This window comes from Crotalus tigris, unplaced genomic scaffold, assembly GCF_016545835.1.
Source record: "Crotalus tigris isolate CLP2741 ecotype Arizona unplaced genomic scaffold, ASM1654583v1 scf7180000017549.6302385, whole genome shotgun sequence".
NCBI classification, from domain to species: Eukaryota; Metazoa; Chordata; class Lepidosauria; order Squamata; family Viperidae; genus Crotalus; species Crotalus tigris.
The window spans coordinates 2,929,049-3,043,316 of NW_024096467.1; the positions used below are offsets into that span (position 1 = coordinate 2,929,049).

General features: G+C 38.5%; 3 protein-coding genes across 8 annotated transcripts; all 3 read left to right on the forward strand.

Annotated features, from left to right (window-relative positions):
• The first annotated feature begins 4,037 nt into the window (after positions 1–4,037).
• On the forward strand, positions 4,038–44,628 carry PRKCI (protein kinase C iota). 2 transcript variants are annotated; one of them, XM_039337881.1, is made up of 18 exons: positions 4,038–4,219; positions 15,811–15,932; positions 19,385–19,474; positions 21,086–21,136; positions 23,560–23,645; positions 26,997–27,137; positions 27,539–27,584; positions 29,838–29,896; positions 30,079–30,252; positions 31,097–31,194; positions 32,193–32,279; positions 33,226–33,361; positions 35,042–35,129; positions 36,884–37,009; positions 37,671–37,750; positions 39,086–39,175; positions 40,388–40,503; positions 43,627–44,628. In XM_039337881.1, the coding sequence occupies exons 1-18, from the start codon at positions 4,080–4,082 to the stop codon at positions 43,712–43,714; spliced, it is 1,818 nt and encodes a 605-aa protein (XP_039193815.1). In that variant the 5' UTR covers positions 4,038–4,079; the 3' UTR covers positions 43,715–44,628. The 2 variants fall into 2 exon arrangements, with proteins under 2 accessions (XP_039193815.1, XP_039193825.1); XM_039337891.1 differs by lacking the exon at positions 4,038–4,219 and adding an exon at positions 12,166–12,184.
• A 9,328-nt stretch (positions 44,629–53,956) lies between these two features.
• Positions 53,957–73,120, forward strand: SKIL (SKI like proto-oncogene). 5 transcript variants are annotated; one of them, XM_039337921.1, is made up of 8 exons: positions 53,966–54,087; positions 57,272–57,314; positions 58,301–59,403; positions 66,071–66,168; positions 67,856–68,103; positions 68,206–68,444; positions 70,308–70,532; positions 71,601–73,120. In XM_039337921.1, exons 3-8 carry the CDS (start codon positions 58,303–58,305, stop codon positions 71,760–71,762), a joined length of 2,073 nt encoding a protein of 690 aa, XP_039193855.1. In that variant the 5' UTR covers positions 53,966–54,087; positions 57,272–57,314; positions 58,301–58,302; the 3' UTR covers positions 71,763–73,120. The 5 variants fall into 5 exon arrangements, with proteins under 5 accessions (XP_039193838.1, XP_039193855.1, XP_039193873.1 ...); XM_039337913.1 differs by lacking the exon at positions 53,966–54,087 and adding an exon at positions 56,357–56,407; XM_039337904.1 differs by lacking the exon at positions 57,272–57,314 and having other exon boundaries at positions 53,957–54,087.
• Positions 73,121–84,635: 11,515 nt separating this feature from the next.
• CLDN11 (claudin 11) lies at positions 84,636–102,382 on the forward strand. The gene is made up of 3 exons (XM_039337951.1): positions 84,636–84,955; positions 90,854–91,018; positions 101,237–102,382. Exons 1-3 carry the CDS (start codon positions 84,730–84,732, stop codon positions 101,467–101,469), a joined length of 624 nt encoding a protein of 207 aa, XP_039193885.1. The 5' UTR covers positions 84,636–84,729; the 3' UTR covers positions 101,470–102,382.
• The last annotated feature ends 11,886 nt before the right edge of the window (positions 102,383–114,268 follow it).

Sequence of the window (114,268 nt, forward strand, 5' to 3'; positions counted from 1 at the left end):
AAAGCGTTTGCAAGAGACAAGGAACCGCAGACCTGCTTTTGGGTATTATACAATCGGTGATCCCTTTGTGTGAATAGAGACAGTGGGGTTAATTCAATAAAAAAATCCTGGTGACCTTAACAAGGGATATAAAAATATCTTGCATATAGGGCTTTTCTTGTAGCCAGAGAACAAGATGTATAAAAAGTGGACAACTGGGTTTTTGTTTTCTGTTCGGATGCCTGGACAAGTCCCTGCAGTTTTTTTGGCAACATTTTTCAGAAGTAATCTGCCATTTCTTTCTTTACGGGACTAAGAAAGTGACTGGCCCAAGGTCATCCAGTGGCTTTGTGCCTAAGACAGGACTAGACCTCAGGATTTCCTGATTTCTAGCCGAATGACTTAAGCACTATACCAAACTGGCTCTTAAATGCTCTTTAAAGTACTACAATTTTTGTTGAGATTTACATTGTAGCTGAGGATTTAGTTCTATTTAGATTAATTGAGTCCACACATCTTAAAGTTGTTAAGATTGGGAAACACTGGATTTGAGGGAGTGTTCCTGCTCCTAGTCCAACTGTTATGTAGAATTTTGGGGTTTAAGTTTAGGAAAGCATGTTTTGCTTGGAGTAAAAGCAATTTCCTTTGATGTGCAAAACTTTATCAACAATAAACAATAGGACAGTAATAGAAAGTCCTGGCTGGGAAAGAAGGAAGTGCTACATATTTTACAAAAGATAAAAGAGATTCCTACAACCCACAGCTATCTCTAGACATATACATTTGTCACTTGAGGAATTTTATCTAAAGATGTCTTTTCTCACTTTTAATAAAAACAAAGCTTTTATTGCCCATCAATGATTTGTTGCTTTTTTAATATACACTAAATGTATATAATCATTTGTTTCTGTACTTTATAATAAGCCTTGACTTTCCTTAATATTGTAAACACTTTTTTGTTTTACCTGAAGTTCTTGTAGTTTGTATTACCAGAGAGCTAAAGTTACTTTGCAAAGATATTGTGTTTCTTTCAAATTCGGAGGGCGGGGGATATGTTCTTTTCAGCTCCACACCAATTTGTATGCCTGAGTTTTTATCTTAATCTTCACACTGGCTTTCATGAGCAGAATCTGATGCGATGCCTGGAACAGCCTCTTCTAATGTTATCTGCAACTTTTGGGGGCCTGCAGGGAGGAAGCTCTCCAGTGTGCCCTCTACCATTTATAGGCTCAAATGATGCTTTTCTTGATTCCTTTAGGATAGTAGGGAGACTAACAGGATCCATTCAAAAGGTGGCGATGCTTCTTTGAGGGGTGTTACCACCCGCTGTGAAGGAGATACCTACAGTTGCTTAGTCTCTCACCCTATTTAGGGAAGGTTGTCAAGAATGTGGTGTGGAGTCAGCCACAGAGTGCTCTGGAAGAAACATTGTCTGGGTTCTTTTTAAGACTTGGGCATGGGACAGCCAGGAATGGGTCACCCTTGTGGATAATCTTTGTTGGGATCTCATTGGAAGAGTGCACCCCTCCAGTTATCCTCTGACTACTTAGGCCAGTGGTTCTCAACCTTTCTAATGCCGCGACCCCATAATACAGTTCCCCATGTTGTGGTGACCCCCAACCACTTATACATCACCAGGTGCCAGGGGTGTGGCCAAAGAAAAGGGGAAAAAAATGGCGGACAGCCTTGTTTGGCGACCCCCGTGAAATGGTCGTTCGACCCCAAATGGGGTCCCGACCCACAGGTTGAGAACCACTGACTTAGGCAGACATGTCAAATTCGTGACATCACATGACGTCGCACAATGTATCGGGATGGTTTTGCCATTGCCAGCAATGGGGTGGGCGCAGCTTCTGGATGACGCATCCAGCCTGCGGGCCGGTAGTTTTGACACCCCTGATTTAGAGGCATGTGAATACTACAGTATCAACTATGGTATCCTCTGACCAATTTTTAAGACTTGTTAAGAGCAATGTGTTTCAGCTGCGCACTGTTTCTTAAGTGGGTTGTTTTAGTATCAGTGGGGAAAAAGCGGGCAGCCTAATGGGTGATCATGTACTTGATCCTCTCTCCAGTATTAACATCTGTAAGAAATCAATGAGAAAGGTAATCTATCAGTGCAGGTCATGATACCACAAATACACAGATGATAATACACAGGTTGGTATTTGCCCTCTAATCTGAACCATGAAAATTTATTTATTTAAAGCAAATTATGCGCTGCCAAGTCAATGTCAAGTCTCAGTGACCATACAGATATGACTTTCCTCTAGAATTATTTATCCTCAAGCTGGCTTTTTATGTCTTCTAATGTGTGCATCCATTTCTGTTATAATGCAGTACATTCATCTTACTGCTGATCATCCTCTTTTTTCTTTTTTCTCATCATTGTGGATTTCTGAAGAGATCTGTATCTTCCCAAAATATGATTGAGCCTGATCAATTGTTCCTCAACTAATAAGTCTGTATTCATTTATTTTAGAAACTATTTGTTTCCCTGGCAATCAATGGTATTCTCATGAATCTTCTCCAACATCAAACTTCTAAAGCATCAATATTTTTTGTCTGGCTCTTCAAAATCCATTTTTTGCATTCACAGAGTGCTACAAGGAATACTACTGTCTGCATATTCGAATAATTTTAGACACAGATAAATCACAGTATTTAAAGATTTTGTTCAGAACTTTCATTGCTGGGCTCAAACAACTAGTAAAACAAATAGGTTTACCAAATATACTACTCTGCTTCAATATATATAATAATTTATTCAAACCAGGTTGTGGTTTAAAGCTCATAGACAGGTGTTTACAATATGCTGAGATAATGGCTGAGTTTCCACAGTACATGGAACTAAACAATCTAATCCCATTTTGGTTTAGTAGTCTAGCATGTTCAGTAACCTTATTACAGGATGCTGCCAGAAGGATGTCTCCCCATGATGCTAAAAGTCAATGTGCTAACATTCTTTCCTTTTTTTCTCCCAATGAAAAACAAAACACGGACCAATAGGAAAAATAAGGTGAATTTCAACATCTGGAACTCTAAATAGGTCTAAATTCCATTAATTTCATGACTAAATGGACAATGAAAAATTCCACGACTAAAATCTATATTCTCATGCAGAAGCAACCTTGTTTTTCAGTAAATCACGCTCCCATGTTTTAAAGATCATGCTCCTTCTACAGCTCACATATCACAGCTTTATTTCTCTACAAAAATATTACAGTTTTCGAATTGTGGAAGTACAGAAATGTGAGAAGTACTGTTAACTACAAGACAGAAATCGATGCCCGTTTGCACAATCTCTGCAGTGCACTGATCCATACTTTGAAGACTTCTATGCATTCTGCGATTTGTAGTATTCCCACTTTAGAAATGCCCAGTTTGTACCAATAACATACATCACAGCTTTACATCACGCTTTAGTTTCGCAAGCTCTGACGAACGAAAGCCGCAGGTTCTACTGTCTTTTGCTTTCAGCAATGCTAGGTTTGAGTACGGTATGCCAAAGTCTCCTCTCTATGATCTATTCGTCAGGTGCGCAGACAGAAAAAGGGGGAACTGCAAAAATGCCGACAAGCCATTCAGCCTATTTCCCCGAAGGAAAGAATTTGGCGTCCTTCGGGCTTATGAAAACAACGCATCTGAGAATTCATCCGTGCGGCCTCTTGGGTCCAAACGATCTGAAGCCCCCCCACCTCTCCGCCTGGTTCTTTGCGCCCTTCGCTCCCCTCTACGCTCCGCGAAGTGGTTCGCTCCACAGCCCGCACGAGCGCCCCTCCTCTGCTTCTTCTCCCTTCCGCTCCACGACTTTGGCGCGTTCGCCGAAGGGACGTACCTGCCCGCGCAGGCTCGCCTCCAGCGCGCAACCTCGGAGCGGGTGGGAGAGGAGGGGAAGGCGGAGCGGTCGGATCTGGGCCTCCGTTACAGCGGCGGGTGCCGCTTTGGCGAGGGGGAGAAAGCATAAGAGGGGACGCACGCACGTACAGTCCTCCCTCCTTCCTTCATTCCCCCCCCCCCTCTGCAGGTCCGGGGTGGGGCCGCCAGGGAGGCGGGCGGGCGGGGCCGGGCGAAGCGCGGCGAGGCACGGCGGAGGGGCGATGCCGACTCAGCGCGAGAGCGGCAGCAACAGCGGCGGCACTAGCATGTCGCACCCGGGCCCGGGAGGCAGCGGCGGCGGGATCGGTGGCCCTGGAGGGGACAGCGCCCATCAGGTCCGCGTCAAGGCTTACTACAAAGGGTGAGTCGGAGAAGTGAGCTGGGGAGCCTTCCTTCGGGGTTGGGCGAGAGCAACGGATGGACGGCATGCAGCGCACCGCAGCAGCAGTTCCAGCCGAGACAAAAGGAAGATCAGGTTCCTGGTGGGATCCTCTACCCTGAACGGCCCGGGGCTCGCAGGGCTTCCAAGGAAAGGGGAGAATTGCTCTTTCAAGCCCGGCTTCCCCTCGACAGCGGCGGGCTCGGACCGACTAGCTGCCTTCCTCGGCTAACTCGGGGCGAGCTCGCTTTGCATGCTGTGCTGAGCCATCCACGGCGATTTCCCGACCGTAATGGCTGGATTGCCCCAACGCAGTTGCCGACACCATGTATTTATTTATATATATAGACAGAGAGAGCAATTTGTGCACCCAGTCATTACAGGAGGCTGGTTCTTGAGGAGAGATTGGGTTAAGGGTCAAATTGCTGGGCAGCCTGCTATTCCTGGGGAGGGCCTTAAAAGCTGGCTATAGTTGGATCCAGGTTAATATGCTAGCTTGAACTCTTATTTTGCTTCAAAGGAAGAACCCTGATATAATTGCATAAGAAGAAAGGGGAATGGCATGGGCGGATAGCATACAGGGGATACTCTGCTGGTAGTAGCCCTCCACACAATGGTTGGGGAATGGTTGATTACTTTCAGCCATTGAGCTCATGCTGATTCGGAATGACTTCACTAACTCACCTAGGACAGCCAGTTTGGTACAGTACCAGGCTAGAAACTGGGAGACATGAGTTCTAGTCTTGCTGAAGGCACAAAGGCTGATGGGTAGCCTTGGGCCAGTCTGTAAGTAGCTCAAGGAAGAAGAATGCAGTGGCAAACCATTTCTGAAAATACCTTGTCAGGGACTCAGTCTAGCAGTTGCCAGGAGTTAAGGTGGATTTGAAGGCACAAAAACAAAACCACTCACCTACAGATCCCAAATAGAAACAGGCTTTTTCAATGGATGGAGAACAAGGGTTAGTACTGATAAGGGATGTTTATGAGATTGATAGGGAGTTGCAGGCTTAGATGGTTGCATTTTCATACATTCCTTAGCAGCAGTAAGAGGATGGCATCCTCACTGGGACTTGTGGTTGCAGATGAGATGGGTACTCCGGATTTAATTTTCAAGGGAAGAAGGCTGTGTGGACCTTTGGGAATGAGTGGGGATGAGAAATTTTAATATGCTGCACACAGAAGCAAGTAATCATGTTATGGAACGGCAACTTTAATAAAGAAAATGAGTGTTCATGGTGTAAAGCAGGAGGGAGAAAAATGTGTGTGGGATGCAAATTGTCCCAGGAATGCTTGTGTTACTAGGGAAGGGGGCAGGGAGGGAATTCAGGAAGAGAAAGCATGTCAAGGTCAGAATCTCAGGAATGAAGCATAGTGAAAGTTAAGGAATACATAGGCAGTGAGACTTCATGAATGATTGGTAAAGCTGAGATTTGAGCTCACTCTTGAAATAAAGCAACAAGCATAGCAATATGGTCTAAAGTACGTAAAGCCTGAATTGCCACTTTATGCATTTTGTGGCTTTTTGTTTATGTTTCCTGCCAGTTGCAGATAACTATTTAGATTCATGGGGTGTGATATAGCATTTATTGCATGGAATTAAAACTTGTGTAATGTGTGACACACACACACAGGGTGGGTGAGAGAGGGAGAGAGCAAATAAGAGAGCTTTGGATTTAGACAACCATCAGAATTAAGTAAAATGACTAGAAGAAGAAACACTGGCTGATTCTTCAAATATGTATTTTATATATAAAGAGGAATTCTCAGCTTAGTGTTCTTCAGACAACTTGGACTACAATTACCATCATAGTCAAGTAGATTTGGTAATTGAAAGGTGATAAGAATTCATTGGCTAGCACATGAAGCAGGATCAAGTTGGGGAAACTACAGTAGAGCAGTGCTAATAATAGTCCACTGAAAATGAGTTGTGAGAAGTTAGTTGTTAGGCAAGGATGTAGTTCTGTGAGTATAGTGTGGGTCCCAGATTAATTGAAGAATGTCTTTTGGGGGGGGGGCTGGTTTTACACCTGAAGATGTGAAAGAAAGTACTTGGACCTGCCAATGATACTTGTTCAACATGTTGGACAGAAAGAACTCTTATGTTTTGTTTTATTTTCACCTTTGAGTCATAACATTTTTTTAACCAAATGTTGGGCAACTTAGTTGGGGAATTAAGAATTCCTCACAGATTCTTGGTTTGGGGAACTGACGATATTTAAAGAAATATTTATTTGCAATTTGAAATGACTCTTAAATTATTAATCCAACTTTGTGAAGTATTAGCAACTAGGGACAGATTAGAGTTAAATATAGTATTACCTCTTCTTTTAGATCCTGTTTAAATAGCATCTTGCAAAGTCAATGGGGAAGCCAGATTCATTTAACAGCCTTGTTATTAACTTAACAGCTGCAGTGATTCATTTAAGAGCGATGGCAAAAAAGGTCGTACAATAGGGCAAAATTCACTTAGCAACTGTCTCGCCTAGCAACAGAAATTTTGGGCTCAATTGTGGTCGTTAAGTCGAGGACTACCTGTATAAGTTCATGCAACTTCATGTGTATTTGTATTCCACTTTTATTACTTTTATGAATAACTCAAGGTAGCCAGTCTATCCAACATCCCTTTCTCTTCTTGTTTTCCCCGCATCAATAACCCTGTGAGGTGAGTTGGGCTGAGAGTGAATGATTTGGCCCAAGGTCATAACTTACAGATCTTGTTGAAGGAATTCCATGCTGTTTTGTCTGAACTCTAGATGTAAACATTTCTGCTTGCAAATAATTTGTATGGGAAATTCCCAAAGGGAAACCAGGGCTACAACTCGACCAGAAAGTTGAAAAACATGTTGAAAATAACAGACCATTCCATGTTCTTGCTAGGGAAAATTGCATGGATATGTCCATAAAATCACCAGGAGTTTAACTTATTTGAAGTGTGATTTTTACCTAGTAATTTTGAGGGATTTATTTTAAGGCTGTGTTTTATGTTTGCCAGTTTCAAATTAAACGTACTGTTTATCATTAATTAAACAAGTCAAGCAGCATTTTTAAAAAGCGTTCTTTGTTTTCATCATAGTGCTTTATGAATTGTACCAGATGTATTTCTTTTTGGAAAAGGAACATCTCTTTTTATTAAGTATAATATTTTAAATAATTCCCATTTTCTCATTGGGATGCTTTAGATTTAGTAATCTATAAAGGTAAGTCCTCAACTTATGATCGGAATTGAATCTAGAACAGTGTTTCTCAACCTTGACAATTTTAAGGCATGTGGACTTCAACTGCCAGAATTCCACAGCCAGCTGTGGAATTCTGGGAGTTGAAGTCCACATGCCTTAAAATTGTCAAGGTTGAGAAACACTGATGTAGAATGTCTGTTGCTAAAAAGGTGGTGGTTAAATGAGCCACACCTGATTTTACAATCTTTTTGCCATGGTTGTTGAGCGAATCACTCTAGTTGTTAATGAATCATAAAGTCACTAAGTGAATCCAGATTCCCTTAGTGACTTTGTTCGTTGGAATCTAGTCGGGAAGGTCACAAATGGCATTCACAGAACCCAGGGACATTGCAACCATGCTAGTTGCCAAGCACTTGAATTTTGGTCACAGGACTCTGGGATGCTGCAACAGCGTAAATGCAAGGACCAGTTGTAAGTTTTCAGTGGTGTAACTACAAATGGCGACTAAATGAATGATTGTAAGTTGAGGATATCCTTTATATGTTAAACACCCTAATGTTGGACACTTAGAAATGTTTTCAATATGGAATTGGGGGAGGCAGGTACGTGTCTGATAGCATATTTGAAGCTTGAAGAAGAATGTGTGTTGGGGAGGGGGGAGACAGCACTCAAAATCAGCTTTCATGGTCTTTTTTTGAAAAAAACAGAAAGAGTGGTTTTCTTCTGAACAGTTAATGACATTTGGTTAGATTGTATTCAGTGATTCTCTCCTCCCAGTGTCAGGTTTTATCATACTGCTGGTAGAATTACAGGGTAAGAGAGAAATACCTATGTAAATCTTACATTTCTGGTCTTACTAAATAGGTATTTTTCCAAGAGTTTTCTATTTTTAATATTTATATTTCCCTTTTCCCAATGTACTCCAGTGCAGTATCTGTTCTGTCAATCCAAACTAAAATAATAGTGTATGTCTCATTCACTAAGGTATATTGCAAAATACAGAACTTGATACTGTAGAACAAAGTGTTACACCAAATTGAGAAAACAAGAGAACAGCTAAATATTCTGTTAGTATCTAGTATTTTTGTAGAAAAAAGGATGCATTTATTGTTCATCTTTTCTATTTTGTTTTAATATTTAAACGTCATTTGGAAGCATAAACATTTTTAATAATGCATCTCAAGAAGAACAGAAGCATAGGATTGTAAGGGACCTTGGAGGTCTTCTAGTCCAACTCCCTGCCCAGGGCAGAAATCGTCAGGAAAAATGGTTTATTTATTTATTTATTTATGAGACTTATATACCGCTTTAAGTGCAAGCACTCTCTAAGCGGTGTACACCAGTAAGCAATGTATATATATATTTACATTGCCCCCAACACTCTGGGTCCTCATTTTACCTACCCCAGAAGGATGGAAGGCTGAGTCAACTTTGAGCCGGTGAGATTTGAACCGCTGACCTGCTGAACACAGGTTGGCTCTCTTTATTTGAAAATTTCTGGTAAAGGACCATCTACTGTTCGTAATCATTCTCAAAGTCAGGAGATTCCTCCTTACTTCAAGGTTTTCTTTGTACAAAGGCTATTGGTTCTTGTTCTGTCCTTGGACACCACAGAGAATAAATCCAGAGCCTCTGTGACAGCCCTTCAAGTATCAGAAGACTGTTGCATGTTTTCCCTCAGCCTTCTCTTTCACAGGCTAAGCATGCCCAGTTCTTTTAACTTTTCATAGAACTTCTCCTTAAAGCCCCTCAATGTCTTTATTGCTTTTCTCTATACGCCATCCAGGCCTTCGGTTTCCTTCTTGTATTGTGCTGACCAAAACTGGACACTGTATTCCAGATGCAATCTGACCAGCACAATCTAAAGTAGAACTATCACATCCTGCGATCTTGACGTTATATGGCTGTTGAGACATTATATGTCTGTTGATTCAGTCCAAGATTGCATTGGTTCTTTTGGCAGCTGATGGTTTATGCTTAATTTGTGGTCTGCTAGGAAACCGAGAGCTTTTTCAGTAGTAATGTGCCAAACCTCCCATATTATGCCTGTACATCTGATTTTTCCTGCATAAGTGCAGAATCATTTTTTTCCTTACTGTTGAATAGCATTTTGATGGATAGGGCCAAATGTTTAAGTCTTACCAAGATCCTTTTGAACCTTAAGCGAGTCTTCTGAGGTCTTAGCAGTCTACCCCAATTTTGTATCGTATGCAAATTTGATGAACATCTCTTCTATTTCTTTGTTTAAGTTATTTATAAAAGTATGCAAAAGAATATTATAGCCAGTCTTCACATAACAACTTTACCTGGGGCTGGCAACTCTTGTTGCTAAGCTACAAGGTTGTTAAGTGAAACATCACATGACCACACCTAACTTATGAAGTCAGTTCTGCAGTGGTTATCAGGTGATTCACTGGCAGATATTAAGTCTGAAATGCGAACCAACTTGCAATTGCCTGTTGGCTTCCCCATTGACTTTGCGTTGGGAACCAGTGTGAAGATCACAAATGGTGATCACATGACTGCAGTTGCAAAATGCTTGAATTGTGGTCATATGATAGGGTGGTATGGGGGGGGTAGATGCTGTAATAGCCGTATATTCAAGCTCTGGTCATAAATGTGCTTTTCCAACCTTGTTGTAACTTTGAGTAGTAACTGAATAAATTGTTGTATAGCAGGGGTGTCAAACTGCCGGCCCATGGGCCGGACGCATCATCAGGAAACCGTGCCCACCCCATTGCCGGCAATGGAGAAAAAGCGTTGCAAGACATGTGACGTTGCGAGTTTGACATCTCGTGCTGTATAGCATGAGCTCTTATAATCAGTGAGTCATATAATCAGATTTGATTATATCAGAAAGAGGGTATATAGATGAGCAGTCTTGCAATTGAAGGATAGAAACTGTTAGTTTCAAAATTTAAAGCTCCTTCCTTTGACATTGCCTTGTTCAGTTTGGCTATAGATTCTCAGATGTGGTCTCCATACCACTAGGTCTTTAAAAAAAACTTTATTTTTGCTATCCTGCTCAGCCTTCCCACTTGTTTACTGTATATTATTCTTTTGAGTTGACAACAATTATGGTTCTGCTTCATCTTAGAGATAAATAAAATGTTGTCTGAAACAATCATAAATAAATGTTCTTTTAGCCATTTGCTACAGAAGTCTAAAAACCAAAACTTTAGGTACAAACTAAATAATTAGAATTTGCTATCATAAATGATATTTCTCTGGTACAGAAAACATCCTGTTTGTACATATTCAGGCATCCATTGCTATATTTGTGTAAAGTAAAATCTGACATGTTGAAGAATCTGCAATATTTATTCTGTTCTCTTGATTGACTAAATGAGAAAGTAACTGCCAGTAGAATATGAAAGGAAAAAATCTAAATCTATTTGGTTATTAAAAATCTCTTGTGTCCTATAGATGTTTTCAAAGAAATAACTTCCATTAAATATATCAGGATGTTCAGGTAAAGCTGGAATATATTTTGAAAATACATATTAATCTCACAGAGTTCTTGTACATTCTTGTTTCTGAACATAATTCCAGTTTGGTGATAACCAAAGTAAATATAGAATGTCCTATTATTTAATGTTCTTTAAGAACTAAGGTTCAAGATAAAAAATATTGTGTGTAAGAAATCTCAGTCAATGAATTCCTTTTATTGATAGCTAGATTCTAGTGCTCATAAAAAGATGGTCTTCTAACTTCATTGAAGTAAGTGACATAGGTACAAAACTATTATTTCCTACGCTTTTGGACTGTCTTTCCCAGGTATGGATACTTGCCTACTTGCCTTCTCTTACCTGATAAAAAGAGAAAAGCAAGTTGTCTCCTGTTTTTAGCTATTGACACTGAACATAGTTCAGATCAGGTGTGTCCAACTCGTGGCCTGCAGGCCGTGTCTGGTCCTGGATAGCTAGTAATGCAGCTCCAGAAGAGCATAAAAAATATTTAAAAAATAAAGGATATTTTTAATTTATCTACATTAACTATGTTGATATACTGTATGTGCAACCAAAGACGAAGAAGGTTGGATATCCATGGTTTTACTATCTAAACTACCCCCCCTTTCTAATTAAAACTTAGTATAATTTGCATTTTGACATAGATCTAACATTTCATATGTATGAAGATCTGTCTAAACCAGTGGTTCTCAACCTGTGGGTCAGGACCCCATTTGGGGTCGAACGACCATTTCACGGGGGGCGCCAAACAAGGCTGTCCGCCATTTTTTTTCCTCTTTTCTTTGGCCATGCCCCTGGCACCTGGTGATGTATAAGTGGTTGGGGGTCACCACAACATGGGGAACTGTATTATGGGGTCATGGCATTAGAAAGGTTGAGAACCACTGGTCTAAACCACTGGTCGGCAACCTGCAGCTCTGGAGCTGCATGTAGCTCTTTGAGCCTTCCCCTGTGGCTCCCAGCCTCCTCTGCCATTTGCAGAGAGAGAGAGAGAGGGGCACCTGCGCATCCCTGCTTCTCTCTCTCTCTCTCTCTTTCTCTCTCTCTCTCTCTCTCTCTCTCTCTCTCTCTCTGTAAAAAAGAGAGTAGACTCACGCTGTTCTCCGACAAGCTGAAAAGCTTACTAAGCGAGGCTCCTTCCTTTGCTGCGTCTCTGCAGGAAGCAAGAAGGGCTGGAGAGAGCTAGCTAGCCCAGCTATGCTGACTCAGGAGTTCTGGGAGTTGAAATCCATGAGTCATAAAAGAGCCGAGGTTGCCTACCCCTGAGCTTGTTGGAGAACAGCTTGAAGCCAGCTTGCCAGGTGAGCAGAATATTGCAGAGAGGGAGAGGGGGGGAGAGAAAGAGAGAGAGGGAGAGAAAGAGAGAGAGGGACAGAGAGAGACCCTTTTGATATCTAAAATGAAGATAATACTGCATATATCCTTTTTTACCTTTATTATATACGTATATGTATATATGTGTATGTGTATATGTATATAGGTATATATACATGTGTGTGTAAATATATATGCGTATATATATATGCATGTGTGTATGTGTGTATATATATATGTATATATATGTTTGTGTATATATAATATATTATATATATGTATATGTGTGTGTGTGTGTGTGTGTGTGTATATATATATATATATATATATATATATATATAGACACAAACATATCATAAAGGTAAAAAAGGATATATGCAGTGTTATCTTCATTTTAGTTATCATAAGAATTTTGAGGCTCCCAGTGTTTTGTTTTCAGTGGGAAACGGGTCCAAGTGGCTCTTTGAGTGTTTTGGGTTGCCTACCCCTGGTCTAAACTCTAAGCCATGCCAGCTATTGTGTGTGTTTCATTTAAGAGCAGTGGTGGTGCAGTGGTTAGAATGCAATATTGCAGGCTGACTCTGCTCACATTGCCAGGAGTTTGATTCCTTCGATCCTGACAGGGCTCAAGAGTGACTCAACCTTCCATCCTTCTGAAGTCGGTAAAATGAGGATCCAGATTATTGGGGACAATATGCTGAAATTGTAAACCGCTTAGAGCAGGAATGTCAAACTGCCGGCCCATGGGTTGGATGCTATAGATCACATGACACATGACGTCGCAAGTTTGACATGCCTGGCTTAGAGAGTGCCATAAAGCATTGTGAAGCAGTATATAAGTCTAAATGCTATTGCTATTTAAATGTGTGGTGAACTTTATACATTTTATGATTCTTACATGTTTTATTAAAAACTGATTGAACAAATGATATCATTTGTTCAATAATGTAGAAAGGTGGTCTTGTTCTCTGGTACTCTGTTAACATTTATGTTAATGTTGAAAGTTAATGTGTCTGCAGCTGATTATTACATCTGGAGTTTAATGAGTCAGAGGGAGTTGTTTCATGATCTGGCATAAACAGGTTAGCTAACTGGAATTACTTAGTCACAATTAAGGTGTCATGACTGTAAAGGTTGAAGAATACCTTTTTCTTTACTCTCTGTCCTATTTATTGTTTAGAGAAAAAAACACTGTTAAAGTAGACAAACTTTCAATTGCAGAAGAGTATTTGTGGAATACTTGGGCAGTGGTTGATTAAGAAAAAGAACATTAAAGTTGATTAAGATAAATGACATTTGAAAACATTTTTTTTTCTATCTAGAAAACGTTATTGAATGTTGTGCTTCCAAAAAATCCTTTGGGGCATCAGTTTTCTTATTTGTAATAGGTTATTCTCCTTAATTTGAACAGTGAAACAAACATTGGCAGTTTGAAATTTCTTTCATGAAGGAAATATCTTTTGCATGTTCAGATTTGAGTGTAGGCCTATAAGTTGTTTGTATAATCATGAACATCATTTCTTCTCCTGACTCCTTTTTCCTTGCTTGTTTTTGTTGGCTAGAATAAGCTTTTCTATGTTTAGTTGCTAAATTCTGATATATGGCTACAAAAGTGCAGAAACAATGGGTTAGTTTGGGAGGGATGTTGAGCTGTTTTTTTTTAAATTAGAAATTGATTGAAGATTCACTGAGATACTGCTGAGGGAAAGAAGGAATTTAATTCACCATATGTCTGTACAGCTAGTGGAAAGAGATTTCCATATGCAACTAAATGTATTGCTATTGAAAAGACAAAGTAATGTGATGCAACCCCCCTCCCAGCATTCCTATTGCATTATTTGTTGACTAGGAATCATGAAGAATGTGATAGCTATGTCATAAATAGGATGACGCTTGGTTTTAACAACTTTTATTGTGATGATTCCATCAACAATAAAGCTCCAGGAAACTTCACCATAAATGCTGTAGAACTATATTTATCTTCTCTTAAGCATGAGTCTTTTATTACACATGGCTTTTAAGTAATGGTGGTGATTCAGGTTTAAAAGACTCCTAACCAGAAGAATTCATTCCCGAGTGGTATATTTCAGAAATATTTCTGAACTCTTTATTATGTCTTCATTTAATTTTCTTTAAAAAAAAATTATAACAACACAATCTCGATGTGACTCATGCTCTTGTCATTTTTTTTATTAGATTACTGCAGTGTATGGGGTTGCCTTGGTAACCCCCCTGGAGGCAATGGTTAGTGCAGAAGGCAACAGTGGCCTTGTTAGTGACAGATGTTAACCAACCAAGAGCATGTAATTTTCACCTCAGTCTCTATTCTGGTTATTCATAGGGTTCCCGAGGCAAATCAGAGTACTATTTTGGTCATAATCCCTTACGACAGGGGTCCCCAACCCCCAGTCCGTGGACCGGCAGTGGTCCGTGGCATGCCAGAAACCGGTACGTGCAAACAAGCGAAGCCCCATCCGTAGGATGCAGGCATTATGCAAAACTATGCCCCCTCCGGTCCGTGAAAAAAACTCTCCATGGAACCAGTCTCTGCCTTATGGCCTGGCACCTAGGTACTTGCAGAATCTGCCTTTTACATCAATCAGCCTGTCCAATAAGTTCTTCGTAGAAGGAGCTTTTGATCATGCCCACTGTCACGAAGGGAGAGGAATGAAGACCAGAAATTGTTTCCTGGTTGGTTTTCTCTCATTGTGGGTGCCTGGCCTATAGAATTAAGGCTGGCTCCATTTCTTTTAACAATCCAAAAATTACTGAAGACATTACTTCTGCAAAAAATAACAACATATACTTGGCTGAACGGTTTGTTATCATTATATTTGAATTATAATATTTAATTCCTGCTATTTTTCATTCAAAATTCTTTTATTTGTTTTTCATTTTCAGCTGTACTGTAATTTATTCTTGTACGGGCTGTCTTCGACTTACAATCACAATTGAGCCGAAAATTTCTGTTGCTAAGTACGACAGTTATTAAGTGAATGTTGCCACAGTTGTTAAGTGAATCACTGTAGTTAATAGCATGATTGTTAAATGAATCTGGTTTCCCCATTGACTTTGTCAGAAGGTTGCAACAGTGACTCTGGGACACTGCAACCATCATATATGAACCAGTTGCCAAGCATCTGAATTTTGATTATTTGACCATGAGGATGCTGCAGTGGTCAGAAGCATAAAAAATGGTCATAAGCCACTTTTTCAGGGCTGTTATAACTTTGATCGGTCACTAAATGAATGGCTGTAAGTTGAGGGCTACCTATATTGTTGAGGCTTTGGTTAGTCATTAGTTGTTTTGATATATTCGTATTTACCATGGAATATTTAACAGTTATGCATGTTTTTGATGATTGTTTTCTAAACTACCACAAGTCTGCTTTGATTTGGAGATACATAAAAGGAATAAATAAATAAATCTTGTATACATTTTGTTTCTGGAGAAAATAGGGGCTCATGCACATTTAAATTAGCATGAAGTTGTTTTTAAGACTTGAACATACAGGCAGTTTCATGTTAACTGATTGATTAGAAGCAAATAAAATAGATACAATTACAAATGGATTTTCAATACTGAATTAATAGTCTATTGTATTCTTTTCAGGGACATTATGATAACTTATTTTGAGCCTTCTATCTCCTTTGAGGGACTATGTAATGAAGTTCGAGATATGTGCGCCTTTGATAATGAACAGTTATTCACTATGAAATGGATTGATGAAGAAGGTAAGTTAGCACAAAGTAAAACTATTTCATAAATTACTAGCATATTCCATCAAGTGCCTCTGTGTGACCTTTTGCAGTGCTGTAAAAAGTCACAGAGGCACTTTGTGGTTTTGTGGTTTTGGTCTTACTCTAGATTCAATTTTATAATAGTATAGGGATTATCAAATGATATTTGCATTGCTTTAGGTTTCATGACGATTGTATGGAAAACTTTTTTATATTTGAATCTTGAAATGAAAAATGAAGAAAGAATATTAGAATTTAGGCTTCTCTGTCTCATAGATTGTTAATGTGCTTATTCTGCTTCAGCTTACTTTCAAATTATGTGGGAAATAGATTGAAAAAGAAAACAGGAATTGTTTTAGGACATGTGGAAATTTATATTTTTCTTGTTCCTCTCAAACGCTTTTGACTGTGTCTTACTGCATTTCCAGTGGATTCATAGAGAAAAGATAGTTCAACAAGTTTACCAAGCTCACGCAGCTGGTACAGTTAAGTTGAAAATATAAGAAATTAACTGTGGAAATAGATGCAAATAAAAGTATTGAACTGGAAAGTGGCAAGACAAGTTCTTCATTGTATTTCATTCCACGTGACCTGCAGTGTAAACTTCCTCATATTTAATCTTAATTCAGAAAACTGGATAGGGAATTTTAAAAGTTATTAATATACAGATAGTCCTTGACTTACAACCATTTGTTTAGTGACCATTTGAAGTTACAATGGCATTGAAAAAAGTGACATGACCATTTTTCACACTTATGACTGTTGCAGCATCCCCATGGTCATGTGATCAAAATTCAGATGTTTGGCAACTGGCTCATATTTACGATTGTTAACAGTGTCCCGGGTTCATGTGATCCACTTTTGCGACCTTCTGACAAGCAAAGTCAATGGGGAAGCCAGATTCTTTTAACAATCATGTTACTAACGTAACAAAAACAGCGATTCACTTAACAATTGTGCCAAGAAAGGTCGTAAAATGGGGCAACATTCACTTAACAACTATCTTGCTTAGCAGTGGAAATTTTGGGCCCAGTTGTGGTTGTAAGTCGAGGACTGCCTGTACTACATTTAATTGTTAAAAAGTTACATGGAGATATAGATAGGAATCAGTAGCCTGCTGGCCACTTCCAGCAATCTAATTCTAGATCCACATTTTTTTTGTTTTGTATATTGATCATGATTCCTTATATTCACACTAGAACTAGAAATCCAGTTTTAGCTATTTCAGTATTCCAATCTTTTTCCAGCTATTTACATGATGATAGCAGGAAGGACTTTGTAGCAAGGTTAGATAGAACAGGAAAGTTTAAAACTTTGACATGCATAGAAATATTGTTAAAGAAAATAAACATTAATTCCAGGAGGATTATAGGCATTAAATTCCCTCAGGCATATTTGAGAACATGCCTCTTGGATTAGCACTGTGTTTTTTTAAAATTGCTCTGCAGTTCTGTTTGAAGAAGAACAGGTTTGTTCTCCAAACAAGTCCTAATAAAAGTTCTTTTTTAAAAAATATCTGCAATTAATTACATTATGTGCTTCAGTGCATTAGCTGGCCTTGTTTAATTCTTTTTTAAGAGCTGCAAAGAAGGAAATGTTATCCTTGAATTTTGAATGGTAAATATCTTTCAAATGAATATCCAAATGATTGTTTAAAAGCAGGAGCCATTTGGATATGTTGGAAGGAAGGAACTCAAGGTATAGGCCTACCCTCTTCAAACAAAAAAATACCCACTAACACCCAAAGAAAACAAAATGTTTAACATCCACAAAATATTTCATTTGTTTACGTTATGCCCATGAAATCTGACAGAGTGGACATGCTTTAGATCCGTGGCATTTTAATCACTAAGCCTAACCTTTTTTTCACTAATGACCTCTTTTAAATACTTTTTGTGGCCACAGACCATGATCACTGACCCCCAAGACTTAACTCAAAATTTAAATCATAGCATTTCTTCATGCCTTCATGGACCCCCTGTGATGACATCGCGGTCCTCAGGTGTCCGCGGACCACAGGTTGAGAACCACTGTATTAAGCAATGGTTGCAAACCATAACATTGTGTAATTGCACTGCTTAGCGATGGCATTCCTGGTGCTTTTGGTTGCTGTTGTTTAGTGAGTCCTGTAGAGTTAAGTGCAATAGCCAGGGTTGCCATTAAGGGCCTCCTGCTGGCTAGCGAAGGTTGCCAATGGCAATAATGTGCATTCTGGAATGTCGTAACTGATCTGGGTGCCTGGATCATATCATGTGACTGCTGAAATGCTGAGATAGGCAGAACTTTGAGGACCCTAAGTTCTACTTGTTCACCGCTGCTGTAACTTCAATCAGTCACTGAATGAGCGATTGTTAAAAGAAGACAACAGCTGGTAGCACCAACACTCCAGAGAACAAGATGTAAGACATCATTGTTACAAAATGGAGAGGAGAAAAGGAGCAAGAAAGTAATTATTATGAAGAAGAAATAGGTGATTCAAATACTGTTTCACAGAAATATGACAAACAATTCTTAAAAATTAAGGAATAAGGACTGTAAAAAATACTGAAAATTCAAAAAGTCAGTTTAATTTGCAAAGTTAAAATGATACATTAATAAAAAACATTTCTAAATGTTCTGAAAATGTTATGTTTTATGATTTCTTCCCAAGCCAGGAACGAATTAGGGGAGGAGACTTAGGATTATGTCCATATTTTGGAAGGCTAACTTTCTAAAGTCCAAACAGGTCCGAATGAGGCATAAAAGGGAAAGCTGCCAGAGAAAGATTAAGTTCAAAAATGGACAGGGACTGTGGAGAAAAACAATTAAAAGTTTACCACCAGTATTTATCATGTGGTAAATATTCCTGAGAAGAAGGCTTGCTGGCAAGAGAGATCGCTGATTGTTGAAGAATGAATCTTGTGATCTTTTTGATGGATTTTTCATTCATAATTTCATAATTTGTGAAATTGATAAAACAGAAACACTAGTGTAGCTCTGAGAATTCCTAAAAACTTCCTAAATAAAAAAAAGTGCTGTCATGAGAAGCTCATAGAAAATATCCAGTGTGACACATTAATCAATTTATAAAACAAATATAATTGGAGCAACAGGTTGGTGCACATTTATTTTATTCAGAAATAAGGGTGTGTATTGCAATAACAGATTTACCATTGAAGGACAATATTTCTAAAATAAATACTTCATAAATTTCCTTGTTTAAGTTGTGCAATTACCCTATGAAATTGCAAGACTGAGAACTTTAAAGAAAGTATATAGATGGAAATTATACTTGTCTGTGACTATAATAAAGATTGATTTGATTGCTTCTGGAAAAAAAGATAATTTAAAAACACCTTGATTTAAATTTAGTTGTATCACGAAAGCTTCTCAGAGTCGAGATTGCAGCAGGGTATACATGTGGTTAAATAAAAATAACTAAACATGAATTAACTTTTTTTTTTTAGGGGATCCATGTACTGTTTCTTCCCAGCTGGAACTGGAAGAGGCTTTTCGTCTATATGAATTAAATAAGGATTCAGAACTTCTAATACATGGTAACATGGTGTAATCCAAAGATTAGAAAGGTGGTGTTGAATATTGTAGAAATGATAGATAATTCTTTCCAGAATAGAAAGTGGTTCAAAATGTAGAGATGCTTGAAACCCTTTTCTCTTTAGCAGTAATTCTAGATTTTATTTATCTTTTTAATAGGGTGGTAGTAGACAGAATATGTACAATTTCTTAATGCTACTATAATTATTGATTTTATTGGATTAACTATGACCCATATAATGACTCAAATATATTATTAAAAAAAGAATACTGGAGATTGCTACTTGACATGCAGTGTATATATTATGGTCTAGAGCAAATCTAGGCATTTTACGCCCCCCCCCCCAGGCCACATCTGGCCCTTTGGTTGTCCCTGTCCAGCCACATAGATTGCTTTTATTTTGAAAGCAAATTTTTATGTGAATGTGTATTAATATGTATTATGTGCGTGAATGCCTACGCATTTTCATAGCCTTATTAGTTCAGCCCTTCACAACCATCCCAATTTCTCATGCGACTCCTTGGGAAAATTAATTGTCCACTCCTGGTCTAGAGCAGGGGTTCTCAACCTTGGCAACTTTAAGACTTGTGGACTTCAACTCCCAGAATTCCTCAGCCAGCAAAGCTGGCTGAGGAATTCTGGGAATTGAAATCCATAAGTCTTAAAGTTGCCAAGGTTGAGAACCCCTGCTCTAGAGCAATGGTCTTCAAACTTGAGATACCTGAGGAACTCTTTTCAATGTGAAAAATCAGTGTACAATCCACTGATAAATCATTTCATATAATACATTTTATTAAGCAAAATTTTACAATTAGCATGGCGATAATACATTTCACACAGTGTGAACAGCAGTGTTGAACCCTTGGATGATTCTCACAAAATCTTGGGGTTCCAGTAAACACAGTTTGATACTATCTAGTCTAGAAGGATGTAATTCTAGATACTGTAAAGTTTTAAATTAGTTTTTCAGATGATTTTTTTTTTCAGTTTCCTGTAGGGGAAAAACTGATTTAGAGTAAAACACAGTTAACATAAATTATCTCAAAAATCATGCAAGTTTGATTCTCTTTAATGATGCATCAAACCCTGAGCTGTGGTGGTGTAGTGATTATTTATTTATTTATTTATGAGACTTATATACCGCTTTAAGTGCAAGCACTCTCTAAGCGGTGTACACCAGTAAGCAATGTATATATATATTTACATTGCCCCCAACAATCTGGGTCCTCATTTTACCTACCCCGGAAGGATGGAAGGCTGAGTCAACCTTGAGCCGGTGAGATTTGAACCGCTGACCTGCTGAACACAGTCAGCTAAAGTGGCCTGCAGTACTGCACTCTAACTGCTGCGCCACCTCGGCTCTTTTAGAATGCAGTATTGCAGGCTGAGTTTTATTTTGACAGGCTGAAGGTTGACTTAGCCTTCCATCCTTCCGAGGTCGATAAAATGAGGACTCAGATTGTTGGAGGCAATATGCTGACTCTATTAACTGCTTAGAGAAGGCTGTAAAACACTATGAAGCGGTATATAAGTCTAAGTGCTATTGCTATTATTGTTGCTTCTCACATCTTTAAATTAATCACTAATCTAATATTACTACTTTCTTCTCTAGTGTTTCCTTGTGTACCGGAAAGGCCGGGAATGCCCTGTCCAGGGGAAGATAGTAAGTATATTAAAGTTAATAAGTAACACAACTATACAATTTAAATTGATGCTATGATGTAACCTTTGTAAATGGGTTCATGGCAGCATTATTCTTATAAATTGAAACTACTTATTTTAAATGGAAATAAAAGGTTCCTAAAAGTATATCAAACAAAAAATAGGTAATCCTCGACTTATGACCGGTTGTTTTAATGATTGTTTGAATTTACAGTGGCCATTGTAAAACGTCACGCCATGCACAAATCTGTGGTCATATGACTGCATTTTGGTGCTTGGCAACCAGCTTGCATTTATATGATTTGCTATACGTTTTGTAGGTTTCTGGCAGAAAAAATGCCCATTTGTGAGGATGGATTTGCTTAACGAACGAGTCATTTGCTTAACAGATATGGGATTCGGACTTAAAACTGCATGATTTGGATTTAATGGCTGTCTGATTCACTTAATTAGCATTGTAAAAACAGTCAGACACATGGGTGTTTTAATTTATAATCACAATAATTTACGACCGAAATTCCAGTCTGAATTATGGTCATATGTTAAGAATACCAGGTTTGCCATAGAAAACCTAAAATATAAATAATATTTTCCTCCAACCCAACAGAAACATTGGATTTTTTAATGGCATCTGTTTTCAGGCTTTAGTACAATTCTGAGTGATAAATTGAGAGAGAAAAGAGTTGTTTTTCCTATAAAAAGCAACAGCTGTATTTATAAAATAGCTCTGGCCTATTTACAATTGAGAAATTTCAGGGCTTTTAAATGCACTTATTTCAGAAAGAGCAGGGTTGTTGTTTTTTTGCAGAGATGGTTTTTCTGAATCTACCTTTAAAAATTCCTAATGGTCAAACGTTTAATGTAGTAGGCCCATATGTTGTTAGATACATAGCTGGTTCAAAAACATCTTTCTGGCTTTCCAATTGATACCATGTGAAACTTCTATTTACTTGAGAATTCTAGAGCTTGTGGAAGGTATTTATTTCTGTTGACTAGAAAGAAGATGGGAATAGCCATTTTTCGGCATCCAAACATCCTTCGGACATTTATTGAAGCACAAGTAGAAATGGGCATTTCACTTTCCCATAAATTGGAATATGAAACCTGAATACATGTAGTCCTTGACTTATAACCAGTTGCTTACTGACTGTTCAAGATTACGATGTCACCTCTCCAGAACACCTTCCCCCATTGGCCACATGATCACATCTTGGGTGCTTGGCAACAGCTCACCTTTATGACCATTTGCAATGCCCTTTGGCTTTGTAATCACAATTGGTGGTGTTTTTGCCAGTTTCCAGCAAAAACCTCCCACTAGGCCAGGGGTAGGCAACCTTGGCTCTTTTATGACTCGTGGACTTCAACTCCCAGAATTCCTGAGCCAGCATGGCTGTCTGGGGAAGTCTAGGAGTTGAAATCCATATGTTTTAAAGTTGACAAGGTTGGTGACTCTTCTTTTAGACTTGCTGAGGTCTGTCGTGCAACTACTGCATCTTCTTTATATGCCAGTGTTGTTATGGGGTTTGGAGATTAGCTAATTTGGGGAGATGTTTCTCTTTGGGTAAACACCCCACTCTTAGTGTAAAATACAATAATAATGGGGCAAGGATTTATCCTTATTTAACTTAGTTTCCAGTTGAAATGTTTCTGAAAGATACCATATTAAGTTACACTTTCCCATGAGATTGGTATTGTGACTTTGGGTTTCTGCAGTAAAGATTTTTCTAGACATTAGGTGGAAATCCTGCTTAAAATTACAGAAGATAGTGTTCAAACCTGTTTTAGGGTATTGTTTTTGAATCAGATGATTAAAGTATTAACTGATGTATAGAGTGGGTGGACCTGATCCAAAGCCTACCTGTTTTTCTATCAAGATAATCTCCTAAAATATTATCTCAGGGGTGGCTTAGAGGTGAAAACTCTCGTCTCCCACTTGGAAGGTTGAGAATTCAATCTTAGGCAGCGACAGAAGTTTATAACAGGGTTCAAAGAGAAAGAATCTGCTGCAAACTCCATGTAGGCGTCAGGAAGGGTATCCAGCCAGGAAAAGCTCAGCTTCATTCAGTTGTCCTAACTTCAGCCCGAATTATGAGATTATGGGGTTGTAAAAAGAGAAAAAAAATCTCCTAATATATTATATGAGCCATTTAAGCTAGTTTTATTTATTTTTAAATATGAAAAACATGAAAAGCCCACATTAATGAAGACACTGTTTTCAGTATATCTATTCTCTTGTTTCTTAGTATATGTAAATTGTTCTTATTTACCTGACTTGTTCAGTCTTTGGGAAATCTATATATCAAAGCTTGATTTGTGCAGTTCTTGAACAAGGGCTCAGCTTAATTACAAGATGGTGATGAAATGTACAGCTTTGTCTGTTGGTTATAATTACTAGTTTAATTTAATTGATTTATTTTTCTTTAGAATCTATTTATCGTAGGGGTGCACGAAGATGGAGAAAGCTCTATTGTGCAAATGGTCATACGTTTCAAGCCAAGCGTTTTAACAGAGTGAGTGTTAATAAATTATTGCTGCTTTCACTTTTCACAATTGGACTTTGATCTTTTGTGGTGTCAAATAACTATTTCTTTTTATTTACGTACTGATGCTAAGAAAATAGGCTTTAAAAAGCTTTTAACCCAGAATTTATTTACATTCACTATAGTATAACTTTATCAATGACTTTATTTTTGATAACCTTTTGATTTTCAACCAACGGCATTACTTCCAAATTACCCTATGTCCTTAAAAGAGAAGAAATACCTTGCAAGTATTTCTGCAGAATTAAACTATCTAATCTTCTACTGGCCTGTACACATACACTGGTAATTATTGTGTAGCCTATAGTTGTCCTTAGCAGCTATAAACCACAAAAGGGGTGGGAAATTAATTTTCTCAAGAGACCACATGAGAAACTGGAACTGGAGGACCGAATCAACAGACTGAGCTTAATTCTGCTCCATATTATCACTTAATAAAAGGCAGAAAATTATGTGGCTTTGATTAGCTGCTACTGGTAAGAATACATGCCATATCTTACTTGCATTTGATTTCTAATTTCTGGTTGATTTCAAGCAGGCTGGATATGGACAACCAGAGGGCCAGATGTGGCCCAGGGGCGTAAAATGCCCAGGTCTGTCATGAAGGATTGTGGCAACTAAAAACATACAATGCTTTGGAAGCATCAAACTGCTTCATGTAGTGTGATTATATGTGGATTGCTTCATTGTTCATGCTGTTTGCTCCTGCCTTTGCTGCATGAGCAATCAAATCAGGAAGCTTTTAATAGTATTTTTTGCCAAATTTTTCCATGGCATGGTTATCAATTGAATAAAAAAACATAATAGTCAATTGAACATCATAAGCTGAGAACCACAACTTCCTGCTTTGGAACATTATGGCAAACTTTGGTTACTAGGAGATGTATTTATTTATTTAAAATATTTATCTAGCTGCCCATCTTTTAACCAGTTCTGGGTGGCTCCCACTCAAAACTTAAACCAACATATAAAAGCATATTAAAACTATAACACTAAACAGATTTAAACATTAAAAACAAAAATACCTGGGCCAAGTCAAACTTCTAATGTGCAATTATCCAATTCTATCCTTATTGGGGAAAAAGCCAGGTCTAGCTCCAGCAGAACCTCCCAGCCAGCGCCAATCCCAGCCAGCGCCGATCCCCCCCAACTCCCCTCTCAGCTATGCTATCCCCCTCCCACCAGCCCCTCCAATCTTGCAGCCAGGAGGCATCCCTTTCAATGGGACCGTTCCCACCCGCCCACATGGTATAGGAATGGCCGGCAGCAGCATGTTAGTGCTGGCAATCTCTCCCCCTCCCATCACCTCTTCCTGAGCGTGGGGGAAGGAAAGAGATGAAAAGGCAAAGGAAGGAACAGAGGTAGGAAGGAAGGAATGAAGGATGGGAGGAAGGGAGGAACGGAGGAAGGAAGAAAGGGAGGGAGAAAGGGAGGGTGGGAGGAAGGATGGGAGGGAGGGAGGAAAGAACAGGGAGGAAGGAATGGAGGTTGAGAGGAAGGAAGGAAGGAACCGAAGGTGGGAGGGAGGAAGGAAGGAACAGGGAGGGTGGGAGGGACCATGTCCGGGTGTTCGCCCCAGTCCCACCCTCCTCCACCGGAGACCTTAGATCTGCCCCAGTCCTGCCCAGGCACCACCGATGCAAGTGATGTAGAGCTGGCCACGCCTACCCAGTAGGTCATACCCACCCAGCAGGTCACGCCCATCCTGGCCATACCTACCCAGTCCCCCCGCCCAAGGGCAACCACAATGCTGATGTGGCCCTCAATGAAATTGAGTTTGACATCCCTGCCTTAGAGAAAGACGGTCTGGCCGATAGCCTGGCTGTGTACCTTCTAGGGCTTAAAGGTGATGACCAGAATCTTGAATTGTACCAGGAAAGAAACTGGAAGCCAGTGCATTTTGCACAACAGAGGTAGCATATGGGCAAACCTAAGATCCCCATTACTGTATGCCCTGCTGCATTTTGGATCAGTTGAAGTTCTAGGCAGGCTTATATAGAGAGCATTGCAGTAATCCAAAACTTTATCTTAAGAAGAAGCATTTTGGTTCAAACAAAAGAATTTTTCTAGCCTATCATCCTATTCTGAGAATATTCCATCCTCTAGTTCAGAGGTTCCCAACCTTTGTGGCTCAGTCAACAAACTGTCCTTTCTCATATTGTTAAAATAATTTAATATACTTTTTTATGACTAATTTTTCACCAACAATATACTGAGCATCCCAAAGGTAATTTTCAAAAGGCAACTGAACTGAACTGAAGAAGGTTCTTGGATGAGAAGTGAAACATTTTCAAGGAAAAAACAAGATCCAGTTGCCTTTGGGAGAACTATGACCTGGATGATTGAGAATCTCCACAGACAATATACTGAGCACTAAATAGTCTCTTGCTAATTTTTTTTTGTCCACTTAGGGATGCTAGATTTACGCATTGGCTATTTGTTTTTTCTTTTTTTCTATTTGCTCGTTCATTCACTTTATCTCCCTTTATTCTTTTTGAAGTGATTAATATTTTAAAACCCTACTGTTAACCCCAACTATACGTTAGAATGCTGTATGAATATATGGTACTAAATGGTGGGCCTTACACTATAGTCAAACTTACATATAATGGGGGAACCTATTGCTATTTTGACAAATGTTCAAAAATAAGAGAAAATAAGCACTTGTAGAATGTAGGATGCTTAGCATAGCTACAGAATAAAGGGGGTGCTATAATCTGGGGAAAAAAAGTAGAAAATTAAGTAGAAGAAAACAATACTTAGTGAAGAACAGATATCAGGAGTTATATGGTAGACCAGTGGTGGCGAACCTATGGCACAGGTGCCAGAGGCAGCACTTGGAGCCCTCTCTGTGGGCACATGTGCCGTTGCCTCAGCCTCGCCTCCTCCCACAACTCCCTCCTCTCCAGCAGCCCCCCTGAAGGAGAGTCGCCCTGAGCGTGGCCCATATGGAGCAGCGCAGCCAAAGACATGGCAGCCAGGCAGCGTAGACAAGACTCTGCCCTCACACCCCATTGTGCACAGCTAGTGCTGCAGGGTGTGGGCAGAGGGCGTGACTGCCATAGCACTGCTGGGCTGCCTGGGTGATCTGTGGCGGGCCCTGGAGACGGTGAGTGGCCCTGCGGGCAGGCATGGGGGGACAGAGCGGGGGCAGGGCCAGTTTTTGGGCACTTGGTCTCTAAAAGGTTCGCCATCAATGCAGTAGACTATCGTCATGCTTCCTATGTAATATTTTACAAGTAAAGCAGAGAATAGGAGTTAAATGCAATTCAAGATTGAGAGCTGATATCCAGATGCCATTTATGTACTTTTTTTCCCTAGAGAGCTCATTGTGCCATCTGTACTGACCGAATATGGGGACTAGGACGCCAGGGATATAAATGCATCAACTGTAAACTTTTAGTTCATAAAAAATGTCATAAACTTGTCAGCATAGAATGTGGCCGTCATGCTTTACCACCGGTGAGTAAAATTGATAGTTGTACTTTTCTCAAATGTATGTGTGTTTTCATGTACAATATAATTACAAATAATAGTACACTTCAGTAAGAATCAAGGCTGGAAACCTGATTTTTTTTTGCCTGCCTACAAAAACCCCATTTGCTGATTTCTCCGACTCTATTAAAACATTTTTATGCACATTGAAATATTTGAATGAAGTCAGTATAGGGTTATTTTATTTTAACTAAACCATTTCTAATGAAAGCACCATGCACCAGCTTAATTTCCTGTATGATTTCAAGTTTGCTTGGAAAATAAGTGAAATTTATCCCAAAATAAACATAGAACCTCTTTCCAGAAATGGTAAGTGATTCAAAAATTATGATTTTACACTTTTCCTTTTATTTATATATATTTTGTAGGAGCCTATGGATCATTCTTCAGTGCATTCTGATAACATTGAACCAGGTAAGAACGTTGCTCACTCTTCTCATAAAAAAATGAAGTCAAAAATCTGCACAAGTATTTCTATATTTACTAACATTTAATTATTTTATCTGAGAAGCTATTTTTTTTGCTTTATTGCTGATATTTGTGTATGTTTATATACAGGTACCTGAAAGGGAGTTTAAAATATAATTTGGAATATAAATCTAATAAAATAATAACTTTAGAAAAAATAGCAAGAGGTTCTTGCCAGCCATTCTTCTATTTTCTGATTTGGTTCAACATGCTTTACAGCAGCGGTTCTCAACCTTTTTATACGGCGACCCCCGGTCACATGGACGTGCTGCGCATGCGCGGCGCCGCCCCCTGAGGGGGAAAAATGGCGGATCGCATTGTTTGGCGGCCCCCGTAAAATGGTTGTTTGACCCCAAATGGGGTCGCGACCCATAGGTTGAGAACCGCTGCTTTACAGCTCTCTTTTAATTGTAAAAGGTGTCCTCACAGTCACAGAAAACCAAATAAAATTATTGATTTATTTATATAATACACTTATAAGGCTGCCCACTCGATATACATGATTCTGGGGGGGCTAACAATTAAAACAAAATAAAAACAGAATAAAAACATAAATATCATAGCACAGTATAAAATAACAGCCAAGATCTGTCATAATGTTTCTCCATCAATATAACCAAAAAGCATGTTCACCCACACTTTCTGGTCTCTAGGCTTGAGAGCAAAGCCAACCTTTTAATGTTTTGCAAAAGGCTAGCAGGTTGGGGTAAGGCTGATCTCAGAGGAGAGGGATGTTGCAAAGGGCAGGCACCACAACTCTTCCTCTTCGTGAGATGACAGGATCCCGAACATGCCTCTCCTCCTGAATCTAAAAGATTGGGTAGTATTGGAGAAAGATGATCTGATAAATAACCCAACTCCAAGCTATTAAGGAATTAAAGATAACCACCAATATCTTTAATTGGAACCAGAAACATACAGGTAGTCTTCAACTTCATACAAGAATTGTCCAAAATGATGATGCAACGGTTAGATTGCAGTATTGCAGACTAACTCTGCCCAAAGCCAGGAGTTTGATCGTGACTGGTCAAGGTAAACTCAGCCTTCCAGCCTTCTGAGGTTGGTAAAATGAGGATCCAGATTGCTGGGGGCCAATATGCTGACATTAGTAAACTGGTCAGAGAGCGTTGTAAAGTACTATGGAGAATATGTCTAACTGCTATTGCTATTCTTATGGAAGTCTTGGGAAAGTTGCACCCATAAAACACTTCCAGCCATTGCAAAAAATTGTACCATCACTCCTGCAGTCACATGATTGTGGTCTCAGTGCTTGGCAACCTGTTTGCTCTTATGACCAGTTGGCAAATGCCTCGTGATCATTTGATCTCCATTTGCCGGCTTCTCTGCTGGACTACCCAGAAAGTAATGAGAAAATTGATATGGAAAGTTGCAAGCTGTTGCCAATTGCCAAGAGGACTCCCTCTTATCTCTGCGAGCTGGCTGAAAGAGCTGCCTCCTGAGGGGAACTGAACTCCCTTGGTGGAGTGCAGAAATAGAGCCAAAGTACTGAAGATTTTGGCAATGTTCCTGCACCCAGCCGAAGGAGCTGAACTCCTTCAACAAGCAGCTCTTGCAGTCAGCCCCTAGCAATAAAAATGAGCAATGAATCCAAGCAGAAAGCGGATAGTCAGCGTGGCAAGGAAACAATTGTGGAATACCTCAAGTTGGTGGGGAGAGGCCTAGTATAGGCCTATATGAGTATCTCTTCACTCAGGAGGCTGAAAATCCTTTCTGGATGTCTCCTCTTGCCTCTATAGCACTTTGTGCTTTTACTTACAACTCCTCTTAATGACCTGTGTGATTGTTTAACAACCACAGTGGATAGTGCCAGAATTGTAGTCTTAGAATAAAGCAATTGTGGTCAGTCATATGACATTTTTTTTATTATCGCTTTGTTCAACAATAGGGATTATTGTCCTGACTGTGGTCATAAATCAAGGACTACCAATACCTGCAGCTATTGCAGCTTGCAAGGTATAGGTGTCACAGGTGCTGAGTGACTAGTACGTATAAGTCCCTCCACCATTACATTTTCCAGTAGTTGAATCTTCTGAATACTCTTTAAGGGCAGCCCCATGTAGAGCTAACTGCATTAATCCAGTCCAATTATCCAGTTTGACACAAACCTTTTAAATATTTTTTTAAATTTTTTTAAATATTTATATTTATCTGGAAATATGAGTTTTTTTTTCCTTTTAGTGATTCCATATCATCCTTCAAGTCACGAAAGCTTAGACCATGTTGGTGAAGAAAAGGAGGTATGCTCATTCTTTTCTACTAAAATTGTTGATGCCTTTCTAAGGCCAAAAGTGAAAATGCCTTTAATTGGCAGTGCCACTTCCTGAGGTTACTTTATCACAAACTGGTAGTGGAGCTGTTGGCTGTAAGAATGATCTAGCTTTGCATCCTCACCAATTAAAGGACTCTCTCTACTTTACAGGCAAAGAGTAGAGAAAGTGGCAAAGTATCTTCCAGTCTAGGTCTCCAAGATTTTGATCTACTTCGTGTTATAGGGAGAGGAAGTTACGCAAAAGTACTTTTAGTTCGATTAAAGAAGACAGAGCGCATTTATGCCATGAAAGTTGTGAAAAAAGAATTGGTTAATGATGATGAGGTGAGCAATACTTACACCGTTTTAATTTTTACATACTGCCTTATCTCTTTGGTGGTTTTGTTTTCTGCCTTACCTGCTGAAATTGTTCTATGACTGAGGTCCAATCTACTCCAGTGGAGTATCCTCCCTTTTTTGAATGGACTGTTTTGTAGTGCCTTATGCCATTTCAGGGAGCTGGTATACTCCTTGGAGTAGGGGATTGTTTATCCAATGGCTGTTCAACCCACAACACTTATTTTGGATAAGCCTGTCAGTTGTTTAATAAAAGTGCCAGTAGATTAGACGGTTAATAATTTCTTGAGATTTATGATCAGCTTTTGTTTCTTTTAGAGCTTCACTTCTGAACTCCTATTACGCATAACTACTTTTTCCATTAACAAAAATGCTGGAAATGTTGTAAACACAGCTGAATTTTTACAGGAAGAGCACTTAAAGCCAGAAATCTTGGAACATTTTAAGTGTAGTTTTTTTGTATTTTTTTTACCTATTCAGCCTAAATTTACCCAATAATGCATAAACTTATTTGCAAATCTTAAATCATTGCGGAGTTTCAAGAGATCTGATTGCATACAATGATGGAATGCAGTGGAATAAACCCAATGTAAGGACTGTGAGAAATGTAAGATTATCATGAATTTGCACTGATTTGTAATGTTGTAAACTTAGAGTCCTCAGTGGTACCCCAGGAATTCATGATTGTGGACGTAAAGTACCTGATTTACTACCTTGCTATTTTAAAAATAGATATCACTGCTTGTTTGATAGTCAGCTTTAGCTAGCAGGTTGATTGGCATTTCCCAGAAAATATTTGAAAGACAAGTATTATCTGTATTTTTGTTAATAGGATATTGACTGGGTTCAAACAGAAAAGCATGTCTTTGAGCAAGCATCAAATCATCCTTTCCTTGTTGGTCTTCACTCATGTTTCCAGACAGAAAGCAGGTAAATTATGCAGTAAGATTTTTTTGCATATATTTTTCTATTCTTTTTATAAGAGGTTATTTGTATTTTTTTTAAATAAAGTATTGTTTTCATCTTTTAAAAATAATTACATCATTATTTGCAAAAGTGATTTTCAGAAGAAAGATAAACAAGGAAATCGTTTATATAATTAAGAATATTATCACATAAAGCAACATTCATAGAATTTAAGTAACTTACATAGGGTTTTTGAGATGGAGAGATGAGAATAAATGTTTCACAAAAAGATTTTTGATAGCCTTAAAGAGTAGGAGGAAATCTAAATTATGAAAAAAATATTATTTGACTATAGTCTTATACAAGTCTTATACAAGGATAATTTGATGAGAATTCTAAATAGGTTTGAGTTTGGTTTTACATAATAATGTTTGGAAATTTCAGCTATAGGTGTATGTAATCTGGCTATATAAAATGGCTTTGAGTATGGAAAAACAGATTAAGGAGAGATGATGTGAACAAAATAATGTAATAGTAAATAACCCTTTGAAAATATGTGGAACAGATGCAACTCTTGATAGGAGGGTGAGAAAACCTGGTAAGACAGAGTGAAAAACAATAAAAAAGTAGATTAATTTGCAATGAATTAATCGTTAGTAATTTTCATATCTGCTATTCTATTTCTATACTGGTGATGAATGAATTCTCACTGAAATTCTCTAAGGAAGACTTAATAAAAGGAAATAATTAGTCCTGAGGTATTTAGGAATCCTTTGGTATTCTCCCTACCTTCTAATGTTATCAAACAAAAGTAAGAGGGAAATTTAGAAAGCACAGTCATATGGAAAAAAAAATCTTACAAATTGGTAAAGAATAAATGAATAGTGAATAGTGAATAAATGAATAGTGAGGAAGTCATATTGTGAGAACTATGAACCCTTAAGATACATAAATGAAAAGGTGAATGATGATAACTGGATATGTGAGAGTTATCCATTACATAATCTCTCTTTGTGATTTAGGCTATTTTTTGTTATCGAATATGTGAATGGAGGGGATCTCATGTTTCACATGCAGCGACAAAGGAAATTGCCAGAAGAGCATGCCAGGTGTGTACTTCTTTGATGTGAATTTTGCAGATCAGCTAGGAGTTTAGAGAGAAAACAAATGTATTTGCGTGCAGCATATTGTTTTTTCCCCTGTGTATCAGCATGTTTTCTTTGTCTGTCTGCTTTTTGTAGGAGTTGAACGGCTCTAATTCCAGCACTGCCTCTTCTGTTTATTCTTTCCAGCTTGGCTGAGAAAAGGAGAACAATCTCTTTCTCTCTCAGTTACATATTCATTTTTTTCCCAGATTAGTTTTCCTTGCCTTTCCAAGGATATGTTTTTGAATTTGTCAAGAGCCACAGATTTGTATTCTGCAGGCCCAGTGGATTCAGTTCTGCCTCAAAGAGCTTCCAAAACTGTTAAAGCATTGATAGTAAACTATTTAACTTTTTTTGTCACTCAAAGCCAAAAAAAGTAACAATTACGGTTAATGTGGAATTAACAATTACCACTGCTACTGCTCTGTGCAATTATTGGGGCTCAACTAAAACATGGTGGCGTCTGGCTGGATCTAGTAATTATACCCATCTTCTTCCAGCTTCCTCAGATAACGGCACATAAAAAGCAAAACCTTAAAAAAATAGCAAGATGAGCTGTAGAAGTAAGCTATAGAAGAGGCTTAGAAGTGAGACTGTTGGTAAGGATTAAATCCAGCTAAGCACGAAGCTGATCTTTCATAAACCAAGAAATTTATTGTGGTTTTAAACAATCTTGAGATAGAAAGCAAATGAATCAGAAACCTTGCCCTGTTTCTGATTCAAGATATTCCATGGAGCTTCCCCATCCAATAGCTTGTTTAGGAGCAATGCGATGCCATGGTCTAAAAAAGCACAGTGAGAGAAAATAATAAGTGCTTTCATTTTTCTGGGAAAAAAATGACTTGGTAGGCGAGGCAGGGATCTATCTAGATTTTTCGAAGTGTATTTTTAAATACTGATTTCATTTTAGGTTTTACTCTGCAGAAATCAGTTTAGCTTTAAACTATCTTCATGAACGAGGAATAATTTATAGAGACTTGAAACTGGACAATGTATTGCTGGATTCTGAGGGACATATCAAGTTGACTGACTATGGCATGTGCAAGGTGAGAAGCAAAATCTTTACAGGTTGAAATCTGAACATTTCTTGGTAAATGCCTTTTGATCAGAAATTGCTAATTTTGAAAGCTTAAAAATCATTAAAATGCAGTAAAACCTTGGTTTTCTGGATCTTCATTTAGTGAGGTAGATGACAAAATTTTCCTGAGGACTTGCCCCTTAAAGTTGTTACTGGTTGACGATAGTTGACATAATTTAGGTATTTTATATCACTTATGCAATGCTTTATTTATATTAATTTATGCTTTTTGTATAGATGAAGTAAAAATCTCGACAGTGGACAACACATTTTTTCAAAGGTTTTGCTTTCTGAAAACTTGGTGATTATAATAGACACCCTTCAAACTGAACACAAATATATTTCAGAATAAGTGTCAGTAGGAATCTTGAGAAATATGAAATTAACTTTTAATGACTATAACGTATTTAATTGCACAGTAATTCTGACACGTTGCATGTTCAATAGGGCTAACATGTTTTGCTGCTGATTTTCATTTGTACTTGTGTCCAATGTAGCTGAGTGCAATTTCCAATAATAGTCAGCTGATACTGATAGATTCCAGTTGCTTTGATATACTGTTTTTCTATTGTAGCAATGACTTTTCATCATATTTGTCAATGGCGGTACCTAGATTTTCAAGAAAGAAGTACAATTGTGAATGCAGAAAATGAATCTTCAGTGACACATTGCACTTCATGGTCCTGTATGCTATAAGAAGTTTGTCAACCAGCTGAATGTAGTTTGGTGCTAGAAGCAAAAATATATTTATTAGGTCAACAAGTGGTTCACATGCCACATTTTTCTGTCTTGAAACCAAATTCTTTTTGAATGGCCATTTCTTTTTAGTATATTGCAATTTTAGATCTCCACAGATATTCCAGTTGTACAGTAGATGTACTTCAAAAACAGCTCCATTTTTCTGTATGTTTTATGTGTGCGTAGTAGCCAAAAGGTTCTGAAGAGCATTGCCATTGTGTAAAAACAAAAGATTTCTGTAAAATGGTATGTGATAGACTAAATTACAGATTATTTTCATGATTAGCAATTCAAAATCCATAGATTCATTCAAAAGTGTTCAGGAAGCAAAATCTTTGTTGTCCAGTGTTATGTTAGTCACATCTACTATGTCAGATAGATACATTTGGTTTGAATTGACACTTCTTTGCCCCAAAAGATTGGTTCATGTTATGATTTATTGTATTAGCAGACTACAGGTATCTTGATTAAACTATTGCATTCTCAGGTTATTCATAAGCAACATCAGATAAATACTCCTATGCTGAAAAAAATATAAGCTTATTCCAGTCTGGTTATTCCAATTTAAAATGATGAAAGTGTCCATGCTGGGCAAGGAGGAAATTAATTACAGATCATTAGGAAATTTGTTAGCATAACTTACATTTTTGTTTACTAAAAGCAGCCAGAATGTCTGTATCGGGGTAGGCAACCTTGGCTCTTTTATGACTCGTGGACATGCTGGCTCAGGAATTCTGGGAGTTGAAGTCCACAAGTCATAAAAGAGCCAAGGTTGCCTACCTCTGGTCTATATCCTAAGTCTTGGCCTTGCTAGAAAGTAAGTCTGGTTTTTATATTCCTAAGATGAAATTGAAGCAGAAAATGTGTTTGAACTGTATAAGACACTTTTTCCTTGTTTCTATTTTAAAAGGAAGGATTAAGACCTGGAGACACCACCAGCACTTTCTGTGGCACTCCTAATTATATTGCTCCAGAAATTTTACGTGGAGAAGATTATGGTAACTCTTACAATTTTGTAAAACGTGTAGTTAATATCCTAAACAAGCAAGGCTTCAACCAAGCAAGTGTTGTGTTTTCCATGATAATGCCATTCACTTTAGAGACTATCTCTGAATTTTAATCTTGCCATCAAAGAATACAATATACTTTTCAGAGAAATATGTTTTGATCCTGCTTTTATTTATCAGTTACATTTATATCTCACTTTTATACCTGGAGCTCAAAGCAATGTACATGGCTCCTATCTTTTCTTTACAGTACTCTTGTAAGATGGTTTCAGCTGATTCTACTAAATATTGTGGAATCTTCTGTAGCTTGTACTTACTAATTTAATTTTTAAAATCAATCAAATATTATAAAAATCATGATCTAGTATGATCTTGTATTTTTTTAGATTCCAAGATATTTATGTTATGACGTCATCCATAATCCAGATGGTCAGGGTTTTATTAAGTTGTATTTATAAATAAATTTGCTTAAACAACAACATTTGCTTGAACACGCGGAGCCAACATTCATTGTCTTTTTTGGAAAAAGTAATGAAATACTAGGATGAACAGCTCCTTTTAATAGACTTTCTAATCATTTCAAGGATAGTCAGTATAGGTCAGGGGTAGGCATCCTTGGCTCTTTTATGACTTGTGGACTTCAACTTCCAGAATTCCTGAGCCAGCATAGGAATTCTGGGAGTTGAAGTCCACGAGTCATAAAAGAGCCAAGGTTGCCTATCCCTGGTATAGGTCCTCCCCGGTAAAAGAGCCACTCCACTTGCCACCAGTGGAATCAACTTTTCATGATAAAGATCTACGGAAGTGAATTGTGGCTCAATCAAAAGCAAAGTTTGCGGGCCTCAGAAAAGGAGTTGTCAATTCTAATGAAACCGAAAGGTATACTAAACAGCTCAGGACATTGTCAGGAGGATAGTGTACAAATGAGAAATATACAGCATTGTAATTTGGGATTGCTTGGCTGCCTCCAGATCTAGAAGGTTCCTGGTCATTTATGCAACAGTTCATTCTCAGTTGTACCACTATATTTTATAGGAGAGTCCTATATGTCTGTGAGCAGAAACTTAAATAAACGTGGATCATTTCACAAAGAAAGTGAAAGCTGGTTGTGTTCAATAGTCAGGACGCAGGACTATTTTGTATAGCATTTATTTAACCAAAATCTCTATCTATTAATGGAACTTAAATGAAGCTCTGGTCAATTATACCACATACAGGATTCTTCTGGATAATTCTAAGGAATTCACATGCTTTCTACCATCATTGTAAGCCTTTATGCTCTAAAACTTTATTACATTATGCAAAGAGAAGCATATTCGGTCTTTTACTGAATTCAACTAAACTCAGTTTAGGAATAAAGAAATAACCAGTGCATGAATTAACACAGTGCATGCTAGGCTAGGTTAAAATAAAGTCAGTCGTCAGGTTCAGTTTTATTGGGGAAATCCAGCAATTGTTTTACTGTCACTTAATCATTGTCTGTAATCAGACATTAGATTAAGTCATAATTTGGCTTATTTGGGAAAGTTATGTGAGCCCAGAATTTGTGAGAGAATCAAAAAATTGGTGGATGAGTTTAGAAAACTTTAGAATTTCTTAGCATGTATGTTACTTCAACTTCCTTGTGATCAGGTCTAAGCTCTTAATTTAGTTATATTTATTGCATTATCATAATTTTTTAAAAGTAAATATTTTGATTGGATCATGCTTCTTAACGTGCTATACTATCTTCCTCTAAATCTTAGGATTTAGTGTAGACTGGTGGGCTTTAGGTGTCCTGATGTTTGAAATGATGGCGGGAAGATCTCCGTTTGATATTGTTGGAAGTTCTGATAATCCTGATCAAAATACAGAAGATTACCTCTTCCAAGGTTAGTTAACTCTAAATATCTAGTTGTCAATGAAGAAAAACCACTTATATGGTAAAACTGAAGAGTGTAGCAGATCTTGCCTCTTGATTTTCATTTCCATTCATGTTTGCTGAAAATATATGTTTAATTACATAATATACTTAATACACCATAGGCGATGTAAGTAAATTATTTGTTGCTAGGAAAAAACTGTATTCCATAGATAGCTACATAGAAATTAATTAATAATTAACAAAAAGATATTGTGTGGCATTAAAAAATTGTTTGGTTTAGCACATGGGTGGGCAACCTTGGCTCTTTTTATGACTCGTGGATTTCAACTCCCAGAATTCCTGAGCCAGCATGGAAACTCTTCCTTTTTTTCCCTCAGCATGGCTGGCTCAGGAATTCTGGGAGTTGAAGTCCACGAGTCATAAAAGACCCAAGGTTGCCTACCCCTGGTTTAGCAGAATAAATAGATAGGAAAGATTACACTACTGTCTCTTTGAAAGAAGGCAGTGGAAACCCTCTTTCATATTATTGCTGAAAAATCCCTACAAGTTGTGTCCATGAGGTCACCAGAAATTATACTCAGTTTGAAGGGCATTTGGTTTGCAATCCCCAGACATATGTTGAGATTGCTAATTTATGAATTTTCAGTGCCCCTAATTATTTCTTCTAGTTATTCTGGAGAAGCAAATCCGTATCCCACGGTCCCTTTCTGTGAAGGCAGCAAGTGTTCTAAAAAGCTTTTTAAACAAGGTGAGAGTTTGTGCCATATATAATTTGAAATATACATCTTGCAGTTACAATGTTGAGAAAGAAGTTTTTAGAATGATCAAAGCCATTTTGTTACTAGAGCAGCTTAAAAGTATTTGCCCAGAGTTTTCATTTTATTTTAGTCTGGGTTTACGTGCAGGCAAAACTCACTGGTGGAATTTGCTCCCAATTCAAGCATAGGTAAGACTTTAGCTTTAGTTCTTCTGGCTACTTAGAGCCCAACTGACAATGATGCTTGACCTTGCGTGAGTGATTTGTGTTTAATGGTGTCAAGTAGAAAGCTTGTTTCTTCTGCATGCTGTTGCCAAAGGAAGAAATTTCTCTTTGATCTTAGTTTTTAATTATTTCTCTAGGCAAGGGATCAATTAGGGAGGCCTCCATAAACATTTTGATAACATCACCTATTTCTCGGTGCAGGAGAAATACAGTATTTTAGAGAAGAGATAGGCAGGTCAAGTGGGAATGGCTGGTGTATACAGGTAGACTTATGGCAGTGTTTCCCAAACTTGACAATTTTAAGGCATGAGGACTTCAACTCCCAGTTGCTGGCTGTGGAATTCTGGGAGTTGAAGTCCTCATGCCTTAAAATTGTCAAGTTTGGGAAACACTGACTTATGGGATGGAGGTTCAAGGTCTCTGGGTATTTGTACAGTTTCCTAAATTGATACACTTTTACATAAATTAGTAATTAATTATTGGGTTAGCACTAAAAGTGAATAGTTTTAAAAGAAGACATTGAAGCTAAAAAAAATCAGACATCTATCATTTATATCATTCATAAAAGCATAACGAAAAGCTATACAAGATCTCCCCTTTGCAGAAATTGTAATTTTTCTAGATTGTTTTAAAAGGAACATTACTTAGCTAAAAATGCAAGTACAAAGATGACATGGGGTAACAGCTGTAAACTAAATGAATTTGCCTTTACATCAGGCATGTCAAACTTGCAACGTCACGTGACATTGCGGAGCTTTTTTGCCATTGCTGGCAATGGGGTGGGCGCGGCTCCGATAATGATGAAACCGGCCCACAGGCCAGCAGTTTGACACCCCTGCTTTACATGATAGGCTTATAATTGAGACATAATTTAATCTGCGATTAAATGATAGAGATGTTCCAGCTGTCAAGCTTTAGCATAAAAAAAGCAAAAAATAAAGTTGTCATTCAGGGCATTGTCTATGTGACAGCACGTGATGCTATAGGTTTGCTAAAAGTTAAATGGATCTGGTCATAGCTATGCAGGAGTCCTATGTATCCACTTCAAAATTATTCATATAGCTTTTATTATTCAAACATATGCTTTTTTTTTATTCATAGGATCCAAAAGAACGTTTAGGATGCCATCCTCAAACAGGCTTTGCAGACATTCAAGGACATCCATTTTTCCGTAATGTTGATTGGGATCTGGTAAGTATCTGTGTAAATACTGCATTTAAAAGTTTCAGGTACAGTGGATCTTCGTAGTATAATTAAATCAGTCAGTTTCTAATATTGATAGGACAAAGTTGTTAAACACTTTGAGATTTCTCCATATAATTGCTCTTTGTAGAACTCAGTAAGATTCATGCAACTCTTTTATGTAAGAATCTGAGGTAAAAACAAATTCAGGGGGGAGAAATTTGGTACGTGGGGCTGCTTAGATTTTTAAAAGAATTAAGAAATACTGTCTTTTTTAACACTGAATAAAGTAACTATGACAAAAGATTAAAAGTTTAGCTTTTCAAAATCATTTCTGAAATCTGTGCACTACATAACCCTTCTGCTATCAGAAGCATGATCCATTCTACAAGCAAGGAAGGAAAATACCATGCTTTCTTTGCTTGTGGCTTTCTGGTTTACATTTGGAAAGGCTGATAGATCTCCCGCTCTTAGAAGGCCTAATGTACAGTTGGTTGGGTAGCAGTACTTTTTAGAGTTTAAATTAGAAATAAGGAATAATTTGTCCTGTTTGCTTAAGAGTATAGAGAAGGACTAAAAGTCTTGGAAGACTTGGAAGAATTTACATTCTTGGGAATGTAAATCAATTTTTAAAATCCACAAATGAGTACTGCTGCCCAAAGAAACTGAAAAAGCTCCATATTGAAAGATAAGCATGAGTTTCTATTTTAGCTATTATATCACATTTTCATGTGTTTGAATCTTAATAATTAGATATTTTGCAATAAAATTATTTGCCAACCAAACCTGAAAATATTTTAATATACCAAGCATGTGAAAAATAAAATTATACATGATATATTTTATGTTTCTGAAGTATCAGGACAAGTTTAGATTTGTAAAGTTTTTAAACTATTTTCATTTCTTCGAAATGGCTTGTTTTTCTGAAAATATTGGAAAATATTCTTTCCTCTGGAATTTGCACTTCTTTAAATTAAGACCTAAGGATTCTGAGTGTATTGCTTATTTGCATAATTCAAAAGCACAATCAAATTCAAAATTCAATCCAAATCAGAGGTTTTGTCATAACATACCACCGTAAGTAAGAATCTGAGTTAAATTTGTGAAGCAGTCAAGGAAATGATAAAATTAAAGATCAGATAAAACTTTCTCAATCTTGGAAATATTACCCATTATTTATATAAAAAAGCTATGTTTTAATGCTGAATGCTTTATTCCTAGATGGAACAAAAACAAGTTGTTCCTCCATTTAAACCAAATATTTCTGGAGAATTTGGTCTGGACAACTTTGATTCCCAGTTTACCAATGAACCTGTACAACTCACACCTGATGACGAGTAAGTAAATGATTTCTGAAGTGAATTATGTCAGAAAAAAATACTCTTGTAAACCTAGCAGCTGTCGTGAAACCATATTCTGTGTAGTGTAAGAGAGCTATGTATAACCTTCATAGCCATAAAGTTTGAATGTTGGTTGAGGCAGATACCTTCACTGGTTACGGGTACTATCTAACAAAATGAAATCCAGTAGTGAAAAAAGCAAGGTTCTACATTTAGGCAAGAAAAACCAAATGTACAGGTAGGGGGTACCTTGTTCAATAGTAGTAACTGTAAGTGGGATCTCGGAGTCCTAGTGGACAATCATTTAAATATGAGCCAGCAGTGTGCTGCAGCTGCCAAAAAAGCCAATACAGTGCTGGGCTGCATTAACAGAGGGATAGAATCAAGATCACATGAAGTATTAATACCACTTTACAATGTCTTGGTAAGGCCACACTTGGAATACTGCATCCAGTTTTGGTCACCATGACGTAAAAAAGATGTTGAGACTCTAGAAAGAGTACAGAGAAGAGCAACAAAGATGATTAGGGGACTGGAGGCTAAAACATATGAGGAATGGTTGCTGGAATTGGGTATGTCTAGTTTAACGAAGAGAAGGATGAGGGGGGACATGATAGCAGTCTTCTGATATCTCAGGGGCTGCCACAAAGAAGAGGGGGTCAAGCTATTTTCCAAAGCGCCTGAAGGCAGGACAAGAAGCAACGGGTGGAAACTAATCAAGGAGAGAAGGAACCTAGAACTAAGGAGAAACTTCCTGACAGTTAGAACAATTAACAACCTGCCTCCAGAAGCGGTGAATGTTCCAACACTGGAAGTTTTAAGAAGAGACTGGACAGCCATTTGTCCGAAATGGTATATTATTATTATCTTGAATGATACAGAAACATAGAAAATTCACAGCAGAAAAAGACCTAGAAGTCCATCAAGTCTGCCTTTTGAATTTATTTAGTTTGTTTGTTTATTATTTTCAATAATTATTTTTTATTATTTTTTATTTTATTTTTAATTTTTTGTCGGATGATAGACATGTGTTTATCCCAAGCAACTTTAAACTCAATTACTGATGATTGACCCTCTATCTTCTCTGGAAGTTGGTCCCAAGATTCCATTACTCTTTCTGTGAAGTCATACTTTCTAACATTACTTTTGAACTTACTTCCTGTCAGTTTGAGGTTATACCTTTGTGTCGTGATATGATTGACCACTTAGAAGCAGGTTATTTGATAGCTCCATACGACTACTACATTTGTGTCAGGAACACTGTAGTGCTTCCATGATGAAAAGATTTAGCGGTGAAATCACCGTTGTCTGGAGATGCCTGGCTGGGGCTCCTTTCATGTCCCCATTAAGTTGCCTAACAAAGTGGTACTTATCTAGCTACTTGCAGTTGCCCACTTTCAAACTGCTAGGTTGGCAGAAGCTGGAGAGAGTGATGAGCTCACCCCATCTTCCCGGGTCTCAAACACAGGCTTGCTGATTGTCACCACCAAGCCAGTGAGCTCCTATGATAGATCCGTGGTCTGATTGAAGATGGACCATTCTTCTTCAGAAATGACTTTCTTAATGTAATGAATAGAAAGTCTGGTGATAAATTGGAGAATAAAAGTCTAGTTACATTAATTTATGAAATTTAAGGTCAATGGGGCTGATCTAACCTCTTCTGATAATTTAGTATTAGAAACTGAAACATGTCCAAAATTATCTGGCATCACTTCATGCACTCTTTTGGTTGAGGATCAGCAGCTTGTCATTCCAGGTGAAGATGCCACAAATTGATCCTAGTGTTTCCGCATTTGCCCTATCAATGAAGTAACCGAGTCACTTGGTGCAAATTAGAAAATGCTTACCAATAGTAAAACCTGCAGGTTCTCTTCATGTCAAAGTTCTTCAGGTATTGCAGATTATAGCAAAAAGCTACCAAGCAATTTTTAACTAGAAATTGATTAACTGGTAGCAGTGAAACCTTCCATTTCTGCCACAAAGTAAATTTGACTGTTTTTGGATATCTGAAACAAGAAATACATAGAAAACTAATATAGAAAGGAAACAGGACTTTTGCACTAGAGTTAATAAATAGTTAATAAAGCTGGCATTTCTTGAGCATTGTTATATTTCAAGGGTTATACATTTTTAATTAAGCATTAATTAAGGAAAGATTAAAGAAAACACACTTTGCTATATTTTTAAAGGATAATTATTATTATTATTATTATCATTTAAATTTATACGCTGCACCCATCTTGAATCTTGGCACCTTACAGCAATAAAAGCAAGAATATAGAAATATAAAAAACATTAACATTAACAATGATTGAATAACACTAGGAACCAAAGAAGGGATCTTCTTTTTAGTCCATTAGGCACATCCAGCAATCATTGGGGGAACCAAGCCAGTCAGCAGAATTAGGTTTTGAAGCCCTTTCTGTCAGGCAGAAAAAAAACAGGTCCACAAACAAAAGTTTCAAATTACTGATTTATTGTTAAAGCCTATGTACAGGAATCTTCTCAGACTAACAGTTAACACCTGGCTAGAACTAGATAAAGGTTGTAGATAAAAGTTCACTTGTGACCACGTCAGGATTCTAAACTGATGCTTCTTTAACGCCTCCTCTTTAACTCCTCCCCCTACACTGCGAGAACATTGAGATCCATTCAACAGGATGGAGGTGGATCTCAGTTAAAAACAAAACAGCCTGTAGTCTGTATTTCTGCAGGTGCATGTTTAGGAGGAGTGATGCAGAACGATGGTGAAATGTTCAGCCCAACATGTCCATTCAAGGATTTTATTATCTGAATCTCTCCCTGTTAACAATGAGCAATTTTTGCTGGAAACCCGAAGCAGATGCCAATTTCTGTCCGCCCAAGTCATAAATCATGATCATGTGGCTCCAGGACAAGGCAAAGGGCTGTAAACATGGCCTGGCTGCGGAGCGTTCAAAATGCAGTCATGTGACCATAGGGGAGTGGCCTTTGGAACTTCAAATCTCAGTCATAAGCAGTCCTGGGAAGGTCCATTATAACTTCCAACTGTCACTAAGCAACTAGTCTTAAAATGAGGACTACCTGTCTTTTATTTTTGGAGTAGAAACTTAATTTTGGTATCCTTATTCATATTTTCAGTGATATTGTAAAGAAGATTGATCAGTCCGAGTTTGAAGGATTTGAATATATCAATCCCCTTCTGATGTCAGCCGAAGAATGTGTCTGATCTCCTACGTGTAATCTGTGCCATCTTTTTTATATATGTTTTTCCTGCACGGGTGAAAAATGTTTCTGTTGGGAAGCAATGGATCCAATGCATTTGTCATCTCGCATGAACTTTATCGTAACATATCATTAACTTGCTGTAAGTGGAATACTTTTTCATTGATATAAAAGGAAACAAAAGAATAGTAACAATTATACCAAAATTGGAGTTTAAGACAAGACCATTGTTCTGGCCAAAAGTTGTCTAATATGAAATAAAAGATTTTGCCAGATGTTTCTGCTTCACATGTAATGCTAGTTTGTGTTTTATAGATTTGCTGTTACATTAAGTGATGTTTAGCAAATTGTACATAAAGTGTGGTTTTCTGACAACTAGATTTAGAGGTATTTCATAAGACTGCATCTTTTTTTCCTCCCTCTATCTTTACTTACTACATTGTCCAAATTAAGCTACCAAATTAATTTTGAAAACTCTAATTAAAAATAAATTGCAAAGTAAGAAATATCCCCATACTGAGTGTACTAAATGTTATGTCCAAACAAGATAGGGGCTTACAGATAGTATTAAAAGCTGCTTTCATTCTGTAAACATTCTGAATTTACTGTGAATTGACTTTGTTATTGAGACCCATTGAATTTGGTGGGATGTGCTTCTGATTAAACCTTCCTGGTATTACTCTCTTGTTGCATTTGGGACTTTGAAACATCTTATGTATAGTTATTATCTGTATCCCTTAAGAATTATGAATGAAGCCTTCATTCTGCAGACTAAAAGTGGTACAGCATTTCCTGTAACAGTGCTAGAACCATGGATAATAGATGCAATGACATTAATGGTCCTGTTGTAAAAGAGAATTTTCTTATTAAGCACATGTACTTCATTGCTTTTAATTTTTAGTGAAATCTTTTGATAACTTATGCTATATAAATGAGTGCCTTCCTCAGCTTTTTGATAGTATAAAGCTAATTTAAGCAAAAAAAAAAATCAGTTCTGTCTTTTTGAGGAGAAATAGGTAGATAATGTTCCAAAAGTAAGTCTCAGTGGCTATTTTATAATCTTAATGGGTACCACTAATTACTTACACAATGTTTTTAAAAAGCTAGTATACTCCAGCTAATTTCAGGGTTAATGAAATCCAAAGCAAAATATATAAAACAATCAATATATATATATATATATATATATATATATATATAATATATATATATATATATAATATATATATATATATATATATATATATTGGGTGGAAACTGATCAAGGAGAGAAGCAATCTGGAATTAAGGAGAAACTTCCTAACAGTGAGGACAATTAACCAATGGAATAGCTTGTCTTCAGAAGTTGTAGGTGCTTCATTACTGGAGGTTTTTAAGAAAAGACTGGACAGCCATCTGTCTGAAATGGTATAGGGCAGTGGTGGCGAACCTATGGCATGCGTGCCAGAGGCGGCATTTAGAGCCCTCTGTGGGCACATGCGCCAGCTGCCCGTTAACTGGCCGAGATTCCACATGGCCGGATACATCCCAGAACTCATGTGCTCTCTGTGTGCGGGGGCCAATGGTGTCAGGCAACAGCCGCCCGGCCCCTGCCTCACCTTTCCCTGTGACGATGGCACTCCCGCCCTGCCTTGCCTCGCCTCACCTCACCCACAGGACAAGCTTCCTGCCCACCACCCCACCTGCCAGAGACTCCCTGGATCTCCCCCAACCCTGCCCGGCCCCCATAGATGTCCCTCCCCACGAGCAACATCGAGGTGATCACGCCCACCTTAGCCACATCAACCCAATCTGCCATGACCACCACAGCCACGCCCACCCAGTGGGCCACGCCCACCTGGTACCCCTTGATAAATAAGTGGGTTTTGGGTTGTAGTTTGGGCGATCTCTAAAAGGTTCGCCATCACTGGTATAGGGTCTCCTGCTTGAGCAGGGGGTTGGACTAGAAGACCTCCAAGGCCTCTTCCAACTCTATTCTGATTGATATATCATGTTTAGTGTTCTATAATACGAATCAGGAGAAACAATGAGAGAGAAAGGGGGCACCCAAATAGTCACATCAGCCAAATCAGTCTGGCAGTCAATGGGGTGACAGATGTCCCAGTTAAATCCTCAGAAGTCTTTTTGCTGTATGGAGGGAAATTTGGTTATTTGAATAATATGAATTATTTTGTATTATTCAAATAAAAACACTAGCTCATTCTTCTACTTTCATTATAATGCTAACAAGCTGTATCATACTCAGGGTACATCTAAACACCTTTTTAGTCCTGGCAAGTTTTAGATCTGGTAAGTTATCTTTGGCAATCTTTTGAGGGCGGCAGCAATTATTTCCTTGGCATAAATTTAAATGCTTGACTCCTTCGCACTTCCTTTTCAGATTTCTTCATTACAGCAAATAAAATTAGGCTACTTACAGTGGCCTCGGTACAAAATGTTTTTCTACCAGAAGTACTTTGTCTGACTTGCACAATTCTAGAATAAAATTTTTAACATTCAAGAATTTCAAGCACAAAATTGATGCACTTACGGACAGAGTTGCTTCCATTCTCATCCTGTAAATGTGTCTGTCTGTGTACATGTGTAGTATATGTTTCATTTTGGGATGTCAACTTTTAAGATTTGAGTATTAAAATAAATGTATTTTTGAGGGTTTTTGTTTTCATATTTGTTTCAGGTAAATGCCATGATATTAAAGTGTTAATTTTTAAACCTTTTTATTAAAATGTAGAAGCTATTTTAAAATAATTGAACTAGGAGTTCAGATATGAACAGCTAGTACAGCATGATGGGATGTAACGGTTTTGTATAAAAACTGTGTTGGTGGATGTTTTCCCTGAACTAGTTCTGTTCTGTTGTGAGTTTCCTTCTTTTGTTGCCTTTGATATTTGTGTAACCATCTCCTGAAATTTCTACATACTTTTTAAACTGTCATTTTTAAGTTTCAAAATAAAAAAAGCAGGGCTTTTGTTTATATACTATGTTGCAATTTGTCCTTCTCTTTTTCTCAAACACCCTTTGAATGACTGACTATGTTTGCTACTTTTCATGTAAAAGTAGCATAAACATTGTCTTTTGCTTACCATTAATTTTGCTTTCTCTGGCAAGAGGCAGACATTAGTGATGTGTATTGCCCTGGAATGCAGACAGGATAATCACCCACTTCAGAATAATCCCATCCATGTCTGTCTATCTCTTATGCAGTAACCAAAAACCCAGCATGGAAGGAATAAAGAGGCATCTGATGGTGTCCACTGGCATTTATATTTTTGGTTTTTTTCTGATTCATCAATAGCGTAGCAACCTTATTCGGGGAGCTACTCAAATTGCAAAAGAGAGTCCTCATTTGTTGACAACAGTCCATTGCATTGTAGGATATGATGCAGTGAGAAACTCAGTGGGCCAGCCTAATAGTAAATGCCCCACCTAACTAAGATAAACAGAGAACTCATGCTTACTCACAGCTACATTCCTTCATTTGGCAGAGGAGTAAACAATGATAAGTTGGGTGGTTGTTACACCAGTGCAGGATATAAATTCCATTGCTATATTCTCTGGTTGGTTGAAGCTGCAAATCCCATATTCCCTTCATTAATTAACAACAGCTTTATTTGAAGGTTAACTTTGTTCCAAAGTACTGTTTTTGCACTTGAGTTTTATGTTTTGGGGACAGGGGGAGGACTTAGAAAGTGCCAATAGCAAATCTGCTCCTTGTTCCCTTAGATGTTTTGGGGACAGGGGGAGGACTTAGAAAGTGCCAATAGCAAATCTGCTCCTTGTTCCCTTAGAGGTACTATAAAGGTTGCCAACACCACACAGAGCTTTCATACTGACAACTAATGTGTTAAAGTATGCTTCATTAAGAGAAAGCGCATGCTACATCACTCGTGGCGTGTGAGAAATTTATTTTGTACAGAAGTGAGAACTATGCACCAAGGAAAAGAGAAGAATACAGAACAGTGAAGTATGTAATAAAATGCCTATGCATTAACCACTAAAAACTGAATACAACATTGTATTTAAATAGACTGCAGGATGGGGAACACGGGGTGTGTACAACTGAGCTCTGAAAGGGAATTACAGTAACAGTGGAGAAATTTTATGGTACAATGGATGGCTTGAAAAGAGATGGATTTTTAAGAAAACTGCAAAAACAGAATTTAGGCTTGGTTGTAAGTCTAAGGAAAGCAGTCAAGCATTTATAACTGTATTCATTATCTCCACTAACACTTTTCAGGTATTACTGGGAGGAGAGAGTTTACAAAATGCAGCAAGTAACATCCTATGTTATTTCATGGCACTGGTGATGCTTCTGTGATAAACCATTGCCTGTGACTAAAGACGGAACTGTCTATCATTTAACTCATCTTTCAAAGTTTGTTTGTGAGAAGGCTCTCCTTTGAGGTCATTCCTTCTGACCTCTACAATACATGCCTACTCTACAGCTGGTAAGGTATTAATAGTAGCGAGCTGAAAATTGCTTTGTATGGTTGCTGTAATGATCCTTATTTGTAAACACATGATGCTATTTCTTGGTAACCATACTGTTAATAATAGGTAAAATTTAGAATAACTTCCCTTTCTTAATAATAAACCCTGGTTTTCGTTAAAATTTTGCCAGGAAACAGAGAAGGAAGATGTGATAACAAATGGATAGCAAGAATTGCACTTGGCAAGAAAACTGATTTCTACATTCAAAGGTCTTTTTTGTTCGTAGGTTTTTCAAGCACAATGTTCAGAAATTCCTTTAAAGACACATTCAGTAAAAATGCATTGGATCTTATTTTCGGGGGATGTCTTATTTTTTTTCCAGGAGCTGCCCCATGTCCCCAGCACCCACTTACCATGCTGCAAGGCTCCTGCTGCCGCTACTAAGAGGCCCGTTGTGCTCCAGCTGCCGCCGCTGCAAAATATGTCCTGCTTCCATTGCTGCCGCGCTGAGGTGTGTCCCATGATGCACCTCATGGCAGTGGCAGGAACAGCGGGATGCACCTCGCAGTGGCGGTGGCAATGGTGCAACACACCTCACGGCAGCAGGATGCATCTTGTGGCAGCATGATGCACCCCAAGGCAGCAGCAACAGCAGCACGACACACCTTGGAACAGTGGTACGATGCACCTCACAGCAGCAATGGTGGGATGCACCTTTCAGCGACGGCAACAGTGACGTGATGTGCCTTGCGGCAGCTGCACAACCCCTGCAGCATAAGCGGGTGTGTGGGGCAGCTCCCCCACCTCACCTCATGTCTTAGCAAATAAGTAGGGCTTAGTTTTGGGGTGGGGCTTATATAAGGCCCACCCTCCCAAAAATCCAGCTAGGGCTTATTTTTGAGGTATATTTTATTTTCGGGGAAACAGTATCTATTAGGTGTGGATTAATAATATATTTGAGTGTTAGTACCTCACCCATCTGCTAGGAACTGAAGAAAAATTGGTTATAAATATTGAATGAACAAATAAAATAAAAAAATCATTATTGAGCAGTTACAAACTATTTAAAATGAAACCACTTTTCATAGATTATGAATTTTTAAGAGACATTTTTCTTTCTGCCCTTATGTTTTAATTATGTACTCGGTTAATGTAGGAAATCACATCTTTTTTTTTTCGTATGACAGATGTTTACAATGGGCACGAAAAATTAATTCATAAAACAGTGTGATAAAATTCTGAATCCATTTTAGCAGTTTGAAAAACAGGCTTGGTGTGTGTGTTAACCAGTTTGACAGGAAGGTTATTTTTAATTTTTTTGTACAACCCTAGTCAACACCTTTCTTTTCAACGTGAAGCAATTTGGGAGAGCAATTTTCACTTGTGTATTAAAAATGCAGATCAGTTATCTCACTTTTTCCTTCATGTGTGGGTGAAAGAGACATCACCTATCAAAAACCACATTAAAAAATGTGAAAGGTGAGCTATAAAGAGACCTTAAAATTGCCCTATGGAATTTTCACACTGCCACATAGAAAGCTCCTTAAAAGAACTTGTTACATTTATTTTATTTTATCTTGTATGAGAACTCAGAGCTTTACAACTTTGCTAGCAATCTTCTGGAGGTAATGAAAGTTGTGGATTTGGTGTTCTGATTATATAAATTACATTGCTTCCACCATCCTTTTTCCTTTGCTCATTCCCAGTCTAAATGTCTTAAATTAAGCTCACCACCCAAGGCTCTTGAGAGAAGAAGCTTGGGGGGGGGGGGTTGGTTTTTTTTTTAAATTAGAACATAATAAAGTTGGTCCTTGAAAGCCCAAAATTTCCATTGATAAGTGAAACAGTTGAGTTTTGCCCCATTTTATGACCTTTCTTGATGCATCTGTTAAGTGAATCACTGCAGTTGTTAAGTTAGTAACAGGGTTATTAAGTGAATCTGGCTTCCCCATTGATTTTGCTTGTCAGGTCGCAAAAGATGATCACATGATCCTGGGACACTGCATCCATCATAAATGAGCCAGTTCCCAAGCATCTGAATTTTGATCATGTGACCATGGGGGATAGAAGACTTAAAAGATTTTAAATATTACATGGGAAGATGCTGAAATTCTCACCCAAAACCGAAAGGGCTGGAGATCCCTTGATGCCCAATATGCTACATAGCATAGAACAGTGGTTCTCAACCTTTTTACTGCCGCGACCCCCCCCCAACCGGTCGTAAGTCGAGGACTACTCAACTGGTTGTAAGTCGAGGACTACTCAACTGGTGCAGCACCGTTTGCAGAATGGGACTTTTGGCAGGCTCAGCAGGGCAGAGACAGCCTGGACAATTCCTATTGGCTTTTGAAAGCCAATAGAATTAGACTCTATTCAAGAGACTCTATTCTATTGGCTTTCAAAAGCACAGCTAAGGAAAAGGGGAAAAAAATGGCGGACTGTGTTGTTTGGCGACCCCCGTGAAATGGTTGTTCGACCCCAAATGGGGTCCCGACCCACAGATTGAGAACCACTGGCATAGAAGGATCTAACGTTAATGCTAATGACCATGAAGATGCTGCAATGGTCATAAGTGTGAAAAACAGTCATAACTCACTTTTTTTCAGTGCTGTTGCAATCACAAGCAGTCACTAAACGAATGGTTGTATTCAAGGACTACCTTGAACACATCTGGTACCTGATGAAGTTTAAGAGATTATTATTAAGCTACTTCCTGCAAGATACTTTGCAAGAAATCCTCTGTATTTCTCGTTGCCATTCCAGTCTTATTGGAATTCATTTTCTATTGTTTCTTATGCACTTCTCTGTTCTCTTACCAAGTGATCTGAATTTCATCTTAGATGAATCCAGTTGACAATTGCACATCTAACTAACTTAACATTAAGATTCGTATTAGTCATAATATGAATCTATTAGCCATAATATTCCACCATGTTGTCCGTCTGCTTTGAGTAAGTGTAGTGTGAGATGTGAACCTAGCCATTGTGATTTGAAAGCAATGCTTTATGGCTGAGCAGATAGTCCAGGGGTGTCAAAATCGACATGTGACATGTCGCGATGTATCCTGACTTTTTTTCAATGGCCAACAATGGGATGGGTGCAGTTTTGCCATGACTCATTCGGGTCGCGGGCCGGAAGTTTGACACCCCTGAGATAGTCTGTGTGGGAAATTCAATTTTGCAAGCAATGGCTGTTTGCACTGATCAATTTACTATCACCAGGGCCAATTGAAACAGGTAGTTAGCAGAGCATTACATTTCCTTTTTTTGAATGACTTAGTTTACATATTACTATTTAACATATCCCTTATTAGTACAACGGGAATTTTTAGAGCTTTCATCATTTTCTTCCTCTTTCCATTCAGCTTGCTTATTTTGCCTGACTGTTCTGCCTTGTGAAGCTTCTTTGCTTGCTTTCTGTTGGTAAAGAATGAGGCCATACTACAGAAGTATATATTTACCCTATAGGATTTTCTTAATTTTTATCTATTTACAAATATATAATATACTATAGTAATTATAAATTAAATTACTGTTATATCATTACATTATTAATGTATGTATATATATATATATTTGTGTGTGTGTAATATTAAACATACATTATAAATATAAACAAAAGTATAAATATTACATAAATATATATTATATATTTTCTTATAAAAGTTATATACCGAGTGTCAATGTTTCTCCATGCTATCTGCTATCCAAAAGCTCATTATGCTTTACTCAGCAAATCACTTCTGTACAAATTGTGACTGATCATAATTGTTTCTATTTTAGAATGATCTTAATGTGTCTTTAGCAACTTACTTGTTTGCACCAGTAGAGTTAACACAGCACATTAATTTCTTTTTCAGTGAGCCTTGTAAATTCAGACAATACTGAATTCATTGAAATTGTATTTCTTCAAATTCAAATGTGTTGCCTCTCTCTTTCCTTTGTTTTCATCCTTATCAGAATTTAGAGGACTGGATTCTTAATTCAGACATGTGTTATTTTTGCTTAGGATACACACTGCATCTTGTTTTAATCATTCTGCCTTAGTAATTTAGACTTTTGAGTTTTAGGCATGAAGCTAACTGGGTAACCTTGGGCCAGTCACTGTCAGTTTAAAAAGAAGTCCGGGCAAACCACTTCTAAAAATAGTTTCCCAAGGAAACTGACTAGTCTAGGTAGTCACTAAGAGTCAAAACTGACTTGAAGGCACACCACAGATTGTGCATTCCTTGAAATTCCTGGGTTACGTGGACCCATACATTTGTGATTGGAGGTTACACAGATTTTGAGAAATATACAGGAAGTATCCCTAAAAGAGAGAAAACTGGCTAACAATGACCCTTCCCCATATTAAAAAGTTTTGCCATATAAACTTTGTCTGATTATAACAGCTTTGATGGAAAGCGATATTATAATGTGAAAAAATAAAACTTGTTACTAGTAAGTTCCAACTTTATTGTCAGAATATATATGAAGAAGTTAAACATGGTTTGTCGATCTCAGCTACTTTAAGATGTGTGGGCTTCAGTTTCCAGAAACCCTGGCTAGTTGCTGTGGTTCAGAAACTCTGGGTTCAAGGGTGATTGCAAACTACACCAAAGAGAATAATGGGGCTTTTGACCAGACAACCTAAAAACAAACACATCAAGACAGTTTATCACAAGATAATGTACATTCCTCATCCAATGACATCTGAGTCACAACACAATCCAGAGGGAAGTCTGATACCTTTAGGTAATGGAAGTGGGAGGGGAAGTCATCATTTGGATTTTCTGCTTTAAGCAATTAATTGCAGGAACGTTTCATTTTCTAAATGGCAGTAGAGAGCCTGGTTTAGCTTTTCCCAATCAGATGAACTCCAGATGTGCCAGAACTGCAACTTCCAGAATTCCTGGCCAGTAATTAGCATTTAGACTCCCATTGCTGGAATCACCAAACCCACTCTAAGCCAAAATGCCGAGATTTATAGGTTCGTAAATCCTGGGATCTAAAGTCCCGGAAAATCTGGAGGGGGCTAGTTTCTCTGGTGCACAAATACCACGTAAGATCAGTCTGCCCCCCCCCCTCCGCAAGAGGCCTCCTTTTATCGTGAAACGAAACTCATTTTGCACACCCACACCTTGCAGGGAGTACCGTGCAAAAACTCTGCGACACTCTCGCCCCGGGGCTTGCTCTTCTGAGACGACCCCACGAAGGCAGAGAGGCTGTGCACTCGTAAACACGATATGTGACTCGGGGAGGAAGAGATTGTGGGGAGGACGAGATGGGAGCCAAGGGAGTTGAGGCAGCGGAAAGGTGGTTTTTCCAGCCACCTTAGATCTGGAAGACTTATGGCTGGCATACCTTGCAGTAATACGGAAGTGTCTGCCATATAATACTTTTTTCCATCTCCCTGGCAGCCTAAAGCCTGGGATTTCCTGGTGGTCTCCTCTCCCAGCACTGCCGCGAGCAGACCCGGCTCAGGTTTTCGAGGTCAACCAAGGTCGGCTCGGGATCGTACCAGGTTGGGGCGGGAGAGATGCCGGGAAATCACGTGGCCCCAGGCACTGCACCTTAACGGGGTTGGGGATCTAATGACCTCCCCCCCATGTCGCGGTCTGGCCCACGCGTGGAAGGAGCCGAATGGCGTTTAAACGGCGCAGCAGACGGGGTTCCCTCGCTCGCCTCCAAGGCGGGGAGGGGGGGAGCAGGATGACGTCTCTTCACAGACACACACGCGCCGCAGCGCCGGCGCCGCCTGGCCCAGACAGGGGCGGGGCTTGGCGCGACGCGCGAGCCGGGCGGATTCCTGCCCGTGCGCCGCCGCCGCCGCCGTCACGGCGGCTTTTCCACCCTCTTCCTCCTCCTCTGTCTCCGCAGTGAGGTCACGGGTGGGCGGTACGTCGGCGGCGGCAGCCGCTTCCCTTCCACTGTTGGGGAAGAACCGGGGCGCCCGCTGAGATGTGCGGTAAGGAGAGGACGTTTCCCTGGGGGTGGGGGAAGGGAGTCTGTGAAAAAAAGAGCGAGAGAGCGAGCGGAGTGGGGGGGAGCGCGTGTGAGGTGGGTAGGTTACACTGAGGTAATGGAACGGCGGGGAGGGGAGAGAGATGAGGACTCACCCCCCGCCCCGGGAGGGGGCTTACAGTGGGGCGGGGAGGAACGTAGAGTCAGGACTCGTCTCCCCCCCACACCTGACCCTAAGCCGCGACGCCGGTGTTCCCCGGATCGGGTGGAGGGAGGAGAAGGAAGATGGGAGTTGTAATCCAGCCGCTCCGCGGGGAGAGGGCTCGGAGTTAGGGAAGGCTGGCCTAGATCGCCCGGGGCTTGGAGGCAGGAGCAGAGGGAGGGAGGGAGAGTCCGGGAGTGGGTTTGGGACCGCCGCTGTGGGGTGGGAAGCAGGGTTGAGAGGACGATTAGAGCTTCCTGGGAGGGGAAGGGGCCTCCTCGGGTCATCATCCTGTGGGGGGGAGTGAGAGACAGAGGGGGGGGCAGGGGCTGAAGGGGCAGCTTTCAGGCTCCCAGCCCCGTGCGACGGCGGCGGCGGCGGCGTCGCCCTCCCCGCCTCCACTGCTAGACTTCACCTTCCTCACCCCCGCGGGGGAGGAGCGTCTGGAGCAGCAGACGAGCCAGCCCGTCTGGCTGAAGAAAGGGGAAGGAGGAGGAGAGTTGAAGGCAGGGCAAGGAGGGGGAATTCCGCCCGCGAAAGCAGCAGCCTCCCTCCCGGGTACAAAAGGGGGGGGGGGAGAGGCGGCTTTCTGGAGGAAAGGTCCGGGTGGGGGGGGGGAGGAGGAACCTTCGTAGCTTCAGCAAGTGGTATTTGCGGTGGAGCAAATTCGGGACCCAAAGAAGTGGGTCAGGGACAAAAGAGGAGGTCCCTCGCTTTTCTCAGGGAGCGAGCAGGTTATTTATTTGAAGGGGGGGGTCATGAGATGAACGACGGCCATCCCACCCTCCTACACCACCCCACCCGGGAAGCCCGCAGGGGAGGGGGTTGCGTTTTCCAGCTCCACGTAATGTTATTCAGATGAACGGATCTGCTGGGGAAATTTTGCTCCTCTTGGCATGTCTGCCGGGTGCAAGGATATTCCAGGCAGAGAATATGATTTTTGCAGTGGATTGGGCCCAACTTTTGTTCTTTGGGCAAGGGTAGACAGCAAACCTTAGAGCCCCTCAGCCGATCAGTTGTGGTTGTGATCTGCGGACTGGTGGTTAAGTCAGCCTTCAGGAAAGCTTTGCCTGCCATTTTCTAACTCTTGTTTCTTTGAAAATAACTGCTGTCAGAGGATAGGCTCGCTTTAAGTGCCACGCCGGAGACTTCAGATAGCTTTCTTAAGGACATGGTCATTGTATGAAAGGACAAGAGGTTGTGCAAAATAAGCGATGAATTATTAGAATGCCCAGCTTGAGAAAGATTTTGTATGAAATTGAGGTTCCTGCAACATGGGAACTTGTGTGGCAATTAATAAAAGGAGCTTTTTTTAATTATTCTGAGGGGTTCATTGCTTTTATGGGAAAATAATGCAGGGTTTTTTCATTGAGTGAGGAGGAGAATATGGCTAGTAAGTAGGAAGCTTGGATGATTCCGTTTAGAAGCGAAATATATTATAGCATGCATTTGAAATTTAGACAAAGTACGTTGAATACATACACAGTCATAGGAGATGATTTACATTTTTTACACTAGTTTATGAGAGAGTGATCCTCTAGAGCTGAGGAGATAGGTTTTGAGAAATATGCTGAATAATAGAAAACTGGAAGAATATTGGCTGTTCATGTTTTGTAATACAATCTCCATTGTTTAAACCTCATTATGTTTGAGTTGCTTTATGTAAAACAATAGTGACAGGGGTTTTTTTGTTTTTGCACAACAACTGGTATACAACAGAAGTTTCCATAATAGGAGGATCATCTAACTTTAGTTTTACATTGATTGGAAAAGGCCAAAGTTGCTCTAAATATAGAATAGTATTTTTAATATTTGACTGTAGTTTTAGTATTTTTAAAATATACTTATGATTTTAGTGTTTTGAATTTTTTTATTCTAAAGAAATAAATTGTAAGCATGAGTATGGTTGGAGTGTTGCCATCATCATTAATCTTTTTTTTTTTTTTAATTTATTTTATTTATTTATTTATTTATTTGACTTATATACCGCTTTAAATGCAAGCACTCTCTAAGCGGTGTACAGCAGTAAGCAATGTATATATATATTTACATTGCCCCCAACAATCTGGGTCCTCATTTTACCTACCCCGGAAGGATGGAAGGCTGAGTCAACCTTGAGCCGGTGAGATTTGAACCGCTGACGACTGAGGTCTCTTCTCCAGATCCCTAGAAAACATTACATAGGAAGAATTTGTGTGTAGACAACAAATATTTTAATTTATTTTCTAATTGTATGTGTAAGTGTAAAAGGCAAATATATGTAGCTGAGGATTAAACTGGAGTCTCTGGTGCTCTCTGAACTCAGAATTAATTCCAAATGAAAATGGGGAAACAGGAGTGGGCTTCTAGCCAGAGAAAGTCTACAGCCTTGAAGCAAAATTAAAGATTTAGAGAAGAAAGAAGATATTTTTTAAAAGAAAATTGAGGAAATGTGGCACCATGTATATGTTTATGATGAGTTCTGAAATCAAGTACTAGTAATTGAGGGCTTTATGAAAGTGTAAAATATCTTGTTGGGGAAGGAGAAAATTTAGCAGAAGCTTTCCATGTGTTCTCCTTTCTTTCAAAATAAGTGTAGGCATCATTATTTTGTTGTTATGTTAGTATTTGTATGTAGAGGTAGAGGGAAAGGTTTCCCTCTAAAAACAGAGGGAAAGAAGGTCAGGATATACAGTAATCAAGTTGCCTAAATTGTATTTTAAATGACACACAAGAACTGGAAATCACTGGAATTTATGGATGCAACTGTCCTTTTTGAGCATGCACAGATGAATAAATGTAATAGGAAGTATGAGAGTAGAACACATTTTGCTCTTTGCTGCTACTCTATTTTTATGGCTGATTTGTGCTTTACAAATATTTTGGAAGATCATGTATCTTTCTTGCAAGAGAAATTGTTTGTATTCTAAGAGGATAAAGGTTTTGTATTAGTCTGTTAATTAAATAGTTTCAAAGACATACCTAGAATCTTTATATTTTATTCCAGAATATTAAAGTATAAATTATATTCATTCCTGAACAGTTGCTAGGTAAGTATTTCATGTGCTTTAATAATAATATCTCCATTTAGGATATATTGTATTTTTGATTTTAACCTATACCTAGTTATAAATTTCTTATTTTTCTTCCCTTTGTTAAGATTTTCCTAATGGATGAATATTTGTGAAATACTAGCTCTAGAAATTAATTATGCTGACGTCTTAAACTTACTTGTCTTGATTAAGTATTGTGGTTGGAACATTGGAATTCACAATGGCCTTTATTTCTGTATAAATATGCTGTCACCTGGTCAGATACATATAGATAGTGTTGAAACCAGGACTCTGGGATCAGATTTCGTTTGACTTTCTTTTAGAACAGGGGTGTCAAACTACTGGCCGTTGGGCCAATTGCATCATACAGAGGTTGTGCTAACCCCAGCTGCAGCAATGCAAAAAAAAAATAATAATCATGATATGTTGCGATACGTCATGTGATGTGGTGTGTTTGACGCCCATGTTTTAGAAGAACAATTGTCATTCTTGTTAGACAGTTTTTCTGCCCAATAAACTCAAAGCGTTGCTTCTGATACTGGGAATATTAGAATTCTTTTGCATAAAGCTATATCTAACTAATCTCTCAGTCTAGTTTGAAATTGGCATGCTTTGGATATGAGAATAGGTGCATTTGTGTGATTCAGGTTCAAATGGAAAGAAATATGATCTTTTATTTCTATAAAAATAGAAAATTTCAAAAGTAGATTTTGTATTAAATCACAGTTTTATGTTGGATTATATCATTGGATCATTTTAAAACAAAATGATCTAAAGCCAACTATTTTGGTATGATATTGAGTTATACATTTTACATTGTCATTTTGAAAGAATATTGTTTTACATGTCAGAAATTTTATGTAATTCTTTATATTTACCTCAAAATAAAAAGCCATATTAGTTTTGCAACTAAGTTAACTGGAAACTGAGATATGAAATAGTTACCTTTATTCAAATTTCAAATTTACTTATTTCAAATTTAGCTATGGAAGCTCCAAAGAAAAATTTCATCTTGGGACATCAATCAAAAGGGACTGTTGCACAGGAAGATGGTAGCCCTCCATCAAAAAAAGTCATGACAGAAATCCATGTAAAAGATAAAATACACAAAATGGTAATAAATAAGTTGCCAGTAATTAAGAAGGAACATTTGGATGAATGTGAAGAAAGTCTTCTGGATGATAGAGAAGAAGATGTCAAACCAAATATTGCTGCAGCATCAGAGCCTTTGAACTTAAATCCTGGTTTGAAACATACATTGGCACAATTCCATTTAAGCAGTCAGAGTTCCCTTGGTGGACCAGCAGCATTTTCTGCTCGCCATTCACAAGAAAACATGTCATCTGTTTTTGTACCTCTTCCATCGCCTCAGATTCTTCCTGGCCCATTGCTTGTCCCATCAGATAGTTCTACAGAGTTGACTCAGACTTTACTGGAAGGGGAGTCTATATCTTGTTTTAAAGTTGGAGGAGAAAAGAGACTTTGTTTGCCTCAGGTTTTGAATTCTGTCCTCAGAGACTATTCTCTACAGCAAATTAACACAGTGTGCGATGAACTTTACATCTATTGTTCTAGATGCAGTTCTGATCAGCTTCACATCTTAAAAGTTTTGGGGATTCTGCCCTTTAATGCTCCTTCTTGTGGACTTATCACTTTGACCGATGCTCAAAGATTATGCAATGCATTGTTGCGCCCTCGTACTTTTCCTCAAAATGGCAGCCTGCTTCATAGTAAAAGTTCACTGCCCCAACTAAAGGAGAGTGGAAGTGCCTTTGAAGTAGAACATGAATGCTTAGGCAAGTGTCAGGGTTTGTTTGCTCCACAGTTTTATCTTCAGCCGGATTCCCCATGTATCCAGTGTTCAGAATGCTATGGGATGTTTTCACCCCAAACCTTTGTGATGCATTCCCATCGATCTCCAGACAAGAGGACTTGTCACTGGGGCTTTGAGTCAGCAAAGTGGCACTGTTACCTTCACATTAACCAAAAATATTTAGGAACATCTGAAGAAAGAAATGTGAAGCAACGCTTAGAACAAATGAAAGAAAAATTTAGCACGAAGAATCAAAAAATACCCCAGTCTAAGGTAAGTCTGTTTATAAAAAATAATATTTGAATAGATTGGTTGTAAAGATTGCTTTTACATGCAATAAGTGTATACTTTATAGAGTTGTTTCTTTATATTTTTCATAAAATGTGAGCACAAAATATGACAGCCAACATTGAGAAAGTAATATGCTCCAAATACTGTACTTGAATAGTTATTTCTGATGTATGTCTACGACAAGGCATAGAATTTTGTTGCAAAAATGTCTTAAATGATTTTGCTTTATGTATAAAACCCGAATGCCTAAAATAATCACAAATTGTGCATTGACAAAAGTAAAGATGGAGCTCAGTTTGGATGTGCAGCAGTATGTGAAAAAAGGACACTCAGGAGTGTTACTCTAAAAAAAAAAATACTCAGGAGATTTTCAAATACTGTACTTAGAGCCATGGCTAAATGGTATCCGACATGGAAGAATACCATTGATTAGATAGGTTCCATCAAGTCTGGTTTGACTTCTGATAATTGCATAGTTAGATAATAACCATTTTGATCTGTCTGCAGTAGTATGACATAGCTGTTTTATGGCCAATCCTGTAATCTTGATTCTGTCTATCTACTTTTTTAGTTCTTTTGTACTCCATCATCCATCTGCAGGATTAGAGTGAGTTTTTGCTGATTGACGCTGCCTTAAAGGAGCAATCAATTTGATCCAGGATTGGCTAATTTATTTTTCTTGTGATCCATGTTATTATTAATAAGCGTCTCCAGAGCCATAATTCAGAGGAATCTATCTTGTTCGGTTTCAATTCCCAGCTTTCACAGCTGTACATTATTACTGGAGAGACCATTGCTTTCACTATAGTGATACCAGAAAGACCAGTGCTTTTACTATAATGGTTTTGTTGTAGAAATATACTTATTCTTCAATATCTTGTTTATGCTTGTAATTGTGTCCCTCCCTACAACTAATTCCTTCTGTATTTCAGTCCAGTTCTATAAATTATTGATCCTCTCTCCCTAATTCACCCCTTCCCCCTTATTTCTTGGTTGTCAATTGTAAGTTCACTAAGCACACTGGTTAACATTACCTTTTAATATTTAACATTAACCCAAGTTTCCACTTTCTGGTTTACTTACATAATGAGCTTTTCTAACATTAAGCTACAAAGTGGTGATTTCTGCGTATGTTTTGACCTCATGTTTTGAGCCTGTAATTTCTTCCAATCCTGCCATTCTTATATTCACTGAAAACATTTAATAGACTTACAGCTAATGTCCATCCTTGACTCTGTTTTTGTTCTGAAATATTTCTTAATTCTCATTCTTTTGTTGTTTTCATGTATAATTTTATATGCTTTAATTGAGATATCCGGTCCAAACTTCAGGTTTCTCCATTTCTTCTATACTGCATTCCAGCCATCCATTAGTAGCAGTAGGTATTTTCTTGAAGTTGCATTTAGTATCTTTTGCAATTTCTCATATAATTTTTCAGCGTCTTCCACCACTGCAGTTACAAGTTCAAATATTGTGTAACATTGATATTCACTAATTCACTAATATTCACTATTTACATGTTTTGTATGGTCTGACATCATGAATATCATATAATTATCTGGTTTAAAGTGGCTCATTCAATCTATCTAAATGCCACTTATTTATAAATCATCTAATTATCATGCTTTATTTCACATTGACAGTTTCAGTTTTCCTTGCTTTCATATTCCGTGTGCCAGTTATGTGCACTTTGAGAAACTCTTCTGCTGATACTGGCACATTCTTTTCAGCTTTGACTTGGCCATTTTATCTTCAGACCTAATTGTGAAAACAGAGTATTCTCTCCTAGTAATTTGAGAACTTGAACTTCAGACCTTGGGATTTCTCATCTCACATTCAAACTTGTCTAAATTGTTGAGCTGTATACATATGGTTTTCTTTGCAATAATACAGAAATAGTTTGCCATTTAAAATATAAATATATGTTTTATAATTGACCATAAACAAATAACCAGGCCTTGATAGCCTCCACTTAAGTGTTACTAAGTGTCTTAAAGCTTAGATTGTAGACTGTCTAACTAAAATACACAACCTGTCACTACATTCTACTATGGAGAACTAGCTTGAAATGCACAGGGAAATATGAGATAAATATGTTTAATGTGGAATTTGTTAGAAACAAGGAACAATTAATTACCATGAGCCGTGGTGGCACAGTGATTAGAATGCAGTATTGCAGGCTAATTCTGCCGACTGCCAGCAGTTCGATTCTCACCGGCTCAAGTTTGACTCAGCCTTCCATCCTTTCAAGGTCGGTAAAATGAGGACCATAATTGTTGGGCAATATGCTGACTCTGTAAAGCCCTGTGAAATGATATATAAGTCTAAGTTGTCAAGCCCCTGACATAAGTGCTATTGCTATAAGAGGTATAGGAGACTATGAGTTTTAATTTGGGCTTAGGCAACATGCATGTTTGTAGACCTAGCCATTTTATATTCCTGATCCTTGAACAATTCAAAATCTTTCTGGCATATGCCAAAGATATGTTGTAGAAAAATCATCTATGTTTTTTTTCATAGGCAGGAAGGAAATTGAAAATTCATAGCTGGAAAATGCCCAGATCATGCCTCAGCTTTTTCACTTAGAACATTAAGGTTTTTGAGAAGGAAAATTTGCTCCAGAGGATTCCATTTTCAGTATCGTTGATGTCCCAGATATAGAATCAAATCCATTCCATGAAAAGAAGGTCTAGTTTGCTTCTTGTTTGCCTGCACATTGGAATATTAAAGTAAAAATAAATAACTAAAGCAGAGAGAAGTAGAGTTCACTTAAGGCTATACAGGATATGCTGACTGGCAATAATATGTTTTAAATTAGTCTTGGACAGATCAGTTATTAAGAGATTATTTGATTAGCTGTATGTAAATAGGATGCAGCTCAGCTTATGGAAGCTGAAACTACATTTGTAAGCTTAACATGATTTATATACTCATTCATGATGTAGCCAATTGACTTGTTTTGCATTCAGTTGCAGTACTATAGTTGCCTAAGGTAATTATCTTTCATAATAGTGTATACTAAAAAATAGTACCGCATAAATTAAAGTCCTTACATCCTACATTATAAATGACTTCCACTTGTTGCAGTCTTATAGATATATGATCTCTATGTATTATCAAACTATTGTGCTGAATGCACAATAAATACATATGAACTGTTTGGAGCTTTCATAATACAGATTCAAGAAATGATTTTTAGAGAAAAGAACATTTTAATAAAAACAAAGAAATGAGATATTGATTTAATGATTTAATATTTAATATAATAATATTAATATTATTAAATATTACTAGATTTTATGAGTTTCTTTTGCTTTGAGTTTCTTCCTGCCAATCATTTTTTCCTGCCTCGCAGAATGAATATACATACATGCATACATAAAAATATGTAAATATATAAATCTTTTTTGGGGGCCATGTTTCTCCTCTCTTAAATTGTGGAAGGGATGATCTCTAGTTTTGATTTGAATTCCTTCTTAGGCTCATTATAAGACAATTGCTTGTGTACATTAAAAATACCAGATTGTCCTTGCTTAATGACTACATTGTGTGGCCCTTCAAAGCTATGGTGCTAAACAAGGATTTATGGCTGGTCCTCTAAGTTGTAGTGGGCATTTGGCAATTGGATCACATTTAAGATAGCTGCATCATTCCTCAGTCATGTGATCACCATTTGCAACCTTCCCTACAGCCTCTCAAAAGAAAGTCAGGCAGCAAGCTGGCACGAAGGATTGCAAATCATTCCTGTTAGTCCCTCCTCCAGATGCTTTTTGTCAGTGGCAGGGTGTGTGTGTGGGCCCTACCACTTGCCTATCCTTGGACCGCACTGCAGCACTCACTTCTGTTGTAGCACTTCTCCTGGACTAGCACCACAGTGCCCACCTATGCACCCCTGTTGCACTCATTTAATGCCCACTTCTCTGCTGCACTTGTGCCACAATGCCCATGTCTCCCTACACTCCATAGTTAGTGCCAGCTGACTCTTCTGCTTCCAAGTCACCTAAGGAAAAGCTTGTGATTGGGACTTGTAACTTCCTGCTGCTTCCCCATTGACTTTGCTTGTTAGAATTTGGTAGGAAGTTGCAAGTCTCAGTCATGTGAGGTCTCATTTCATAACCCACAGTCCTTTTTTGGCAACAGAAGCTGCTAAGATTGGTATCACTATGTGACACAGTCATGTGATGCTACACTTTACAAATGCACCGCTTAGCCAGGGAAATTCTGGTTCCTATAACTGTCATTAAATGAGGACTACATGGAGAGAATTGAGGTCACAGTGAGTAGAGCCATTGTATAACACTTACACATTCCCTTATGGTCTAAGGCAAGACATACATTTCGGCCATAATTTCAAACACATTTTTAGTTAATTTACTTAGCCTCCTTTGTAAAACAAATGTACCGTATATGCCGGCGTATAAGACGACTTCCAGAAGTGCTAAACTCGGCGCCAAAGACGGGGGTCGTCTTATATGCCAAGTCGTCTTATACACCGGAAATACTGGTAGTTTCCGGCGTATAAGACGACGTTCTAGGAATGTGGCTCGGCGATAAAGACGGGGGTCGTCTTATACGCCGGGTCGCCTTATACGCCGGCATATACGGTAATCAGAATTTAAAGTAATTGCATATGTTCTTTCTTTTAGTCTAACTGCAGAACTGTAGCTCTTGCCCCCCAAATTAAAGTGGATTTAGAAATAGAATGCAAAACACGAAAGGTTTTTTTAAAATAAAAACCTTCAATTGTTCCTATTATATATGCATTAACAGAAAGTGCAGAAACACTTTGCTGCTTCAGCAGTGCTTCTAACACTTCTGATTTGTGAACAGCAAAGTAACAAGTATTAAAATGCAGAGTACAGGGGAATCTTCACATTTTGAACAGAAAAGGAAAAACTAACTGGGTTATGATGTGGGGAGGGATACCCTTCTACTAGTATGAAGTATCCTAATTCTGAAGAATTGTTGAAAAAGCATGAATGGAAGAATCAGAGCTATTCAAAAATAAAATACTTAATTTTAAATTATATAATATTCTATTCATGGGAATATTTTATTTATGTGCAAAAAAGCTTCTTTGGACCCAAATAAAAGTATTCATTAAATTATAACTCTTAAAATCAAAGTCTAGTTATCATGGTAATTAACTTTATTGTTAGCCATTCTGATTATTACTTTTAATTTTATTTACTACTTTTAATCTGTTTCAAAGTGAAATTTGATAATGATAATAAATAGAAACAGAACCTGTAAATAGAAATAGACGACTGTGGCAAAAGAAAGCAAAGATAGTACCAGTAGTAATAGGCATCTTGAATGCACCATTTAACATGATCAGCATTGACAAAATCACCATCAGTCAATTGCAAAAGGCAGCTTTGCTCAGAACAGCTTACATCCAGCGATACATACCCTTAAGACCATCAAATATCCAGATTCTTTGGGAAGGACTCGATAAGTGGAGCAAGGGCCAAATCTAGCCTGAACATCTGCTGACCATGCGACAAACTAAAATAATAATATTTGCCTATCCCAGGTACCTGGGAAGGATGTGATAGATAAAAATGCCAAATCCACTATAAACTTCTGGCTGACTATGCAAACAACCGCAATAATAATAATATGATAAACAGGGATACAAAACGAACAATTTGTTCTTGTACTATATCCATTGGAACAGGTTGGCCTTCAAAGTTTTATCTGGTTGCCTTAGGTAGCAGAAATGTAATAGCATAATGACATAAAGTTAAGCAAGTGGCTTGAGAGAAAGGTAGAACAATCTGTATTCTCTGTTTGCTAGGTTTTTTTTGTGGTGGTCCTACAAAAACTTATTTTCCCTTCAGTTTGGAAATGTAGATGTATTGCTTTTAGCAGGTGCATAAAAATTAAAAAAAAACTATAAGACTACAAGAAAACACTGATTAAAAAATCTTTTTGAAAGGATAAGGCTATATGAATTAATTAATGAATTAATAAATGTGTTAAGAGTTCCTGGATCTATTAAATATCTATTCATTTATTTAAAGCAGCTGCCTGTCTTATAACAAACTCAACAACATAATAACCATATTAAAACTATAAAAACTGAATGAATAAAAAACAAAAGCTGGCAGCGTCAGGTTTCCCATATGCAGTCAGTCTTGCTTAATATTAGATTGGTCACCTAGCTAGTGTGCTTTTATTGCTTCATGTTGGTTTTCTTGAATTCTTGCTTTTCATTTCTTCCATGTAAACTTTGACAGGCATGAATAGTTTTGTGTTCACAGTGTACTTTATTCATGCTTACAATTTTCTTAGATGTTGAGTGAATTGCCTGACAAAGTCACAATTTCATTTCTTAAATAGGCAGTATTAAATCAAATTAATATTAATTGACCATTTTATTGATCAATAATTAATTTATATTAAATTATCAAAATACTGCACAATATTTCTTTTGACTGAAAGGGATACAGCATTAGGTAGCTTACAATCTTTATGAAAGCTGCTTATGATTTTATTTACGGTATAGTTGAGTAGGGAAAATGGAAATGCTGATTTATATTTGTGATTTATTTTTTTTATAACAAAATTGATAAAAATTGCAATTGCAGTTTGCTTTAAAACTAGAATGGTATATAACAAATGTAAATATTTTCTCCTTCCTTAGGCAGATTCCCATTATAATGTAGAATTTCAGCAGTGGTATCCGGTTATAAAGCAAGAAGCAGATTCTACAGATCAGCCACATTCATTTATACATCCCAGGTAAAATTCTTCCGTTAATAAAAATGATCAGAGTTACTTATTTTAATTATTTCATAAGCCAGCTATAAATACAATTGCAGGGCTTACATAATTTAAATGGATACTTTACATAATTTAATTACACTTTCTGGGTTTGTATGGAGAATATACTATGTCTTTTACATACTGTTGGATCTATATAAAAAAATCTAGAGCAAAGCATTGTCTGATAGATGTAACTTTTGCACAGGAGATTCTCTTCTGACCTGGGTCTTCATCTACTTCAGGACAGTCTTTGTCTTCTTAATTTGAAAGGGCGTGCTTCTGATGTCTTTTCCTCAGGAAGTTGGAGATGAGGATCTGAAAGAAGACTTTCTTTATGATGCCTGCCCTTCTTTCTCAGCTTTTTGAAAAGAGATCAGGACAATTTTCTTCCTCTAGGCCAGGGGTAGGCAACCTTGGCTCTTTTATGATTCGTGGACTTCAATTCCCAGAATTCCCGAGCCAGCTATGCTGGCTCGGGAATTCTGGGAATTGAAGTCCACGAGTCATAAAAGAGTCAAGGTTGCCTACCCCTGCTCTAGGCCTTTAAAATTTTGAGTATCTTACATTTTAAAACCTTTTTGTGCTTTTACATATTTATTTATAGGCTGCTTATAGGCTGATTCAATCTGCCTGCTCTGAGTGGCAAACAATTCCTCAGTTATGTAATTGGGATTAAAATCATATAGGCAGTTGAACAAACAGTAGCTAGAAATGTTCTTATGGAAGTGAGAATTGTAAATAAAACAGTTAAGAAACTGGGAGTCAATTTCTTCTTGTCTTTTAGGAAACTAGTGAAAATCTGGATTGCTTCACCTTGCAGCAATCCTTGGTTTGATGAAGCAACCAGATTTTCACTAGTTTCCTAAAAGAAAAGAAGTCACAGATTGGGGGTGGGGTACCCCAGAGAGGAGAAGTGGCAACTGAAAAGTTATGCTTGTTTGGTTCTTGAAGGTGACATTCTCTAATTGAGAAGACATGTAGCAAATCCACCCTACCGGATCATATTTGGTGGATAGATACTGCAGGGTAAAACCAATTCTGCAGATATTCTGGCCTCAAAGCACAAAGGACTTTAAAGGTTTAACCAGCACCTTGAATTGCTCACCAAAGCCCACTACAGTAGCAACCAGGGCAGATCTCAGTTATGTGGATGACCTGAGAGTGCTCTTGCTACCCGAGTCCCTGCATTCTGAACCCAGCTACTGCTTTTGAATGGTCTTCAAAGATAGGCACGTGTATAGAGCATATTGCAATACTTCAGTCAAGACATATTGTAATTAATTAATGCTCTTTGATCTGCCCAGAATCTTGAGTGGGCTGGCATATATAGTTACAAAACATTAATACATTAAAGTGCATATGGAGACTAATAAAATTATGAGTGTTAAAATACCTTTGAAAATTAAAATAGACTTTCATTCATTTTCGCCAATAGATTTTTGAGTATACTGATGGCAATGTATTTTCTTTTACTTTGTAATTGATTTGATGGTTCCTATACTCCACAAAATAATGATTATCTACCACTGCTGGGTAGCAGGCAGGGGATTAAAGAGTTGGTTTTTGTTTGTTTGTTTGTTTCCATGCTTTTCTATTTTGTGCTTGATTTGGTATAATTTAATTTATATATATTCTAATATTTTTTCAATTTTGTTGTTTCCAGCTATTTCTTTTACATGTGTGATAAAGTGGTTGCTCCGAATGTATCTCTTAGTACTTCAATGCCACAGTGTAAAGAAACCACAAAAACTGTTGAAAAAATATCAGAGGTATATAAATCATTTCCGGGGATGTCACTGAAACAGCAAAATGGAGGCAAACACAAAAAAAGTGTCTTTTATCAGGACATCGCTCTTGAAGGACAGGAGAAGTTTGACTTAAAGCCCAGATCTGGAATTTGTGCTAGTGTAGGTGAGTAAAAAATGAAACTGTTTCATAACAATAACATTAATGAAATTATTGTTTTTGTAGAAAATCAACAAACATTGCTTTCCTGACTTTTTGATTCTGTAGAGCAACCCATACCCATTAAACCTGCAAACAGAAGGAAAATGGAGCAGGTCAGTCCCAGGGAGACTACAGAAGATGAGATGGAAATAAATAGTGATGCACAATCCTCATCTCAGGCTCTTACCGATGGTATTGGATCTGATGATGATAAAGGGAAAATGATGGAAGAAGTAATAAAAACATATATTAAACAGCAAGAAAAGCTACATACAATTTTGCAAAAGAAGCAGCATCTTCAAATGGTATGATGTGAATGTGATTTTATTTTTGTCCATCACCCAAACATATTAAGATGAAAGTTTATAATTATGAATAATACAATGACAGGGTTAAAAAAACAAACTTTCCCCTCTATTTCATTTAATATTTACTTGTATTAAAAGCTTACTTTCATCTAAGAATACTAACCTGAAAATTGGACTTCAGCTATTATCAAACGTAACTTTGATAATAAGTTGTCCTTCTGCTTAATGTCCCAAAGGTGCTTTTTCAAGAGGAAACTGGACTTTTTAAAAAGACATTTTGCTTCTTATCCAAGAAGCTTCTTCAGCTCTGACTGGATGGTGGGGAATAGAAAGTTTTATATTCCTTGCAGACAACTGGTCATTTGCATTCTTTTAGAGAGTCTTGAGGCCACTTGGAGGTTTGTCTGTATCTTTGGAATCACCTGAGTAATGCAGATGGGTGTGGAGTTCTGGAACTGCTAAAAGAACTGTTGTGGAGCTATGTTTTCTATAGGATGTTGTCTGCCCTGTGTCCCTTCACTGTTGAATACATGTGCAGTCTGTGTTGTCTCCATCTCAAACTGAAGCGCAAATGGTTCCTGTAGTCTGCAGTTTTTCTGGAAATCGTTCATACTCCCACACCAGTGGGACACAGGGCAGGAAACATCCTGCAGAAAACACAGCTCCACAACACAGTCTTTTCAGCAGCTCCAAGAAGGCTCCAAACCCATTTGCTCTACTCAGGTGACCCTGAGGACACAGACAAACCTCCAAGTGGCCTCAACGACTCTCTAGAAGAATGCAAATGACCAGCTTGTCTGCAAGGAATATAAATTCTTCTATTCCCCACCATCCAGTCAGAGCTGAAGAAGCTTCTTGTGTGAAGTGAAACTTCTTCAAAGAAAAACAAGAAAGTCCTGTTGCCTCTTGAAAAAGCATTTTTGGGACAACCATGATCTGGAATGATGACTGAGAATCTCCATAGATCTCTGCTTAATGTTTTGTTGCGGTAGGCTAACCCATTTCAGTCATTCTCTTTGCATTGGTGGAACTTTCCCACTGTAGAGTGCCTGCAGAGAAGCCCCTTTTAATATCTGGGTCAAAAATGGGGTGACTGCTCTCGTGTAGTGCTTTGAAGAGGAATACTGCTTTGATTCAGTGCTTTGCTTAGAGACAGTGCTTTGATTAAAACTTTGTTGAATCAAACACACACACACACACACACCCTCTTTGAAGATTGAAATTCCTAACAACATCTTGTGTTACATTGGCATCTGTTATGTCTCCACTGGATAATGAGCATGGTTAAACTGTTCCCTAAGGTTCCTATGATGAAAATTGCTCAGCACTAATATCTGGAAAAAGGGTGTCCAGACTAATAGAAGATAGCTAGTAGAAATAAAATTAGGGCAATTTCAGATTGTTGTAAGCTTACATTTGCGATTAGCATTTTAATTGAACACGGGGGGAAATCCTTTATAGTATAATATTTAAAGGTATGAGGGAAAAATTTCTCAACATTCCATACCTTTTTTTACTTTAAAAAACTCCATCTGAAATATTTTCCCCCAAATATCTGTGAATATATTAATGGAGAATGTTGAAGTAGAAATACTGGTGCATAATGGTTAAGTTCATATGTGTGTCTGTGTGTACTGATAGAGAGTGTATATATAGTAAGCATGTACATATAAGTACATGCTTAACAACTACCGTGAGTTACATTTCTGAGAGAAGAAATATTAAAAGGACAAGATACATATCCATATTAAGTCCTATTTCAAGTAAAATAGAGCTTGAGGGCTATGAAATTTGAAGCATAATTTTTTTTTGTAATTCTGTTTTTTGAAAACTCTCTATATAATTGTCATTTCTTCATAGGAAGTTGAAATGTTAAGCAGTTCCAAAGCCATGAAGGAGTTGACAGAAGAGCAACAAAATTTACAAAAAGAACTTGAATCTTTGCAGACTGAGCATGCTCAAAGAATGCAAGAGTTTTATGTTGAGCAAAGAGATTTAGAGAAGAAGCTAGAGCAGGTAATAAAACAAAAATGTACCTGTGATTCCAGTTTGGAAAAGGACAAAGAAGCAGAATACGCAGCTCAGGTGAGCAGTAAAATTGAGTTTCATTTGGGTGTGGACTATGTTTCTTTGATACAAGTACCCCTCAACTTAGGATCACAGTTGGGATCGAAATTTCCATTGTAAGTCATTGTGGTCTTAAATTGAATCTGGCACAATTTTATGTTAGTTTTGACAGCAGCAAATCAAATCACTGCAGTCATTAAATGCATTATTTGATCATTAAGCAAATTCAGCTTCCCCAATGGGTGATTTTTGCCAGTAACTGACAAAAAAGGTTGCAAATCACAATCGTGACTGCAAAATGCTGCAACTAGTTGTAAATATGAGCTGGTTGCCAAGCGCCTGAATTGTGATCACATGACTGTGAGGGTAATGTGACAGTCATAAATGTGAATACATGTTGTAAGTAATTTTTCCTGAGGCTGTTATAACTTTAAATAATCATTAAACAGTCATAAACCGAGGATTACATGTAACGCTGGATTGCTGGTAAAATATACAAAATATACACTCTTGCTAGTTCTGCCCCTCAGATGTCTGAATAGCTGCTAACACATTGGAGCTCCATGCATTCAGGTCCGCAGCATATGGATTGCAGCTTTATTTATCTTTAAAAACAGTTTCATTTAACACTAAAATAAGCCTTACTTTTCTCATGCCTACACTGTAACGTGTACAGAAGAAATGCCATATACCTTTCACTTCCCCACTGATTTGATTTTTCCTACATTATTTACAGTTTACTAACTCAGAGATTGCTATTTCAGTTCTATCCAAATATTTGGGTGTGGTTTTAATGGATGAATGTTTTTTCTGGCAATTTAGAAACATCTACGTCAAAGAAATAAGAATACTTTCACTAAAAATGTTGCAATAGCAAAGTGGAAAGAAAGGATAGGAAGTATTTAAAAAAAATTTTGTATGTTTTTGCACATATTTAATGTTCCAGTCTGGTATTTTTTATGGTATGATTACTGACAGATGCTTTATTTTGGAACAGCATGAAATGTTTGCGTATTTACCAGGATTAAGAAACAAGTGAATGATATACCAGCTGTTTTAACTTGTCTTTACTTTTCAAACTTGCAGTTAGCAGAGCTGAGGCAGAGGTTGGATCATGCAGAGGCCGATAGACAGGAGCTCCAAGATGAACTGAGACAGGAACGAGAAGCAAGACAGAAATTAGAGAAGATGATCAAAGAATTAAAACTTCAGATTCAGAAATCTTCAAAAAATGGAAAAGGAAAATAAAATGCCATCCAGAGCGCATCTGCATTTTCTCAGCAAGGCTAAAAAAAAAAATTGCCTGCCAAGGAGAGGTCAAGCCATGGAAAAGTGAAGGTATTGGGCACAATTATGGAAAACTTTTCCGGTGCATCCCACCATCAATAGCAGAGGTGTTTGGGAACTCACAATCATTTCTATGGTGATCTGCACAAGAAAAGTTCTCAGTAGATTATGTCCAACATGGTGCGTAGAAATCTACAATGATATGTATATTTATACAGCTTCCAGACTGACCAAATCTGTATTTGTGCTGCTTTTTTTATAGTTATGAGCAACATTGAAATTTTGTTTTACAATGGTCAGTATGTATCTGTTTATTTTACAAACTGTCTCGAGGACTCTCACTGAATGCAACATTCTTGATTCAAAGTACACAGTAACTACCTTTTTGCATGCAATTCAAGAATCAAACTGAAAAAAATATAGTTTTATTTTTGCTTTGCTCCAATATTTCATTTGATGATGCTGTATCAATGAGAAAACTGTTAATATAAAATCATTAAACAGTGAAAACTTCTTTAAATGCAGATTTTCATGTTGAACTTTTACACTAAATGTTAATTATTAATGGTTAAATATCAGTTTTTAGTACTATGCTGAGTGCTGTTTTGAAAAGGGGTTGCTGAAATTGAGTCTGAAATATTTTATTTATTCACTCTAGTGGGTTAGGGTAACAATTCGATAGCTAGTAAGTAATTTCATATTTAATATTGTTCTTTGAGCATTTCTAAACACCAGTAGGAGCTTTATAATGTCAGTCTTATTTTGTGGAGAAGCATTTTTAATTATCACGTTACTTCAGTAGCAATAGCATTCCCACATATGATCTTTGAGTGCATGAAAATAGGTGATCTTGTCATTTTAAAAAGTGTTACAAAGCCAGTAGGGAACAAATGATGTCAGATATTGGGAAAGTATGGTTATTATTATTTTTTTAAAAGCACCAAGTTAAACCATTAACATTTTTTCAAAAACAACGCTGTTACTAAAACTTTATTTCTTTGAAAATGCTAAATCTTTTTAGTATTTGACATTGGTGTGGGAAAATGTCTGGTGCTAAATCATAAGCCGTTCATTCCAGAATTTATATAATTGGAAGTTGAGAAAGATAAATGACTGAAAGAATTTCATGAAAGGCTTTTTTTCTAAAAATGTTGATTAATAAAAAGTTTCATTGAACAAAGACTAAATAAACAATTCTGCATAGAAAAGGAAATGCAGTGCTTGGCTGTACAGGAGGAAAGAAATAATATGGTTTTACATTGTATATAGATTGACAAAGTTTGCTCAAAATATCTTGTATTAAATATTTGCCAATTGTTGGTTACGCCTCCCTATTCAGATCATTGTACATTCATAACAATGTTACCGTTTATTTACAAAAGTATTAACTTACTTTATCATAGATTTGTGTCACTGATGGTAGAAGAACGCTTGTGGGAAAATGTTCTGCAAAATTTACAGAAATTTGCCTTTGCAGCAGTAATTAGGCAGCTCATTTGCATATCAGATGGCCATCTACATTCCTGTCCCTTCTGCTGGAAACCTGTAATGTAGATAGATATACAACGTATTTATGGGAAAGGATTAAACATATATATGTGTAAGGATTATTTCATTATTTCACATATATTTCCACACAGGTAGTATTTGACTTACAAGAGTTCACTTAGTGACCATTTAAAGTTACAACGGCGCTGAAAAAAGTGACTTACGCCGTTTTACTTACATCATAATCATTGCAGCCTCCCCATGGTCAAGTGATCAAAATTCAGATACTTGGCAACTGACTCCTATTTACGACGGTTGCAGTGTCCCAACACTGCATTGCAACACTGCAACACGATCACCTTCTGCAACCTTCTGACAAGCCAAGTCAGTAGGGAAGCCAGATTCACTTAACCGTGTTACTAATTTAACAACTGCAGTGATTCACTTAACAACTGTTGCAAGAAAGGTCATAAAATGGGGCCAAATTTACTTACCTGTTTTGCTTAGCAATATAAATTTTGGGCTCAGTTGTGGTTGTAAGTCAAGTACTATCTGTATAGATCAGTTTAAATTGATAGGGACAGATCATTCCATAAGATATATAATCAATAGAGAAACAGTGGGAAAATGGGCAAAAAAGAAGGGTTTTTTAAATAAATGCCTGCAGTACTAAAACGCTAAGAAACACTCAGCTTTTTCACAGCAATATAAAGAATTCCACTTGTAGGTGAAATATTGTCATCTTCGCAGCAGCACCTATAATAATCTGATTTTGAGGTCAATTCTGGTGGGTCAGTGGTTTATGCAGGCAGAGAAGAACCTTCAAGTATCCTAGGCCATTGGTGGCGAACCTCTGGCACGGGTGCCAGAGGCGGCACTCAGAGCCCTCTCTGTGGGCACGCGCGCCGTCGCCCCAGTCCTAGGCCTTCAGCTGCGTTTTATAAAACCTTTTCGCTTTAGGCCTCCGCCACCATGTGCAAAAAAAAAAAAAAAAGGCTCAGTCAATTTCAACTTCTAGCGGGGAAAAAAAGGATCTTGCAAAGTTGGAATTGATTGATTGAACTTTTTAGTCCCACCCAGTCTGCCATTACCACCGCAGCCACGCCCACCCAATTGGCCACACCCAGCCGGCACTTGATGCATAAGTGGGTTTTGGGTTGCAGTTTGGGCACTCGGTCTCTAAAAGGTTCGTCATCATTGTCCTAGGCTCAGTCTAGGACTGTAAAAGTCAGAATCAGTTCTATGAATTTCACTGCAAATTAATTGGAAGCCAATGGAAATGCTGCAGAATCCTGTAAAGCCATTATTAAGTCACATATACATTGACCTTCTATAAGATGCTTATTTCTGTTTTATTCCTTTCATGCTTTTCTTAAAGGCTGGTTTAAATCTGTAATTAAGGACTAACAGCAAGGCTGCCGAAAAGGTCTTTAAAAAAAGAAAAAAAAAATGCAACATTCTTGGTTTGTTTGTTTTTTAAAAAAAGGGAAGTTTTACCAGGAAGAATTTTAGCTCAGTAACATGCAACAGTGGTGACACTGATATGAAATTAAGTTTTGTAAAATAATATAATGTACCTCGATCCTTAAAGAAATCAGAAATATGTGCAAATTCCTTAGGACACAGTCTCAGCCATAAGTAACATTTCAAAATATAAAATAGGGACATAAGTACCACAATATAAAAATATATGAGTATTAAGAATGGTGATGCAAGTTTGAAGTCTGGATTTCTGGGAACTGACTTCAGTGTGATTCACAAGTGGCTTGCCATTTGTATTATTAAGGAGACTTTTTCAACTTCCAGTCTAACCTTCACAGAAATTTCATTATTTCCGAAGGGTGTGTCAATTAAACCAAAAATAATGAAAAGTTTTGTGGTATGTTAAAGACACAAATTACAGCATATGCTTTAATGATGAATCAAATTCATGTCTAGGCTAAAGTATTCACAAAATCTGAAAGCTATAATTTGTATATCTTCAAGATCTCCAAAGAATCTAGTTAATTTTCTAAAAAATTCTTTTTAGTAGTAGTGTTATTAAAAATTACAATTCCAGTGATAAACTAAAACTAAAATGATAAAATAAAAAATAAAAATAGGTACAGAGAAAAGGAAGAATATAGAAAATCATGTGTATGTGTATGAGTCTTCCCTCTTCATTACAAGTATAAACAATTTTAATAACTTATACCTCTTAAAATACAACAAATGATCTCTTCTTCCCATATCCATCTTTTATCTATGACAAATCCTTAAAGTCATCATTTCAGCCCTGATCAGCAAAAGTCTATTAAGGGTTGCCAGAGATAGACAGCTTGTCTATTTAACCATGATAAATAGACCGATTTTATATTCCTTTCTTTTACTTTCGACAATCTTGGTCTAGTCCCTTCAAGTGTCCTAAAATTTAGTTTTTCTTTTTTCTTTGTCTCCTCACAAATTTTTCAAAGCTTTAACAAGACACTTTTGTAAATCCAAATCCAATATAGGAAGTTATCCAAGTAACACTCCCTTTCAATTATTAAGACATCAATCAATTTCCTTTGTATATCTGGTGTAACTTTTTTTTCTTTTATCATTCTTGTAGCGTTATTTTTAAATCCACCTTCAGATCAGTCTCTGTCTTGTCCAATAAAAATTGTTCCTCTTCCATAACTTCTTTCGAACAAAGTGCATATATACACACAGACATTCTTAAAATTAATTTCTGGGACCCTTGATCAAAAATATTTTTCAATATTTTGAATATTAAACTGTTCTGCTCTATTTGGTATTAGTAAGTCAAATTTAAGTGCTCTTCTCCTTTAATTGTAATCTTTAATTCCTTCTAAATTCCTCTGACAACTAACTTTCAAATTCCATCTTATGTTTTTTAGAGAATTCAACGCAAAACATTTTCCCATTGGAAAGATTCTCTATAATTAATTCCAAAATATTGTTTCAAATTTTTTTCTGGACTCTTAGATTGTTTGTAACTTTCTAAAATCAAAGTTTTAATCACCCTTTTCCTATTTATTCTATGTTTTATTAAGTTCTTACACTTGCCTTTAAAACTCCTTTCACTAATAATTGATGGTACTAATGATCCAAAGGTTCCTATTAGCTGAAACGTAGTTAACAACCAATTTCTGAAAGTGATTACAAAAGAAACATGGGGATGCTGTGTCCTTTCAAAGGCTCCAATTCAGCAAGCTGGCTATTCCCTCGTCTCCCACAGCTGCTGTCTTGCAGTCTCCTAACAAGGAGCAACTGTATGGAGCCCTGGTGGGCAATCTGAAGTTTTCTCCTTGCCCAGGAAGGAATTATGAGTTGGTCTACTTACTGGTTTTTCATTCTGCCATGTTACTTTTAGTTCTCCATTTCTTCTCTGGAGGAATTTTCTAAATGTTTCTGTTTATAAAGGGTTAAATACTGAAACCCCAAATGATAAATGATTAGATAAGCTAGGTCTGCTCTTTCAAATAACTAGGCATGACAGAGCACTAGTTTCTGCTAGAAATTTGCAACTGCTCTCTTAACCAGATTGGCAGCACTAAAGACTTCAGACCTAAAAAGATAGCAGATTTGGCTTACATTTTGGATTTATATTATTATAGTTTAAATATTTCAGGTAAGTGTGATAGCTTTACATTTTTGGATTAATTATGTATGGTTAATTATGTATTTAATATATTGATAGTTGTATGATAATTTGTACATAGTATATTATAATGGCACCCTTGGAATAAAATATACTAAGGAAGGAATCCAACCAAGCAATTTGCTATCTCAGTGTCTCTTAGCTTTGCATCCTAGAACCCTACAATGATTACACTTCTATATTTAGCTTCAGTTTCAAAATGCAGAATTTTCAGCGGGGTGGGGTGGGGCTAATTTGTAGTTATAGGATTATCTGGCTGACCTCTAAACAATCTCCAAGTCAACTCAAAAATTCTTAGGAAAGTGTAAATGCTTATTTCTTCTTCTTTTGCACAGAACATGGAACAATATGTACTGTATTAAAGATCTGATTGCATAATACCACAATACACCATTTGTAATCTTAGACTAGAAATGCTTCAGTGTATATTGCCACTGTAAAATAATTCAGTTCTGCAAGCAACAACCTGATATTTTAATTATAACTTTCTACTGGTTCTTCAATACTTATCATAATGTAAGACAGTCCATAATTTCAGAACAGGAATTACTTTGATTAATACTGTTGCAAATGTTCTCTGTTGTAAAAGCAAAAGTCCTATCATTTACAGATCGCACAAGCACCAAGACTCTCCCTGCCACCCCCAAATGTCTCTTTTTAAGGGCAGCAATCCTGTAATTTTTTTCAAATACCTCTGATTAAGATAAGGGAAGCACAGTTGTAAATGCATCTGTTTTGATGAATACACAGAATTACTAGTCTAAATGTTCTTGATGCAATTACATTACCTTCACAATAAAGCAAATCAAAGAACTAACAAACTTCTATTTTCTTTGTATTCATGATGCTTTTGAAAATGTTTATTGATCTCAATTGTTCCACAGTCTTGAAAAATATATATTTTGAATACTCAGTGGGATCTCTGACATGTATCTTGGACAGAACTTCTCCCTATTATATATAGTTGTAAGGCATGTTGTTTTCTCTATCTATCTATCTATCTATCTATCTATCTATCTATCTATCTATCTATCTATCTATCTATCTATCTATCTATCATGTTCAAATAGTCATATGAAAACTCTTGAACTAACTTGACCTTCTGGATCACAATGAAAACATTTAGAAGAGTTTATAAGAATTACTGTAAGAAGTTGTACAAGGAGTCAAGACCAGAAGTAGATTGGTCAAACAGGTCTAAGACAAAATGTTTGGTGCAATCCAAGAGTTTTCCATGTTTTGCCAATGATGTACAGTTTGAGTTCATCTTCTGATACACAAAACTGTCCTCTACCTCATGTGATTCAAAATAAGACAGAACAAGAGAGAGATTTTGTACAGTTTTAGTAAAACAAAAAATGCATTTAGCTGTTCATTTAGTTTACAAATTTTGAATTCTATTTATTAAAATATGTCATACTGTGCTTTTTGCTTATACCTCAAATGTATTTTGTGCAGTTTTCCATTTTTCATGCATTGTAAATACCTTGTATAATTTGTGATCCACATTCAAATAAACAATTCAAATATCAAAGACTTCCTTTCCTTCTATTCTTTGTACATATAGCCTTGTGAATTGAATGTTTGTTCCAATTATTTCTCAATGCTAGTCTTGTATATTGACAGTGTGCTATTCATTGTAGTCTTTATAATGGCATAAATCAGCGGACCTCTAAGGCTATCTTAAGTTGAAAAGCATTGTTTTCCATTGTATTTACCCCCTGTTTAAAAAAAAATCAGGTATCTGAAATAATAACAAAGCCTCTTATACCAATCACCCCTGGATTCCCATCATTTTGTTTGCAAAGCCAGGAAAATGAAATGTGGTCAACACAATGACAATTCAGCCATAATTCTGAACATGCCTTCATCCCTCATCGTTTAGAATATTTGAACCTATAGCCCTGAACAGAATATAATTATGCAGTCTCCTCGCTCCAAGCAGTTAAAGATTGTTTTGCCATTTATCACCAAGCTTTGATGATAAAAGTAGCTCTCACTTAATGACAGATCGTTCAGTAATGTGTTCTAAGTTATACTAGACTCCAAAAAAAAAAAGATACTTAAGACCCAGATTTGTATTTCTGACATTCAGACCCCCTCTCCCATGGTCACGTAATCGCATTTTGGGTGTTTAGCAACCAGCCCATAGTTATGGCACTTTGTAGCATTCAGAGATCATGTGACTACAATTTACAATGTTTTTTGCTGGAAACTGGCATGTACGTCCAGTTCCCAGCAAAAAATACCTCCATTAAGCAAACGATGGGTTTACTTAATGACCATGACATTTGCCTTACCGCCACATTTACTTAATGACTGACCAAAAGAAATGTAAAATCAGGTTGATCACACGATGACCTTAATGACTGACAATGAATTTTAATCACAATTTTGGGTATCAATTACGGTTGTTAACTCAAGGACTATCTCTAAAGCAGCGGTTCTCAACCTGTGGGTCGCGACCCTTTTGGGGGTTGAACGACCCTTTCACAGGGATCGCCTAAGACCATCGGAAAACACATATTTCCGATGGTCTTAGGAAACGAGACACCACTCTCCCTGTTGCAGCCTCATTCTCTTCCATCTTCTTTTCCTTCCCACCTCCCCGCGAGCTTGCCATACCCCTCAGGGCCTCACGTTGCCTCCTGGAGGACTCAGCTGTTCGGCGGCCAGAAGTTGGAGCTGCTCAGCTGTTGGTCGGGACACCCATGGAGCTGACACCCACCCTGCCAGGTAGAACAGCACTGGCCGCTGGTCTCCTTTGCCGCCCCGTACGTTGTCCTCGACCCCTCCCCTGCCCATTCATGTTGAGCCCACGGGGGCTTGACAGGGAGAGAGGAAGGGAAGGAGGAAGGGACTCCTCTCCTAAGGTTCAAAGCATGATCAGCTTCCCAAGGGCGCCACAATCCCAATTCATGTGTTTCTGCCGTACCTCCTCGGCGCTCCCGGGAATGGGGCGGGTGGAAGAAAACTTGGCTAGGCTAGGCAAAGAAAAGCCACGGAGCCATGAGCTCAAATCGCGGGCAGGCCGGGGAAGGGGGTGAAGAAGAGGAAGGGGATTGGGAGAGAGGAAATGCCAAGCTTGTACTCGCCTTTCCCAAGGACCTCCTGTGCTACCTCACAGAAACACCTGGTTTCAGATTTACACCGCAAATGTTTTTCTCGCACAGAGGAGAGAGGAAAAACAATTACGGAACACTCGGGAATCCCTTGCAAGGCACCATGTACCTTGGTGCTTATTTACTAACGCTTTCCCTTCGTGTTTTCTACTCCACCCCAAATTTGCCTCCCTTCCACTTTCCTTACACAGCCATCTATGGTCTTAATACAGCCCTCAGTCTGTCTCCCTTTCAACACCCCCTAAAATTCTTCATTCAGGCAGGCTTCATTCGGCTGGCAGGATGCAAGTAACCTCCCCCCCGTCCTGCTGCCTCCCATGGCACCGCGCCGCTCTGCGTCCCGCACCTCCGTGCCTCAAGCCTCAATGGCATAGGACCGCTGGTGTGGTCCCCAATGGCCGCTGACTCGCTCCCTGCCGCCAGCGACCATGCAAGCCCTGGCAACTGCTCCAGCCTAAGAAGCAGGCGGCTGGGAGACTGCTGCGGTGCCGACCTCCTGCGCCGTCAGCTGGCGACCCCCGGACCTGCGCCCATCAGCTGGAACGTCTGGCAATGCTTTGGCCGGTGAGGAAGGCGAAGGGGAGGCCGCTGCAGCGCCAAACTCTGCGCCCGTCAGCTGGCGACCCCCAAACTTGCGCTTGTCAGCTGGGAGGTCTGGCAAGGGAGCCGGCTGGTGTGGAGGGTGATGGGGAGGTGGCGGCTGGGCAGGCAGGGTCCTGCCTGCCTGCGAATGTCAGGCCCAAGGGCCCACCCACCCCATCTGTAAAAGAAAAAGTCTTCCATCCAAGCATAACTTTAAAGGATTTTAAGGATCTTTGAGAGGGAGAGAGAAATAGAGAGAGGGAGAGAAAGAGGGAGAGAGAAAGAGAGGGAGACAGGGAGAGAGAAAGAGAAAGAAGGAGAGAGAGGGAGAGAGAGAGAGAAAGGGAGAGAGAAAGGGAGAGAGAAAGAAAGGGAGACAGGGAGAGAGAAAGAGAAAGAGAAGGAGAGAGAGGGAGAGAGAGAGAGAGAGAAAGGGAGAGAGAAAGAAAGGGAGAAAGGGAGAGAAAGAGGGAGAGAGAAAGAGACGGAGGGAGAAAGAAAGGGAGAGAGAGAGAAAGAGAGGGAGAGAGAAAGAAAGAGGTAGAGAGATTAAATTAGTAATATGGTTGTTCAGTGAATCTGGTTTCCCCACTAACTTTGCTTGCAAAGGTTGCAAAAGGTGATCACATGACCCTGTAATAATTTTATGGTTGGGGGTCACCACAACATGAGGAACTGTATTAAAGGATCGCGGCATTAGGAAGGTTGAGAACCACTGCTCTAAAGAAAGCATCTGCTGTCCCTGGCTATGTTATATCAACTCCTGTTGGACCAACATGCATCAAAAGCCTTCTGCATACAACTGGGGTGATCAATCTGGAGTTGATTTACAGAGCTAGATAGACGCAGGTAGTCTTCACTGACTGCCTTGCACAGCGACCATTCAAAGTTATGACGGTGCTAAAAAAAATTAACTTTGAGACCAGTCCTTGCTTTTATCACTGTTGCAATGAATATCCAGAATGACTAGTCTAAATATTGGTCTAATTATATTGCCTTCACAATAAAGCAAATCGGCAACTAACACATTTCTATTTTCTGTGTATTCATGATGCTTCGGAGAATGATATTGATATCAATCTTAATTATTCCACAGTCTCAAAAATATATATTGCAATCATGACTCTCATTCATGCAGTTCACAACTGGCACAGATTTCTGTTTGAGACAGCCAGAATTAATACTGTAAGTATGAGAGGCAGAAGTGAAATGGTAAATCATTTGTCAAGTGATTTTTCACTTTGCAACCTTGGCACTTAACTTAGCAAGCAGAGTAAGTAAAATTGTAAGCCCATTTGTAATAATGTGATTTCTCTGCTCAGTGATAGTGTCACTGGTCCCAGTTGAGATTGCTAAGTGAGGATTAGCTTTGTATATATAAATCAGCCTCGATACATTCAAGATGTATGGACTTCATCTTACACAATTTTCATCAGTGGCCATATTGTTGGGGAATTCTAGGAGCTAAATACAGAGATGTGTGCCCAGATTGGATAAGGCTAAGAGAAGCAAATGAGTGCTGACTGATTATTCTTCCTGCTCATATAAGCAAAGGAATTCTACTGGATGAAGTACCTACTCTACTTATCCTGTTTGACAACTTTGCCTTTTCTCTTGAAAGAGATTTTTGAATATTTCAACTCCCCAAAGCCAAGGAAGATGGAAAGAGCAGAAAGCAAGAATGCAGTTTTGCTGAGATTCTAATCTGTGGGAGGATGGATTCAGTACTGCAAACACACAAGGAACTTGATTCTAGAACCAAGTTTTTTAGATATCAAAAGAGATCCTGGAACTGTCATGAAGGGATCATGGAGCTGTTTCATCTTGCTGTAACATAATGTGGTTTTCTTTTTTGATATGGCAGAAGAAAAATATTGAAAATCTTTCTCTGTGTTTGTAAAAGATGTATAAATGGAAGACAATGAAATATGGACTATTTTTCTATCTCCTCTTCTCCACTGCCCAGGTTAAAAACTGAAGGAGGCAGAAGAATTACAGTTGAGGACAGTCACAAAGAGGAAAAAAATATAAATATTGATTCCATAGATCAGATTTTGTTACCTTTTTATTTTCTAATGGGAGACTGCAGCACAACAGATGAGTAAAACTGTAAATGTAGGATGGTTTCATCTGCTCCACCTACCATAAATATTACTGATTCTGGATTCCTAACAAAAGGATATTCAATATTGCTAATTTAAGTCCATCCCCTGCATATGTGAGGGAACCATTTTCAATCAAATGCATGACTTGCACCCACAGTGCTCTCCCAATACAGTCTTTCACACGTTTAATTGTATTCCATTGTGAGTTGCCAAAAGGTCAAGGACAAAGGTCAAGCAACCTGCTCTGCAACATAGGGTGCAATGCCTCAAAATGCCACCAGTGGTCGCTATAGGCACGTTTTATTCTGGGAAAGGAAAAATTCTAACTTGAATGCAAAGTGGATTCTATTAGGTTTTGCTTTGAAAACTTGCTTGAAGATTTATTTTTCACCTTTGATGATAGCAAGTCTTTCAGATTTTGATTAAAATTTCTCCTGAATATTAAAATAGAATCCACTTGTAATTGTTTATTCCAGGGTTATGAACTGACCTTAAATCTGTTCCTCCCCCCCCCCTCCATAATCTTTAGGATTATTGCAAAAGCATTGAACTACTGAGACTGTCAAACCTGAGATTAATCATTGCAGTACAATTGCATAAAGTCAGTTTACTAAAAGACATCATCCCTAGTCTGCTCCCACCCCTAAAATATATCCCACCTGTCAAATTAGCAATCTTAGCTATGAATGGAGTTGTAGAAATGAATAAAGTGTAGGTAATCCTTGACTTACAACAGTTCATTGAGTGACTGTTCAAACTTACAGCAGCACTGAAAACAGTGAGTTATGACCATTTTTCACATTTATGACCGTTGCAGCATCCCCTCATGGTCACGTGATTTACATTCGGAGCTGGACAGCTGGCTCATATCTATGACGGTTGCAGTGTCCCGGGGTCACGTGATCGTTTTTTGTGACTTTCTGACAAGCAAAGTCAACGGGGAAACCAAATTCACTTAACAGCCATGTTACTAATTTAACAACTGCAGCGACTCCTTAACAAAAGTGGCAAGAAAAGTTGTAAAATGGGGTAAAACTCACTTAGCAAATTTCTCACTTAGCAACATAAATTTTGGGTTCAGTTGTGATCGTGAGTCATAGAATACCTGCAATGTGTAGAGACTTAAGGCACATGACTGGCCACAACCTTTCCAGAGAAGATAAATCAGCCCAACCATGGAGTGCCATCAGAGTTACTCTGGATGCCTGAAGCTTCTTTTAAGCCAGGGCTTTTCAAACTTGGCCCTTTTATGACTTGTGGACTTCAACTCCCAGAATTCCTCAGTGAGGCATGCTGGCTGAGGAATTCTGGGAGTTGAAATCCACAAGTCATAAAAGGGCCAAGTTTGAAGACCCCTGTTCTAAGCCAAAAGCATCCACTTTGTCCTTAAACCATCCCCAACTTCACCCAATGCAGAAAGGAGACTGAAAATGCCCACCAATCCATCTGCTGTACTCCGTCTATTCCAAAAGGTGCAAATATGAATCTGAGGGTCTGTATTTACCCACTTATTTGCTGCAGTGGTTTTCTCTGCAAAAAGTGTGGTGGTGTGCCTGCATGTTGTAGAATGGGCACATTAATAAGCTGGCCTTTTGTGCTGCCTCTTCTTTTGAAAAGGATGGCGTTCTCTAATACATGTTTCCTCAAATCTTTTCTCAATGCGTTTTCTAACTTAGGATCAGGCCTTGTTTAAGCTCAGACCTAAATGTGTACTCTCTACTCCCCTTTGTCTTTCTGCATTCACTTTGCCTACTGTGTAATTGCAGGAAGTTTTAAACAAAGGGAAAAGGAGAACAAAACTTGGCACATTTTGAGCCACCTCCCTCCATCTGTGTGGGAGCAGTCTCCTCCCAGGGGCTGAGCTAAGAGATGCCAAGCATCTCCATCCCAGCTGATCTCATTTCAGTGCCTTTAGCTGACCACTGGCAGTCAGACCCTCGCCTTGTTGCTTACCAGTTTTTCAGTGTTCAGCCAGCCTTAGGAGAAGAATGGTTGCCACTTGTTTACATCTTACTGGGTTTGTGGCTAGCTTTGTCGGCTGGATTGGCTTGATTGTGGCCACTTCCACAAATGACTGGGTTGTGACTTGTGGATACACCATCACCACTTGCCGGAAGATGGACGAGCTGGGGTCCAAGGGACTGTGGGCCGACTGCGTCATGGCAACAGGCCTGTATCACTGCAAGCCACTGGTGGACATCCTCATATTACCAGGTATGGATTATCCAGCAACTGCCAAAGACTCCCAGCTCAAACTAAACCCCACCGCTTCGGTGCTCGCTTATTATATTTTAAGATAGGACTTCTTAGGGAAATTTGGGAATGTTTGGTAGAATTGCTGGAAAATTTTCAAACAACGTTCCAAAGATTTTACAGGCTATGTTTCAACATGGAAAATGATAAAGAATTAGAACAGACAAAGAAGTAATATATGGGGAAATCTAGTTATGTTTGTTTAGAATCCCAATAACAGCAACAAATTTAGGGTTAATCTTTTATAGAAAGGGTGCATTTGAAATTGTATTTGAATAAACAGAGAGCGAGAGATAAATTTGTGAAGGAATTTATGAAGTGAGGACTCCAGTGAAATAGAGTTGGAAGAGACCTTGGAGGTCTTCTAGTTCAATCCCCTGGTCAAGCAGAAGACCGTGTACCATTTCGGACAAATGGCTGTCCAATCTCTTCTTAAATACTTCCAGTGTTGGAGCATTCACAACTTCTGGAGGCAAGTTGTTCCACTAGTCAATTGTTCTAACTGTCCAAAAATTTCTCCTTAGTTCTAGGTTGCTTCTCTCCTTGATTAGTTTTCATCCATTGCTTCTTGTTCTGCCTTCAGATCCTTTGGAGAATAGCTTGACTGCCTCTTCTTTGTGGCAGCCCCTGAGATATTGGAACACTGCTATCATGTCTTCTTTTCATTAGACTAGACGTACCAAATTCCTGCAACTGAGGAATTCTACGCATTGAATTCTCCCAAGAACCTCCTAGGACATCATAATGTATTGGTGTAGTAAATAATAATAATAATAATAATAATAATAATAAGAAGAAGAAGAAGAAGAAGAAGAAGTTGGAAGGGACCTTGGAAGTCATCTAGTCCAACCCCCTGCTGAGGCAGGAAACCCTATACCATTTTGGACATATGGCTGTCCAGTCTCTTCTTAAAAACTTCCAGTGTTGGAGCATTCACAGCTTTTGGAGGCAGGTTGTTCCACGGGTTAATTGTTCTAACTGTCAGGAAGTTTCTCCATAGTTCATATGTATGGATACAAGCAGTGTGGCCTTTTGCAATTGAGAGATGGAAAATTTATCAATGCACAGATTTTCTAAGTGCCATCCAAGATTTTTTTTAGTGTAGTACTCAGTGTGCCCAGTAACCACCATGGGACCACCATAGTTGCTGTATGCCGTAATCTTTTCAGTTTCGATTTTCAGATCTTCTCCAATTCTTTGTCTTTTGTTATGATTATTATGCACATGCTCAGATCATAATATCCCAATTTCTGGCAAATGGAAACATTCAAAAGGGGCAGAGCAAAAATCAGGCTAACTGTAATAATTTTTTAAATTTACTTTCCACCCAACTTCCAGACACTGTGGCATTGGGTCATCTTTTAAGCCTGTCTTTGACTCCACAGCCAGGCCCTAATTCCTAGAAATTACCACTTAAATTTGTTTGATTCTGGATATTCCACATCTTGGGGTCTCTATTTAACTATCAGTAAAATGGGACTCATAGATGCTTTGACATTTGTCTTAAAATAGGTTGGGCTTAGGGGCTACCTGGTAAATCCTGTTTATAGTATTGGGCAGCCTGGAATGAAATCTAACATACCATCTGCTCTGTATCACGGAGCTCTTTTTTATTGGTGGTTTAGCTTCAGTGACTTTGTGTGGGAATGGAGACAATGAAAATATTTTCCACACTGTATGGTGTAAAATACAAAGCTATACAAACAATAACAGCTGAATTCTGTTATTCCAGCATGGGAAGTTTGTGCTATCAGGGAGGATATGTTTTAGAATCACCATGTCAAAAAAAAAAAAAGTGGGTTTTTTTTATGCTCCCTATCCTATTAGACCATGACTTTACAAGAGTCACTTTCTCCAGGAAGGATATGTTTTTTTTCTGATAATAAAGAACTAAACAAAGGGTTAGCATGATAATTAGCATTATTACTAATAAATAGTGTTCATAGTCATTATCAACCAGTATTAAACCTATGTTTAAGATGTTCCTCGTCTTTTCCAGATTTTAGGATTTGTATACGTGTGTGCATGCATGTATAAAAATCCTGTGTGCATGCACACATCCATTATAAAGGATATAAAGATTATGACAATAATATTTATAATCCACATATAATGCGCACACACACACACACACACACACACACACACACACAGAGAGAGAGAGAGAGAGAGAGAGAGAGAGAGAGAGAGAGAGAGAGAGATACACATATAACCAGTGCTTTTTTTGTAAAAAAAAAAAAAGGGTGCCGGAACTCACATACATCACACAACCCACCTTGCCTACCCTACAAGGTTCCATTCAAAAAAGGTGCTGGAACTCCGTTCTGGGAGTTCTATGACAAAAAAAAGCCCTGCGTGTAGCATTTAAGAAAGTTGAAAATATTAAATTGAGAGGATTGATCACATTGTGTGCATATGACATAAAACAATGCTTAAAAGATGCAACAAATTAGAACCATGAAATATTTTATGTAGTCATAGACCTATAAGTTTGTTTCCTAAATATCTCTTATATATTATTATACTACATATGCAGTTGAGGTATAATAGAGAAAAATATATTATTATATTATACATAATATATTTTTCTCTATTATCCCTCAACTGTAGGTCAGTGCCTTGACTAATTACTTGAGGCTGGCTAGTGAGTTCCTGATTAATGAGAGGTTCTAACTAGGAGCTTGACCTCGCCCAGCCAGTATGATATCATTTTTAAAAGTTTGGTATATTGGTCTTATTTCATTGTAACTTTATGAGCACCAGTTTGATTGGTAAGAGTTGGAAATAGACTTTTATATGTTGCTTCATGGACTTATGGAACTCCCTGCCACTGGATAGAAATGACCACCAACTCAGAGGGCTCCAGGGAGGACAGGTTTATTAATGGCCAGTTTCTATGTAATCTCCTAATTCAAAGATTCATCTGAATATCAGCTGATGAAGATTGATAGAAGCTAGAGGATTTTCCAGAAGTTCCAATTAAAAGCTATTAAATAGGATGGAGGAATAGACAGTTGTTCCAGAAAAGGTGATGTTCTATTCTGCTTTTCTTATGTACATGATTGACTTAACTAACCGCATGATTAATCTGCAAATATCCACAAATTCAAGCATAACATGAAAACTGAAATAGGGAAATGTCCCTTTCAGGAATTACATTACTCCAATAGTTAGAAAAGATCTGGCTGAGATATATACTCATATTTTCTGCATACTTTTCAGGAACTTCAATAAATCCGTTCCAATTCCCATATAGCTTAAATTCTAAAAACCCCAGGGAACATTAGTGTAGAAGGACTGTAAATTTTATTCAATTTTGTCCCTGTGAATACATTTCCAGGCTGAGATGTTTTAAATGCTAATCTTTTGACGGCTAATCTTTTGCGGCAGATTTCAAGTAATGGATTTTTAAGGTCGGAATACAAATACTTTGATTAAAATTTTAAAGTCCCAAATAAAATAGCACCTGCAAGCTGGAATTCTGCTCACTTTTAGCAACATGACATCATGAGCAGCCAGCATAAACTCAAACTATAGGTTATTCCTCTCTGGAAGACCTATAGTCCCACAGAGTTTAACTGACTCAGTTCTACACCAGCTCCTGTTTGCATATAATAAATCTAAGTTTCATACTTCTCATTCTCCAGTTTACTGATATCAGTTTTCTCTAACCTGGAGTTATTCTGATGTGCATGACTGTAAATCTCATTATCTTCAAACCTCTAGTGATCATGCAATTATTTTCCTCCCCTAGACCAGAGATCCCCAACCTTTTGGGCACCAGGGACCAGTTCCGTGGAGAAAGGTTTTTCCATGCACCAGAGAGTGTGTGATTTTGTGTGCTGCCTGCATCATGCAAATGGGGCTTTGCTTGTTTGTGCGGACCAGTTGCTGGCATGTCGCAGCCCTGTACCGGTCCATGGCCCAGACCATATTCTTACATCAACCTTGTGGGGTCAGCCCTAGAAAGAGTACAGAGAAGAACAACAAAGATGATTAGAGGTCTGGAGGCTAAAACATGTAAAGAATGGTTGCTGGAATTGAGTATGTCTAGTTTAATGAAGAGAAGGACAAGGGGGGACATGATAGCAGTGTTCCAATATCTCAGGGGCTGCCATAAAGAAGAGGGAGTCAAGCTATTCTCCAAAGCACCTGAAGGCAGGACAAGAAACAATGGATGGAAACTAATCAAGCTAGAACTAAAGAGAAACTTCCTGACAGAACAATTAACCAGTGGAACAACCTGCCTCCAGAAGCGGTGATTTTTAAGAAGAGACTGGACCAGCCATTTGTCTGAAATGGTATAGGGTTTCCTGCCTGAGCAGGGGGTTGGACTAGATGACCTCCAAGGTCCCTTCCAACATCATCATCATCATCATCATCATCATCATCATCATCATCATCATCATTATTATTATTATTATTATTATTATTATTATTATTATTATTACTATTATTAGCTAGAGGCAGAGACTGTGACTGGCCCCAAGTCTTCCAACTGTTCTATGGGGAAATGCAGATTTAAATCTAGATCTCCCCGTTCAAGCTCCAAAACACCAACCCTCTATTTTATTTAAATCTGATGTCATTGCAAGTTGCAGTCATAAAGCTCCTTTGCTGCCTCCTAATATTGAAGATGATTTACTGTTATTTTCTGTAACTGTAATTTCTGCAAGTGACAGGAACATGGTTCAAGTAGTCCTCGATTTGCAACCATTCATTTAGTGGCTGTTTGACATTACAACAACATTGAAAAAAGTGATTTAGGACCAGTTTTCACACTTATGACCAGTGAAGCACCCCTCCCCCCTGGTCACATGATAAAAATTGGGGCGCTTGGCAATGGGCTTATATTTGTCACCGTTGCACTGTTCCAGGATCACGTGATCATCATTTGTAACCTTCCCAGCTGCCTTCTGCCGAGCACAGTCCATGGGAGAAGCCAGGTTCACTTAACCGCACGATTCGCTTAACAACCGTGGCAAAACAGGTCATTAAAATGGAGCACAGCTTAACAACTCTCTTGCTTAGCAGCAGAAATTTTGGGCTGAGTTGTGATTGTAAGTCAACCTGTAGTTGGAAGAAGACAAAAACCTATCATCACCCTATACTTCATTTAGAAATCAATTTGTCAGCTCAGAGAATTCCTAGGCATTCTTGTTTCACTTTTCGCTACATTTTTCAGCCTTGGAGATTATTATTTTGAGCTGATTGGTTGGTTTCAGTCTGCTTGTCAGCCTAGTATTCCAAGTAAGAAAGTTTCCACCTCCCCCTTTTAGAGGGTACTTGGCATGCACAGGGGCTTCACTACAGAGCAGGGGTCCTCAAACGTGGCCACTTTAAGACTTGTGGACTTCAATTCCCAGAATTCCCCAGCCAGAGCATCGTACGTGTACCTAACTTTGTGGCTGGGGCGGGCATTCCTGTTGGGTTTTAGTTCACCCCAAAATCCTAACACTGACAATTAGGAAGAAAATGATAAAAATGTCATGGAAAGTTTGATATAATATAACAAGCCAGCATGTTTGCCAACACCACAGGAAAACAACAAGAACAACAACAACGAACCAGTTCAAAATTGTAGACTCTGCTTCCTGTGTTGTGTTGTCATCTGTGCAGCCTTTGGAAGGGAAGGGCTGTCCTTTCCTCTCTGGAAAAAAAAGGTTGTCCACCCCTGCTTTAGAGGTCCCGCTGAGAGGAAGTGCAGATGGACGTTCTCAGTCATGCAAATGGATATTTCCCTCTGGGAAAGGCCTTTGTTTGGTAGTTGCAGTTGTCGAGGACACCCCTGTTGTTTAAAGCAGATATGCACCATTGAACACTGTAGCTTTGCAAGTTCTGAAGTCTTTCTTCCCACAGGGTATGTCCAGGCATGTCGGGCCCTGATGATTGCTGCCACAGTTTTGGGACTCCCAGCTGTTTTCCTCTTGGTGACTGTTTTGCCTTGCATTCGGATGGGCCATGAACCTGGAGTGGCTAAGTATCGGCGTTCTCAGCTGGGCGGAATCCTTCTAATCCTCTTGGGTAAGGTTTTCCCTGTGTCTCAATTCTCTTCCTCGGGTGCTAATCAAACTCTAACCTAGCAAGTGAGAGATCCACAAAGCTGTGCCTGGCCCCAGGATCATAGTTATCATCACTCTAACCTGGCACAGAGCCAGCCTCTCGTTGAAGGCTGCATTCAAACATGCTAAATTAACCTGTTTTGAATATCTATACCAGGGGTCTTCAAATTTGGCCCTTTTATGACTTGTGGACTTCAACTCCCAGAATTCACGCTGGCTGAGGAATTCTGGGAGTTGAAGTCCACAAGTCATAAAAGGGCCAAGTTTGAGAACCCCTGGCACAGAGCATCATACATGTACCTGACTTTGTGGCTGGGGCAGACATTCCTGAGGAATTCTGGGAGTTGAAGTCCACAAGTCATAAAAGGGCCAAGTTTGAAGACCCCTGATCTATACAATATATTGAATCATACGTTACCCAAATGGCACTGATCTGCCTAACTCACTCTAAACCTCAACAAATCTAACCAATGTTAACATGAATGTAGCTTAAGATGTGTGAATGCATCTACTTCCTGAGCTGGTTAAGCATTGATGCAAGACTCCATCCATTTTATAATGGACAAATTTTTGGTATACAGATAATTCTTGATTTACAATAGCAGTAGCAAGCAAACTCAGTGGGGCAGGGTGGGAGGGTGGGGAGGTGGGAAGCTGGATTTCCTTAATGACTATGTGATTCACTTAACAAGTAGGATGACCACTTAATAACTGCCATTAAAAGGCCATAAAACCAGGCACAACCCACTTAACAACTGGCATGGTTAGCAACAGACCATTCCATCTCCAATTGGGGCCGTAAGTTGGGAACTGCCTGTAGGTACTTTATGCAGATATGCTGGCTTCTCTATATTACAAAATTAAGGTGCTCACTATCCAACCTTGAGTTGGAAGAAATCAATGCTGGCATAAAAGGACCTTTTCCAGTTGCTGATCCCTATCTTGCTTCTGTTCCCAGCTGCTGCCAATGTGCCTGACTTCCAAGTATTAGGTGCCAGAGCTAACAGATTTAAAGTTCCTTGAGGATGTGTTTGAGGTTTATGGTCACACTAAAGGGCCTTCCTTCCAGTTCTTATCTCCAGTCCTCGACTGCCAATATAAACTATACGGCCCCAATAGCAACAGCACTTATATACTGCTTCATAGTGCTTTACAGCCCTCTCTAAGCACTTTACAGAGTCAGCATGTTGCCCCCAATAATGTGGGTCCTCATTTTACCGACCTCGGAAGGATGGAAGGCTGAGTCAACCTTTGAGCCGGTCAGGATTGAACGCCAAGCTGCGGGTGAAGTTTGCCTGCAGTGCTGCATTCTAACCACTGCTGCCAAGCAGCATTCATTTAGTGATTGTTTGAAGTTACAACAACACTGAAAATATGATCATTTTTCATACTTACAACTGTTGCAGCATCTCCATGGCCACAGGATCAAAATTCAGACACTTGGCAACTGGCTCATATTTATAACAGCTGCAGGATTATAGATATGACAAGCCAAGTCAATGGGGAAGCCAGATTCACTTAACAACCGGGTTACTAACTTAACAGCCTCAATGATTTACTTAACAACTGTGGCAAGAAAGGTCACAAAATGAGGCAAAACTTACTGTCACACTTAGCAACAGAAATGTTGACCTCAATTGTGGCTGCAAGTCAAGGACTACCTGTCCTGGAAAAATGACCAAGGATGACAGAACAGTTGAGGTTCACCATGATGGGGAAGCTTATACTGGGGCTGGCTGGTTCACACAATTGCCAAAATGGAAGCAGCTATCAAATTCAGAGGGATTGTCATTTTTCAGGAAACCAAAGAGGACAATTGAGTTTTATTAATATAGAATTCTGAAGATGATTGTCCCTGTGTGTCCTCCTCCCCCTACTACTGGGCTGTTAGGTTTATGTTGGTCTGGAGCAATTCTCATATAATGTATTTTCTTCTGATCAGTATGGAAGACCCAGTCAGTATCACCCTGACAACAATGGCCAATACAATCATCATTAGCACCTGTGCATTTTTGAGCCTTGCCATCTCACAAGAGGCCTTGGTGTCTTTTTTCACCAGTTTATTTAGCTGAGGAGGAGGAGAAGGAGGATGGGATGGCCAAGAGGAGAGTAGCTTCTTTGTGCTGCCATGCCCTGAAGTGGACTCTCTCCTTCTGGCAGCCAGCACTGACATCATGCTTTATTATAATGGATGCCCAGTTTCCACCATACTGGAGAAGACATGTCCAGCTGCAGTAGAGATTTCCAAGTTCTCTGCAATTTGCAATATGTAGTCCAAAATCCAACTGTTCCAACAGGTTAAACAACCAAAGACCTAGAGAGACTGACAGCAAGGATAAGGAGGTTATACATTTCTAGATGTAGCCAGACTACAACTCCAAGAGTTCCTAACCATTGGTTATAATGATTGGAACTACTAGGAATTGTAGTTAAGCAGCTTAACTTAGATAGCTACACAGAACTGAAGCCAGATAATGCCTGAGTGCTACTCATCAGCTCTCTAAACTAGCCTGGAAAGTTGAAAAAGCATTCTAGAAAAAGGCATTACTGTACAGTATTATTCCAACGAAACTACATGGAAGAGGTGATGAAGACATGAGTAGCTGAGCTTGCATCAAAGGAACTTTATACTCTGAATGGATGCACCTTTCTCAGCTCTTATCTTATTAATATTAGCCATTTGGAGAGAAGTAAGCAGTGGGGTACCACAAGGTTCCGTCCTAGGCCTGGATACTAAAACATACAAAGAACAGCTGCAGGACTTGGGTTTGGCTAGAGTCTAAAGAAAAGAAGAACTAGGGGAGACATGATAGCAATATTCCAGTATTTGAGGGGCTGCCACAAAGAAGAGGGCATCAAACTATTCTCCAAAGCACCAGAGGGCAGGACAAGAAACAATGGTTGGAAACTGACCAAAGAGAGAAGCAACCTGGAATTAAGGAGAAACTTCCTGACAGTGAGGACAATTAACCAGTGGAATAGCTTGTCCCAGAAATCATGGGCGCTCCATCTGGAGATTTTTAAAAAGAGGCTAGACAGTCACTTATCTGAGATAGTATAGATTCTCCTGCTTGAGTAGGAGGCTGGACTAGAAGACCTCCAAGGTCCCTTCCAGCTCTATTCTATTCTATTCTATTCTTATTCTATTCTATTCTATTCTATTCTATTCTGTCAGACATTTGGGGAACTGCAGACTCAGCATATCTGGAGGAGGTCACCTGAGAGAAGATTGCTTTAGAGACCATCCCTAACTCTTCTTACTTGTAATTCCAATCTTCTTACATCTGAAAGTGAGATTCTATTCCACTTCTTACAGTTCTGGTGGTTGCAGATTTATAGGATTTTTTCTCTCCCCCCCCTCCTCCTCCTCCATCACTAAAGAATGATATTAGGGTTGAAGCCAAATTGTTATCATTCTTGTTTCTGCCAGCCTCAAAACGCTATTGTGAAGGATTGTAGCTAAGCTGCCAAAGTCACCATTTCTTCATTATTATGGTTTCCATTTTCACAAACCATTGTATAGTTTGTTTCCACTTGGCTTAGCATAATATATAATTCTAGTCATTATGATTGCTATATGCAAACTATACACTATGGGTTCTTCAACGGATCATTAAAAAAAATGGACATCTGGATTTAGCCCCATGTGTGAATGCAAAAATTGAATGAGGCTGGAATTGAGTTGCAATCAGTTCTCTTTTAAAAATTTATCTAGCATATTTTGATGGTGCTATTGCCTTTAGTAAAGAAACTATGTTTGAAAATGGAAAGATAACTTCCTTAATAATGAAGGAATTGTGACTTTGGCAGCTTAGCCACAAACCTTCACAATAGTATTTTGAGCCCGGAAAAATGAGGATGATAACAATTTGGCTTCAACCCTAATATCACTCTTTACTTATGTCGCTCATAGATTATGTGACAGAAATTCTTTGGATTAATTTCAGAACTTTCACAAATGTATTTTTTTAAAAAAATATAAGGTTCCCTAGACTTGTCTTTGTATTTGCTAATACTTAAATAAACTGTCTTCTCTTTAATCAGCTGGCATAAAAGTTGTTCTTCAAAGTTACAAAGCAACACAAATACATGTTTTCGAGGGCATAGACTCTGTACGGGGTGCGGGATAGAAAATTATTTGTTCTTGAAGAGGCTAAGGGAAGCCCTAAGGCAGGGATAGGCAACCTCGGCTCTTTTATGACTCGTGGACTTCTGGGAGTTGAAGTCCACGAGTCATAAAAGAGCCGAGGTTGCCTATCCCTGCCCTAAGGCTTCCAGAATGGGAAAGTTAGAAAATGAGTGTCCATTAGCTGGTATTTCCTGTGTTCTGTTATTGGCCAATTAAGCTGCACAATGATTGGCTGAAGACATCCACGGCGAACTTCGAACTCAGAGCCATAATAATTGTGCCCTGCTGTGGATTGGCAGATAGGAGAGAGCGGAGGAATTGTAGTTTGGTTTAAAACAATTTGCCAGTGGGAAGGATATTGATGTGGCAGAACTTATTTATTTATTAGATTTTTATCCTGCCTTTATCACTTTATAAGTAAATCAAGGCAGGGAGCATGCCTAATACTCTTTCCTCCTCCTGTTTTTCCCACAACAGCAATTCTGTGAGGTATGTTGGGCTGAGAGAGAATAATTGGTGCAAAGTTGCCCAACCTATTGTTTTCATTTCCTAAGGCAGGACTAGAACTCATAGTCTCCTAATTCCTAGGCCAGCACCTTAACCAGTCCACCAGATTGGCTTTCAATATACTCAATATCTCCTGTTTGCATTTTTCCACTACTCTGAATCCTCCAGGGGGGCTCCCTTTTCTCATCTTGGGAAAAAACTATGGGAAGTTCCCTTATGATATCTTTTTCTAAAAAACGATTTAATCGAACTGTGGGAAGCCAGAGAAACTATAAACTGCTGAAGAGATTATGGTTCAATGGGAGATAGGACATTCACATCAGTCTCTTGGCTACTTGCAACAAAATCAGTTCAGGAATATATTCTGAGTTGAAGTCCACAAGTCATAAAAGGGCCAAGTTTGAAGACCCCTGAGGTAGCATCTAAATTTAAATAAATATAAATAAAATAACTCATTCTTTTCTGGCAATTTAAACACTGTAAGAAGGCAAATTAGCCCAGTTGTAAGGAAGAGCTCTTTGTTGGCAGCTAATTAGTTAATGCATTTGTCTGCAAGCAAATCTTTAAAGCCAGAAGAATGAGAGTTGAGCCATTCATATGAATTAATTTGAAAGAACAATCATAGTCTCGTTCCATCCAGCTTCTCTGGGCTGGTATTTCCTAGCTGTGCTTGTCTGTCCAAATGTATTGGCTGAATAGCACCAGAAACATCTGGATGTGCGTGAGGGGTTATCTGGGGTAAAATGGCAACATGACCACATGATCAAGGCCCTCCCCTTTTTTATGCTCATGTGATGCCTGCGAGACATGTCAAAAAGGCAGAGAGTTAACTGTCAGTCATTCTTGCCATTTTGATGCTTTTGACCCTCTGTAGATGTACTGGTCTGTTCTGAGGAATCCAATACAGGACCTAAAGCAAATAATCAAGGCTTATTGCATTTGCTGCTGATTTTCCCTCCAAAAAGTATTGAGAGAACAACCCCTGCCAAAAAAGGGATATGCTCATATTTATACAACTTAGAAAGGCAGGAGAAACTAATGTATAAGTAACAGACGATGTATGCATACATATTCATCGGTAAAGGATCTCAAGTTATTATAAGTAATTTAGTTCAAGTTTCTTCCTGGGCCTATTTCAGAAATCAAAAGGGAGGAATAAACCAATAAGATAATAAAACAGGAAAGAAAGCATCTATAAGTCAAGAGTAGGAGGAGAGTTTGGGAATGCTAGGCTCTAAAATTGCAATTCTGTGGGATTTGTTCTAATAAGATTACAAAATTTGGCCTTAAATCTCTACTAACTTGATTCAATCAATTCCATTTATATAAGAACTGATTTAGATACAGTGTCCCTTCAGCAGAATTCAGTTTAGAACTGCTAGGTTTAAGTTGGTTTTAATCTTTTATTAAGGTTTTTAATTACTGTTAAAAATATATTTTAAAAAAATATTGTGTATCACATTTGCACTGTTTGTCTAAAAAAAAAAGAAGCTCTCAGTGCTTTGTCTTTTGATATCCTGGATGAAGAGTATGATCTTTATTCGAATACAGTCCAGCAGCATCTATGTTGTGTGTGTGTGTGGGTGTATGACCAATGGCAATTACAGCTTTGTGACTGAAGCTTACTTTTCACGATTGCTGTGATCTTGTCCATATCTACAAAAAAGGCAGGGCTTTTTATTTGTCACAGCCACGAGTTTGACTTTTTGGACCCTCTCTGTGGACATTTCATGAGCATCTGCAGGTTTTCTCTGCTTTTCTCAAAAGGATAGTTTGACCCCTGAACAGATGCCAATGGTTCAGTCTTTGCTAAAAGAAATGTCCTTGGCTGGTGGAAAGGAGGAGGAAAAGGAGTGCAAGTTAGCAAAGCAAAACAAGGACAAAACAAAGACAGAGATGAAGGTGATGACTGGAACAGTTAGAGATGGAGAATGGAGAAAGAGATACGTAGAGATAAAAAGAGGAGAGTGTATGGTCTCATTGTAAATCTGCTTCCTCTTTGTAGGAAAGTAGATTCAAGTTAGGAATCAGCAGGAATCAGGAGATCCTCAGGAGGTCTCACTTTCCATCAGGAGATTAGATGCCTCATGAAGTAGTTTCCTCCCCTTGTCTTAGAGGTCTTCAAACAGTGACTTGAGACCAAAAGAATAGAATATTTGTAGCTCATGGTTGCATTGAGCAGTCCTTCATCCTCTCTGAGCTTGGTTGTTTTCTTGCAGATGTTTCATTACTCAACTAGATAACACCTTCAGTGCCAAGTTGGGTATTGAAATGTCTGAAAGAAAACAGCCAAGGTCAGAGACCAGCAAGGACTCCACACCTCTCTGGAACATTTTAGTGAATCCTACACCAAGCAAGAGGCTGGATTAGATGATTCCTGAAATCCCTTATAGCTTTATGATGATATGGTTTTCTGACAGCAACATTTCTTGGTTCCAGACACTGTTTTAAAATGCTTTCCCTGGATATGACAAAGAGAGTTACCTATTGAGAATGCAGAGATTTCAAGTCCTAATGTTCCCACTTCTGCTCTTCTCTGAAGCTACCTAAATCACTGTGGAATTAATGGAATCTCCAGACAAACACACTCTCCCCTCAACATTTCATAGGCTGCTTGAAAACTTTGTGGCAGGGTTGCTCACATACGGTTAACAGTGTCCATCATGGACTTGGGTTGGACGTTTGATGCTCTGGGAGGTCCTAGATAGAAACGATTTGAATTTACCAATCTCCTGTCATCTCTCCTGCTCTTTTCTCTTTTTAACAGCTGCAAATTTGCTTGTGACATCCTAGTCCTCTTAAGTCAAACATTTGATCCCTGTTTTCTATTTTTTCCTGTAATTTTCTTCCTTTTGTAACCTCGGGATTTTGACACTGCCTTATTCTATTTTCCATGTGGTCTCTGGGACACCATAGGTTCTCCTAGCGTTTTGTTACACTTGGGTTCTCAAAGAATTTAAATGATTGAATCCAGTGTGTCTCTCCGCTGCAGGCAAAAAATAATTGGCCAGTTCAGTTGTCAAGTCATTGCTTTTTCCTAAATCAAGATGGGACTTCATATTTTGACAGTTCCATAGTGTTGGATTCTTATGGCATAAATGTAAAATAGAATAATTTTGGCTTTTTAAAAAGCCCTTGGCACAGTGGTGTGTGGGGGGCGGGCAAAAAGATCAGGATGGTGGCTCCCACTGTGTGACCCATGCCACACTTCTGTTTTATGGGCATGCAATGTGTCACACCCACATTAAAAGAACCTGTGCAATTTTGTGTGCCCCATTTCAGTGCTGCCCTCTCAAGCATGTTTTCTAATGCCTTGCTGAAATCTGATGTCCAGTTTCTACCCCCCTTCTCCCAAAAGGCATCTATTATTACCATTACAGAAGACATTTATAAGCTAAGGAGAATAGGACAAGAAAAGATGATGTTACCTAGTCTGGTAACGAAACGTCCAGGAAATAAATTGAAACAAGTTTGGAGAGCAAACCACTGCCAAAAATCTAAAACCCGAGCCACAAGTATTTTCTATTATTTCAAAGGCATCTATTATTTTATCTTATTCTCAGAATGATAGAGAATTTCTTTTGGATTTCTCTTAGTGGAGCATTTACACCAACTCGGCTCTTGGAGGAAATAAAAATTGCTGCTGCAATCCTTTGTTCTATTATACTCTGAAGCTTCTTTAGTTGCCTACATTTTCCAATATATCTAAAAAGTGACTGTGGAAAAGTCTCTTCTTAACCATTTCTATTGGGATTTAATGGTCACATGGAAAGCCAAGGGTACTTCAGATGGTTGAAGAGGTGATTGTAAAATAAAAGACAGATTGCACAATGAAATTTTATTTCCTTCAGAGTAATAACTGATTTTGATGAGATGGACTCTTGACTGAGCATGCTTAGAATTTTTATTTTATTTCAGTGTCTAGTTAATTATTCAGGGATCTAGTTCTTGCAAGGCCAAATTATATGATTGGAGGGAGGAACATTATCTCCTTTTCTTGCACTAAAAAAAGACACAAGAAAGAAAAGCATAATGAAAACAGTAGCAAAGAGATGGAAAAAATGACCTGATATAATCCTCAATAAAAATAGAAAGGAGTCTATTTCAGATTCACCAAAGGGAGATATTTCTTCACAATATGCATTAATTCAGTTTGCTACCTCAGACCACTAGGCTTTGGTGTAGTCAAAGAGTGAAAATCTAAGAGTTAACAATCCCATATTCTGCTTAGCCATGTTTGACAATTAAAAAAAAATTGTCACAAGTTTATTTTGCACCTTAAGCCAATGAGTGAAAGATAATAATAATATTTTTTATTTTACAGTCACAGATCAAAATGCCAGTGTAACAAAAGAAAACACAAGAAAAATACAATTACAAACAGTTAACACCAGAAGCCTTGGCTAAAGGGAATTACAACGTTCTCCTCTAGTAGTTACAGCTCTTAAAAGAAATTTAGAAACCTGAGAAGTAATATAGGAGGAGTCATCTCCTAGACAATATAAGACCAAATTACTAACATTAGAACCAGAGGGATCAATTCCAAGGAGAGACAGTAATTTAATTCTGGCTGTGTTATACATAGGGCAGTATGATAAGACATGCTCCACAGTTTCAACTTCAGCCCTATCATAGGGGCATAGTCACTCACTAAACAGGAGCCTCTTGAATCGACCGTCGAGTAGTGCTGAGGAGTGAAAGATAATTGTTAAGTGCTTGAGCATTTAAGAAATAGTACTTAATGTATCTGCTTTTTGGAGAATTCATTCAGAAAAATTTCTATGGAGATTTTCAGTCATCCAGTCATCCATAGTTATCCCAAAGATGCTTTTTCACGAGGCAACTGGACTTGTTTTTCTTTGAAGATGTTTTGCTTCTCATCCAAGAAGCTTCTTCAGCTTCAGAGCTGAAGAAGCTTCTTGGGTGAGAAGTGAAATGTCTTCAAAGAAAAAAAAGAAAGCATGTTTGGGCATTCAGAAAAATCAATCAAAAGGCTTGCATGACAACACATTCTAATACAGTGGTTCTCAACCTGTGGGTCAGGACCCCATTTGGGGTCGAACGACCACTTCACAGGGGTCGCCAAACAACGCAGTCCGCCATTTGTTTTCCCCTTTTCCTTAGCTGTGCTACTCCCTTTTATTCTATTGGCTTTTGAAAGCCAATAGAATAGACTCTCTTGAATAGAGTCTAATTCTATTGGCTTTCAAAAGCCAATAAGAATTGTCCAGGCTGTCTCTGCCCTGCTGAGCCCGCCAAAAGTCCCATTCTGCAAACGGTGCTGCACCAGTTGAGTAGTCCTCGACTTACAACCAGTTGAGTAGTCCTCGACTTACGACCGGTTGGGGGTTGCGGCATTAAAAAGGTTGAGAGCCACTGTTCTAATAGGTGCCATTGATATGACTGCACAACATCCTGACCTTTAATTTTATTTTAAACATAGGTGCACATTTCAGACACTTGTTAAATCTAGGATTTGTAAATTGCTGTGGAATTCTAGACTCTGTGATGGGCTACAGTGATTTTTTTTAAATGTTTCCCCAGCTCTGTGTGGCATTGTGGCTACCATTTGGTTCCCTGTGAGTGCTCACCGTGAAACCATGATTATGAGCTTTGGATATTCCCTCTACACTGGCTGGATCGGATCGGCTCTTTGCCTCTTCGGTGGATGCATCATTGTTTGTTGTTCAGGTGATGCTCAAACGTTTGGAGAGAACCGCTTCTACTATGCTTCTGGATCCAGCTCTCCCACCCATGCGAAGAGTGCCCACGTATAAGAGCTCCCGAAACTTCCCAAGCCTTGGAGAAACATTTTTGGGCACAAATGGAAGGGTTTACATTCAAATTTTGGTCTTCCATTTACTTCCATCTTCCACCTTCTAAGCTGCATCGGTTGTAGAAGATAGAAAGAAAAAAAACAACCTGGTGTTTGTAAAGCGTAAACACCCCATTTCTCTGAATAGAAATAGCAAATAAAAATCAAGCTAGGTCCAGACACAGTCTTCTTTGGTCAGGCTTTTTCATTCATAATTCTGTCGAAATATTAAGCCTGTTTTCTTTTTCCATTCCTTCCTCCTCCCTCCCTCTTGCTAGGAACAGGATTAACAAATATGTATCTGAATTGTCTGAAACTGATTTTGCAGAATGAGTTACCCCTTCCTTTTATATCACTCAAGGCCTTCTTATCTGGCAGTGCTTACCAAGATGGGTGAAAGAAGCCTCTGTGTTCCAACTGCAGAAATGTTTTCTTTCCCCAAAGATTAAGGGATTATCTCTTTGTTTTCTCAGTCTGAAAACAGAACAAGCGCTATAAGGAAGATGACTATTTCAGTAACAGTGGGTTTTGTTTTGTTTTTTGTCTACATGCATCAGTATGAAGGAAATTAAAGAGACCTATTTCTAATTGCAAGGTAAATAACAAAAAATGTATATATCTCCTTATATATATAGGCAGTGGGACCGATCCTAAATGTACTTTCTTCAGTCTCCTTTCTGCCAACTTGTTTTTTTTACTTTGTTTCAATTAATTTGTATTCTGACATAAGCGATTGAACTATTACCTAAATTTTTGTACTGTAATCAGAGCCAATTCAAGTCACATCCAATGAATACTGATGATGATAATGATGCCTTTTGTTTTGAAGTGAAATACTGTACAATATACTGGAATAAATGTTGAAATTAATGAGTTTATTTTCTTCTCATTTTGCCTGTTGATATCTTCCCTTGCAAATTGTTCTAACCCAGTCATTCTAGCAATTCAGAATGTGGTGTGCAAGTTTTGTTGCGGTTGTGGCTTCTAATATAAATGGGGACACAGGCGTTTAGGAGGGTAAAAAAAAAATCAAGATGGCAGATGTAACTGTGTAAAGTCCTGCCCCTTTTATGTGTGCATGACATTGATGTGAATAGAAGAGGGGTGGGGCTTTGACCGTGCAGACCTCACTGATTGGAGAATACGTGCCTTTTTCCCATTAAAAAATAAATATTAATATAGTTTGATCTAATAATTAGGACACTTTTCCTACAATGTGCCTAACCCATGATTAACCTAACTCATAGATTTACTGAATGAACCCATTTTTCTAGGTTCTCACAACAGACGAAACCTAAATTAACTATTTAGGATTTTTCCCCAGAATATGGCTAGGTAAAATATTGTCTGGTTGTCTAGTTAATGGTTTGTTGTGCCACTTGAAGCCTTTCTTGGAGATTAGAACTGGGTGGCTACAAACAAGAGAAGGGATAAAGTAGAAATTGTAAGGCTAGCCCTATTCTTTGAGAGCTGGCCATATTTCCTGCTTAGTAGTTGATGGTTATACTCAGATCATCATGATCATGAGAAGCTAAGTATATGCATGACTTGTCTGGTGAAGGAAGGGAAGGAAATATAGGACTTCTCATATGAAAGAGAGAGAAAAATGACCCCGTCTTCAGATTGAACCAATACATGATAACTAAGATTTGCTTGTAGATCATGTAGTATTATCCCAGGAATGGGCCCTGAACCTGCCATTGGAATTTCACCTATTCAGTTTGAACTGCAGATAAGAGTTACCTAATTACCAATCCTTAGCCTTGGTGCATCTGATCCCATTGTTTTCAATGGGCTCTGGGATCTCCATTTCAGCAGTGGCTCTAGATATTTGTTAGTTCAGAACACCACCGCTTTGGCACTGAACATGTTAGTAGCAAACTGGCTTGGGAGTCAAACAGATTTAGAACAAAATGTGTATTCTGTCACTCACTGTAATTTGTTATCTTAATTTCATATTGTTTTTCATTCTCTCACTATCTGACACAATGTTCACAGTGTGAACTCTAATTCCAGAGCGTCTTGGCAGAACATTTCTGCTCATTACATCATAGGCTCTCGATACAGTTGCTTGTTGTATACCCCCAAAAGAAACAATAACCACTGCCATTGTAATATGTGGGCGCCATAAAGGAATGTGTAACACACAGCTGTGCAACTTTGTGAAGATTGGCCCAGGATTGTGGCCTGTGTTGTTTTGGTGTATGCCGCTTTCTGCTCAATGAGTCCCATTGAAAGGCCTGGAAGGGGGTTGAGCAGCTCAGCTAGGGACCAAATATGGCTGGAGAGCAAACACTGCAAAGATGCTTAGAAGATTATGGCCATTCTACCTTGGATTATCCTAAAGTTGATCATAATATTTTGGATGGCAAATGGCATGAGAAGCTGCAAAATTGAAATTAAGATATAAATAAGGAACATGGAGTACCTACTTCTAAAGTGTGCATTCATACTTAATGTTCTCCAATGATGATTTCATGTTACATTTACAATTCTGCTTAGTGTTCTTCAAAACCTAATATGTTTTTCATGTTTCTAAGTCCATGCCTAACTTCCATTCTATGCACATAACTATACATATATCAAAAGGATATTTGGTCAGATACTCTAGCTTAAGGATGGAACAACTCAACTACAAAAGGCTTCTGGTCTAGTAGACCACCCTAACAATGTATCCCAACTCATAGGCATGTTTCCTGCTGCCTGGAAACATCTCAGGTGTATTTTTCAGATTTTTTCCCCAGTTCCTGCTTTCCTTTGAGAAAGATAGACTTGTTTGAAGGGTTCCACCAGGAAGGATGTATTTTGCTTTGCATTGTTCCAATATCAAAGGGGTTGCCACAAAGAAGAGGGGGGTCAACCTATTCTCCAAAGCTCTTGTAGGCAGGACAAGAAACAATGGATGGAAACTAATCAAGGAGAAAAGCAAAATAGAACCAAGGAGAAATTTCCTGACACAACAATTAATCAGTGGAACAAGTTGTCTCCAGAAGTTGTGGTTGCTCCAACTCTGGAAGTTTTTAAGAAGAAATTGGACAACCATCTGTCTGAAATGGTATAGGATTTCCTGCCTGTGTAGGAGGTTGGATTAGAAGACCTCCAAGGTCCCTTCCAAGTCTCCTATTCTGCTGTTACAAGAAGAGGAGAACTAGGAGACTTGAGGAACTGATATTCAACCGTCAGTTGGAGTGCACAGAGGTTACAGTGTCACTGGATACTGTAAATAGGAAAGCAGGTCTCAGGTAACAAGTGCAGTAGCTGATTTTGATTCAATCACCACCTCAAATGAATTTTGCATTGTGAATTGCAAAAGGGCATAGAACACTGTAATACAGTTTCTTGGAGGATATGTGGAGTAAAAATAAGTAAATATAAATAAGCAGACAAAGAATACAAATGAGAAATTACTGTATGTAGTGTGGTGATTATAATTCTGGATTACTGTTGTACCTGTGTGGGTTATGTATGGTAGAAGGGGGTTAAAAATATAAACAAGTAACAATGGTGACCACAACCATGTCTTTTTTCAAATGTTTTACATATTTATTTTAAATACACTTAAGGAGTGATTGTTTTTCTTTTTAAAAGAATTGTTTTAAAGGTACTCAAGGCTTATCCTCATTTTTCCTCTGCAAATTGATAGGTTTCCAAAGATGTGTTTTTTCTTTTCTGCAAATGTCCAGGCTTGGGGGGGGGGGGTGGAGAGGACATAGGATTATTAGAACAAACGGTGATGCAAGAGTTTTGTGGCACTTTTAATTTTTGCAATTAAAATAATTTTCTATCTTTGCATCCACAAGGGTATATACATGTATGTGCAAATTGTATTTCTCTGAAAGGATCATCTGTTTCTTTCACATACAATTTATCTTTCAAATTGTCTTAAATTCTCTGAGAATACAATAAAGAAGGCATCCTATACTGGGTAAGGAAGGGATTAAGTTCAGGTTTATTTTTCTTTTTGGGAAATATGTGTGTGTGTGTGTGTGTGTGTGTGTGTGTGTGTGTGTGTGTGTACTGCAAAGCATCATAGGCACCAAAGGAGATTCTTACAGGCACGCTGAAGTCAATGGTACCAGATTGTGGAGCCCAAATTTAGTAGAACAACCCATGACAACCATATCTGAGCAGACACCTATACATAGCCAAATCTTACCATTACATGCTAAAGATCATCTCTGTGTACAAATACAGCCCTGATGCTTCTGCTTTCTGGTGATTCTTCTCTGGGTCACATCCCCTGTCTCTTGGGGCTGCGGTTTATGATCGCATAGGGACTGACTGCTTCTGGTGGATGCCTTGTGGGTGGGTGGCATGGGGGAGAAGATAATGGCATTCTTCTTTGTTGCAAACATTGCCCAAACAAGGATGGTACTGTATGCACATACAAGGTTATAAATAATGTCTATCAGTAGGTCACGTGACTTTCCCTAAGGCTATGCAGAGGCTTAGCAGTTTGGTAGGATCACTGAGGGACATTGTGTGGGCAGGAAGGTCCTTGGCTCTTCAAGTGGAGGAGGGACTGAGTTACAAATGTCTCTTGGGCTCTTCTGCACCTCCTCCTTCTCCTCCTCTTCTCTGTCTTGCCAGCAGCTGACGGTGCTAGGCAGGAAGGACTCTTATGTCCTGTCTGTAGCCTCGATCTCTCTTCTAATTTAGGTCCTTGGCAGAGGGAAATCTTAGCGTGGAGTTTGGTGGCTTTGGAGAAGATGTGACACAGAATTCACATTGTCCGTGTCAATGGTTTGGCTTCTGTGGGGAAATAGCATGGATGCTTTACGCAAATAGACTGTTTGGTTTGCATGAGAGCCCAAGGCAAACTGTCTAACATCAGGGGTAGTCAACCTTGGCTCATTTATGACTCGTGGACTTCAACTCCCACAATTCCTGAGCCAGCCATGCTGGCTCAGGAATTGTGGGAGTTGAAGTCCACGGGTCATAAAAGAGCCAAGGTTGACTACCCCTGGCTAACTGGCTAAAATTGGACATAGTTTTCTGTAGCATCAAATCTTCTCCTTGCAATACTCTAATGGCCCAATTCCTGTTCATTTCAGCAAGGCCTACTTATGACTGACAAGAGAACTGAGTTTCCCTTGAAATGGCAGAGATTCAACAGATGCCATTCTGGTAACATACAAAACCTACGTATTCATTCCCAAGTCCCAAATGACAAAGTGTGAAATTTTGTCATGGACATTGCTTTAATAATAATTTAATCTAAGTCAATTATTGGCATGAATAATTCTTTTCTGGGAATTATGGGTATCAGCATCCTCATATTAGATATTCCTCATATTAGAAATTCCGATATCTAAGGGGCTGCCCCAATGAAAAGCAGGTCAATTTATTCTCCAAAGCACCTGAAGGCCGCAAAAGAAGCAATGGATGAAAACTAACCAAGGAGTGAAGCAACCTAGAACTAAGAAGAAATTTCCTGACAGTTAGAACAATTTATCAGTGGAACGACTTGCCTCCACAAGTTGTAAGTCCTGCAACACTGGAGGTTTTTAAGAAGAGATTGGACAACCATTTGTCTGAAATGGTATAGGATTTCCTGCTTGAGCAGGGGGTTGGACTAGAAGACCACCAAGGTCCCTTCCAACTCTGTTATTCATTGAACTAAAACTGTTTGGGGAAGAGTTAGAACTGCTGGAATGTGACATATATTAAATTCAGACAGTGAGAGGATGGAAGAAACAAAGATCAGGAGACAGAGAATGATGGAAATGCCCTAAACATGTTATTGTTGTTTTCCAAGTTTTATTGTGAAATCTAATACCATTTTTCTTTCCCAACAATGCAAATAAATCCCCAAAGCCAGCCCATTTCAACTACTATTCTACAAAGGACATATTTCCAGCTTCTTAAGGCATAATCTGTATTTAATTCACTTTAGTGCTGAAAAACACCTGATCTTCTGATATTGGTCATTTTAAGAACTATTTGTATATATGAGTATAGACTATGAGTTTTCTTCTTCTCTTTTTTTTGGTTTAATATTTCATTTTAAAACCTATGGACAATTCAGCTGAGATGTTGGCTTTTTTAAAACCCCATCCCTGTTTTTCCGTAAATATAAAGGCACACAATGAAGCATTATGCATCTATTAAAATATACACATTTGGTAAATATAGATTTCTTTCCCAAGTGTCTTTTGACATCATATATTTGTATATATTATATAATAATCAACAACACAATCATTCTCAAAATAAAGGTCACTTCATTAAGATATCTGCATAAACTGTCATCAGGACACACCACAAAAGCCCATTGCATAGTACACCAACGGGGTATGGGAATCACAAAAATAAATAAGAGAACAAGTATTTTTCCTTTTAAACAAATACATCAATTTCATATAAGAAGTGCAAATCAATATTCACAGCAGGAAATGCCACCTGTAAAAACAAAACAAAAACAACTTCCAAGGAGACAATATTGAAACTGACTGAAATTCAATGCAGCAAAGACCATTTACTAATTGCATGTTGAATACAAATGCCTTTGTTTGACACACAGTGACAGTCCTTTGCAGCAACAAAGCTAGAGCAAAGGGCCTTATAGTTAAATAATTGCAGGATCCCTGTCCTTTTTCCACTGGTTCACTGTGGACACAAGAGTGACGCAAGCAGCTCTTAAGAGCCTCTCATTTGCTTCAGAGAAAAGCCACATGGTATATGCAGAACAGGGCATGCATCCGTCCACTTTTCCCATAATAAATACATGGGAAAGAGTATATACGGCACCTCCCGACAGGGCAAACAAATACATTAGTTGCACAGACATGTCACTTGACTGGCATTGACTACTTTGCTGTGTATGTGTGAACTGATCCCAGGAAAAGCAATGTGTTTGTGACAGTGGAAGCTACCATGGTGGTCTCATTTCTGCTGTTTGATCAGAAATGGCTCATTGACACATGCGTGTGACCATCTGATGCCACAATCACTTAATGATAATCATGAATGTACAAACCAATTCCATGCTCTCAAAATCCATCAAACTGTAAATCAACGATAGATTCCCATGGTTTGCTTCATAAAGAGCAGCAGAGCTATATTGATGACTGTATCCTGTTTTGGGTTGAAGCTTTGACTTAGAAAATGTTTCCATGACTTTAGTAGTAGCAGTCAAGGAAAACAAGGTGGAGACCCACCCCAGCGAAGCACCTCCAAGGCAAACAGCTTCTAACGGTACATGATAAATCTAGTTTTGGTTACAAGTAAACAGATTACTTATCTAGATGTGAAGTATTGAAATTGGTTATTACATCTTCAAACTAGGGTTTGAACTGGGATGCAAAACTCTGAACAGCAATTATTTGTGATAAACGGTATGATGAGAACAGAGCAGATCTATCAATGGTTCTCAAGGTAGGTATGGCCAATTGAATGCTACTGGTTTCATTGAGTTGATTCTAAGTACTTGTAAATCTAGTTCCAACACTTAGCTATGCAGACACAGTTGGGAAGGGGCTTCGTAAATAATAATATATTTTTTTAAGACAGAGGAATTTAGTTCAAATCAATATTGGAGCAAGAAAACATGGATAATTAAGCATCTGGAACTAACATCATAAAATCTCCAAATTTGTAATTAATGTGTAGTTTAGAAAACTAAATAGACCCATGGCATCATGATCTGTGGTAAAGAAGGATTAATTTATCTTCCCATACCACAGAACAACAAAGTCTTCACCTATTCCCTAAATCTTATTAGCAATAGCATATTAAATAGCCATTGATCCCAATAGAAACTTCCAACTAAAGATTCTGTTTTTGAAATTTTGACTAACCCAATCACCACGTTGCTTTCCAAATATTTGGATGTAAAACTGGAAAATCAATAAAACTTAAAAAAAGAAAAAAAAAGAAACAGCCAACTTCAACGTAGCTATATTAGTCTGGATAGGTAAGTGGTGTTTTCATTTGAACTACAACTGATAGTATTTCTGATCATTAGCCATTTTGACTTGGGTTGGCAACACCTGGAGGGACTCTAGACCAACGATGGGGAACCTTTTTTCCTCTAAACGTGAGATTACAGATTCTATTATTATTGACTTCTTGTTGACTCTGAGAAGTTAAGCCACAGAAATGTCACAGGATTTTCTTATTCTTGTTCTAAGTCTGATTTTATGAGAGTTAAAGAAGAGGATCTTCTTTTGGAGAAGGGTGGCATAGCACAGGGATAACTTGTTGCAGCTAAATAGAAACTTGGAAAAAGAACAGAATGAAATGAATCTCCTACACTTCTTACAGAAATATTCCTTTGGCCTTTGCTTTAGAGTCACTGGGAGTTGGGCAGCACATAAATTCAATAGATGATGATGTTAATGATGATGATGATTGTTATGTCCTGAGCCTGCAAAAGCAGGCTCGGGACGTTGCAATGGTCCTGGGCTGTTGCAAGCTGCTCGGGACCAGACTGAGTGGTGCCAGCCTGCGCACATGCGCAAGGCGCGGAAGCGCGCCATTCTTTGTTACCTTTTTGCCCGGGGATTCTATTTAGAGGCAGAGAGGCCTGCAAGCTCTGAGTTGTGTCGGAGAGAGCTGAAGAGAAAACAGGCTATTATAACCATCAGAATGTGTGCTCTTCTTTCGCTATTGACTCGACGACTCAACAATGATGATGATGGGGTTCAGTGAAGGGTTCTGCAACCTCCTCCTTTTGAACTCCTGGCCTTCATAAGATTCCAAGTGTGAATCTCAATGGGCCTGATTAAGAAAAGTGAGACTCATAATGGAAGTGGGGATTTTGTGGATTCTTAATCTCAGTCCTATTAATACACCTGGGCTACAGAGTTTAGTGTAGAAAACATGGAGCTGCAGAAGCAAAGGAATGGAAAAGAGATGCATACAACCCCTCAGGTAGGACTACAACAACCCTTTCTTCCTATATATATTTTTTCAGATGCAACAGACACACAGCACACAGACACACAAACAGACACACACACACACACACACACACACACACACACACACACACACACACTGCTTTTATTTAGTGGCCTATGATTTAGATAAGAGAAAACAGAATGGTGGCATTTGTTTCCTCTATGTGTTGCAAATAAAGCAGGACTGAACTTTCTGGATATCAGTATGCAAAATAACTACAAGTTATTGTAGAATAATCAAAATTAGGTATCTTTTGAGTGAAGTAATCTTACACATAATGGTAGTACATATTTATTCATGTTAATCAGGGCTCATGTGACCTAAATCAAAGATCTTTGTTTCAACCTTGCTTCAAGTACACTCAAGGAACAATAATGGAAGCTAGTAGCCAATTGTGTTTTAGAGAAGATGCCTTCACATTCTAGATTTAGCTGCCAATACTTTATTTTTAAGAGAGATGTTTGTAGATAGTAGTCATCTATGTGATCAACAAAAAAAGACACTCGTAGGAGATTTTATAAAATTACAAGGAACAATCTCAGTCTCAGGCAAGACTTTTAGAAAAAGAAAAGGCACTTGGGAACTTATTATCAGAGCAAATAAATAGAAGAAAACAAGAAAACAGAGGAATTTTCTAAGTAGGTTTAGTGGGGAAGGATCATACTAATCTCCCAGAGAAAAAAAATATCAAGGTAAGTTTGCCATTGTTTGATGAAGCCAAGCATAAAGAAGAGCTACTTGTTTGGTCAAATAGTTTCCACATAAGAACAAAACCAAGCTTGTCGACAATAAATATAAGTGTCAAATGTCAACACTGCTAATATTGAATATTCTTGCTTTGACAAAATATGCAGAACTGTCTGGTATTTTTAGAGTTAATTCAGATGACAGAGAAAGGGAGGAGTATTATAAGGAAAGCCTGGGAAAAGGAACGGAAGTGAATCTTTGCCCTCCAGGTTAATTGGAAGATGTGAATCATGACCCCAAAATAGGGGAGGGGAAATGCCTGGAATGTTATGTGCAAAGGAAGGGAAATTCAGATCTTGGCATCCACCATGCCATGCTGACACCCCTCTACACTAATAAAAGGCTTTTTAGCTTAAACCATGCCTGAAAGTTCTTTGAAGTGTTTAGTCAGGCACATGACATCAAAAGTCTTAGGAAAAGAAATATTTTCTAATTTATCACACAGAATGTAAAATGTTTGACTAGCTGTTTATTGGATGTAATGTTATGGATTTGTGCTCAGAGTAGTGAGCTTTCAGTTTTCAAAAACAAGTCCATTACTCTGAAACCAAGGTGGCTGAGTTGGAGATGCTCAGAGGGTTAGGGTTAGGGTTGCTGAGGTCTAATAGGATATAATGGCCTCATCTCACACTCAGGATGATAGCTTTTTTGCTACAAAGGTGAAGGAGGATTCTTATGAAGAAGGATATCATCTCAAGAACAAAGAAGATATTCCTTTTAGAGGGACCCAATCATTGGATAATAAATTCCCTTTCTCTCTACCTGAATACTCCACCAGGGATAGGCAGAATTTTTTGGTTGTGCAATTGATATTAGAAGCAGAGGTGGGTTAGGTGATGAATGCATAGATTCTGTGTTAATTTGTCTTCTTAATAAAGACTACAGACATTAGGCACAGTTCTGAGAAGCTGCTTGATGTTACTAGGGGATGGAGCAGTGGACAATGAGTCTAACCAGAGATTGGCTACGTTCATGTATAGAGTAAGAAGTTAACATTTTCCAAATGACAGTGACCAACACTGTTGATCTTGGAACTCAACAAGGGAAAAGCAAATCCAGATTTAATCCACAGTGATGACCATAATCTCATATAAGACTTAAGTGTTGTAGAGACGATAGGAAGCAGTGAACAAACTGTTGTTACATATACCCTACATCCAACTGGGAAATTGCTTGCAGGGTTCAATGCAATTACATCTGATTACAAAATGGAAGAACTAAAGCCAAGGATATTGGTGAATAAAAGATGGAAAGGAAGGAGTAAGTGGGTCACACACTCAGTCATGCTTATAAATTATATAAAGTCATAATAATTAAGACTCAACTAGAATGTATTCTACAATATCAGGAGAGCCAATCCAGTTCCAGAATATCTCTAATAATTCCTAAGAGCCTGTAAAGTTAAGGAGGACAGCAACAATTAAGAAGGCAAGATAAAGGTAGCCCAAACAAAGAAATAAAGAAAGAATAAAAGGAAAAATGAATTGTAATATATTGTGATGCTTTTATATAACTCCATATTAAATCCATATTAGGAAAAAGGTAGTCACATTGTAAAATGATGTAATATAGCTGGACAAATCAGGCAGAAGAGGACAACCTAAATGACTTGAACACCTGCCCTAAGGAAAAAGGAATTTGGAACCTTAGCATAGAAAACAAGCATCTGGGAGGATCTTGTATGAACTACACAAAAGCAAGCATGCATGGAGACAAGGAGGTTTTGTCCCACACTGTCTCAAAACACGAGAGGTTATCCAATGAAGCTGGTGAGAAAGAGATTTTGAAAAGCAAAAGAAAGCCCTTTCTTCATACAGCAACTCACTCACATGTTGAATTGATTGCCACATGTCATGGTGATGACTACTGATTTAGATGGTTTTAGGGATAGTTGAATAAATGTATTCAGGTCCAGTTTATTATGGGCATTTAGTTTTCACAAATTAATGCTACTTCCTTGTTAGTAGCTGGATGCATCCAAATATGAATTGCAGGGAAGAATTTGTGGGAGAAGGGGGTGTCTCTATCACTTCCTTTAGCATCTTGGAGACATCTAGTTGGCCAGTGTGAGAAACAAAATGTTGCACTGAGATAGTCCTGATTCTGACAATAAAGTGAGGAGGTTTTTGTGCTTAGGAAATTATATGGTAGAAGAGTTTTAATGACATGTCCATGCAGGAAACTTTATTCTGTAAGGAAGTAATAAATTGTGTTTTCCACTACCATAATTTAAACTAGTATAGGATAAAAAAGAACAGTACTGTGTAATTCTACTGAATTTCAGCGTTTACAGTCATTCTATTGAAATTTTATTGTCATCGTACGGCGTCTGCATTGTTCTGATCTATAGAATTTACATCAGAGAATATAGATAACCAAATTTCCTTCAATGAAAGGAAAGCCAACCCAAAATCTTACCAAGATGCAAATCTAGTCCAATTATGTAATGTCATATAATTAATCACTTTGGTATCTTCATGGAATGGTCTTCATAGTCAAGATGGGCAAATGTGATGGTGCAACTGAAGCTTGGCATGGATAATGTAATGCAAATACAAACCAGGCAGAACTTTGGCTGCACCAATGCAGCTGCCATCTTGACTTTTATGACCATACTCTGTGGAGAAGCCTGGTTCACCAGGAAAAAAATGAAGGGTCAGTGGGGATTAGCTGAGATGGCACAAACAAAAAAAAAAAGTATGGCATCAAAATGCAAATGAGAAAAGGTTAAATTGTACAAATAATGTTTTGGTATGTGAAAAGATGCACTTGTTCTACCCAATCACTGAATCTCTATTTTCTCTGTGTCATATTCCTTGGGAACATAACAATAGTACCATCCTCAGCATGCCAACTTGATTTGTCAATCTTATCTTTAAATAAAGGAAACTCTGATCTATTTGCCAGATGACTTGATTGTCACCAGTCAGGGCACAAATGAGCATTTTCTACAGCAAGGGTCTGCAGCCTATATCCTATGGCAGTGGTGGTGAACCTATGGCACTGGTGCCAGAGGCGGCACTTGGAGCCCTCTCTGTGGGCACACTTGCCGTTGCCCCAGCCTTGCCTCCCCCCACAACCCTCTCACCAGCAACCCCCCTGGAGGAGAG

Bases quoted from the DNA above. Each gene is read 5' to 3' on its own strand.
- PRKCI (XM_039337881.1), top strand. From the start codon at position 4,080: ATGCCGACTCAGCGCGAGAGCGGCAGCAACAGCGGCGGCACTAGCATG. The intron at 27,138-27,538 runs GTGAGTAAAATT...TATATTTTGTAG, and splicing joins GCCGTCATGCTTTACCACCG to GAGCCTATGGATCATTCTTC. The intron at 30,253-31,096 runs GTGAGCAATACT...TTTTGTTAATAG, and splicing joins AATTGGTTAATGATGATGAG to GATATTGACTGGGTTCAAAC.
- CLDN11 (XM_039337951.1), top strand. From the start codon at position 84,730: ATGGTTGCCACTTGTTTACATCTTACTGGGTTTGTGGCTAGCTTTGTC. The intron at 84,956-90,853 runs GTATGGATTATC...TTCTTCCCACAG, and splicing joins GGACATCCTCATATTACCAG to GGTATGTCCAGGCATGTCGG. The intron at 91,019-101,236 runs GTAAGGTTTTCC...ATGTTTCCCCAG, and splicing joins AATCCTTCTAATCCTCTTGG to CTCTGTGTGGCATTGTGGCT.
- SKIL (XM_039337904.1), top strand. The intron at 59,404-66,070 runs GTAAGTCTGTTT...CTCCTTCCTTAG, and splicing joins AAAAAATACCCCAGTCTAAG to GCAGATTCCCATTATAATGT. The intron at 66,169-67,855 runs GTAAAATTCTTC...TGTTGTTTCCAG, and splicing joins CATTCATTTATACATCCCAG to CTATTTCTTTTACATGTGTG.